The sequence below is a fragment of the Pimephales promelas genome, chromosome 2 (genome assembly GCF_988280905.1).
Source record: "Pimephales promelas chromosome 2, fPimPro1.hap1.1, whole genome shotgun sequence".
Classification (NCBI taxonomy): domain Eukaryota; kingdom Metazoa; phylum Chordata; class Actinopteri; order Cypriniformes; family Leuciscidae; genus Pimephales; species Pimephales promelas.
The window spans coordinates 18,442,323-18,554,895 of NC_142770.1; the positions used below are offsets into that span (position 1 = coordinate 18,442,323).

Here is a 112,573-nt window from a genome sequence, read left to right on the forward strand (position 1 = left end):
GGAGGGATGCAGAGTGAACAACTGTGTAGAGACTCGTGATGTGGCATTTTCTTGAGAGATGATTTTCCCAAAATGTCTTAAAGGGAATTACAAAGAGATTAACGCCTTCTCAGGCCACTCCAACAAATGTTTGTTTGTAATGCAGCTGCCAACATTGTTGCATTTGTTGATTAGCAACATCATTTTGTGGGTAGTGACTCAACCCGATGGCATGAGTTTGGGGGCGGGACGTCCTGTTTGATGTCATTAACCCAGAGAGTTTTTGATCTAACAAAACAGTTAAAAAAACACAACATATTAAATGTCTTGATGAACAGTTTCTTACCTGTGTTAAACTACTTCCTGATAAAACAGGAAGTTCGGGTTGAGTTCACATCGAAGAGCTTAGGTGTGTCCGAAATTGCGTATTGTCAAAGCAATGTTACAAATGTATGTTCAACATAGGATGAATTTGTATTATGAATGAAATTGTGACGTAGTACATTAGTCATGTTGTTATTGTCATGTAACCTACAGCGTCAGTTGGATCACTGACATTCATAACTCAACTCAAATGGCCTCATGGGATAGTAAAGTATCCATTCAATGAACACTTCAGAATCTCTGTGGAAGTACTTTTTGCCTATTGTGTTTATACTAATTTGGACATACGACTGATTTCACCCTAATGGTGCATTCTATTGTAGCCAAGGAACCGACTCGGACCTCGGATATGACGTCACGTCCACACTTCAAGCGCTCTATTATGTTTTGCGCATCCGAGTCGAAGAAAAAAATGGACGCCACCCGGAAAGCTGTTATAATGGTAGCACTGGCCGAGTAAAAAATATTATGACTACACCTCATCAAAACGTAGCCATTTAGTTTGAAAACGTTCACTTTATTTCATGTTTTTCATGTAAATCTTCTGTTAGAAACGCTAGAAACGTTAGTAATTGCACTCACAACAACCAATTCCCATACCTACAGGGGATGCAGTAATACGAGTGATTATAATCGTCATTTAAAATACCAAAGCGGTTCAAAAACAATGAAAACAATTCATACTTACAAGTCACACAGGGTGCAGCCATCTTGAATTCCGAAATGGAATTCTTGCTCAGTGTCCTCACGGTTGTCCAACGTCCGAGAGGAGAAATCCGAGGAAAGGGGACTTGTTGCTAGTCAACGTGTGTCTTCCGATTCAGATCTCTGAGACAGATAAATAATAGAACACACCATAAGCTTGACATAAACTGTAAACTGTCCCTCAAATCTGATTGGTTGATTGGAATGTAGTTCCAGGATTAGCAAAGATGTTGATCCAGCCACATGATGTACTTGGTGAAATGTTGGTGAACGTGATTTCATGAATACTACAAATTCAGACAAACTACGTATTTCACCCTACTGTTTTTCTCCTACTGTTTTATGCCTACAACGAATTCAAAGGGTCATCCTCATCCGGTCCCATTTTCGCATATGCCACCGTGATTTTGCCAAGTACAACATGCTCCTGGATCAACATAAGCCCCTTTCACACAGAGATTCCGTAAAATACATGGATGTGACCCGACATTTGTCCTGGGATTGTTTGATTTTGGTTCATTCACACACACTGCAGTGATTTGCCAGGATCTGTGAGTGCGTTCACACACAACCCGCAAAGATCCCGGAAAGACACATGACGTCAGGATGATACTTGTAACGTACGTGTCGAAAACACGTACACGTGCATACCGTTCCACAAAGCTGGTGAACGATCTCAGCTTCAGCGCGGATAGTGAGGAGCTCCTGGTCTCTGCTTCGTTCCAGTTTGCAGACATTTGTTCGTCCTTTCATTGTTGATTACGAACACCAACTTTTTTCTAAGGGCAACAGAGTCGCGCGATGGCACGAATGTCATCACTATGACACACCCCTTACGGCATTGGTCCTGGCTTTTGTTCACACAGCGCGAGTTTCGGGACTGATTCCTGCAATGTTACTAGGTCCCCAACCCGGCATCAATACCGTTCATACAGAAGGCATTCTGGCAATTTCAAGGCAATTTCCCAGGATTAATGCGCTGTATGAAAGGGGCTATATTTTCTTGATCCTGGAACAAAATTTCTGGCTATTTTTTTTTTTTTTTTTTACTGATGCTATCCCTACCTAATCTGGGGGCTCCAGGATAAACAAAGATGTTGATCCAGCCACATGATGTACTTGGTGAAATCATGTTCAGCTTTCACCGTCCATGAATACTAAGAAATTAAGACATACTACTCATGTCACGTGACATATTGTCTGTGACCTACTCACCTATTACGAATTAGGACATACAACTCGCTTTTCGCCTACTATATAGAAGGTAAGTATGCATATTCTGACGCAAGGTCTGTCTCTTTTTAAAATAGCCAGCAGACCAATCAATTTATATTATTCTACTTGCTATTACTTGCTTGGAAGACACCATTTGAACAGTCAAATATTTGGTTACACCCTCCAAGTGCAAGATGATCTCATCGATATTGTTAGTCTGTTTGCCCAAGAGAGAAAGACTGTAAAGGTGTATATCTGATAAAAGCAAATTTTCCCAATTAGCTGTACATTAGAATATATAGGAAGCTCCAATGCTGACAGACATAGACGTGACAACTCCATTTAGATACATCATCGAGGTGGATTTACTTTTCTGTGTGGCCACCTCACAGCTGTTGGTCCGTCCTCCATCCTAAGGTTAACCCCCCCTCTTTCTCCAAATTCTAATGAGGTATTATTAGCTGATTAGAGAGGACCCTCGTGAAAAAGATGAAAGCTAGAGTGAGCGAGTCGGAGAGAGCAAGCTGGATAGAGGGAGGGAGGTAAAAAAAAGATCAACTCACTGCTAGTTGTGCTGTGGAAGCAGTGGGATAAAGGTTCACACGAGAGGGAGGCAAACTGGGATATATTTCTGTTCATTTCCCCCTCTGCTCCCGTTTTCTTGGCTTGTTGTAAATCAAATGAAAAAAGGCGTAAATTTAGCATCCTAACAGCCAAAGCGTCTCCTCAACGTGCTCGTTCAGAAGACTCTCCGTGTCTAATGTGACACGTTGGGGTGGAATCGTGGGAAATTCGGTCACGCAAAGCTAAGGGAAGGATGGATAGAGTGAACCGGGTTTTAAACATCGTAAGACAGATGTCTCCCAGGAAAAGGGAAAGAGGGTCTCACTGGGAGGCGGAGAGCCCGGAGACCTGCGAGGAGAGTCTGTGCTCTCTCAGCCTTTGCATCAGCGGTAAGACCACCCCTGGCAAACTTTCTCTCTCGCTCTCTATCTCTCTCTCCGTCTCCCCCTCCTTCCACTCTAATCCTTTTTTCATTGCTGCTTTGTGGGTTTGATATTAACTTTGACCTGTGGTGTTCCACCACATACACTGAGAAGAGGAAACGTCTCTCTCTCTCTCTCTCTCTCTCTCTCTCTCTCTCTCTCTCTCTCTCTCTCTCTCTTTTTCGTGAGTCTGGCTTCAGTTATTATCATCGTGTTTCCTCTGAGGGGAAGAGGGATTGAATTAATGGTGAAACTCTTGAACTTAATGTGGAGGACATGGTTTCTCGTTCCTAATGTTGTTCCTGGCGAATTGATTTTCTATTAGGGTTTTAAATATTTGATGAAATGGATGTTTCCGTGAGGTGCAATCATAACTCATTGACGCTTATTCTCTGGCTTTTGATATGGTAGGGTCTTCAGAGATCAGGAAAGCATCAACAATATTAAGATCATAACTCTTCATTGAGTTATGACTAGCATGAGTAATGGCTGTTTTAATAAGAGAACTGAACGCTGCATTATTATCTCCAGGAAGTTTGAAGAAACTTTTGTTTGTGGGATTTGGTTTTTGTCCAAATTGATTGGATGATGTGAATCTGTTTTTCGACATGTTTTTATCTTGAAGGTTTCATAAATCATTTACTAGACATCATTGTACCAGCTCTTTAGTTCTTTAGAAGTTTTTACAATTTGGTTAAAGTAATTTCCACAAAACTTGAATTCTCAATTTTTTTTCAGGAAGTTGAAAGTCATACAGATTTGAAAACATATTACTAAATGAGTGAATGACAGAATTTTCATTTTTGGTTGAACAATCCCTTTAAGTTGGACTGCCGAATGTTTGCAAATAAAATGCAAGAGGAAATTTTGCAAGAGGAAACATCTTTTTTGTTTGTTTTTTATCTTTTGTATATTCAAACCCAATCCCAAGAATTGCAAATGGTCCAGATGATGCAGTCTGTCTTGTGTTTCTCTGGACTAGATGCACAACATGAGATACTGTATGTTACATCTCGAGCTGTTTTTTTTAAATATTTCATATTCTATTCACTCCAGGAAGATTATATTGCTTTACATTTGATATATTATTTAAAACCTGGTGGAATAAACTCTCTGATGTATTCACGAGAGGCCCTCTGTCTTTAATGAGGCATCTCACGTTTACACACAGGGGAGGCTGTCTTGCACCCTGCGACACTCTGTAATTATGAGCAAAACTGTATTATTTGGTATCCCTATTAGATGGTTGTTGAATGCGACAGTGTGTCAGAGACACAATGTCCACAAATAGCAGTGAATTATTCCGATGCAAGTTGCGCATCAAACTGCAACGCATTTCAATGTCTTGTGTACAGATTTCCAGTCCGGCCCACTTTGATTCAATGGCTATTATTGTTGGCGTTCTGCACTACAGCTCTAAAGGTTGCTGTGAGTGTTTTAAAAGCTTCCAATGTGCCAGTCACAGCCGATTGGTTAAAAAAGATTGTATTACAGCAAAGTAAGGTCTAAATATGGCAGCTGAAGTGACTCGATTTCTTGTAACTTGGATGAAGTCAATGTGACAAGAAAGAAAGAGTGATCGGCTCCTCAGTAGCTGGGTGCTAAATATACCCCTTCTCTTTGAACACACACCAAGTGCACCTGGGAACTGTTCCCTATAAGCTTACAAAAGGAAAGCTGTAAGAGGTAGAGACACTGGTAACTCACAAAGAAAGCCTCCATTCTGCTTCCGAACTTTCTGCCTTTACATAATTGATGCTCCTCCCCCTAAAAAAATATGTTTAATCCTTAAGCCCCGCCTTAAAATTTAATTGACCAATCATACCTTAGCGACTGATGCATTCCACCATTTAATTATCATTTTGGATTAGTTTTGAATTGATGTAGCAAACAGGATGCAAAATTGGAATTTGGAACACAGCAGAATTGGAAATCGCTTTATGAGTTTAAAAACTGCTGTTTTTAATTAAGTGTGAATTATATATCTGCACACAACTTATGCAATACTAGAAATATATGGTAAAAGTATACTGTAAAAAAAATGCTTTTGCTGTAAAATTAAGTAGTCAACTTTTGAATGGTCCCAGGCTAAAATCCCGGACGAGCCCCCAATAGCTTCACTCAAAGTTAGTCTAGGGGATGGAGGAGAAATGTAATAAGATGAAAGGAAAGGCCACATGGAGTTTCTCGCTTCCAGTACCAGCACTAAGGAACACTGCCAACCACCAAATTTCAACTTAAATGACATTAAAATTACTTAAAATCAGTGAATCCTGAAAGTTGTATAACTTATAAAAACGGATGAAAATTGCTTAACTTTTCCAAGAATCCCTGACAGCATTCAAAAGACAACTGAAAACTCATCTCTTCCGTGAGCACTTACCATAAAAAAAATTTCTTGAAATCCTTACTTGCCTGGTATATGCTACTTTAAGCAATGTTTGAACTTTGTATTTTGAACACTTCTTGTGTTGTTATTGCCTCTTCACGATGACTTGTTCATTGATTTAGTCCTCAGATGTAAGTCGCTTTGGATAAAAGCATCTGCTAAATGACTAAATGTAACTTATTGATACGTTTCAGCAATTTAAACATATGTTTTTATAACTTATTGATCAAACAATTTTATTTACAGCATAGTAAGAGTAGTATACTAGTATGCAGTTCTGAATCCAACAATACATTACATGAGTTTACGTCACCTCACTTTGAATAAGAATAAAACATCAGGCCACTTCATTTTGAATAAGAATAAAACATCAGGTCACGCATAGACTATCTTGTCTCTTTAAATTTAAATCTGGACTTACTGGCTGATGAAAACCTCTGTGGACAGAAATAGTGTGGAGAAAATTTAAGTTTGTCACAAACTGTCAAGGATCTGAAAGAGGACCCAGGCACAGAAAAGCTGTAAAGGTTTTTTTTTTTATTAACAAGACTATAGACAGGGCACAACAAGGAGTGAGGTGTGAAACAGTGCGAACAGAAGGGCTGAAGACACGATGACAGGCAAGGAGGATGACCACTGAACCCAGTCCTATAGGTGAAATAAGGCAGGAACACAAGGAACCAGAGGCTTGGTGATCTCTTAGCCGTGGCACCAGTCGAGGCTGCCAGGTAGGGAAGACTCACAATGAACAAGACATGATAAGAGCAAGACAACAGAAAAGATAATAAATGAAACAAGAGACAAACTAAAACCTGATGTAAATAATGGCTAGATAAATAAAAGAAAACTAGAAACAACTGGAACCTACAAACAAATAAAATTAAACAAAAGAACAAAGTTGCAGGCAACTAAATATTGGAGAAGAAAGTCTAAAGTAAAAAAAGAAAAAAAAGCAACAAGGATACACTAGAACTATTCAAACACTTTACTGGAACAAGAGCAGCGATAAACTGCAGACCCAGGTAAGCGAACAGGAGTTAAGACACACAACAAAGACATGATGAAAATAGGCACAATATAAAGGGACCAGAACATATGAGGATCAGGTGATTCTGACAATTAGTGAAACTAGGACTAAACATGGACTAAACAAGGGGCAAATGGAAATGAGGAGATGGGACAGGCTCAGGCACAAAACAAACAAGGAAACATTAAACAGTGGCAAGACGGACAAGACTGTCAATGTACCTGACAGTTGTATTAAAGGGGTCATGAACTGGCTTTTTACATTTTTTATATTGTTGTCTGAGGTCACCTTTTGATGTTCGCTTGGTTTTTACATAAAAAAACACTGCTGTGATTGGATAAAAGTTTTACATATTATAATGAGTTTCACCCGTCAGTGCATATTTAGTGCTCGGTAGCTCGATCCGGTTTGTCATCACGAGGTAGGCATCTATGTTATTTAGCTATGCGTGTAATACATGAATCGGTGGGCAGGGCTAAACCGGCCGTGTTGAAGTAGGTTTTGATCTTCTTCTGCGGGGGTGGTGTTTTATCCTCTTTGACGTCATAGTTCCCCACTTTAAAAAACGAGTCGTTTGCTGAGTCTGGTGTCAATAAAAGCTTACATTGATTTTTGCCTTCCTTAAGAAGTTCTTGTGCATATTGTTGTCACATTGATTCAGGCATTTGTAGTGTTGATTGTAACTGAAAATTTCACAGTGCCATAATGAATGTGTTTGAAACGGTTCTGTTATCTTACCGTAAATTTATCATTCATAATGAGGCTTGTTGACTTTGAGGAGCTTTTGCTTTTATTCTAATCTGCAGTGTCCACAGTTTTTAATCATATGACCATTTTCCATTGGTAAAAATAAAAAATATTATTATTAATATTATTAATAATAATATTATATGGTTATTTCTAAATACTTCCAATGTGTTCTAAAGACAAATCATGTGTTTTCTTGCACAGCGCAGGATTTGTGTTCCCTTTTATTCACTGTCTCAGCTGTACATTTGACTAGTTCTTCAGGTCAATGATCCTGTGAATTCAGGCAGCAAAGAAAGCAATATGAGAACAGAATCTCTTGGGATGCCAGAGGCCGATATGACACAAATCCAGTGTTGCCTTTGACCTATGATGTTATCAGTGTGTGTGTGTGTGTGTGTGGTCTCGTTCCTTGGTAATGCATATCTCACATTGTATCCTGAATATTTTATGAGCACTACACATCGAGAAACGACAACATTCCTTCTGTCGCCTGCATTTCAGATATGTCATCGGATCCATCTCACAGAACATCCACATGCTGAAAAGAAAAAACTAAACAAAAAAAACAGGAGGTTTCTGATGCATCATGGGAATGGCGAAGGCGTCTGAAAGATTTGTGGGAAGAAATCAGAACAAATTTGATTTCACAGCAAATATAGAATGATGAATGCTAGCTGCAATTTGGAGCTGCAGGAAATAAGTAATCCTGTTTTATATAGCTGTGCTGTATTATAATATTATATTATATTTGATCTATCTCACAGGTAAGGAGCTTTTGATCAGGTTTAAGATATGGTAAGGTGTTTCTTTATTGCTCAGAGGTTGCTCTTTCATACCTCAGGAGACTTTGACTTCTCGGTTATTGAAATATCAATTTAGACTCAGAACTTGCAGCTAAAATTCCTGTCTATGAGAAGTTAAAACAGGACTAGAAAATACAAAAGGTTTTTAATCTCTGGTGTTTAATTGTAAACTTTGGAGTCTGAGTAGAGTTTGAGACATTATTGAGATCTCTTGTTAATAAGCCACAGGAATTTGTGTCCAAAAGGGAGCCATAAAAAGTAGATAAATATGACAATAATGTTTCATCTCTTACCAACCGTTAATAAAGCTTAATTTGCATTTACTTGACGTAATTCAGTCAAATCCAGCTTGTGTCGAGTGAAATCAGGTCAGAGAACATGTTTTTTCAACTGTTCTTTTCTCTCTACCTTTGATTCACTCATTTTAACAATTATTTTGTATATCCTTGGCCTTGAGTTCTTCTTTTTATGGAGCGAAGGCATCAGCTGGTAGATTAAATCTGCAGGAGTGTGATAATGGAATATTCATCTCATTTAATTGAGTTGCTTTTGAATATTCATAGCTTGCAGAATTATTCTTTTCCCTGCACTTTTCATGTTGTTTGTCCATGGAATTATGAAAATTAAAAACCAGAGGACATTTTGCCGTTTTAGATGGTAGTTTTTAAGTCATCTACTGTGAATGCCTCTATTGGTAAATTATTTATTTAAAGTAATTGATTATTTATAAAACAATATATTTGTCAGAGTCATAACCTTATTGTGGGCAGCGCTCCGACTGACAACCCAAGTTCGAATCCAAACTCGTCTATACGATAAAAAACATAAAAAGGCCAAAAATGTGACAATATAAACATAAATAAACAAAATATTTAGCCACTTATACAATATTTCTAGTTGATAGACATTTGTCAGTGTTTGCGTGTTCTAGACAAATGGCGCCAAACAACTGTCTTAATGAGTGAATCATTGACTCAAACAATTTGGTCAAAAACAGATTCATCCAGGAGTTAAAGAGCTGACTGCATTTATTCATTGAATCATTCACTCAACTGATTACTTCAAAACACTGGTTCATTCAGGAACGTCCGCACCAAGAAAAAAAGTGATGGAAATTTTTTTTGTTTGCATTTCTTATCTTCTTATGTTGCTAGTAACCACACTCAATGTATTTTTTTCAACACATCCCATAATTTTTAAAATATTGGCCTCTACAAAATGGTTGAGATGTCACTAATGGTAATAAATGGCACCGGAATTCATACACATCCTTTGCCATACTTTTTAATTGCCCATCATAATTTATGATCAAAACCTTTTCTAGACTTGACAAAACACATATTGTCAGAAATGTCTGAGTCTCAAGGTTCCATATTTTGTGACAGAAGTGATATTTGGACAGAAATTAATTAATTTGAAAAATCTCATGGGAACTTAATTTTTTGTGATATCAACTTCAAATTTGGAACACAACTTGGTTAGATATATGCCTTTGATTTTATAGTAATTTGATTGGAAAAAAATATTTTATAAAATATATATTTTATATAAAAGAAAAAATATTTAGGACAGTATATTTGATTTAATGTAAATTTAAAACTTCCATAACTTTTTCATACTTTTATTTTTTTAAGTTATTTTACTTCATCAATAATAAGCAGTTTCTTTAAAACAAGACTAAACTTAGGTCTTTATTCCAAAGCATACTTGAATTACAACCAAGTTTTAATAGTGCATTGTAATGTCCATTTATTTTAAATTATTAAATAAATTATTGAAATTATTCAATTATTAAAAAATATACTTAAGTTTTTTCATAGCACCAAGTAACATCATTTTGTAAAGTTAGGACTCTTACATTGTAATACGTAAAAAAAATGCTTAGCTTGCAAAATTTCACCAAAAACAGTTCACATGGCTTGTTGGTTGAGAAGTCAGTTAAAGGGTTAAACAAGTGACTGTGGCTGCGTTGGAAATTGCATACTTCACTACTGTAAAGTAGACAAAAAAAAAAAAACGAAGTCAAAAAAATGTATGTCTGAATTCACAGTACTTATAATAGACAAAAAGTGCCTAGATGACTGACATCTTCAGGTGGAGTATGGAGTAGTAATGGACACTTTACTATCCCATGAGGCCACGGGAGAGGATTTATAGGCAGTGAAGTGACAAAACTGATGGTAGTTGGTGACATCACTTGTTTATGACAACATGGAGAATGTAGTGCATCAAAGGAGCATGTATGTTCATAAGAGTAGTATGCGGTTCTGAATTCAGCAACTGATTTATTCAGGAATTACACAAGTGACTACGTTAATTAATGATTAATCGAACAATCCCCTCAAAAGATTCGATTCAAGTTAGTGACTCAGGAATTAAGCAACTGACTGCATTTTACGAAGGATCTATTGAATCATCCACTCAACTCTACCAATTAATTCGGAATGAAACGCACAGTATGTGATGGCCTTTATGAGTGATTAATTTAATAATTCACTCAACACTGATTTAATTAAGGATGTCTTTATTGTGTGTTGTTTGAAGAAACACTACACATGATTTAAATGGTAACATTGGTGCAGCAAAATTAACTATTTACTCAGTATTAAATATTGTGATGTTTATGAAATCATACAGTATGTGGTCTGAAGTTGCTTTACAATGGTCCTATAGGTCTTCGCTGTGTGGAACCTTAAATAGGAAACCTTAATGTTTCACTAAATAAAATTATGACCATTTAAGATGTAATACTGGAATACATATAATGATTGGATATTTAGACCTATCTACAAGTTGTCAACGTTAAAATGCTTTGTTCACAATATTCATTTGTTGCCTAATTTCTGACAGAATTAAGTGATACAAACTAGCTTTTGACAACATCTGAAAATCAGCACAGTCGCTACTTTTTAAAGTTTGTTGGAGGGTCACGGTGGCTTCATTCCTTCACTCACAGCTTGTTCCCTGAGCGATAAGTGTGAGCCTTGGGAAGTGCGAGAACATACTGTTGACAGGATTACAGGATCATGCTAGTAAAAGAAGCCTCCTGTCATCTCTTCTTTCATTCCTGTATGAAATGGCACAAAGCTGCAAGAACTCGATGAAAAGGCAGCTTGAGAAGCTTGGAAATCGAATGTCCTTTTTCATTTGGCATGTCGTGTTGAAGGTCTTCACTTTTGTTATTTCTTCGGTTTCTTTTGAGACCTTGAAAAGAATGGTTTCAATATGCATTTGGCAACTGTGAGACCTTATTTGTCTCATGCACTGCAGTACAAAAAGATCATTTTTTGACGCATACATTTGACACTATTTTTCAATCTTAAAATTTAGACAAAACTATTTGAATATTTATTGTGTGTTAAGTTGTGTTTCGGGCAAGTTTGTCATGCTTATTGATTTGAATTTTGACTAAGAAGCTTAACCGTATATGTTCTCATAATGGCTTTTTGTATCATTCCATGCAAGAGCAAAGCTGTTGATTAGCTTGACTAATGTAGATTTATTCTGTTCTCATCTGAACCTTGAAACACCTTCCAGTGATCATTAACCTTTGTCAGGTTTCTTTCACAAGTTTCCATATTCCAACAGGTGAAAATTTGATGACTTTTATACATCCGTTACTTGGTTTAATGTAACTTTAGCTAATATTTGTAACAGCAGTGTTAGCGCTAAAAGTGGAGACTCTACTAACTTTACTACATTTCTCGGTTTCTCTTCCCTCAGTTCGTCCTAAATGCCTTTCTCCTATGTAGTGCTGGAAAATTTGATTCATTTTGGTTTGCCAGTTGGTTTGTTCAGTCGGTTTGTTTGGATAGTTAAGACGTTATAAAAATGGAACCTAAAAATAACCTTCATGGAACGTTCCTATAACGTTCCTGTTTGGTTCCCAAAAAAACAACCTTATGGGACCATTCGGGAATGTTAGGGGAACATTCTGTGTTTGCTGGGAAGTTAGGAAGACTGTTCCAGAGTTTTGGTGAACCTGCAGTCCATTTTGATATTTTAGGTATTACAAACTTGCCGGAACTTTGAGATCGCAATAGACGTGAAGGACTATAATGCGTTAAGAGCTCGCTCAAGTACTGGGGAGCTAAACCATATAGTGCTTTGTAAGTAATTAGCAATATTTAAAAATGTAAATGATGTTTAGGGAGCCAATGCAGTGTTAATCGAACCAGGCTAATATGGTCACACTTCCTGTTGCTGAATTTTGAACTAGCTGAAGTTTGTTTATTAAGCGTGCAGGGCAACCACCCAGTAGAGCATCATAATAATCTAGCCTTGAGGTCATGAACGCATTAACTAATTGTTCCGCATTTGTCAATGAGAACATATCGCGGAAGATATATTTTTAAGATGGAAAAATGCGGTTTTACAGATACTAGACGTGACTTTCAAAAGAAAGATTGGTATCAAAGAGCAGGTTCCTACCCGACGACGAAGACTTAACAGAGCAGCCATCAAGTGTTATACAGTATTCTAGGGTATTACGTTGGTACTCTAGGTTATTATATTAGTATTCTATGTTATTATATTAGTATTCTAGGTTATTACATTGGTATTCTAGGTTATTATGTTAGTATTCCAGGTTATTAGGTTGGTTACGTCTAGGTTATTACGTTTTTGTCCAAGAATTAGAATCTGTTTTTTTTTTTTTTTTTTTCAAAAATTTAGTAGTAGGAAATTACCAATCATCCAATTGATTATACCAGCTATTAATTCTGTTAATTTTGTGAATTGGTTGGTAAAAACACAGATGAACATTGATTGACAGATCACAGGTGGATCTTCTGACTCTTCATCTTCTGCCTGCATCACACCCTGACAGAAACATAACTATGACCCTTTTAGCTTGAGTATAGTTTAAGTGACACCTTTATCTACCTACATGAATGACTTTTCTCTCAATTTGATATTAGCAGTTACACAATACACCCGTCAGCCTCTAAAATGCACCTAAGAAGATAAAGTTGCAACTTGAGTTGTCAACTTCATAGTGATTCAAGACTCGAAGTGTTGTTGTTGTTTTAAATAAAATATGTTCTGACACTTTCAAAGCTTTAAAGTTTTCATCACCATAGCTTTTTTGCACATTTTTTATCCAACAGTTTCTCATAATTATTCCTGTCATAAATATTGTTGGCACTTTGTTGGATGGGAAGACATTGACTTCATTCCCCATTCCTTCTTTACCATTATCTCCTCGATCGTTTGTATTCTGTCTTCTGTCTTCCTAGCTTTGGATCACTTTCAAAGCAGTGCCTGTACAAAACACTGGGATCTTCCTCGAGGCTTCAGGTCTCTGTTTGTCTTTCTTTGGTATGAACTACTAAATCTCACAAGTCTCTTTTGTCGTGGTGGCAGAGAGCGAGTAGCCTGAAGTTTGGATCAAAGTCCTTCGATTCACCCACCGTGAGAGCAATCTAGCTCTTGTACATGACTGATCTCCACTCTGATGTTCAACCTTTGTCAAGGGAATTCAATAAACCAGCTGACAGCATGAACAAACAGTCTGAACGGCCAGCGGCGTGATGTTAGGATGGGGACGGTTGTCAAGGTCTTGCTTTTTTCTGATATTACGTAGGATTCCTCGCATCCAAAGTTGTTAATGAGCACATCAATAATTCTCGATTTACAGAATGTGTTGGATTGGAGGCAACAGATTGGTGTCTAACTGCTGTTTCATGCAGTTGCGTCAGAGTATGAGGTCTTTAGCTCAGGGATAAATTAAGAAATGAGGAATATGAAGGAATGAGAGGAGAACCTGAATGTGAAATAAGTGAGGAAGAATGAAGTTTCCTGAATGATACACTTTATTTGCTCAGACATACAGTATAAATACAGGACTGTATAGGGAACATAGAACAAAATACAAATTTGACAACAAATTTCATGGAAAAATTTACACAATTTCTGAATTCAGTTCAAATTTCAATGTATTTTCATTTGCTTGTGGCCAATTTTGAGATTTGGCATTTCATAGAGTGTTAATTCAGACTAGTGAAAAGGAAACAACCAAAATACACCTTTTTAGTGTTAGTTTTATTTTTGTACTCTTTCCATCTTTAAATGTCATTTTGTCAATGTTTTCTATTTTTTCAAATACTAAACTTTACCATTTTATTTCTATTTATCTACTGTATATTCTGAAAGTTTGTACTGAGGAATTTTTTTTTATATATAATTTGTTTCATTTAGGTTTTTTTTCTTAAAAAGATTGTGATTTTTTTTCCCTCTGGCTGTTGACAGTATTTTCTAGGGAAGCTTGTTTCCACCATGGACGGTCAGTTAGGTTTTAGAGCACAACATACTGAATCAGCAAGTTTATAATTATATTTTATTAAGCGTTGATTCTGGAGCTTCGGCAATCTTGGTATTATTAGATCTTAGCTCAGCATTTGATACCATAGATCATAGTATCTTGGTTTCTTGAGCACTATGCTGGCCTTCGAGGAGTTGCCCATCAGTGGATTAAGTCCTAATTATCTAACAGAAGTTTTAGATTATATTTTTATCAACTCCAGTTCCTCTAAGTTTTGGGGTTACACAAGGGTTTATTCTTGGTCCTGTTTTGTTTTCATTATGCTTCCTTTGGTATCTATTTTTAAGAAGTATGGTGTTTCTTTTGGTGCTTGGTGCATTTATCTGTACTGCAACAATATAATAAGAGAACTCCTCTTATCTTGTCTAAATCATATAAAAAGGTGGATGTCCTTACATTTTTTTTAAAACTTAATGACTTCATAAAGCTTCCATGATTTTCTGAATTCTATATATATATCCCAAATCCCCTCTGTAAAAACCTCTAATATGGCGACAAAACAAAATGTAACCTGTATTTATTAATGTTCAGATTTCTCTTCTGGAGATTTATACAAATTTAAGTTTATTTAATTTTTAAGATTATGAATTTACATTTTTAAATATAGACTACATTAAATTACATTCTTACTTACCTGAGGTGTCACCTTAAGATACATTTTTTAATTGTAATTTAAATCCTTAACTATTGTTTCACACAATATTTAATCAATTAATTAAAATACATAGCTATTTTTATATAATATGTATGTATAGTCTATATTATAGACCATTTCACAAGATGTAAACAACACTGGTCCAGAAGCACTTCCTGTTTCAGTTTTTTAACACTACATAAAAGCTGGGATAAAATACAACCAACAGAACATTTAAAACTGATTCAAAAAGTTAAACAAACATCTTTAAGATGTTTTCTTTACATGTGAAATAAAGAAAACAATTACAAACTGAAACAGGAAGTGTTTCTGGACCAGTGTTGTTTACATCTTGTGAAATGGTCTATACATTATTAACTCCATGAAACTGGTCTAAATTTATGACTAGACTTTAAATAAGCCTTTTCCCTCTAAACTTCTACACACAACCTCCCCCAAAATCAGCAACGGCCAATCATAGATCGATATCAGGGAGCCGCCAGGGACATTCACCTTGGCTCCTCCATATCATTACCGAACAGACTTTCTCCATTAAGTCTGATAGCCGATAGTCTCAGGACGTGTAACAGCACGAAGGTCCACCTACCACTGCGTCCTCACTGCAGAGACGTGGGCTGAACCGCCGTCCTCATTAGAGAAATGATGCAGCATCTCTTTCAGGACTTGGAGTAAACTATTGCTTTTGGTGTTCTCACTGCCTACTGTGTAGAGTGTGACTGTTTCATCTTAGTATACAACACAGTGCCTCATGAGAAGAGACGAAGAGATCAAGCTTGTGTAAAGGGAGGAAACTGAAAGATGCACAATATGGCTGGCGACATTGTGAATATTGCTATTGGTTACTTGATCCTTTATTGTCTAACAATGTGCAAGTATAAGTGCATTAGGATGAAGATATGTTAATAGCACCATTTAACCCTAATTTAAAGGGATAGTTCGCCCAAAAATGAAAATTATGTCAATAATTATTCATCCTCATGTTGTTCCAAACCGTAAGACTTCCATTCATCTTCAGAACACAAATTAAGGTATTTTTAAATTAAATCTGAGTATCACTCCTCCATAGGCTTCTATTGTAATTGAAACTTGCCAGCCCAGAAAGTTATTAAACACATTGTTAAAATAGTACAGAGGCTCAACCATAAGTTTATCAAGTGACAAAAATACTTTTTGTGTGCAATAAATAATTAAATATATAATGACTTTATTCAACTATTAATTTTCTTCTCTGTGGGCTTACGTTGTACGTCAGAACGTAGGCTCTGAACAATTATTCATTTGCATCATCACCCCAAATTGTTTACTGGACATGCCACATTTAATGTTTCAATATGTTTAATTAACATGGTTATAAAATTAGATTTTTTAATATAAATTTAAATTTTTGCATGCAAATAATTTTGAATATACTTAGACTGTATCTATCTTTTAGCACTAATTCATAGAGAGAGAGTCAAAGAACAGGAAAGCATACACATGCTTTATTAATGGCTGAATCGTTTTCTATTTGGCAACTTTATTATGTAGCACAGAATAGGCCTGATTTATGCTATTCTGGAAATGGCCTAGTTTTTGGTCTGTTTTTTTTTTTTGGGGCGGGTGGGCGGCAAACATGCATTTTAATCAGAATTTACGAGTAAATTACACAGCAAGCCCAGAGATCAAAATGCAGCTATATTTTCCTTCGCATTTCTTTGAGTAAAAAGAAGTGGAGAAAAAAAACAAAGCTTTCAATTACATAGGCAATACGGTTAACCTGAATATCTGTGAAGTAGTGCTAAAAAAAAAGTGTAATGTGATGAATGTTCATGCATCTTTCTAGTGGAACCAAAACCTTACAAGGTTTATGTAGATGGGAAAAAATTCTGTAGCATGGAAAAGTTGAGATGCTTTTTAGAAGAAAAAACAAAGCCTTTCATCACCTTATTAGCAGCACATGAGCTACAGCGGATGGAAATGTGATTCATTACCTCATAGTGAAAACAAAAACACAGTTATTAATGTATCACAGCTTCTGTAAAGTACATCTTTTTGGACTAATTATGAAAATAATTGACATTGTTTATGTTTCAAGTATTGCACGAATAAACTACGAGGTGAAGATGAAACAGGGCCATAACTTTTATAAAAGAATGAGAGAAGTAGGCGTACTGACAGCAGAATCTATCAAAAGACGTTTTGCTTTCATAACTGACAACACTGTTTTCTTCACTCAATTCGTTTATCCGTTTCAGGATTTGTATGATGTAATCTCCCTTAAATTCACAATTGGGTTTGCCATTGTGCATTGTTGCTCTAAAAGGTTTTATTTGATATATTTGATATATGATTTTGTTTGGTCTTTTCGGTTCTCTTGTCCAGCTCTGAGGGAATGATGAAGCCTGGAATATGCTATGCGTATCCATTTACGTAATCATTTACGTACTTTTGTGAAGTACTGTCTGTATGATTATATGGCCTAAGGGTTGTAATCGACTGAAGATGCATCAAAGACAATGTTTTTAACTCTTTGTAGCATCTAGATGAAGCAAATCTGGTGAGCTTTGATAATAGTGAAGCAAAATAGAAGCCTTAGAGGAGTAGTTCACTTTTAAAACAACTTTTGCTGATAATTCACTCACCCCCATGTCATTCAAGATGTCCACGTCTTTCTTTCTTCATTCGAAAAGAAATTAAGGTTTTTGATGAAAACATTCCAGGATTTTCTCCATATAATGGACTTCAAATAAATTAAAAGTTTAAGTTTTATAAGCACAAATGCGACGCGCGTTCATGACTCTCCTGTTCAAACTCGTTCATCAAAATGATCTTTTTTCAAGTCATGACTCGAAGGGTCCTAGATAAGACCCTTATTAATCGCCTGGTGTCGTTTAAAGCCCTTTGAAGCTGCACTGAAACTCTCATTTGGACCTTGAACCGTTTGGTTTCCAATGAAGTCCATTATATGGAGAAATGTTTTCATCAAAAACCTTAATTTCTTTTCGACTGAAGAAAGAAAGACATGGACATCTTGGATGACATGGGGGTGAGTGAATTATCAGCAGAAGATTTTTTTAAAAGTGAACTACTCCTTTAATGTCTTGAATGGTAATGGCTGTGGTTAGTTAGTTAGTTAGTTAGTTAGTTAGTTAGTTAGTTAGTTAGTTAGTTAGTTAGTTAGTTAGTTTGTATATTCACATTGCAAATAATGGCCGAGGTCAAGTTCAAGGCAAGCAAATAACGTAACTGTGTGTTGTGGTAGTCTGTAAACTTGAGCTATTTTTATTTTTTTAACTAAGGGCCAGATTTAGCTTGTGCCGGCGCAAACCCTCTTAAAAACTACTGTCAGGATTTACTAAACATGAGCAGTGAAAAATTTGCGCTGAAAAGATGTGGACAGTTATTTTTGTGGCATTGTAGGAGTTTCAAAGGGAGAGTCTTTAAATGAATAATGCGCAGTGATTTTGCTAAAGTTTGCGCTAGTCACTTTACTGCTATTTGCGCCATAATTTACTGCCCAAAAAAAGTATGTCTTAAACCAGACGCTAATTTATGCTGCTCTTGGTAGATTATGTTGGACATTGTAGAAATGATCTGACTGCGTCTGTGATCTTTAATTTGTGCGTCGTCACTTTATTGTCTTCCATTGTGCATGTGAATGAATTTGAATTACATGTGATATATTGAGCCCGATCTCATGAAAATTCGTATCTATAGCACGAATGTCATTTCTCGTGGCATTTATACGGCAAAAACGTTTTTTTTTTTAAACGGTGTATATGGTACGCTTTTTTCGCGTGTATATGATATTCACTTTTTGGCGTATAATACGCACAAACTCCCCACCCCCCTCCCCCCTAAACCTACCCCAGGGTTTTTTAGTGCGTAGCATAAGCACGCAAAAACCAATTTTTGGCGTATAAATGCCACGAGAAATGACATTCGTGGTATAGATGCACATCTTCATGAGACTGTGTGGGATATATTGCATGAAAATGTGTATCTGGATGTTCAGGTGAGCGCTGCACATCAAAAGGCGATGTGAATATGGGGCACCATAGGCAGCTCATTAATGTTTTAGTAAAACACACCAATCATTTACATATCTGCATTAATTGTGATGAAGTATGTCGTGCGTTTAATGTGTATGTGTCTTAGAATTAGGAAAAAATGAATGCCTCTGCTTTGTGTTATACACTAAGGCACACAAAGTCATGTTTTGATTAGTTTAGCTTCTTGGTTTATTGCATCAAAATGCCTTTGAAGGTTGTCCTATGTGAAATCTAAAAAAAAAAAAAATCTATGTAAAGCATACAATCCATGCTTCAAAATTTAATTGGGCCAAGTACATAGCCCAGGGGGACTCCTTAAAACATGATTAAAAGTCATGCCTCTCTAGGTAGATTTTTATTTTAGAAACCATCAGTATGCAAAAGTATCACACTACTAATGAAGGGAGATTCCTAAGCTATTTTAGTTTACAACATCTGTATGTTAGCAACTTGTACGCTTCACTTATATTTAGTACAATGCAAGCACGTACACTTTTGTATCCACAAAGTGCAGTTGCATTCTTCCCTACCCCTGCTTCACTTATTAGGAGTGTTATTAAGTTGATGCATTGTGTGGAGTATTGCTATCATCCCTTAACCACCGCTGTATTACATGGAGAGATCAACTCGGCGCTGCTGTGATTAATTATAGCAGAATTCCAATGTGGGAAAAGAGAAGAGTAATTCAATTCAATTCCCAAAGGCTTTTCAGTGTTACCGGTTGTGAGTGTGATCTAGGAAGACAAAATGATACCGACAGGAAAAAAAAAGTGATCAAGAGTGCAAAAAAGACGAAAGGCGAGCGTTTGAGAAGGAAAAAAGAAGAATACTGCAAAAGGAGGGAGCGATGTCGGAAAAGATAAGGAGTTATAAATATTGATTACCGTGCTTGTACCGATCCAAAGACATGACAAAGAAGCATTCAGATGCCGAGGTGTTCTTTGGCAGGAGCTCGAACAACTCGTTTGTTCCCAGGCTGTTTTTTTTTTACTCCCTCACTCGCTCTGTCATTCTTACAGATGCTGCCTTGCCTAAGAGCGCCACAACTTTCCTCAGCTAGGATGGATATGTAACGAATGTAGAGAGGTAGAGAATGAGAAATTGCCTTTTCTTGTTTTGTCTCCCTGCCTTTGTGGAGTGGCGGACTGCTCCTGAGAGTGCCATGTGACTCCTACCACAGTGCTTTGGAGCTATTTTCCCCTCTCCCTCTCTTTTTTTTTCTTCCAACGATGAGTCGCTGAAGAGGAGAGGAGGCGGTAAGAGGAGGATATGTTTTCCGTTTCGCTCAAGTGCCGGATGGGGGTCATCAGACGCAGGATCAAGGGTATTGTGCAATGCACCACTTTAACAAGCTTTTGGGATGGGGGTCCGTTGAGTTTGAAATGTTGAGTTTCAGGATTATTGGGTAATTAGGGAGTGTAATGAACTGTATGTTTTGTATGTATGCAATCTTGGCTTGTCTATTGATTTTTGAAACTTGATAAAAGAAGACAGGGGTTTTATTTTTGAGAGCCAATCAAAAAGCTGTTTGTTAAAGTCTGTTGTGAACATCCTTTTAAAATACAAGGACGATGATACTTATGGTGTGCTTGTGAGTGCTTGAGTTGTGTTTGCCGTATTGATAAACCTCTGCTTTTATTTTAAATGAGTGGCTTATTTATAATTTATTCTTAACATCAAGAGTGCTCCAATGTTTAGCATTTCTTTTCATTAACGTTTCATTATACAGTGAGTGGTATTTTTAGTCTAGAATTAAAAGGCCTTCACACTTTACAGTGACGTTAGAGGGTGTGATTAACTGCATGTTTTTGACTATAAAACTTAAAAGCATCTCAGTGTTGTGGTAAAATCTCTCTCTTATTTTCGTTTTGTTGCAATCATTAGCCACTTTATTTTGCCAGCATGGCAACAAACACATTATTCATTTACTGTTATCTATTTAACTGTGTACAGACCACTTATAGTACTCCTAAATGCATAAACCGCTCATGGCTGTGATCTTAAATTTAACAGGCCTGGAGATAGCAAGCTGATAAGTTTGACACTTCTTCTGATCCATCCGTTTAGAAGAGCTCGTTTTTATGCATCTCGGGATCTCTAGCCTTAAGCTACTATGCAAGAAATCAATAAAGCAATGCCTACAAAAGTTCAAGACTGTAGAAGCAACACCAGCTGTTGATGGCAAGCTTGTGTGTGGGGGTGCAGATAGTTTCAGTGTTTTGGTCTTTGGCGGAAGTTCAAGTTTACATGTTCATGTGTCAATGGTGGGTGATACACTTTTTCTGGGGTTCTTACTCTTTCCTTGTGGCTTTTCCATTTTCTGGTTTGCATAATCGAAAACATGACATTTGATTCTCAAGTTTTCTATTTTTTTACAGACAAAAATATAGCTGTTGGCCACACACAATGAATCCCAGGTGGCCACCATATAGAGGCAAATAGATTTGGGGCAGCTGGGAACAATGCACGTTGAATACACAATCATGAAGAGATTAATGATGTATAATGGCCACAAATTTGGTGGGGAAAGTCTTTAGATTGAACCAATAAAACCAGTCTGTTTCCAATGTACAAGTGAATCAATGATTGATGAAGGGAATTTCATGGATTGGGCCTGTGGTCCTCATGTGATTTTTTTTTTTTTCCCCCAAGTACATTTCCTTCCTACATGCTTTATCCAAGCTCTATGAAATCTTAAACATCTGCAGTTGTATATTTTTATGTCAATGAATATGTGCTAGCTTCATGAAGACTCAATCTAGCGAAGACTCGAAATTTAATCTGAGAGGCTTGATCAGCCATTGCAGTTTTGATTGAATATATATATATATATATATATGTGTGTGTGTGTGTGTGTGTGTGTGTGTGTGTGTGTGGAGAGGTGGGTTCAGGACAAGCTTTATAAAAATGCTGAAATTGAGTACACTTGAGATCTCAAGGTGAAAATCAACTTCTCACTCAATTTAACTATGCAGCCAAGATACTAACTGAAATCAGCAGGCCGTAGAATTGCAATTACATTAGAGAGGCTTTTTTTGTTGCTTTGTGTAACTTGATATCCTTTTCACATTCTTTGAGAAGATACACATCATATTGATTGAATTATGGCAACATTTTTCTCCAGGGATATAGAAACCATTGTTGAATGATTGTAGACAGTTGAGCAAATCCTACAACTTTGACAGCAAAAACCTACCTTTTTTGTGGTCAAATCAGCTGAGACTACTGGGCGAACTGCTTATTTTTTGGCATTTTCCATTTAAAAAAATGTGATCGTCTTGGGGGCCAATCGCACAGAATGCATTTATCCATTCCACTGTACTGTTTTCCATTGTTTTTCAATGTAAACACGCAATAGTTAGTTCACTCACATCTTGTGTCTCCCGCATAATGCAGTGTTTTAAAAATGCGGCACAAAAGTTAAAGGAGTAGTTCACTTTAAAAAAAAAAAACTTTTGCTGATAATTTTCTCACCCCCATGTCATTCTTTCTTCAGTCAAAAAGAAATTATGGTTTTTGATGAAAACATTCCAGGATTTTTCTCCATATAATGGACTTCAATGGGAACCAAACGGTTAAAGGTCCAAAAGACAGTTTCAGTGCAAACTGTTCAAAGGGCTTTAAATTATTCCAGATGATGAATAAGGGTCTTAAGCGAAACGATCGCTCATCGCTCATAACAAAGTTTAAGTTTTATAAGCTCAAATGGTCGCCTTGCTCTGTTCCGTGATGAGCGTTCGTGACTCTCCTGTTCGAACTCAAAATGAATGAATCTTTTTTTCGTGTCATTTGGTTCATTCAACGAACGAAATGAATGAATTGACTCGGGAAAAGATTTGTTCATTTTAATAAACGAGTTCGAACAGGAGAGTCACGAACGCGCATCACAGAACAGAGCAAGGCGACCATTTGAGCATATAAAACTTTTTTTTTTAAAGTGACTGATCGTTTCGCTTGATAAGACCCTTATTCATCGTCTGGAATCGTTTAAAGCCCTTTGAACAGTTTGCAGTTTGCACTGAAACTTTCTTTTGAACCTTGAACCGTTTGGTTCCCATTGAAGTCCATTATATAGAGAAAAATGTATTATAAATAGCCCCTTAAAAATAAAAAAAATAAATTACTTCTTGTTCTACGCATGAAGCATGATTAAACGTAAATTAATGTTTAAAATAAGAGAAAATATTTTTTGGGCAAAAATAAGCATTCACGGAAGTAAAAGTACTGTAAATATAAGTATTTGCACTTAAATACTTGTTTTAAGGATATTTAGTGTTTTTTTTTTAAACAAAAATACTAATTAAGAAAGTAATTATTTCCAGTTCACCACTGTTTCTCAAGCCTTCATTGGCAAAAGTTCTGTCCAGCAAAGAACAGATCAAAGAAAAAGTATGATTGTGAGAAAGATGAAGATAGTCTCCATCCCGACTGACTGACCTCTTATCCCAATAATATGAGTACAGATGATGAAAGTACGTTTATGGATTGAAATTGCAAAGATTTACATGACTCCGTTGTTAACGTCAGACTATTCTGAACAGCAGCTGATTGAAGAAGATGGAATAAGAGGCAGATTAAAGCGAGGAGATGAAAGATGGAAGTGACTTTGTCTAGATCTTCATTTCTAAGTGGCTCATAAGAGACCTTGCACTGTCAGTGGGCTACATCTATTCCCTGTTTTTCAACAAAAGGACATACTTGTTGAGGGTGTTTGCATGGTGCGGCGCTTTTTCGAGAAAATGAAAGCTACAAGGCCTGGCTAATGAGTACAAACAAAAGCTCTTCCTTTTGATCGATGTCACAAGTTGCTAGCAGAGAGGATGTTGCCAGATGGGGGTGATTTATTGCTTTCTCGCACATGTATTATTTGACTACCTGCGAATGCTTTAGGGGCCTCGCTCTGCACACTTTCATTTACTCGCCATTGTGCAAGTTTTTCTGCTAAGGGAATGTATGCAAGGCAAAAAGATTGCATAGCATTGTTTGAAGATATTGTTTACATTCACCTCGAGGTGCATTTGCCTTTGAAATTGGTTTATTGTGTCTAGCTAAAGTTCGTGGATAGGAAAGTTTGAAAACAACGTCTTGCACTGGGATAGAGAGTTCAAAAGATTTGCGCTATTTGTTCTGTCTCTGGTGTAAGTCGTAAGCATAGCAAATCCTTTGACTCAAAGGTTAATTGTTTGAAGTCACAAAGAGTCAATATTCAAAGGACCTTTTGTATTTTTCAAGTCTAAGTTAATCTGAAAACATTTCAGAAAATTAAACCATGACACAGACCTTTCTCGCATGCACTACAAGTCAAGAGAGATGTGTGTTTTCATTAAATTGCTAAATTTGTTTTCCTTATGGCTAGAAGCCAACAACTGTGCTCTTTTATGTGTTTATCAAAGGAAATGATTTAAGCCCAGAAAAAGGTATTTAGCACAGAGAAAGACTGTTTGCTGTAACAATATTTTTTAATGATATTGTTGTCAGTGTGGGAATGGTGTTGGCCCAAGGCAAGGCTTAACAAGTGAAAGGAAACCACTATTTTTGGTTGCATTTGTTTCACAAGTAATCGTGCATGTAAGATATTTTTAGCCTCAATTCAGCTGAAAAAGCAACAGTTAACCCCTTACGTGTCACCCATAGCCATTACACACATGCAAAACGAAGCATTGAGAACTTTGTAAGTGTACAGACCGTTTAATAAGAAGATACTTGTTCAGTTCACTTCTTGTATACAGACAGGAGCCATCTTTGGAAATCAGTCTCGACAAGTCAAACCATGAACGTCGTGCTGAGTGAGCTGAACTGTATGAACAGCGTTCAGGGATTGACTTATCGAGACTGTTTTCCAAGATGGCTCCTGCCTGTATACATGAAGTGAACTGTCTTTATAAAGTATCTTCTTATTAAACGGTCTGTACACTTAAGTTCTCAATGCTTCGTTTTGCATGTATGGAGTCTCATTATGTTACTGTGTTAGTGTGGGGCTATTTTGAGCCTTGTTAGTGGTATAAACTAGCAATTTCTTTTCTACTTAGTAAATGCCCCCAGTACTAGAATTATACGCTAAATACTTTTTAGAGATAAAACTCTTTACATTCGATTATCATGAAAACAAATCTCAGAGAACGGTTGACTAGGTACCAATGTGTTATTAGACCAAAGGTTCATTTTGCACCGGAGTTCTGTTACGATGGACACTTATTTTACGATCACACCTGCTCGACATTTAGTTTCTTATCTTATGTATTAATGGTCTCTGTTTTCAGTTCCTCATTGTCCGGTATTGTTTAATGGAGTTTGTTTGTTCTTTGAATTACCTGTGTTGTATTATTTAATAAGCCTTGTTTTATTTCCATCCTTTTGGCATTCCTCTTCATCATCATCTGGACCTTAACTTCACGATTAAAGTATGTTATTTCCATAATAACAAATTGTAAAAATAGTCTCATCAAAAGTATGTTTAATTGCACTGTACTTTTTCACACAGGTTAAAGGGATAGTTCACCCCAAAAAATCTAATAATTTACTTGTTCTTCCAAACCTGTATGACATTCGAGGGGAAATTCTGATGACAGATCTTTTCAGTGAATCGGTTGAGCCGATTCTCAAGATCCAATCCCTGACCCGGTAGCGAACACTGTCATCCGAATATCTTCTTTTGTCTTGTCCATACACAACGCATTCTCACCCCAAGGCGTCACCTTTGACCATGCTTCAATATTTGACGTTTTAGGCGCCCTTTAGCGTCACTTACATGACGCGATCCTATGGCATCATCTAACTGACGCTAAAGAGAAGCGTCAGTTAGAGGACGCGGTTAGGTTTAGGTCTGGGGTGGGGGTAGGGTACACGCGATCCTAGGGCGTCATCTAACTGACGCTAAAGGGCGCCTAAAGTGTCAGATATTGAAGCATGGTCAAATGGGGGGTGAGATGGGCCTTGGGGGTGAGAATGAGCTGCCATACAGGTCTGCAACAACACGAGGGCGAGCAAATGACTCCAGAATTTACATTCCTGCCTTAGTCCTAATCTTAAGCCTTTGATTTTTGTTCTGAGAGGACAAGGTTTGCAGTCATTAAAGAATCAAGACTTCATAACTAAGAATATTAATTGGTTTTTAATGAAGATAATGAAATCGTCTTCATCATAATTCATTCCACCGTGGCCCACATTACTAACAACCTGAGCTAACGTTGCCCCTCTCACCTTTTAAATTATGCCGCTTCTTGGCAGTCTCTCAACCCATTTCACTTCCCCTATTTTAAAAAGACCCCTTCACGCAATCAATTTCTTCGTTCTCATTTTCTACATCCATCCCCTGTTCTGGTGCGGCCCACTTGTCCGTTCTCAAGAGGCCGTGATGGTGCATTGAGTTAATCAGGCACTGTGTCTGGGCTGCTCGCTGGCGCTGAATACTGAGAGGATGGTGGCATGTGTCCCGTGTGCTGAAATGAGCTCCAGTGTTCGAGAGCCATATCTCAGTGTGCTGTGATGGCTATCAGACCTCCTCTTCACTGCAGGGGTTAGTTTGAAGCTCTGCGGAGAACACGGTTGGCATCCTGAGGCGTATCTGTATTGATCTAGCTTTGTTTGGCTCCATTTGAGAGGCAGGAAAGCGAATGAGGTTTGGCAGAGGAGCCGAGTCTGCCGATCTGATTGACTGTGAGGAAACTGGTGAGGTTTGCAAGTTGCAGGAACTAGGGTCAGGGTTTTAAACCCTTACTATTTTTTAGGATGTTTCGCAGACGTTCTTTCCCATTTGGAAATCTTTCAGTCAGCTTAGACCCAGGTGTTACTAAAAGCAGCGTGCCTTGGGGTCTCGATTCTACCTTTGACAGATTGAGAAACTTGATTACAAAATGGATTGTTGTGGACTGTAGGCTAGTCATCAGCTTATGTTCAATGACATGGAAATAAACAATATCTTGACTTCTTAAGTCATTTTTAAATTCTTTACTTGCCTTAGAATTTGATATGGACAAATACTTAAAGTTAATTATAATTTTAATCAGCAAATAATCTAAAGCTTTTGGTAAGAACTTGGTCGTTCTTTGTTGGATTTTTGTTTAGTGATGCACCGAAATTTCAGCAACAGAAAATATGGCCGAAATAGTTACATTGCCACTTTTCCAATGACACATTTTGACTGTTTCAGACTCTATTTCATGCACATATTTGTCGACAATGGCTAAAAATGTCAGCAGTGTGTTATGCTGTAAAATTTGTTTGGCTTAAATATCGAGAGCTGGCTCTTTTCTGAAGAACTTTACTACAGATAGTTAAATTTATCACCTGAGAATTAAACACCCTGAAAGTCAGATCATGTTGCCCAGATTTAAAAAAAACTATCAAACAAAAACTTTAATATCTTTTTTTGTAAAAAAAATACAAATATTGGTACATCACTATTTTAATTGGGATCTTTCTTTGTTCGGTGCTCATGGTTTTACAGCATCACTGGATTTGGTAGTCTTTACGAGACAGGGATCTAATAAACTTGGGTATGACGTATACTATGATGAAGACACTTATTGAATCGTAGGCTACGACACAAGTTAGTATGAAAGAATAAAACGTCATCGGCATGTGCTACTGGTAAATAAATAAAGCAAGATAATTCAAACTTTGGCATTTACGTTTTTTATGTGCGCTGAAAAACAGGAGCAGGTGAAAGAGCAGAATATGGACTAGATAAAAGAGGCCAACTTGGCATGCCAAGTGCAAATGGAGCTTAAATACTTTTAGTAGTTTTATGTTTTAGCGGCATTTCGCGTTGAACAATACGCCATTTCATGTTGCATTTGTATTGGCTAGTCAGTAGATGTAGGTCGTAGCAGCAAACACACTGTGAAATGATCATGCTAAATTTCTGACACTGTCGCAAGACCGATCGCAAGACTGTGACGACGGCTGAACCTCTTTCACTGAACAACACAGGACCACAGAAATCTCCATTGATCAGAAATTGGTCATGTTTCGTCTGGGACAGCCCAAAATTGTACAATGTGTACCTGGCATTTCAGAAACAATGCTACTAAGTTAACTATATCTTTTAGCTGTTTTTCCAACAATTGATAACACCATTTGTGTGCCTTGTTGTATTGCAAAGGCATCTTTACGGACACGCAAGCTCTATTTTGTTTATGTTTTTGAGCAATTTAGCTTTACTTAGACTCAATTTGGAGTTAAAATAGGGCCCAATTACTCAAGGCGATCATTTCGTAGGCCACACCGGAAGTCTAACTGATTGCTAATGGATTTTTACAATAACAGTTTGCTATTTATGAGTAAAAAAAAAGTTCCACAGCTTCCACAGAGCTTTCAGTTTACATGCTTGACGAATTGGACAACAGTTAGCAACTCCTTATGTAACAACTTGGTTCCAGCTTAAAGGCATACAAGTTTAAAAAATCAGTATAGTTTATGTTGTAGAACAAAATGAGGAAGTTTCTTCAAGTAATGTTAGCTATAGATCTGCATTTACTCTAAAATCCTAAACCACTTTTCTAGAAAAACGCAAGCAAGCTAAACCCATAGCTAAAATGCTAATTAGCTCGAAATCCTCATTGTTTTAGTGCTTTATAAACACTAGTGTTATTTATATATTTGCAAAATCATTGCACATGTATACATAGATTCAATGTAGTTGGCTACTTTATGTTTGCAGCTTGTAATGCTAATATTGACTACTTCATGTCACTCTGAACTCTCAGTTTAATGTGTTTATGAATGTTTAATGTGGTGGAAATGTATGCTCTGTATAAAAGTTATCTGGCCTTACTTCCCCCTGTGACTTTTCCCTCTCTGTGCACATGCAGTCCTTCATCTGAATGGATTGGCATTCAAATGAGCCTAGTTTATCATTTAAAAGACAGGTTTATGCCTTTTCATTATGGCTATGATTGTCATATTAAATATATGGCTGGAGTAAAATCAGCCCCTCATTTTAGGGATGGCACCCTACTTACCCTTAAATGTCTCATTTTCATTATTCATAATCCAGGAATGCAGTTGGGTTTCTTTTGTGTGTGCACCCTTACTGCCCTCTACTGATTAATACCTGTCATACAATATTTATGTCCCATCCTCAAAGACTCAATTCACTTATTTCTTAGGGAGACTGCATCTAATTTAGATCAAATTAGTCTCAAAATGAATATATTAACAAAATATGACTCACAAGTGCAAATCAGTATTCATAAATAGACATTTGTGGATCATCTTGATGATGATGAAACTTTTCCGACAGGTTTTTCTGACATAATTTGAATTAGTGGCTACTGTAGCATAACTAGGAAAATTTGGACAGCTAAAATCTTCATCGTTGTCTAAAATTGAGATATTTAATATCTCAAGTGTAATGTTTTATGGGTTAAGATGGTGCAACTGCTTAGTTATTCAGCGAGCATAAATAGTGATGGTCCTCCTGAACTATTTAGAGGGTAAATGAAAGTTCTCTTTAGTGTTTTTTGATCCGCGAAGATGTCAATGACAGATGCAAGAGGTTAAGTGTGCCTTGGTTCAGCGAGCAAACAATTTTAAAGCGGTGAAGTTCAAGGCAACCTAAGAGTGAATTAAAATGGCTCATAAAAACACTGTGCTGTCAAAGATCCAAAATATATCATTGTTTATGACCGTCCTCTCCTCTAACCAAAGTACTAATGGCATCACACACAGCTGGTACTAAAAAACATCAGAATATTACTGTGGCTTCCAGGTCAGATGTGCAAAGAGGCTGTTGATGGGCCTGTTAGACCTCAATCTGCTTGCTCTTGCAGTGCCATTATAAGTCATTACCACAGGTTTTACCCTTCCTTTGGTGCTTGTACAATAGAGCTGATCACCAACAGTATATTTCCTCTAAAGAAGCATCATAAGTATATTTCACAGAGAAGGCAATCCCTGAATGCTTAGGTGAAACAAGTGAAACAAATTCATCCCGGATATTGACTGTAAATACACTGTAAACAAAAAAATATTTTCATGATTTGCAATCACAACATTTTTTTCTTTTGTCAAATCAATTTAGATAATTTATGTAGTTCAGATAACATATTATTTTGAATTTTTGGTGGTTAAATTAATATCCTTCATTGTATTAACTCAATTTTTCCATTTCAATGAACTTAAAATTTTAAGGCAACCAGGTTACTTATTTTTTTTAAGTTAAACCAACCATATTTTTTTACAGTGTATATACTAGATTTAATTCAATACCGAAATGCATTGAACTCAAACGTGTTGCGTAAAACAAGAATGAACCTCATTGGCTCTTGCTGAAGCTCAAATGTGCTGTGTAACACAAGAATGAATCTCATTGGCTCTTGCTGAAGCTTAAACGTGCTGCGTAACATGAGAACCTTGGTCAGTGAAACAAATTCATCGTGGATATTGACTGAAAACATATACTAGATTTAATTCAATACCGAAATGCATTGATACTAATAGTTTTATTAAATGTTATTGAAGTTTTTTTAGATCCATTTTAGATCCATGTCTTGTTTTTTAAAAACAAACAAATTTGTTCTAGTCTTCTGTGCACTTTGCAATCTTAGGCTAGCAACATGCTAACATTAAAATAGTAAAATCACTTTTAAATCAAGTTTTCTGAAATTTACGAATTTTGCGTACGTCAAACTTTACTGAAATCACTTTTTCAGTTTTCAGTGTTTTTTTTCTTGTTAACTTCTGACTTTTTTAATCACTTTTGAATTGTGTCTTCGTCTCTTGCATAAATAGTGCGAACATTAGCATTCAGCTTTATTGAAAATAAATATAACAACAAAATATGATTCGCAAATGCGAAACGCCGTTTATAGATGCACTTTTCTGCATTGAATTTGTGTATGCGTATAACTTTTTTTTTATATAAAAAATATCTCATATCTTAGCAATCAACTTAGGACCCTTTGTCATGTGTTCATTGAGCCATATAAATCTGGGGAACATAGGATAACATAGAACCCTGGGAACATAGAAATGACCTATTAATGGGGATTAGCATGTAGACAGTAGATAGCAAGTTAGCTCAGTTGAATTTAAAACACAGCCTGTCCACATCACAGCTTATTCAGACCAACCTTGTTAAATAGACCAGCTTGTCTCCAGTACAGGTTTGTACTTTGGCATCCAAACCAGGTTACTTTCTAGCGAACCTCCTCTGGTGCCTTTGAAGTAAGTTGAATCACAAACCTTGCAAAATTTGGAAAATCCAGCAATAAATTCTTATTGTAGCAGACTACAGATTATGTTGTGCACAGTGACATCAGACCAATCCTCTTTAAGAAAGCCCTTGCCACTTTCGTGTGCTCTATGCATCAGGTGGTCCGCCAGCGGTCATTGGGCGGCGTGCCAATAGATCTAACAAGACTTGAAACTTTTCGTTCCATTCCTTCTTATTGCAGGGAAGGTGACACAAAACGAGAGATAATTCCACCTTGAGCATGCGGCCATGTGATGTGTGAAGCTCAACGCAGCCCAGGTTTTTCTCTCTGTGAAAGCGATATGCTTGAGTCCCGGTGGATGGGAGCAATCAGGATGTTGCAGGAACAAGGGAGCGCTCCAGAGAGGAGCTGATCAAAGCCGCTTCTCTTTCCCTGCCGCTGTCTTGTTGACTTGCGATGACACAAGCACAGAGTGATGAATATTTGATCCCATCCGGGGTTGCACTTGACACAACTAGCGCAAACCCAAAGAGCGGCAGCTCAACAATTTGGAACATCATGTGAAAATATCTGCTCACGTCTGGCGCCCACCATATTATTTATTTTCTTTGTTAAAAGAAGGACATGCCGAGGGAATGCAAGGGGAATAAGTAAATGTCCTATTTGTTTATTGATGCCATCTGCACCAATTTCGTACTTTTCAAAAGGAGATAGCTCTATTTTAGAGACACAGTGTTGTGTGCTAACAATGATGCATTAGTAAAACATGAAAGTCAGATTGTGGCCTTATTGCTGAAAAAAGGGCATAATAAAATGTTTTTGTTTTTGTTTTTTTTGCAGTGTAGAGCATTTGGTGTTGTATCTGGGCAATGCAATTTTGAATTCAGATCACATTTTATCACACAGAGCTTTCCACATTGCGTGCAGGAGAATAAATATCCGTCTCAAATTAAGAATAGTTTCCACTGCTTATTTATTATATCTCTCGTGTTGGTTCTTGCAGAAGCTCAAATGTGCTGCATAACACCAGAATGAACCTCATTGGTTCTTGCTGAAGCTCAAACGTGCTACGCAATATGAGAATGAACCTCATTGGCTCTTGCTGAAGCTCAAACGTGTTGCGTAACACGAGAATGACCCTCATTGGCTCTTCCTGAAGCTCAAACGTGCTGCGTAATACGAGAATGAACCTCATTGGTTCTTTCTGAAGCTCAAACGTGCTGCGTAACACAAGAATGAACCTCGTTGGTTCTTGCGGAAGCTCAAACGTGTTGCGTAACACAAGAATGAACCTCGTTGGTTCTTGTAGAAGCTCAAACGTGCTGCGTAACACGAGAATGAACCTCATTGGTTCTTGCTGAATCTCAAACGTGCTGCGTAACACAAGAATGAACCTCATTGGTTCTTGCTGAAGCTCAAACGTGCTGCGTAACACGAGAATGAACCTCATTGGTTCTTGCTGAATCTCAAACGTGCTGCGTAACACAAGAATGAACCTCATTGGTTCTTGCGGAAGCTCAAACGTGCTGCGTAACACAAGAATGAACCTCATTGGTTCTTGCGGAAGCTCAAACGTGCTGCGTAACACGAGAATGAACCTCATTGGTTCTTGCTGAATCTCAAACGTGCTGCGTAACACAAGAATGAACCTCATTGGTTCTTGCTGAATCTCAAACGTGCTGCGTAACACAAGAATTAACCTCATTGGTTCTTGCGGAAGCTCAAACGTGCTGCGTAACACGAGAATGAACCTCATTGGTTCTTGCGGAAGCTCAAACGTGCTGCGTAACATGAGAATGAACCTCATTGGTTCTTGCTGAAGCTCAAACGTGCTGCGTAACACGAGAATGAACCTCATTGGTTCTTGCGGAAGCTCAAACGTGTTGCGTAACACGAGAATGAACCTCATTGGTTCTTGCGGAAGCTCAAACGTGTTGCGTAACACGAGAATGAACCTCATTGATTCTTGCGGAAGCTCAAACGTGTTGCGTAACACAAGAATGAACCTCATTGGTTCTTGCGGAAGCTCAAACGTGTTGCGTAACACGAGAATGAACCTCATTGGTTCTTTCTGAAGCTCAAACGTGTTGCGTAACACAAGAATGAACCTCATTGGTACTTGCTGAAGCTCAAACATGCTGCTCATGTTGTTTATGTGATCCAGTGCACCTCATTTTTGTTTAGATTATGTTGGAAACACGTCACATCAACTAAAACAAAGAATTAGTGAGCATAAGATTTCTATCAGAAGAAAAGATATAAACTATCCAGTTGCGGCTCATTATCTGTCTTCGAATCACGATGTTTCCTCCTTACGTTAACCTAACCCTAACCCCAAACCTAACGTAAAGGGGTGTGAATGATGAAGCAGTATTTAATGTGATGTTATAAAATTAATATTATATTATTACTTTTCTCTCTATCTTTGATATTATGAACAATTATGTTTGTAACTGTTTATGATGATGTGGCGTTAATTATGTATTCAGTCTCATTGAGCTTAATTGGTTATAAATGGATTTTTACGGTGATTGGTCATGTGATCATTTTGAATGGGTTTGAGTTTGAATAGTTGAGTTGTATATGTCTGATGAAGGTTGTGACACCGAAATGTTGCTAATACATTTTTGATACTCGTTTGCAAATATTGATAGTGTGGAGGAGTTCCTTGTCGTTTTATATAATATCCCAAAATACATACATAGATGGAAACCACTGTGAATAGTACAACCATTTTCCATTGATATGCACAGTGCAGCAATTTTACAGTGCATCAATTTATAATAGAAATACAATAGACCTCCATCACTCTCAAATATTAGGCACTCATTTCAGTCCCCCAGCAATCTCCTCTTCTCACCAGTTATTGCCTCTAGTGATCAGTATCCTCAGGGTGGATCGGACTCATTTTCTTCCATCTCACTGCTCCTATGAGGAACGCTTTCGGCTCAGGCCAGAGGAAGACCAATAAACCACAGGAGGTAATGTCAGGTAGAGTGGACAGAGCTGTTAAAAAGCAAGTGTAAAATGCATGAACAGAAGTTACAGTGATATTCACTTTAGCTCTAATAACAGTGATCTGATCTTCTTGGGGTCTTCACTACAATATCATTTCCTGTTTTATTGATATAATTTATGCTTGTTAATTGCACAATGTGACTTTATTGCACTTTTTTGAGTATTAATAATGAAGCCGTTTTTGTAATTTCCCCCCTCAAATTAATAATTCATGAAATACCATACTACATAAGGGTTTTTTTTTTTTTGTTTTTTTTTTTTTTTTACAAGAAATGATGTTTATGTACGGAGCAGGACAGTTGAATCACCCTGACATTTTTGACATTATGCCCCAGTCAAAATGTATTTTAACTCAAAAAAGTTATATATATGAATTGCATTTTTAATCACATTCACCCAATTCTCATTGCCATATACACTGTCCTGCATGAAAAGATAGTTTTTGGCTCATTGCAGATCTTTTTTGAAGACTTGACCTGCCCGCTTCAGTTCTTTTCACATCAACACAGCAGGGTTAAGATCTGGACTTAACTCGGCTTTTCCACAACCCTCTATTTCTTGGGTCATTATCATATTTCAAGGTTGACTTAAGGCTCAACCATCATAGCAGATTGAATTCAAGTTGGCCAGGCTGAGGCTGAAAAACAACCCCCAAATCCAAAATTGGTGTGATTTACAATGAAGGAGGACAGTTTTGTTGCAACCCCTTATTTTTCCCTCAGAAAATGTTTTTTGACACCAATACTTTAATGTCCAGAGTTGGGGGAAACACATCACAAGTACCGTGAGTTATGTAATGAGATTACTTTTTCAAGTAAAGTAACACATTACTGTTAAATTTATAACAAAATATCCGAATTAATTTTCAAATAAGTATCGCAAGTACTTTTGTTTTCCCGTATTGACTGACAGCTCTCCTGTCCCAATGTTGAGACAAGTCGTGCAGAGGCATTGTGTGTGAACATTGAACATCAACATATGAATCTCAACAATGGTGACAATTAAATAGTACTCATAACTATTGTTTTTATAAACTTAATTGAAGTGAGGCAGTCGTTTCCTCAAATGAAAGGAGTTAGCAAGGAGTAAAACAAGTAACTTTCCCTAACACTGCTAATGTTATTACGATTCAAACTGATTTTGGAAGCAGGATGAGCCAGATCTAGTGAGAGACAGTATGTTGGGTGATGAACAGATGCAGTAATGCAATAATTCTCAAACACCTCCACCCCGTGGCTTCTCTCATTCAGCTGAGAGCTGAATTAATAGTTGTCGTCACATAATAGTTCGCTGAAGATCACACACACACGCTGAGTCCCGAGGCTTTGAAATGACGCTGTGCTGCATCACGGTCATTATAGTCAGTGTATGAAGTCTCTGTATCACACTGACACTTTGATGTCTTTTAAACATCTCTCACTACATCTTTCCCACTGGAAATCCTTCTGGGTGTGATGCATGTGGACTTTCTACGGTTAATACAAACGTTTATTTCTTGCCTTAGAATTATTTACCACCATCTGTTTGAGTATTGTGGAATAACATAGAACAAATGTTCTTTTATAACAATACACATACGATGTTGTCTGCGAAATATTGGAATGCTTAATGTAAGACATGAACAAATGTTTAATTAATGTTAAAATGCATATTCTGTCAATTATATAAATGATTATTATCGTTATATTAGCGATTGTTTACATCTATTTTCGCATTACATTCAGAGCCAGATTACATCACATTAAAGGGATACTTCAAGATTTAGCATTAAGCTTTGTATTTGTAGAAAACCTGTAGTATTGTCGAATTACCATGGTTTCCACCCTTATATCCCTCTGAGACGAGAGATTTATGTATTTTTTGTCTAGAAAAAGTTCGTCATTTTTCATGTCCAGAGGCTAAAGACTACAGTAGAGGGTGGGATCACCCGCCCATAGAGGATGGGATCTCACTCACAGAATGAACACATAGTGTCGGCCATCTTTTTTTGGAAGCTAAGCTAGCAGGCTCTTGTTCTGTGGAGAAAGCTGAGTAGTAGCGGTCAGTAATGCGCGAGTAGTAGGGGTCAGTGATGCGCGGGATGCAGTTACGGGTCATCCAAAAATGTTTTTAATGATATTCGGGTTGCGGTCGGTCGGGTCGTTTTAAAAAAGATGCCAATTAAACATTTGTATTAATATATTACTAGACACAATTTTTGATGAAATATACAGCCCTACACATTATTGGCTGAATAACTGGCACGAAGATAACACACGAGCTCAGTCTAAACAGTTCTCGGTTTCTTTACTAGTGATTCGAGAACCGCTGTCCCTGTGCGTTCGCTATACGCAGTTCTATTAACAGCGGCACATGTCTCGGTTCAGTGAACTGTTGGAGTAACTGGAGTAAAATATAATTCAGGATATTGATTTATTTCGATTCGGAGGCGACTGTCAGGCATGTCTGAAAGTGAGTAACTTTAGTAACTTGTGGATCAGCACTGACGCAAAACTGTTTCGAACGATTCAGTTCGAGTGTACTGGTTCGACCGGTTCACTAAAAAGAGCCGGTTCAAAAGAACGATTCGTTCACGAACCGGCCATGTCTATGATCACTACAGTCTGCAGAGAGATGGAGGCGGCAAGAGAAAAGGTGAAGACTGGGGAGTGGAAGCTCCGCAAATACACAAATAGAAAGAGTAAAAGTGTGGGAGACATTTGCTGAAATAATGAAAGATGATGACCAAAGTGCTGGCTTTGCCTTTGTTATGTGTAGGCCTACGTCTTCTTACGATGCTGTGTTGTTACACGTATGTGTTGGCCCAATAACGCTCCGATGATTTACTACTTTTAAAAAATGCGGTCAGGAAGCGGGTCGGGTATAATTTTTTTTTTTACTTTGTTTTGCGGGCCGAGTTGCGGGCGGGTAGTTGAAAACGTCGGTCGGTTGCGGGTTGTTTATACATTGACCCGCGAATCACTGGTAGGGGTTACCATACTCTTTTCCCCGGATATGTCCGGACGTCAATGTCCGGACGTCAATGTCCGGGATTCAGCTTCTGCTTTCTGCAGTCGCCATTCATTATTTATATGTAGTACAACTGAATTCATTCCGATTGGTGAATCTGAATGTAGTGTTTACATGAACGCTAAACAAGTGATCGGTTGATGTGCGTTTTAACATTGCTGAGAAAATTCCCGCTCCTCCATGAGAGATACGAGACCGGTGCATCTCACAGGTGTCGCTCATCGGTAATCACGCCACCGGCCTCGCGCCGTTCTCCCGCGGCCCTCACTCGTCCCGCTCGCCACAGTAAACATGATGAATGGCGACTGTAGAACGCAAAAGCCGAATCCCGGACATTTTGGGCGATCTCGAAACACAGTCATCACGGAGCCTCACTAGTAGCCTGGACTTGTTGTTTAACTACTGCGCTGTTACCGGTAGGCGTAGCCTTCTAATTGCATATGATCAAACTAAGTCAACCATTGATCTGCAAAAGATGGCAAGCGGCCAGAAGAGTCAGTTGGTGGGTTTCATTAAATGACACACACACACACACACACACACACACTGGTTTCTATGTTGTATGATTTTTATACTGTAGGCCTACAAACTGTATTTCATATGATACCTGAACCAAACACACACTCACACTCATCCACACAAAACTCTTAAACTTGTAATTTAGTTTAGCATCTTTCTTTTTGATCAGCCAGTATCAGTATCACAACCTTACAGGAATGAGCGTGATTGTGCTAATTACGTGTGTTTACAGACGTGTTGATGAACACACAGATCAGCACTGATGCAACAGAGATCGAAATACCCATCAGACGGTTGCAGACTGTTTTAGTGTGGGTGCTGAAACACGGAAACTTACACTTGTGTATAAAACCCCTTATCTTCAAGTTTATTCAGGAAGGCAGCCGTTTGAGGCCAGAGAGGAAAAAAAGGCAGAAAAAACTAGGGCATCAAAAGTCCCGAAGGCTTTGAGCATACATTTCGCATTTATTAATCACAGCGCGGCACGTGGAGGAGAGAGAGAGAGATGGAGAGATGGTGACTTCGCATAAAATCACGGTTAATAACGACTAATGAGTCATTTAAAGAGACAAAGGGCGAAACTTCTCTCGGTATCATTGCGCCCTGGTGACGTGGATAGTGTTGTTTTTTTAACCCCGCATCTTTGATTTTGACATTGACTGACAGAAAAAAAGTAGCTCGCTGGATCAGACGTGGCTGGGAATCATAGGGAAGATCGTGCTAGATACGGAGCGAAGCAGGAATCAGGGAATATTTGCCCAGCCGAAGGAAAGGAGAAGGACTATGCTCTTCCTACAGGCTATCCTAAGGAAAAGGATACTCAAAGGTAGGCACTCAAAAATGATCAAAGACTTTCTTTCATCACCATCTAATGTTCAATTTAGGCATTGCACTGTGACTAAACCGTAGTAGCCTTCTCTAAATGAAGCAATTTACGCCGTGAAGTTGATGTGTTCGGTCAGTTTAATACTTTTACGTGCAGGTCACCAAGTGCGTGTCTGTTTGTGTTTGTTGAATTTATGATAATACAATCTTGGCAGGGGCGAATAAGGCATACCCCTGCTGTGGAGGTCTGGGGTTTCTGATGGACACTGGCTGCACCTTGGATTAGGATCATTTGAGATGAGTTTACATAACAAGCTCAGTTAAAACCCTGAAATATTATTTGCTGTAGTCGTGTATGCAAATGCAAATATTTGTATTGTATTACACAAGGAGAATGTGCGTGGATTGTTTGCTTATCTGGGTAGGTTTGTCTTTCTTCTTAGTCACTTCTTTGCGCCTGTGTTCGTCTCACGGGTGAAATATATGCTCAGATGTTTATGGTTTATCGGACGCTGATTGAGTTTTGAAATATCCATGAGCGGGAGGAGCCTAACACCTGTTGATGACGCAATTATGAGCCTCAAGAAGTTAGTTTTTTTGTGTTGTTTTGGGTTATATTTTATGTCTTTTTGTGTGTGTGTGTGTGTGTGTGTTTATTTTTTGTGTTGTTTTGGGGTTTAATCTAGTTTTTTGTTGTTTTTTGATTTATTTTATTTTATTATTCTTTTTTTTTTTGGGGGGGGGGTTGTTTTGTATTTTATTTTGTGTTTTACTTTGTTTTGTGTTTTATTTTCAGTTTTATTTTTTGTGTTTTACTTTGTGTTGTTTTTTTGTTTTATTTTATGTTGATTTGTTTTGTGTTTTGGTTGTTGGTGTTTTGGTTGTTGTGTTTCATGTTCTGTTCACCATAGACGTTCACGCTCATTTCCTAAGAGCAATAATTAACTCCCATTTGTGAGTCAGGTGTTTCGGAAGTGCAAAAACTGTCACACACATGGATATGATTAATTAGATTATGCATAGGGATGCACCACTGTAGAAACACTGCTGCCTCAGAGTATAAATCTCCTGTCATGGAGAATTTCATATGGGAATACAGTGCTACACTTTGTATGCACAAATCTTTCTTTTTCATCCAAGATGCTGAGGTGGCATCTCTCTTTTGCTCTCTTTCTCGCTTTGACGCCTTTCGAAATGAAAATAGTGTGGATAATACTTGGAAAACTGATTTGTTTCCTTTGTTTTGTCATTAAAACCAGCCCCTCAGGATATGCTCCATTTTAATTAGTTGATTTTTCATTGTTTGAGTTTGCCGGGAACAAATGCAGTTTAAACACTTTAACAATGTTCTATCTGTGCATAAAAGCTAGAAAAAAATGTGTGTTGTGTTTGATGGATATGACTTTAAGTGTTTTGGTGTTTTTGTTTTATTTATTTATTTATTTGACTTTGACTAAGCACATTGCCCCACCATATTATTTTGTTTGGTGTTTTTTTTTTCTGTTGTTTTCTTTAGTTTTTTAGCTTTGCTGTTTTATTTTTTTAGTTTTGTATTTGACTAAACACTGCCCTATCCTACTATTTTGTTTGGTCTTTTGTTTGTTTTGCCTTTTCTGTTGATTTCTTTAGTTTTAAGTTTTATTTTGTTTTGTTTGATGTTGGTTTTTTTTTTGGTCTGACCTAGCACATTGCCCAAACCTATTATTTTGTTTGGTCTTTTGTTTGTTTTGCACATTGCCCTTCCCTATTTTTTTGTTTGGTCTTTTGTTTGTTTTGCATTTTCTGTTGATTTCTTTTGTTTTAATTTTTTTTGTTTGTTTGTTGTTGTTTTTTCTTCTTCGACTAAGCACATTGCCCCACCCTGTTATTTTATGATTTCTTTTCTTTTCTTTGTGAATGTTTAATCATACCCATGTTTGTAGTGTATAAAGTGTGTGTGTGTGTATGGTCCTCATCCCTCATGTGGAGTCACAGCAGGCTTCTTCTTCCAAACTTCAGTTGCTCTGATTTGAAGCTTTAAAAGGCAGATTTCATGAGCGTGCATCTGAAGTCTTTCCCTCACCCCATGTGATCGTGGTCAAACACTCCAAAAGGAATAGCAAATGTCTGGAAGCTGTGCACTCCCTTTTAACTGAAGGTGAAAACAGGACCATTACTTCCATATTATTAGGATTAGGATATGCCACTTCTGAGCAAACTGTACAAATAAGGACATTAAATACATCATTGTGTATGGTTCACATCATGTGAACCAGTTTAACAAAGCAAATACAGTTCAGATTCGAGTACTGATTCGTTTTCCTGAGCCTTTTTTGCTAAACAGAATCCTTTAGATTGGAGTGACTGATGAAAAGAACTTCCTTCCAATGGTACTCAGAGTTCGCACTTGGTCCTTGAAATACTTCAGGTGCGATGCCACCCACTTTTTGACCTATTGAATACAGCTGGGAATGGACCGATGGACAAGTGTTGATTGATTCTGCTCTGTCATGTCACACCTGAAAACACAGACTGATCTCATAAATGGCGTATGTATGACAAGCAAAATCGTATTTCCATTTTTGGTGTGCTATCAAGACGTATAATCACTTTTCAGCATGTTTTTTCAACGCCGTGCTTTTCAACGCTGTTGACTTAACGTTACATTACTGTATACATATATATATATATATATATATGACCTACCCCAACCCCGTCCCTAAACCTACCCGTCACTGGGGTTAATACCATTTATGAGTCTTCCCCTACCATCCTAGGAAAAAAAAATATCGCTCCCCAGTTGTAGTTTTACATTTTGCTTCGTTTCGCTCGGACATTTAACGGCGTGTACATACACGCGGAATCACTCGGATGTGTAGCGGCGTAGACATACACGCGGATAGCTCAAAATGCGTATAGATAACACGCCACTTGACTTGAAAGTGGCGTGTATGTTTACGCATAAGTCATGTTGCCTTGTTGGAAATCACACAGTGAAGAGTCAAGCCAAATTAGCGGATTTTACGCTACTGCCATTTAATTTTCATGGTTTCATTTTTTTTTTCAATCTTGAAGTGCGGCACTAACGCAAGAGTTAGAAAAAATTGAGTTAGTTGTTCAAATAATTTATGCTCATGCACCATTAAATGATAATGATTTAAATTATTCCCTTTGGCCACATTCCTTTTGTTAAATTCCTGTAATTAGCATCTGTTATAGCAGTTGTAGCTCTTCTCTGCACTGCTTACAGTGCTAATTAATTTTTGCCCGATTACACAGGAGATTAATTAAAGTTTTATTGGTGATCATTCTTGCATGCTGGAAGAGCTACATCGATGTGAGAAACTTTCATGAACTCCAAGAGTTTCCAGAAGCAAATGTGAGTTTTAGAATAATGCAGTGATGAACAACTGCTGGAAAGAAAATTGGACTTTCTTAAAGGGATAGTTCACCCCAAACTCCCCAAGCTCCTAACTTTCTTACGAATGCACGTACAACCGTTGCTGGAATCCAGTGATTATAAGTTATAAAGTAATTAATATGGATATGTTTCTTACAAAAACACATTTCATTGCTTCAGAAGGTCTTTATTAACCACTGGAGTAATAAGGATTACTTTTATGATTGATGGATGCACTTTTTTTTGGCTTCAAAGGCACTATTCAATGCCATTACAAAGCTGGGAAAAAACAGGATATTATTTAATATAAAGACATGGCTTGAGGGTGAGTAGATTATGAGATCATTTTCATTTTTGGGTGAACTAACACTACTGAAACCTTATTGTAAGTACCGAAATATCTTAGATAAGTTAAACATACCTTCAGGTAAGTTTCTTGAGCTATTAAAGCAACTTCTCAAAAAAATCCTCTGGGGTTGGAGCTAAATGTTGTTTAATGCACTTAATATCTAAAAAAAAGTTTGTTATTGGCAGGGTGAATTCTTACTGTGGTACATTTCTGCTGTTACAGCCTTTGAGCAACCTAAAATCTGGAAGAGATTTCAAGCTAATGCCTTAATACATTTTAGTGGGCGGCTATGTTCAGAATTGGCAGAAATTTAGCATTGGCACAAAGTTTTCTGAAAAACATGTTGTTACCTCCTGTTAGCCTTCTGAACAGCTACGCCCTACATGTAGTTTGGCAATGTAAAGCTAATTTCCCCAAAAGAGCAAAAACGCTAAGGCCCTTTAGCTGCATTCTAGCTAAAACTGCTAAGAAACTAGGTTTAGTCATTGCCTAATTCTTCTTTGAGCTTCTCTTTGCTCGCTAGCAATCCAGATTACCAGAACTTTTTTCCAGGGCAAGCGTTTGCCGCATCATACAAAACAAAAATGTTTAAAGCTGTGGAGACGTGTGTGCCTGCCCTCATTGTGTCAGGCTGTTGTATGTTATCTGTGGTGAGGCGAGAGATTCAACAACAGCTTTAATTTGAGGGAGTAAGAGGGAAACGTGCTAAAAGGAGAGAAGCGACTTTTGGGGATCCATTTGCATTTCAAGTGCAGCTTGAAAAGGTAACATGCTGCTTGTCTAATGGCCGATTCTTTGTTCTCAAATGTGTTAGGTTATTAAACTGCGGGAGTACAGAGGAAACTGAATTAGCTGCTGAATTACTGAAAACATATGATACTTTGCTGGCCTTCTTTCTGGGTTAAAGACGGCGTATACACCCGTATGTCCAGGGGATTGTCTTGGCATGCAAATTTTGCTCTCCAATCTTCATTGGCCCATTTTCTTACAACCCAAAGGTGAATAGGGCTCCCAAGAGAGACCTCATAATATCAGTATCAATGTAATGAACATGACTGACTGAAAGGGAACTTAAAATTTCATAATATGTAGATAATTTTTGGGGACAAATGAAAATATTGGCAGGGCAAGTAATTACGACATTGTGACAGCGTTTATTTTTATACATATTGTCAGTATGATCATTCTAGCATTACTGAAACTAACATTTACTCTGATATTTTAAGATATTGAAGATCGTCTAGGTTACGACTGTAACCTTTGTTCCCTGAGGACAGGGAACGAGACACTGCGTCCTAATCCTATTGACCGGCGACAGCCCATGAATCATTAACATGCAACCTCGAAATATGATAATCACCTTTTCGTCTAAAGGGACTGTTTGGTTGGCAGACCCCGAGGCATGGCGAGGGGAACAATATAACAATGCCACTATGCTAAGGGGAGTGCATACCCATTGGCAGTGACAACTGTCAAAATCAGCAAATACAAATGAAATGCCAGAACCACTCACCCTCAGGTCACACTGGACTGTCAGTGACAGCATTCCCTACGGTAATAGCCCAAACTATAAGTTCCACAGGAAAACCTCCATAAACATTGTTTAAAAAAAATACCTACTTGGGCCTGTCCAAGGGCCTAGGACCACAGCTTCAAATTTAAAAGGGGTGCCTTCTAGAGAATGTGGCTAGGGAACCCGAAGGAGCCCCAATCAAATACTATTCAGGGGAACATGCTCACTCGAAATGCCACCAGGAAGGCCTGACCTAGCGTCACTTACATTGGACACTTCAGTCTGGCCAACTTCCTGTCTGTCCAAAGACAGAGCCTCTGGACACTTGCCCTTAGGTAAGGCATCCACTCCGAGGGACTGCGAAGCTGACAGTGAACCACTGTGCCCAGATCTCAGAGACGGGGTATCCCGTAGAGCATGACTCAGCATATTGCTTACAACCCTTGCTAGCGAGGAAAGTTACAACCCATCGTTTGTGTGTCAAAAGACTGAGAAGGCCTGAAAAGGCCTAAAGGCTGATCTAACTGGGGGGCCTCACGAGAGGCCTATGGCCGTCTGACCAGACTCAGGAGGTCGAGTACTCATAGTGACCCTCAATGAGGTAGGCAAACCAGGCTGTAGGCTAGATAAAAGAGGTTCCGGAAGGGAACCAATAGCAGAAAATGACCATTAGTTATGCTAGGGCGTGAGCTCGCCTTCAGAAGCTGCCTGCTAAGGCTAGCTGAACAAATAGCAAGCGGCACCAGCTGCCAGAACTCAGCGTCGCTGGGAGGCATGGTGAGGCCTACTACCTGATAACCAGAGGGCTGGTTACCTAGTGCCCGTATTTGGGAACTCACCTTTAGGGAGGCCTAGTGAGAGGCCTACTACCTGGAAGCCAGTAAAGCTTGATGTGCAGTTGCCCATCCTTGGGACCTCGCCCACAGGAGGCCTAATAAGTCAAGCTACTTGGTCGCAGCTATAATGTATGTCCCACAACGTTAGGACTCCCTTCAGAGGAGGCCTGTTTAAGGTCTACCAGAGAATGTCTAATTGAAGAGAATTGGCACTGGCTGGTTACTTCCGGGTTCTGGACTGGCTGCAGTAACACGTCTCTGTCCATACGGGGGCGCTCGCGGTCGAGTGCAGAATGAATGGGAGTCAATGGGGTTTCACCCCCATAAATCCACTTTTCTCAGGATGTAATTTTTTGTCAAGTAATTTGAAAGTTGCATTCAAAAGGGAGGGCTAAGATAATACACCCAGCTGAAAATTGCATTTTTAAGTTCACTTATCTGTTCTAAAAATCCGATCAAAGATGTGATGACGTCACACAATAGCAGAATGCTAGCGTGTTCCAGCCAACAGCCTAACCTGTAAGAAATCAAAAGGACATAAGTACTCGTTCATTCAACTTTTGGCCTATAATATATATTGAACTTGCGTAATCAACAATAAAATCTATGTTAATTTAACGACAAGCAGGTGAAAGAGACACTTTTAGCCGTTTAGCCCCATAGACTCCCATTCATTCTGCTCTCGCCCGCGATCACCTCCAGTGGAATTCTAATGGAACTGCAACCAGGATGATACACAACGGGGCTAATAGGAAGTGCCAAGGCTCTCCGTTAGACGGGCTCTACTAAGGCCACTAAGGTCTACTAAGGCCAACGACCTGAGGTAAGCTGGCCTACAGCGCCCTCTAGGGGTGGGAATCTCTAGGCACCTCACGATTTGATTTGATCAATATAGCTTTTTTTTGTCTGTGTGACTATTTGGTACTTTTAAGGCAAAGTATTATGACCCATAAAGAATTTACTTCCAATATTTTTTATTAATAAAACAAATGGAAGGTTTGGCAGTTCAACTGTAAGGTTACATTTCCCGGCATATGTCCCAACATTGCAAAGAACCAACAGGAAAAGAAATGTGTGCCTGTGTTAGCAGCATACTTGTGGTAAATGAACATAAACTTCAGCATTTTCTGAATCTCAAACATAAAATAACGGACTTTAAACCAACTCCTGTTATGTGCAATTGAGCAATATTATCCTTCAGACAAAAAAACAAAAATGAATCACAATAATAAAATCACAGCTTTAAAACAACGAGGGTGCCATTCCGATTCGGCGCTCAGCCATCATGCATCTCTGATGTGCACGCCACAGACTGTCCGGGCTCTGCACTTCCTCGTTCAGAGTCCTGCCTTGTACTGCCTCAATATTACGTTTTTAGAAAAACATTTTTTTTAGAAAATTTATTTTTGACATTTGTGAATCGATTCAGAATCCGAAAAGATTGAAAAGATTGCTGAGGCCAACTAAAAGCGCAGCCTTTGTTGGCAGATAAGTTGTTTACACAGCGCCTACCCTACAGCATCCTGATTCCTGATCACATTGCCCATGGCAGTGTACTCTGTACAACATACAGAGTCAGGGACTCACCATCTGTACGCATGGGTGCTCTGCCTTCACGGGAGCACACTTCAAAGGGGAAATACTACCACCTAACCCTGATATTTAACAGGTTTTTTTTTAAGAGAGATAGAGAGAGAGACCAACTACTCTACCCTGCGGTGGCTAATAGCCCAAGGGCTAACACAGTTGTGCGTAGAAAAAACAATCAGTAGCATAAACATTTCTAGAATGACGTCCTGCCACTCCGCTGATAACATATTTCATATGAATGAGCGGAGGCCTCAAATATACTCACCATGAGAGGAAGTCTAAGCTATAAACATGGTTCAACTAGAACAAGCTGAAGCACACCTTTCTTTATCTTACACATGATAACAGGGGAAGCCATCACATACTCACAAAAGAAGCGCATAGGGCACTCTAAATTTGCCGTGTATGCTCTTGCAAATGGGATGTTGATGATGTCAGGGTTGGAGCTCTCAGTGTCGACGCAAGATAGTTCACTAACGTCTCGTCAATGGGCGGCATCGACACATACCCATGATCCCCTATCCCCTCAACATCAGCAAAACTAGCCCACTAATACGGGCTGAATATGGGTGCTTATTGGAGATCAAGAAGGAATGGAAGGCTCACCTGGGGAGAAACCGATTGTCAAACCTTCCACGAGTAACCTCTCCCTTAACGCGCTGCGGGCAGGCTGTGGGTGAATAGCATTGAATAGATCCATCACATCCACCAGCTCTGCATTCATGGGGCAGGATTTCAGATTTCACGCTTTCAGAAACCTGTCACGCGTTCCCCTAACTACATTCACACTGCTGGCGACTTTCATTCATTCGCCGGAAGTCATTAATTTTCAATGGAAGCTGGCTTTTCTCAGCTGCAAGGAGTGTCAAATCCATCAGCATCACGTTTTGGGTGTTTGAGCGTCAATTAGAAAGTTGAAGGAAGCTCAACTTTATGGTAATGAGCTGTGATGCGGTTCAGCGGCAAGCAGCGGCAAAACACCAGCAACCAATCGGAATATAGACGTCCTTCACGCTGACTGATTCCGGAGAAACATGAATGTAAACTTTCGTTCTTACCAAAACATTAGTTCCGAGACAAAACACCAGCAACCAATCGGAATATAGACGTCCTTCACGCTGGCTGATTCCGGAGAAACATGAATGTAAACTTTCTTTCTTACCAAAACATCAGTTCTGAGAAAATGGAAGAGAAGCTAATAATCGCCGTTGCTGTGTTTCCTACTGGTTTCGTATCATTCATGACATGACTTTGTTTGTTTATAGGGACCGCATGAGCGCAACTTTTATTTGAAATATTTACAAATGCTCATTTTAAAGCAGAATTGCAAAGAATAATAATAATAATAGCTAGCTATTCATTTTTTTAAATAAAAATGTTATAAAAATCCTGTCAGTGTAAAAGGTTTCTTCAATGTATTGCTTGTTTTTTTCTGTTTATTACATTTCATGTTGTGACACTTCTATTCTCCCTGCAAAGTCAGAGCGTTCAAAGCGTCAACAAGCTTCCCAGTACTCTTTGACAAGCGTCCTTGACAGGGCGGCCAGAGCTTCTTTGACGCTCAGGTCGGCGGCGGTGTGAACGTACAGTTAGCGTCAATCGACGCAGTGTGAGTTTTTAATGTTTAATTATTTCTAGTTAGACTAAACACTGTCGACAGGAGTCCCTTGAACTGTTAATATGTCAACAATTTTTATAATTGCATCATTGACACAGCCACATGATAATTTATTCTAAGCTAAACCAGAAAGGTTGACATTGTTTGCTAGTTTCTTTGTGGGCCCTAGAATTGATCTGCCACTTGAGAGTGAATGTGTTAATCAATTTCGTCTGTTTCGTCGGTTTTGCCATTTAATTATCTTTTGCATCGTCAAAGAACCTCAAATAGGAGTCATTATCAAATATGTAATGTTCATTAATTGTCTCTAAGTAACGGCATGCATTTTATTTGAGGAAAAAACTAAAACAAAACAAAGAAATGTATCTGTAATCGCCCACCTCTGGTTTATCTTGCATTCTGCCCCACTTCTCTATATCCAGTATGTTTTTTCTTCTATTCTTTGATGGATGGCAGGCCATCTGATGAATAAACTTCAGACACATCAAACGTTTCCACTGAGGTAAGGGAATTGTGCTGGGAGAGATATTCATCGCATTAGGTCTAAAAACTGAATCCAACTCACCAATAAATCAAAATAAAATCTCAACTTCCCAGATAACTTCCCAGAATTTAGTCTTAATAATTGATAAACGGGATGTCAGAGGAATTTAAAAAATACTCTGAAGAATTATTAGGCTATTTCTTTCTCGTTCCAGTTTGTGCAAATTGTAAAGAAATGTTTTATGTTACAAATGCACCCTTTTATAAGTTTGGTACTATTTTGTCTAAATATATTTGAAATGAAACCCTAAAAATATTCTTTTATTAATAAAATATTATGTCATTTTATTAAGAAAATAACTTATTTAACTATTAAACTAAAATAAACCAATGTTCATTTAATTTTAATTTCAACCAATTATAACCATTAATTGTGCCTTTTTAAAAATGTTAAATATGTTTGGTACTATTCTTTATATATTTTGGAATCAATTAAAAATTAAAAAATAAAACTAAGAAATGAAACTAACCATGACACAAGTGATTTTAGGCATCACAATAACCCAAGCAAAACCAACCAAACAACAACAACAAAAAGATTTTGTACTTGTGACTTATTAATGTGTTCCCTCATTCAAATACAAAACATCTGAACAACGTTGCCACAGTTTAACTAAAACCTGAAATGGTGTGTATTGTGAAAAGCTATATATACGTTATATACTTGTAAATAAAGCCATTATATTGGCTAATAGCTAAATGTTGACAAATGCTAATACAAATTTTGGTAAGCTAAATAGAATTACCTGTATGATGTCATCTGAACTGTTATTGTGGCCATTCATGTATTTTAAATTGTTTCATATACTAGCACATAAGCTATAGATTGTGAAATTAAGCATTTTTTAATATAGGTGAATCATTCAGCTTACTAGCTCAGCATACTGAATAGAATTCTATATATATATATATATATATAGAATTCTAGCTTAGCCTGTATCAAACTGTGAATGACCCTTTAGTAGGCTATTTGTTCAGACTATCAAAACATTCATCATATTAGCATAGCATTCTGTTTGCATAGCATTTTAGCTTCATCAAACTGAACAAGTAAACCCTTCAATATTTGATCAGACTATATCATATCCAGTGTCAATTGGATTCAATGAAGCAAACCGTTCGGCATACTAGCTTAGCATACTGCTAGCTTAGCATAATGCTAGCTTAGCACACTGCTAGCATAGCATTCTATCTTATCCTGTATTAAACATTTTTATTTCACGGGGTCTTTAAAAGATTCATGCATCCTGTTTTCCAGTCACAGAAGTAACCTGAAATATTTAGATGTTCACCAACCCGAGGCCGGAACATAAACCGAGACCACCTGGAATGAATTCACATTCTGATCCGGTCTTGATGTTCTCCATGGAGTGAGTTTGAAAACAATCCAATTTTGATTTTTGGTTTAAACCTAGCATTTCAGAAGATTTATTCGCGCTTTGATAAGACATGAGCCTCATCCTAAGTTAATTTACCATACATGTACAGTATGGTTGTTGGATATGAAGTTTTTATTTAGATGGACGCCGATACCTTCAAGACGATTCCAATTACATTTCCATTTCAACAATCCTTTTTGGTCCGAGGATTTGTACGTGTGTAAATTTTGTTGTATTTTTGTCAAATTTTGTCAGTTTGGTAATTTTGTACAAATTCCTGGGCAGAGAGACTGTTATACAGAGGCAGATGGAGAGAAAGGGGGTTTATTAGTCATTTGTGTCAGAGGGGCATGTTGGGTCGTTGGGGATAAAGTGTAAGGAGAGGCAGAACGCTGATTCAAGGGGCAGGACCGCAGGTCAGAGTCACTCTGCACTAGGAACGGTTTGTAGCTGGAGCTGCTTGGTGTCATTGTTGGTATCTGTCTCAAAGGGGTCCTGGGGGTGACCTGCTGTAAGGACAGAGAGGGAAATAATTCCCACTTCTTCTTTTTTTAAAAGTTGTTTCCAATCACAGAACTGTTCAGTGTTCCCATCTGAAACCATGTAGGTAAATTTGACATGTCTTTTTGTTTGGAAATACACAAAGTTTCTTCTAAAGAATTAAATCTTTTAAGTTTAGCTGGATTTGGCCATTTAATCAGGCAGGTATGGTACCAGCAGGGGGTGACTATGGGAGTTATCTCACACCAAAAGGTCATCTCGACAGACGCCTCCAACTCAGGTTGGGGCGGCCTTTTCTAGGGCAGACCGGTCTTTGGCCTGTGGTCAGACCAAGAGAAACACCTTCATATAAACTGTCTGGAGATACTGGCGGTCATGAATGCACTGGAGCGCTTCCCGTTCATACAGGACCAACACGTTCTAGTCTGCTCATACATCATGTCTCATACATCATGTCTGTCAGATCTAGGAGCCGCTGCGATCTGATGGAACGCCTCCTTGTTTGGGCATAGCACTTTCTGCGCTTGCTGAGAGCGGCGCATGTGCCAGGGTTTCTGAACGACGGCCCGGACAGACTGTCCAGGGACAATATTCCCCCAGGGGAGTGCTCTCTACACCCCCAAACAGTCCAGTTGATATGGTGGCTTTTTGGCAGAGCGGAAGTTGACCTATTTGCGTCAAAGGACAACGCTCATTGCCCAGTGTTCTTCTCAAAGAACGAGGATGCGCTGGCCCAAACCTGGCCCAGCCGCCCACTGTCTGCTTTCCCTCCGGCCTCGGTGTTACGACAGGTAATCAAGAGAATCAGGGAAATGCACCGCCCAGTGCTCCTCATAGCCCCGCAATGGGAGAACCAAACATGGTTCCCTGACCCAAACATGGTTCCCTGGCTGTGTCACACACAGCCCCGTGGCCAATCCCAACGAGGAGAGATGCCCGACCAGTCATTAGGAAGGAACGAGCTGGTCATATGCTTCCTTAGAGGAGCCAGAAGGATGAACCCACCGCGCCCCCCTTCAATTACTATTTGGCATCTCTCTGTGGTCCTAGAGGCCCTGAAGACGCATCCCTTTGAACTATTAGATTCTGCGAATCTAAAGTGCCTCTCGCTCAAAACCATTTTTCTTTTGGCTCTGTCATCAGTCAAACATGTGGGGGACTATCTGTTAGCACCGCGTGTCTAGAGTTTGGCCCGATTGACAGGTTATTTTTCTGTTGGCACTGCCAGTATCTGACAACGAGAGCAGCGCCAGCCCTCTTCTGCCCCGTTAGGGCGATGAGAGCTTACATTACGCGCTCCACCTCTTTCAGATGCTCAGAGCAGTTTTTCGTTTAGTTTGGAGGGCGCACCAAGGGTCTCGCCGTCTCGAAACAGTCCCTATCCAGATGGATCGTGGACGTTATTGCTGCCGCTGCCGTTGAAAGGTCTGCAATGCCTTCTGAGCATCAGGGCTCATTGCACTAGAGGCATGACCTCGTCGTGGGCATGGTCCAGCGGATTTTCCATTCACGACATCCGTATGGCGGCAGGTTGGGCCTCCCCGTCTACATTTGTGAGGTTTTTATAACATGGAAGTTCCCGCCTTTCAGGCTAGACTTCTGTTAGTCTAAGATGTGTATGTGTATGTTCATGCTTATGCGCAGGGTACGTTCAACTTATTAGCTCTTCTGGTTGAGCTGCACTGATATGTCATTGCGTGTTTATTCTGTACAATTCTGACATTTTTTTCCTCACACAATTCTGACTTTTTCTCAGAATTCCGTATATTCTCGCTATATTATCTCGCAATTCTGAAATGTTTTTCATTCTATTGCGAGTTTTATCTCGCTTTTCTCGCTATTCAGAATTTTTACTTTGCAATCGCGAGTTATAAAATCCAAATTTTGAAAATTTTAAAATAAAATTTGGAGGAAAAGACGATTGACTTTTTTTCTCAGAAATGTGAGTTTTTATCTTGCAATTCTGACTTTATAACACACAATTGTGTGAAAAAAGTCAGAATTGCAAAGTAAAAAAGTCGCAATTACCTTTTTAATTTTTATTTAGTGGCGTAAACAAGCTTCCATAGCATCGGCTATCGGCCAAAAACGGTTGAAAATATCAGCATATACAGTAGGGTATCGGCAAAAATCCTATAATGTGCATCTCTAGTTAAATATTTTTACACTAATCATCAACCCTGTAATATTTATTTATTTGTATTTCTTTCAATTACACAGTGATAGTACCATGGATTTAAACCATTGTATATTAGCTACTTTAAAGGATGGATATTTTATCTTTAAAGGATGGATATTCAAAATTTTATGGTTACAAGATTTAAAAAAAAAAATGTAGTCGGGTTTGGTTCACTTCACTTCATTAAATTACAAATTAGGTACAAATTTACAGTTTACAGTGTTTTTTTTTTTCCGATTATTAGATCAGGTAGAACTACTTATTCCAAGTAACATATCCAAACTTTATAGTTTACTTCATAAGTCTGTCATTACATTTGACATACATAAGACTGAGAAACCATTGAGAAACAGTCCCTGATACTCCGAGCCCGAGGCGGGAAAATAGTTTTTTGAAAGTTCAGCAGTAACCTTTGCAACTGAAAGGAAAAGAACTGACATTTGAATCTGCACTTTTTCTAAAAAAGATAGCCTGAAGATAACAGAATAGACATCCGCTCGTTTCTTATTCTGATCGTTTTTAGCTGTCTTTTACACCCAATAGAATGAATTCCTCTTATTCAGCACAAAGATTTACATCCGCGCAAAGCAAATCAAAGGAGAAACCAACAATATGTTGGGGAGGAGGAACCGTATAGCCTCACACGACAAAAAGACAGCTTGCGTAGAGTTAGAGGAGAGAGAGAGAGTGTGTATGTCCCTAATACGAGTGTGTGAACACACACACACACACAGAGCTGAACCGTGTGACCAGACAGGGGGGCGCTTCTGTTCCTTGCAGAGCTACATTTCTGTCTCTCAGTTGATGTGTGTGTGTGTGTGTATATATGTGTGTGTGAGTTTGAATCAAGCACGGCAACATGCTCTGTGGTCTACGGAGAGAAGTGAAGACCAGTTTTGGTGAGAATTGCTCTTTACTGAATTCATGGTTGATTCTAAACTAAAAGTGGATCCTTTATTTTTATACTAGAGATATGTGTGTATTCTCAGCATTGGGCAATCTGACAAAGGTGAGATGAAGTTTGCCAAAGTCTGTTTGATCTTGTTATTTGGACTGGGTTGGTTCTTCGTGAAGTTTTGAATGGGAATCTTATCTGTAGAAGTCAGTCTCAAGAGTTTATTGTCGGTGTTGTAATGCCTAATGAACGACATTTGGGAATAGTAAGGCTAACACTGACTGAATATATGTTTTCTTGTATAGTGTGTTCTTGCAGACACAATTTTTCTTCTTTTTCTTTTGCTGTAATGGTATAAATGGCATTTTGCATTTTAAAAATGTGTACTACAACAAAGTACAATTGTATTACCACAACTTTGTGGATATAGTGCAATGGTAAACAGTCTAAGTCAGTCTAAAACAATTCATATTTCACCCCAAATTTGAAAGGAACTAGAAAAACAAGAATAACAATAACTAGAATTATATATGCAAAATATAATTTCTTCATTTTTTTCCTTGACTTGGACACGATCTTAGATAATTACTTGACGTAGATAATTACCTTTTATCTACGACGTAGAAAGTACCTTGGAGTATTATGTAAATTCAATGGCATTTGAATATGGTAATTATACAGTGCCATACAAGTACCATGATGCCATCATTATACCACATTACCACAGTACTTTCTAAGGGTTGTGTAATAATGTACGAATTCTTTCCCAAAAGCTGCCGTTACGATGGCAATAAAGGGTCTTAAAAATTAAGTGCAGGACTGTCTGACTCTGTCTATCCATTGTAATTGCTGTTTCATGCGTTCAAATCGACATACAGTATCATGTATGTTTTTGCTGCTTATGAATGACAGTGTGTTTGGAGATGAAACCATATTTAAGGGCTCCGTTGAGCGAGTCAGGAGACGCTGATCTAATGAAGAGGAGCAGAGGAAGCCGTCACGCAACAGAGCTCAGTCTAATGTTCTCCCCGCGGGGGCCGGGCGCAAAGAGAGAGTGTGTGTGTGTGTGTGTGTGTGTGTTAGTAATGATGCTTAGAAACTAGCTGAGATTGAGAGATCTTATCATCCATAAGCATGCATTGCTTTTGTTACCTGAACTGGAACAAGTGTTTTCAATCCCATAATCATGTGAACAACTGTGATCCTGTAAAACATATGCATGAGAATTTGCTGATTTACACTCTTAATAATGGTTCTTTATTGGAATCAAATTGAAAACGCAAGCTTTTGAAAACAGTGCACGTTTTTTAAAACGATACCGTTATCGGCTCTGGGTAAACTACAAAAATGCGAATTTGTGAAAACGGTGACATCATGTCCATGTGTATTACATTGAGCGCATTGTAAAAAAAAAAAAGTCTTGAGCGCATTGTGTTTCTTTACAAAGTGACATCGCCAACTACTGGCATGGAGTGAAAAACAGCATTTTTTTCGTAGATCTGTGTGAACACAGGGAAAAACGTTTCAGAAACTTCCCAAGACGACTTAAATACACCTGTTATTCTGTGGAACACAAAACACTTTTTTTCTTGACAAATAATTTATTTCGCTCAATTATGTCTCTCAACAGAAGTAAAATTGTCATCTCAGATGTATGCTGACACCTGGTGGTGTGGATGCCACTACGTGCAAAATGAATAGTTTTTTTGTACTTGATTCACAGTCATCCATGTTTCATTTATTCCAAGATAACAGCATGGCTTATCAAGCCTTCTTAGCAAATTAATCTTTTTTTGGCTTGTCATGTGATCTCAACATGGCCGCCACCATGAGGTGACCCACTTTGTGTAAAACAAAGTTGTTTTTTCTAGGTTTTTTGGTATAACTAGAAACTTTATCTCATGTGAGTCTGTATTCTCATTAATATTAAGGTATTTATTTCTGTATTTTCAGACAAACTGATTTTCCCGCCCCAAACTCACACCATTGGTTGAAAAGAATCAACATCGTGAATCTTAGTAAAAAAGTGGGCTGTCGCATGTTTCAAATTTGACAAAATTTCAAGCACTATTTTTATAATGAAATTTTTTTCTAATCTTGACAAAACCCATGTTGTTGGAAAGGTCTGAAACTCAAGATTCCATATTTGAATATTTGTTTTGTGAAGGTTATATGGACAGAAATATATTCATTTTTGACAGGCGAACGCATCAACACGTTTTAGAACTGGGTGGGTATCATTGGTATAGCACCTAAACAAAATCTCACAAAAACCTCAATTTCTTTTATATCAACTTCAAAATTGGAGCAAAACTTGGCTAGACATACACCTTTAATTTTATAGCAATTTTATAGCCCAAATTATTACTTCAAACTTCTATAACTTTTTTTAGTGTGCTATTACTATTACTAATACTAATAATCTGATCTGCTACACAGTTTCTAAGTACTTGTATTTTACTGTTAAATGCTTCAAATTCAAACATTTCCATTTCCAACACAAACTAGATTTTTCAAACTTTAAAAGCTCAACATTTGATTGAACCCAATAAAAGTGAATATCCATGATAATTGCAATCAAATAATCCATCTTTAAGCACTTGAACAAACAGCGATTACGCCAACGGCCACCTTTCTCCACCGCCCACACAATGGTTTGACACAACTTATAATGTGGAAGAGCACAGTGTCCTCCTTTTCTGTCTTTCCTGTGACTAATCTCCCATTTACATTTTGAAACTGCTCATTATACTAATTGTGCCTTGTTTGTCCAGCTGCTGCTTTGCTTGTTGCATTGAGTTATTCAGAGGAAAATGAGTTATAGCGATGGAAGGTGGAATAGGTGTAATTATATGTTTTTAAAGTACAACTCTTTAAATTATAATGGGTGTAATCATTGCGTTTTGTAGCACTGTGAATTACTTCGCAACGGTGGCAAGTAATGACAAGTTTGATGAGAAAAGACGAAGCAAGTGTTGAACGTGCCCTGAATTAGAACGCTTTGTCTTTCTCAGCACCTCAGGGAGAATTGTCCACAACTCTTTGCTCAATTAATAGTCTTTCTTCGGAATAAGAAACTCCTGGTGAATATGAAACGAGCTTTGTGCCAAGGATACAGTGCACTTGTATCATTACAGCTCTGTAATTTTCAGGAATTAATACATCTGTCACGCACAGTTTTTCTGTATAATTATTAGTCTTCTTGGGTTTCAATAAACTATACACCTTTTTAAATGACTCATTCTGCATTATAGACACTGGTTGGAAATCATTAGATTTTATTTTTTTTTCATTACAAGTAATTGTATTCTATTATTTTAATAAGGGTCAATTTGTATAGCATTTAGTATTCTGAACTTCTAAACCTGGTAATTGTTTTTAACTAATCTAGGCCAAATATTAATATATGCAGCTTTGTTTTCAATCCCATGAAATACAGTACAACATTGAATTGGACAGCCAATATAAACACGACAGGGGTTTGCTTGTACCTATCTGGCCATCTACTCTCTCCTGATGTCAGGTTGTTAGTTTGTCTGTTTAAATTTATGGGCATGTCCCGAGGGTGGTAATGCATTACATCTCCCGTGGTTAGCGGGAGACAGCCAGAAGGAGGGGTCAGGGGTTAACATCCTGAAATTTGTTCCCTGTTAAACTTCCTACACCCCTGTTGTCAGACGAATAGCTGTCTTACATCACCTTATAACAGTCTTAGAAAGGGCATCTAATAGCATCTTACCTTTTTTGTCAGGGCAATTTAGACTGTTCCTGCAGAGATTAAGCATTGTAACAACATCCAGTCATACAAAATGGGTTTTTCACTGTTTCTTAAAATATAGCCTATGTCCCGCGAATTTATCAGCTGTCAGTTAAGTTAGCATAATTTCCACTTTGTTAGAGTATCAGCAAAATGTTAACTACAACTATAGATTAATATATCTGTGCAGTTTTTTCACATCAGTCTAAAATACTGCCTTGGACATCTGTTTTTATAGTTCTGTAACCTTTTTACAATCAGTCCAAAATGCTAAATACAAAGCCAAAACACGTTTCTAAATGAATTGATCAAATAATGTTTGATGTTAGCATACGCTAACAAGAAGCTAACAAAGTGGTACTCTAAGCATAAAAAGACAAAAAATGCACAAATATTGAGTAAATTGATACCAATACTGTCTGACGTTAACATGTTGCTAAGCTAACAACGTGGTTGTAGCTACTTAATATGTATGTGGTGGGTGCGGGAGGCGTAGTTTTGTGAGATCGGTTACAGAAAAGAGAGCCGGAAGATGTTAAGTGTGAATATGACAAATATCTGTGTCTTGTTTCAGTAATTGGTATGGAGAGACCAGATAAAATCTACCGGGAAACAAGAGATGAGAGAGACCAAGAGAGAAAACTGTTCTTCTGAAGCTCACATAGCACACGCAAATGTCGGCTACTCGTTAGCATGTTGCTAAACTAACAATCATGTGCTACAGTAAGTTTAATATCTAGCCCACACAAATCCCAGATAGCAAACTGACATTGAATCAACGTGGAAATATGACATCGAAACAACGTTGATCTGACATTGTTTTGCTCATCGATTTAACATTGAACCAACGTCAGATGCGTCATTCTTTCAAAACTAACGGAAAATCAACTTGAAATCAACGCGTTGTTTCAACGTTATGAAAGCAAACCAATTTTCGATTTCATTTAGCTTTGAAGAATGCCGCGTCTGACGTTGGTTCAACGTTAATTCGATGAGCAAATCAACGTTGTTTCAATGTCATGAGAGACGTCGTTTCCACGTTGATTCAATGTCAGTTTGCTGTCTGGGATATGTTTACTTTAGACTTTACTCTCAAATTATTACACTATGTTTTGATGTTAACATTTTACTAAGCTAACAACGTAGTATTCTAGAGAGCATAAATATAGCTTATTATGTATTTTGCTACTTTTCATTATTGTATTTTCCACCATATTGGATGAACGTTTTGGAGCTTTGCAATCCATTCTGATATTGACTATTATAAGAACAATCAATGCTGGCTGCTTAATTTAGCTATACAACCATAAGGTTGTCACCTATACATTTTGGAATAGGTAGCTGTCAAATGTTGTCTTGGTAGGAACACACTAGGTTTTGTAATGGACCCAAAATCTTTGCTTTTCCTCGCCTGCAATGCTAATTAGCATGTTTGATTTGAAAACCATCTTATTTGTTTAGTCCAAGGCACGTCCAATGCATATTTAAAAGGAACAGCTGTGCACACATGAAAGGATCTGATTGGCAGCTGTGGGGCTTAATGGTGTACTGTAAAATACTGGTTTGGGTTAATGTACCTGTAAATATTGCTAAGTGCTATTGCGTTGCATTAAACAAATGGATATTTAAAACAAAACAGTGGGAGGTAGAGTGCTGTCAAACGCAATGAACCCTTTTATCAAATACCCCTCCATCAAGATTTTGGCCACAGAAAGCTTCAAGAATGTACTAGATAATGATGATGTCTGGATCATTAACTACAGAATGATGGGATGGAATAAGTATATTATAAGTAAACTTATTCAAGGAATATCTCCCTCCATTGCTGAACTTAAAATGACCCAACTCCCTAAACCCAAATCGCCTGAAAAAACTTCCAGTCCTAGTTTGTTCATGCCCAGAAACCCTCTTCCACATCGCTCTGTTCCCATACTCCCCAGGAAATATGAAAAATGTCAATGTGCATAATGACAATGTGGCACCGCTCAGAGGGCAAACTGCAGGGTTCCCAGTGCGGTCTTTGTGCAGACGTGCTTTGATCTAAAACCCTGGTTCCTACTCACCTCCACATGGTTACAAAGAGCATTTATTTCAGAGGCCTAGACATAAGGGTGGTGAAACCTTGCTGCCGTTGTGTTCCAGAACACGCTCGCCCCCGCCAATGATTTCAGCTCAGCTCCCTGAGAGTGTTTCTGAACAAGACCCGGGATGATTACGGTGGTTAGCCGTGACAGTGTTTTAAAAGCCTTTTCTAGTAGGTTTAAAAAACCCCGTGCTGCTCATTCATAGTCATGACGTACGGGTGTTAGTTCTCACTTTTATCTTTTAAATATTGGCGGAAGTGCCTGCTTTTTGGCATGTGCGCACCCCAGGAACAGGGAATGATTATAGTTATAGGAATGCTTGGGGAGGACTAGTAGGGTCTATCCCTGCACAATAGGTTAGTATTGATGTCATGCAGGTGGTGGAGTAATAATTTATTTTAATGAAACTAGATGTTTTGCCATACGCTACTGATATGGTATCTGAGGACTATTTCTCATTTCGCTTTAAATGTTTTAAATGTTTTATTATTCCGTAGGATCACCTTCAGTTAATTAACACGATCGAGTGGAGTGAATTCAGCAATCAATGATAAGAGCTACAGATTCAGCAATCTCACCTCACTCCATTGATAGTTTAGCAGCATCCCTCCAGCCCTCCTTCTCCACACTTCCAGTCCTAAACACTTACATAGGGGGGAGTACTCTGGGTTCGGGCCAAACTCTGAGCTCGGAGCCCTCCGGACAGCACGCCGAATACGCATTAATCTAATTATATGTAAATGTGAACTCGTGAATTCCAGATTCTATCATAGGCTCGTTCTTACGTAATAGAGCATGTTCGCACAAGAACACTCTTCAAAAACGATGCTTAAAAACTCTTGACAAACTAAAAGACGTAAATGACACTTTTTTATGTATGCTAAATAAAATATACGAATTGTACTGAATGTCAGCTTGCTTATTTTGCTCAAAACAAGGATTTATAGAATCCACATGTCCTGCAAACAAGAAACTATGCTTCTAACCACAGGTCGAGAGCTGTCCTTCCAACCGTGCTACTTTGTGACGCTGTTTGTGAACAATGGTTTCGGGAAACACCGTCTCATTGCACTATGCTGTGAACAACGGAATTTGCGATAATTGTTGGCTAATAATGCTTTTGGGAAAAACACCTCAGAGGGGGAGGATGTAAGTGACGGCTTATGTCACTTCAGAGTTCCTACTGGCGGTGTCAATTCAACCAGGAAAATGGCCATACTAGGGAACATTTAGGACTGTTCTGGTGGCTAGTTCCTATCACTACCCAGGGGTGCATTTTTCTGAACAACAACGTAACTCGCTGCTTAACTACCGTAGTACGATGCATCTTTGAAGATGTCAGCTAGCCAATCACGACTGTTTCCCGAAACCATACTGTCGCAAATTGGTTGTTCAACCACGTTGGTTAATGATGTCACACAGGTGGTGGAACTTCTTTTAATGAATCTGTTTGAGATTGAATTAATGCTAGATGTTTTGTGATAAATTACAGACATGGCATCTGATGACTATTTCTCATTTTTCTCAGTTATTTTGCTTTATTTCCAGATTCTATCATAGACTCGTTGCGTACTAGAGCACGTTCGCACATGTTCGCACTATTCAAAAACGACCCTTTAAATCTCTTGACAAACTAAAAGACGTAAATTACATTTGTATGTATTCTAAATAAAAGATATAGATTATACTAAATGTCAGCTTGCTTATTTGACTTATATTGATTTATTGACTCCACATGTCATGCAAACTAGAAGCTTTGCTTCTAACCACAGGTCGAGAGCTGTCGTTCAAACCACACAACTTTGCGAAGCTGTTTGCGATTGTTCGTTGGAACGATGGTTTCGGGAAACACCGACCTGTTGAACTATGCTGATAATGACGGAAATTGCGACCCTTGTTGGCTAACGATGCTTTAGGGAAACGCACCCCAGTGCAAAAGGCTGTAATGATACCATTTTTACCCATCCGTCCAATCACGGTGGAGGAAGGGCAGGACAAATACCACACCGACCAACCAGCCTCCCTTCACCAATGGACTTGCCCTAGTTTTGCGCCGTATAGTTGCCTCGTTGATCAGCCAAAGGTGAAGTAATGTGATCAATTGTACCATTTACAAGAAAAGCCTACGTATGTACATTTGGTTTTGGGTGCGCATTGAGTTTGCTAGATTAGATACTACAGTATGTGTCTACGCGTTTTGTTGGTGTTTCTTGCAAAGTTTGAATGTGTGAGCATCTTTGTGTATGTGTGTTTTTGCAATCGGTATCACCCAAGTCGCAGGTTTCCTTCCTGGGCAAAGCTTCTGGCTGTTTGGTGCTGATAAAGGGGAGTAATTACTGGAGGACATGTGGAGTTTAAACAAAGAGAGACTTGAGCTCGCTCAGATTATGGCTACCGTATCTTCAGCTTAATTAGAGCCATTCATTTCAGCAGTTTATTTTAAAAAAAAAGGACTAACTAAACGGTGTTCTTGCTGAATAGCCTCCATTCACAATAGTCTTTTAATACAAAAATTTCTGGTGTATCATGATCTGCATATTGTTATAGTAATGTTAATTTTTGTTCTGTAATGTGCAATAATTAGTGGTGCTTTCTAAAGCAAACTTCACTGATACTATCGCTCACGAATTATAACTCAAATTATCCAGCAAATTTGTTGTCCCCTCAGATTGACATGAATAACATTACATTACATATATATTGTTTTTGTTGTTTTTTTAGTCTTTATGCATGTAGCTTTAATTTCGTTCCAGGCCCTTGAGGTGAAACTATTGGATTATTTTTATTTTATTTACCCATTTTTGTAGAATGGCACTTCAGTGCATGACAAAAAACAGATGACTGTGTGCTTTGCGAGTTAGGTACCCGTCACAGCTAAATCGCTTCCTTTGATTGGTGACTCGTGAAGGTTTCCAAAACCCTCGAGCAAGCGGATTAGACGAATGCGGCTCATGTGAATGCCGATATGCTGGAGTTTTCTTTGGGCTTGGAGGGTGTTTCGTTGGTTTGGTCTTGTGCTAGCGCTGCAAGCTAATCCCACCGTTGAGCCCTGTCAGTAATAGCTTTCACAAATACAACAATATTGCTCCCTGCAGACTGTCCTCACAATCTCACTAAGGCATGTATGTTTTTTTAGCACTTGTCTGGTCTCATTCTTTCCTGTACGAGGTATTCTATTCTGTTTTTTTATTTGGATTGGTCACACAACATGTCACATAAGGGAATTCATGAGTGCAGGAGCTTGAATGTATTGATGCATTGTGTCCTGTCTTAATGAGTTTGTGTTTTGATGCGTGCAGTTCAACGGAAAACTGCAAAAGTCAATTATGGTTATTTAGTGGTTACTTCCTAAGGCTTATGAATTTGAACAACCCCCTAATACTAAGCACTAAACTTTAGCACAATCTATTTGTGGAAAATGCTGACATTAATGAAGGTAATAAAACAATCTAGAGACCAGAATATAATTGAGATTTGAGGGTGGGCTGCTTTGAATTAGGCCATTAAGTAACCACCTAGCAAGAAGCCAATCATGCTAAATCCCCTCAAACTCAAGAACAGTATGTAAATGTGCTAATCATGCTAAAAACCCAGAACACACTAACAACAGTGTAGCAATGTGTTAATCATGCTAAAAACCCGTCACAGCCCGCCTGAATGGGAGTGGCCAGCATATATAAAGAGGGGAACAGGCTGAGCTTTTCAGCGAAACTCTTCGCATCGCTGGATTTTGAGATGCTGCCGCCGTCGAAGCAAGCGACCAAGCAAACTTAGGAAACGTCTAGAGAAGCCGGCTGTACACAATGTCCCAGTGGCTTTGGACAGGGAACGTATTGTGCGAAGAACGGGGCGTGAGAGCGTCGCCAGGGGTGAAATGATTTTTAGTAAGTGTGAGTCGCAGTGACAACGGCGGTTGTACCACCGGCTCGTTGGCTGCGAAAAACAAATCTGCATTAGCCATAACTACGGGGACTGGCAGAGTGGAAAGCTTTGACGGTGGTCCGGCCACGGTGGGGCTTAAGCATCTCTTCCTCCTTTGAGCTTCTTGGAGGACTTTGTGGGTTTAGGTTTCAACGCAATTTTAGGCCAGGGTCCCTGCGAGGGAGGCGGCCTGTGCACTATCTAGGGCGGCCGACCTGTTGGAGGCTAAACTGGGCACTGGGTGGAGCTTCGTGCAGGCTGGTCCCGAGGACGGCGTGGAGCTGAGCTCGATTGACGAGGCAGTAAAAGATTCATAGCCTGCGTGGCCTTTTGTACCTCCGAGAAGGGGTTCACGATCTGGCTAACCACTAGGCCGAAGAGGCCGGTAGGGGAGAGCGGGGCATTGAGGAAAACAGCCCGCTCGGACTCACTCATGTCGGCGAGAGTCAGTCAGAGGTGCCTCTCTGTGACAGTCAGAGAGGACATGCACCTTCCAAGGGCCTGGGCAGCGGATTTAGTTGCGCGAAGGGAGAGATCTGTCCTGCTGCGTAAATCCGTGAATCAAGCTCTTCTCATCCAAATCACAGAGGAGATTGGCTTGGAGGATCTGTAGGACTGCCATGGAGTGCAAGGCTGAGGCAGCTTGTCCGGCAGCAGCGAAAGCACGGCCGACAAGGGCTGATGTAGTCCTGCAGACTTTGGACGGGAGGGCAGCCTTTGAATGCCATCCAGAGGGCGGGCAAAGGTCCGCTGCAACCGTTTCTTCCACAGGAGGATGGAATTATACCCCTTATCGGCAAAGCCGTCAACCTGTGAGAGCGTTGAGGAGACATGAGAGTAGATTCTCATGGAGAATGGAGCATTACGCGATTTAGACAGTTCAGCGTGGAGCTCCGGCAGGAAGGGTGCAATCCTGGATGCGGGTGTTCGGCGTGAGTATGGCCGGCCTCCTGGACTGACGAGTGGTGTGAACCGGGGGGACATTGAAAGATGTTCGCATTCAGGACGGCCGCCCGAAGAGAGTGCAATGGCTGCATGCTCACGGCCCAGACAGGGGCCCAGCACAGATGAGATGGGTGTCTCTGGTGCTGAGTGGTAAATATTTTGACAAACGCCTTGTGCTCTTTTAGATATATTGGTATGTGTCGCAGTAGTGAACACACAAGGCAGAGAGAAGAAAAAAATGATACAGCTTCTCAAAATCCAGCAATGTGAAGAGTTTCACTGAAAAGATGAAAATCAGAGTTCAGCCTGTTCAGCCCCACTTTATATACGCTAGCTTCTCCCATTCTGGTGGGCTGTGATGTGTAGAGGGCTCGACATCATGCAGGGCTCACGGTAGGCTGCTGCAGTTGCCGTAGGACAGCCAATGAGCACGCTTATATAACCTGCTATGGTATGCTGTCCGTCGCACTGCGTTGACAATAAATATAAAATTAAGGATAATTTTTTGGCTTCAGATCTCGAGAAAAGATGACTTAACCCGTAGCGTAAGCAACTTACGAACCTTTCGTAACAGAACTCAGAACACCCCAGATAGCAAACTGACATTGAATCAACGGGGAAATATGACATCGGAACAATGTTGATCTGACATTGTTTTGCTCATCGAATTAACGTTGAACCAACGTCAGACGCGTCATTCTTTCAAAACTAACGGAAAATCAACTTGAAATCAACGCGTTGTTTCAGCGTTATGAAAGCAAACCAATTTTCGATTTTCATTTAGCTTTGAAGAATGCCGCGTCTGACGTTGGTTCAACGTTAATTCGATGAGCAAAATCAACGTTGTTTCAATGTCATGAGAGACGTCGTTTCCACGTTGATTCAATGTCAGTTTGCTGTCTGGGACACTAACAGTATACAAAAGCTAAACAGGATAAAAATTATTTTGAACAACTTAACAGCTTTTAATAATGCTATTTTTGTAAACCCTTGAGGAGCAACTGAGCCAATAAGCTAAACATGCTAAATTCCCCAGAGCACCCTTACAGCCATGTAACAACATGTTAAACTTGCTAAATCCCCTTTAAAATACATAACATGCTAAACATGCTAAAGCCCCACCGAACACCCTTACAACCATATAAAAACATGTTAAACTTGCTAAAGCCCCTATAAAATACATAGCATGCTAAACATGCTAAAGCCCCACCGAACACCCAAACCATATAACAACATGTTAAACTTGCTAAATCCCCTATAAAATACATAACATGCTAAACATGCTAAAGCCCCACCGAACACCCTAACCATATAACAACATGGTAAACTTGCTAAATCGCCTATAAAATACATAACATGCTAAACATGCTAAAGCCGCACCGAACACCCTTACAACATGTTAAACTTGCTAAATCCCCTATAAAACACATAGCATGCTAAACATGCTAAAGCCCCAACGAACACCCTTACAACCATATAACAACATGTTAAACTTGCTAAAGCCCCTATAAAACACATAGCATGCTAAACATGCTAAAGCCCCACCGAACACCCTAACCATATAACAACATGGTAAACTTGCTAAATCCCCTATAAAATACATAACATGCTAAACATGCTAAAGCCGCACCGAACACCCTTACAACATGTTAAACTTGCTAAAGCCCCTATAAAACACATAGCATGCTAAACATGCTAAAGCCCCAACGAACATTACAACTACATAAAAACATGCTAAACAAGCTTTTGGGATGCAGAATATTTAAACACCGTATGAATACTCAGGACATTTCCGTCACCAGTTTTGATGTTAGCGTTGTGTTTTGCGTTAAGAATGACCGGAATGAAACGCATCTGTAAAAATCTGATTGGAATTGCATTTCTAACCACCTTCATATGTGGTTTGAATCAGATTTGATTATTTTTTTTTTTTTTCAATTTTGCTGTCCAGACTTTCAAAAAAACATTTTAAACGTTCTTGAAAAAATGTGTCTTTAATTGAAGGAAAGTCACAAGCAAAAGTGTTTTGAGCTAATAATGATGGCAACAGGTGTTACCTTATTTTGGCTGAATACATTAATAGTGTTTGTCCTGCTGGCGTTAAAAGATGAACTGAATTGTGCCGAGCCGTAAGGAAGCTCCAGAGACGCTTAGTGCTAATGAGCCCAGTGCATGAGAGAAAAAAAAAACCTAATTCATGTAGAAACCTTGAAGAAATTAAAACTATGCTGCTCATGAATATTTGATCTACTCATTCAGTGCATTCAGGCGTTCGCCTTGACAGAAAACGATCCAAAATAAGTTTGTCACACAAAGGCTTTCTATTAAAAATCGCAAATGAATTTTCTGTGATTATTACCGTCAAGAGATGGCAAATCCTAATTAGCATGTCCCTGGATGCTGAGTCAAAAAGACACAAAGACGACACTACGTTTATTGTGAACTGTTTCGTCTAAGGTCTTTAGTTTTTATTGACTGTGTCTCTCACCCTACAGATGATGGGCCGTACTCTAAGGGTAACAAGGACTCGATGGGGCCAGACAACTCGCTCACATCCAGAAGACAAAGCATCCCAGGTACGCCTGACTCCCTGTCTATTCCTTCTTTTTTTGCCCACACAAATACTCCCACCATAGGCTCCGCTCCTTCAGCATCTTTTGATCTTGTGGATTCTGTCTGTCTTTTTCCATTTTGGATGTTTGAGTTCTTCTTGCCACATTGGTTTAGATGGCGGTTTGAGATGCAGAAGACTGGGGGTTCGAGGGCTTTATTACAGCTTTATCCAGATGTTTCCTGCGGTTCTCGAGAAGTGTCTGTCTGAGTCATTCTGCTACTGTAGCTGGAAGCGTTTGTTCATCCAAGACCTTTTTCTTCTTTAAGGCTAATTGGATTAGCTGACTCAACTCAAAGTGTTACTTTGGAAAAGTTTCAAAGGCCAGATATTTATTTTACATGTTGTAATAGACTTGCACATTTTGTGTGTATAATCATTTTTTAATGAAACCTACTGTACATTTAAGGGGTCCAAAGCAGTTGTAACTGTTATTTCATGCAAAACTAATAGAGAAAAATCCTGCAGTTGGATTTTTTTATTGTTATTCTTCTACTCACCAATGCTGCATTTGTTTGATAATAAATACAGTAATTGCAGTAACATTGTGGAATTTAAACAACTGTATTTTATTGTAAATGTTATTCAGTGTCACATGATCCTTCAGAAATCATTCTAATATGATGATTTGATGATCAAGAAATATTCTGATTATTAGCAATGTTGAAAACAGTTGTGCTGTTTGATATATATGTGGAAACGGTGAAAAATATTTTGTTTTATAACAACAGCCTGTACTTGAAATTATAAATTTCTCACTTTTGATCAATTTATTGTGTAAGTGTTAATTTTGTTTAAAAAATTGTAATCAAAAAAATGTATAACATAATAAAATGTATACAGAGGTTTCATTAAAAAAAAAAATGTTTACCAAAATGTCAGATTAAGGCTATATCAAGACTGATATGATAGGAATCATTATCATAGTTTCAAAACATGGAGCTGTGTGCAATCATCCATTACATTTTTACTTGTGGAAAACTTTCTCGTTTCAATCTGTTCACATTTAAACCCACACAGACACTGATTAGATTAGGCTCTGTGAGAGATTTCATAACACGGTTGGATTCAAAAGTGTAGCATTACAATTTCTGCTGCAATACTGGTGTTTGATAGATGATTTCTTTCATGTGTCTCTTGGTTTGGATTGTCTGTTTAAGAATTCATAAAGTCACAGCATGAGCTAAAGATTAGTGCAAGTTAGTTGTGGTGTAACGTTTTAAAACAATCTAGAGCATTTTGTAATATTGAGAATTCATAAAATTTCTCATCGTTAGTTAGATGGGAGAAACACAGCTCATTTGCATATCCAAGAGATTTAGTGTCATAAAACCATGTTGCCTGTTGCCATCAGTGCTGACTCTGTCTCTCTCTCTTTTTTGTGTGTGTGTTCGTGTGTGTATTTGTGCGTGTTTCTGGGCAGAAGAACTGCGTGGGGTTACACTGGTTGAGCTGATTAAGAGAGAAGGAAGCACTTTGGGTCTCACCATCTCGGGCGGCACAGATAAAGACGGTAAACCACGGGTCTCCAACCTGCGGCCAGGTGGACTTGCGGCGAGGTGAGGACTAGATCTGAAGTTAATGCAACCTTTCAGAAAATAACACAGACATGGGTAATAACATTATCAGCCAATGACAGAATCACAAAGTGATCAACTGACTCAGAAAAACACCATGCCTAGCAAAATAGGTTAGGTTGCAGTTTGCTCTTGCAATTTAAGTGTGCTAATGCTCACTAATGTGACATGCTCTTGTGTTTGTTACAACTTGCGTTTTGACACATTTCAGAATGCAGACAACCCAAATCTCCCGGAAGTTCCGGGAGTCTCCCGCACATTGATAGCGTCTCCTCGATGCCCTTAAAATCTCCTGAGATATACCTCCCTGAAATGAATTCTTGCAGGTTGGGATGTCCGAGAATGCTGCAGTGTAATTTAAGTGTGAAATTCGATGTGCCACAACCTAAAATAGAATTTTGTTGCAATCTTCTTCTCTTTTTTTCTAATTGAATTTATCTAATATAGCTAAGAGAAAATTGACAATGAAAGAAGCCAATTTATGCTTAAGCTCACTAATGTGGCAACATGTTGCGTCACAACATGCGTCTTGACGCTTTTCGGAATGTAACGATGCAACTTAAGTGTGTAGTAAGATGTGTCGGAACTTAAAATGACATCTTATCGTTACAAACATCATTTTATTTTCACATTGTTTGATTTTATGGACACAACTTTCAAAAGTCAAACATTCTCATAGCATACATATCCAATCTTATATTTTCTAGCGCAAACTGTAAGGCTAATGGTTAAGTCAGGATTAATTTATGTAGCTAACTACAAATTAAACATATCAACAATTTAACCAAATTGGCATGATTCAATCTGATGTTCTGCCATAGTTAACCTGAAAAAGAAAACTGGCTTTAGAAGCAGATAATCAATGCTAATGCTTGCTAATGTAGCAACCTGTAATTGTGTTGTTATACTTAACATTAGTGTTTAGCGTTAGCATTTTTGTCTTATTGTGGCAGTAAGCATCAATGCTCAAATGATAGAATTACTTTCAAATTAGGCTATGAAAGAGGATCTAGCTAAGTTAAACATAGCAGTAATTTAGCTAGCTTTATGTAACTAGCTCAGCCAGATTCAAACTATTGTTCTGCTATAGTTGACCTGAAAAACAAAAAACTGACCTTAGAAGCAGCTAATCAATGCTAATGCTTGCTAATGAAGCAACATGTGGTGTTGTTATACTTAACATTAGTGTTTAGCGTTAGCATTTTTGTCTTATTGTGGCAGTAAGCATCAATGCTCAAATGTTCGATAGAATTACTTTCAAATTAGGCTATGAAACAGGATCTAGTAAAGTTAAACATAGCAGTAATTTAGCTAGCTTTATGTAACTTGCTCAGCCAGATTCAAACTATTGTTCTGCTAGTTGATCTGAAAAACAAAAAACTGACCTTAGAAGCAGCTAATCAATGCTAATGCTTGCTAATGAAGCAACATGTGGTGTTGTTATACTTAACATAGTGTTTAGCGTTAGCATTTTTGTCTTATTGTGGCAGTAAGCATCAATACTCAAATGTTCGATAGAATTACTTTCAAATTAGGCTATGAAACAGGATCTAGCAAAGTTAAACATAGCAGTAATTTAGCTAGCTTTATGTAACTTGCTCAGCCAGATTCAAACTATTGTTCTGCTATAGTTGACCTGAAAAACAAAAAACTGACCTTAGAAGCAGCTAATCAATGCTAATGCTCGCTAATGAAGCAACATGTGGTGTTATTATACTTAACATTAGTGTTTAGCGTTAGCATTTTTGTCTTATTTTGGCAATATAAGCATCAATACTCAAATGTTCGATAGAATGGCTATGAAACAGGAAGCTAGCTATAAGTTAAACATAGCAGTAATTTAGCTAGCATTATGAAACTTGCTCAGCAAGATTCAAACTGTTGTTCTGCCATAGTTGACCTGAAAAAGAAAACTGACCTTAGAAGCAGCTAATCAATGCTAATGTTTGCTAATGAAGCAACATGTGGTGTTATACTTAACATTAGTGTTTAGCGTTAGCATTTTTGTCTTATTTTGGCAATAAGCATCAATACTCAAATGTTCGATAGAATGGCTATGAAACAGGAAGCTAGCTATAAGTTAAAAATAGCAGTAATTTAGCTAGCTTTATGTAACTTGCTCAGCAAGATTCAAACTGTTGTTCTGCCATTACATTAGTTGACTAAAAAGAGAAAACTTACCAGAGAAGCAGCCAATTTCTACAATGTACTTGTGTTGCATTATGACTAACATTCGGACACATTTCGAAACACAGCAGTGCATAAATCGAGCGTGTAGCTAGAAGCCTTATTCACATACATGGGTAGATGTGATGCGATAAATTGGCAACACATTTCTTTTCCCTCATACTCACAATTGATTTAACTCATTTCAGGGATGCTCGTGCTACATGAGGATGTTATGGAGCACGTCTGGGCTGATGACACATTTTTGTCAGGCATCATTGTGCACACTCATGTACGCCCAGAGGACAAAGGGAATGAATAGCATTCATTTGTCTAATTAGCATCTAAATGAGAATATTTATACTCCCTGTGGAGTGTTCAACAACAGATAAGGAGTTCTTACTTTGCATTTACTTTCCATTCAAAATTAATTTTCTATGTTTTTGTGACCATTGACGGAAAGTTTCTCTAGACCGTCAGACGTAATCTTGTTAATTTCTCTGCATTGACTGTTCAATGCTAACAAAGCTAATTAAGGCAAATGTTTGAAAAGCCAACTTTTACGGTGTTAAACTAAATATGGTGTGTCAAAATGTTTGCAGGTATTAGTTAAACTGTTAATTAATTAAAAAATATTCAGTAATTACAATACAAAACTGTGATGTTTGCTAAGGCAAGTCTTACTATTGCTAATGTTACAATTAGGGATTTCAACAAACCCATAATCCTCCTAAGTACTATTCTGTGATTATTCTGATGTGTCTCAGGAGTGATCAACTCAATGTGGGAGACTACATCAAGTCAGTCAATGGCATCAACTTGACCAAGCTGCGTCACGACGAGATCATCAGTCTGCTAAAGAACGTAGGCGAGCGCGTTGTGCTGGAAGTGGAGTATGAACTGCCTTCAGCTGGTAGGAAGTTGAGTATTCTGACTTTTGCCTGTGTTGTGGCATGTCCCCAATTTAACCCTGGTCTGAACCAATCCCAGACCTCATAAATATCATCTAGAAAATGTTTGTTTTGCATGAGTATGTAGCCAAATTGGAAGTGAACTTCAGGTTGTGTGATATAATTATACATAGTAATGCAGACTGCATGGCCGCATGTTGAAAGCATTTTTTGATGTTGATGAAAATATTCTCTCATATGACCTTATCATGCAGAGACATCTTTAAGTATAAGATTGGGTGGCCAATTCTTTCGAAAAGTTAAACGCTTTGATGAACGCTTTCAAAATCATGGCGGGCATAGCATCATTAGCTTGACCAATGGGGTGAATTTGGGGCTGAAGGGCAGAGCTCTTGAAATGGGCACTTTGGAGAGATCTGGGCACTTTGGAGAGATCAGGGCACTTGTGGGTCATAATGTAGGAACGCACTTGGTAAAGGGAGTAATTAAAGACATATAATTTTGCGACATGAAGGGATTCAGTTGTTCACTTTTGTTTGAAACATCCCCACAAATGGCATCCCCTTCCCAAGGTGCCGTTCAGGGGGCAGAAATAGGCATTTGGAATTTACCCTTTGTCATTAATTTTGCCGTTTTGTTGCTGGGGGCCCAGAAATAACACACTTCAACCCTGTCTGCCATTGGTAATGCAAATATAGTCATATCCCAAACTCACGCCATTGATTAAACCATTGTTGCTGGCTCAGACTGGTCGCGATGCTCAAACAAACAGAGCAATGTCTTGAAAGCTCCACATAGGGCACTTTTTGGCAATATTAGCCTACAAATGGCTTACTTATTACAAAATTACTGTAATGAAGTCAGATGTTATGGGAAGAAAGGGGGTGGGAACTGCCTAACATTTAAACGAATCAACAACAAAATGAAAGTAAAAGATAGCAGCCCCTCACAAACGACTGCTGTCACATAATAAAACAAACAAAACTCAAGTCCAGGCCTGTACTGATCATAGAAATTTCGAGCATACCGTAAAATTTCAAATAATAGCCCGGGCTTTTATTTTCCCAAATCGTCAAACTGATTAACTAATTTGATTAATATGCGCGAGGGAGAAAGAGCAATACAGCGCTCGTGTTGTTTAAAGACATGACAGTGCGCGTTGCTTTGGCGGCCGCCAAAAAGTGGACGATCTGACGGAAGATTTTTAGAAGATTAACAACCCGAAACTAAAAAAAACAGACCCAACCTCGATTTGAGATTGGCTTTTATTTACCCAAACCTGCAGCCACACCAGGCGTATAAAAGAGACAGGCATCTATTTGGGACTCAGCTATTATTTGAAGTTTTACGGTAGTTGGCTAACAATGTTTTTGGGAAATGCATTTTGGTCAATTGGATCTGTAATTCAGGGTACGTGCATACGACAACTACTGTATATACATAAAACTGAGTTTTTCCTTCGAGTTTTCTGCGTACAGACGACTCATGTCAAAATGATCCTTAAACGAATAAAAACCCTGTATTCAGCTGCCTGGCCATTAGTTGGCGATGAAACACTGTAGACTGAACACGTAATACGCATGTGCATGACGTCATCTTCAGAGATTCACGTTATTGTTGTTTACACGGAAACTGTTTTAAAAAACCGTGCACTTCGTAAGCCGTTTTTAAAAATGTTGGCATTTTCAGGCACCCAAAACGCCATTGTTGTGTAAACGAACAGCCAAAACGCATAAAAAGTTTTACGTTTTTAGTTGAAACCGGTTTTGTGTTTACAGCCCCTAAACACAAGTGTTCATCAACCTTGTAAACAAACTTTTTATAGTGAATTTCGAATACATGTTGCAAAATATGCCAACATTAAGGTCTATTGTGTAGGCCTATGTGTCTGCATTTTATGCCGACTATTTGCCAACCCTTGCTATATTGTCTCAGTTTGGCATGTGTGATGATATATTGTGATAGATAGCCAGTCTATCTATCTTGCGCATGACAGATAAATTGTCTGGTTTATAAGCTCAGTGTTTCTGGCTGACCTTCTGCTGAATGTCAGTTTGCATCTGGCCTTATTTATCCGATTGTACCCCTGATCTGGCCATTCGCCCAGTAAAAGGTGCTGATTTAGAGATGCTATTGCCTCTCTCCTGTCTCTGTTGTCCCTCTTAGCACCAGACAGTACCTCAGGTGTTATTTCCAAGACAATCGAGATCTGTTTGCAGAAAGAGGGCAACAGCTTCGGCTTTGTTATGCGAGGTGGGTTCATATTCTTGAGAATAAAATGTTGCAGATTCAATGGCAGGTTACAGATTTGTACATGTTATAATACAGGTGGATCCCATGAGGACTGGCACAAATCTCGCCCATTGGTGGTCACACATGTCCGACCAGGTGGTCCTGCCGACAGGTAACCAAAAAAAAAGCTTTTAAGGCACTTTTTACATGGAGTAGTCCTTTATATAAAGTAAATATATTTCAGTAGCTTGTGTGGATAGGGTTATTGAATATAATACCTGTCTATAATGATGTATCTTTATGTTGTGGAAAACTAGGCATTTCAAGATGCATCTTATACAACACATAATCAAAGTTTTTATATGATTATGTGAAGTAACTTGCCTTGGATAAGTTAGCTTAGTAGGCTAATTGACTAGCATGTTAGTGCAGGACACAATGTTAGCTTAGCATGCTAATCAATTAGCATGTTTACTGAAAACAACAAAAGAGAAATGTTTAAATTGACCATGAGTTGCTTCATGGGATGACAGATAGAATTAAAAACCATTAATTAACGCATTACGTATTTATGACAAACTACAAAAATCTCTTTCATACTAACAGATTGGTGAGCGTTCATCGCCCGCTAATCCCTCGCGATTTGCACGCGATAACACGCTGACCTGTCGGCGAGCTCAACGATTTGCAAATCGGGCTTAAATCGGACTTAAAATCCTGTAGTGTGAACTTGGCTTTAGTAGAATTTGCCAGGTCATGTGATCTCAAAATGGCCGCCATCATGAGGGGCTGCCCACCATGTTTAGAATAAAGAAACTATTAAAGCATATTTACCAGGTACTATTCATTTTTTGGTGTAAAACTTTTATATGTGAAGAGTTCAGATGCAAAAGCCTCTAAATGCCATTTGAAATTTTCTTCTAAAATGACCATTTTTATCAAGCTTGTATATTTAAGTTCAGTAATTTCACTTAAATGACAATTAATAGGTAATCTTCATTGCCATTTATGTGAAATTACTCAACTTAAATATACAAGCTTGATAAAAATGATCATTTTAGAAGAAAATTTCAAATGGCACTTAGAGGATTTTGCATCTGAACTCTTCATGTGTTAACTATATTTAACAAACAACTGTAGTCCTCTTCCATGTCTGGACACACTATTTTGCAATTTAACAAAATCCAGAAAGTAGGCCAGAGATTTCTTTCTCATCTTAGATGGCTAGTTTAATATTCATAGTTTTAGGATGTTCCTGATTTTCTTCTCAAGCTCTTTTCCCTACTTATATCAGAAAAATGCAACCCGCCAAAAGGGATAAATAACTATGTGTCTTGAGAGAAAATATCATCCATAAGACACCTTTGATGTTAGAGACAAAGACTGCCTTGGCTAACGTGTGGAAATTGTATGCATTATCTCACCTGAAGCCCCCCAGACATTTCATGTGGAAAATATTGTGCTCTCAAACAGGTCCTCTCACATGTAGCATTAATCATTATTGTGGAATATCGAGAGACCTTTTCGAAAGATATTTTTAATTTAGACACAGTGTTTCTTAAAAAATATAGCAACATTTTGGTCCAACCTCTTACAAACATTGTTAATATTTCCATTAAATCCGGACAATTCCCAGATGGGTGGAAAAGTTCCCTGGTAACACCGATTTTCAAATCAGGAGATGACAAAATGTCTTGTAATTATAGACCTATTAGTCTTCTTCCAGCTTTGTCTAAAGTTTTAGAAAAGATTGTTTCAGAACAACTCATTCACTATCTTGAGATAAATCAATATCTTAGTCCTCTACAATTTGGATTCAGGAATAATCATTCCACAGAGTCTGCAATCTGTCTACTAACTGAAAATATCAAACAATTTCTTGACAAGGGAAATGTAGCTGGTGCTGTGTTTCTGGATTTAAAAAAAGCTTTCGACACAGTAAATCACAATATATTAATCTCCAAATTAAGCAAGTTTAACTTATCCAAAAAATCATTATCCTGGTTTGAATCATATCTAAAGGGCCGTGAACAATGTGTTGTGATTAACGGTGTGAGATCCACTTTTCTTGAAATCAAGACAGGTATTCCTCAGGGCACGGTCCTGGGACCCATACTCTACAGTTTATATATTAACGACTTGCCGGATGTAGTATGTCCAGATATAGGTCTTCTGATGTATGCAGATGACGCAGTTGTGTATGCTTCTGCTGATACCTGTACTACTGTGGCTGACAAACTTAATGCCAACTTGGAAAGAATATCATCTTGGCTGGCCTCATCTCATTTAACTTTAAATATTTAAAAAACAAACTCTATCTGTTTCTCTATTCAAAAACTACCCTCAGTACAACTTCTGAACATAAAAATTAATGGTGAACTTATCGAACAAGTACCTGAAGTAAAGTACCTTGGAATAAATATAGATTATCAGCTGAATTTCAAAAGTCACATTAAGAAAATCTATAAAACCGTTAGGGCCAATTTGAGCTGCTTTATGCTGATTAGAAATTGTCTTACTCTTGATTGCGCTTTTATTTTTTTAACTCTATGATTCTTTCGCATATATCTTACGGCATAACCACATGGTCTCAAGCTCATCAGTCATCTGTCGAAACTATAGAGTGCCTTTACAACAGAGCCTTGAAAGTTTTGGATAAGAAAAGAATAAGGTACCATCATTGTCATATTCAAAGCAAATACAAGATTTTAAGTTTTGTTAATTTTATTTCTCTGCATCTGATTAAGCTGATTTTTAAATGTTTGAATGATGCTGCTCCACTACCGCTTTGCAAAATAATAACAAGACAACAAAGAACTAGACTAACCAGATCTGCTTTTAAAGTCAACTGTAACATCCCTTTCTGTAGAACATCATTTGCTCAGACTGCTGTTTCAGTGAAAGGGGCAAAATTGTGGAATTCTCTGCCAGATCATCTGAAATGCATCCCGACACTAGATATCTTCAAAAAAACAAAAACAAATTGTGGTTAATTCAGAAACAGTGTTGTTTGCATATTTAGTTCTTGTCGACTCTGCCTTTTTTGTAATTTTTTTTTTCCTTTTTTTTTGGCATTTATATTATATTCCATTATTTTTCTCTCTATTAGTATTTTTATTCTTGTACTGCATTTTATCAAAAAGCCCTTATTGTTTTGTATTGCTCGTGTATTTTATTGCATGTATTGCATTTTACTAAAAAAGCCCTTCTAGGGACTAATGTTGTAAATTAGCTTTGGCTAAAAACATTGATACATGCATCAGATCACTGTCAAAGTGTATCTATGTTATCTGTATCTGTCCCTATCTAAATAAACTATAATAATAATAATAATAATAGACTTGTAAAGAAACTCAAAAAGTCAGCTGTGTTGGCATAATTTTAAGGCATCAACCTTATGCTAACATTGGAATCACTCGCAACTTTTTTTTCTTTTTTAAAAATTTAACAATGCACTAAATGCCGAAAAATAATACGTATAAAAAAAATGTGTTTAAAAGCTTAAGCATTAGTTGAACTAACAATTGACAATACGTTTAAAAATACTTTTAAATGTTACTGTATATGTCATACTTTTAATTTGGTAATCATTTGTGAATGTTCCTCATGTGTTCTCCTGCAGAGAAGGGACTCTAAAAGCAGGTGACCGCATCTTAAGTGTGGATGGAGTGGTTTTACACAGTGCCACTCACAGCGAAGCCCTAACTGTACTGACCCAGTGTGGACAGGAAGGCCTTTTCCAGATCGAGTACGATGTCTCCATCATGGGTGAGTTAATTCAATTGCGCTTGTTTTATATGTGGCCATGATGAATATTCAACATGTCCCGGTGGATTCAATTGTTATTAGTAGAGATGTCCCGATCCAATCACGTGATCGGAAATCGGCCCGATCACGTGGTTTCAGACTCGATCGGAATCGGATGCTACCTCCCGATCAGGACTCGGATATACATGTATCTATATTCTCAGTATTTTTAACACATCTATAGTTATACGGTGGCACAGAGTGGCCTGTGACACACTGGCTGCGTGGCGTGTCCGTTTATATTTACGCTCCCATGTTAACAGATTAGAGCTTGCAGACTGCCTTAGAGTCTTCATTGGCTGCCTGCGAACAACATTTACTTTGACCCTCAAACACTGTAGTTGTAGCAGAGACTGGGAGTTTGGTTTGTGTTGTCGAAATGTCGAGAAGATACTGTTTTCTGCACTACGAAAACAACTCCACTTTACATGCACCTCCATGAGGTGCTATGAGGACTATGAGGGACTATGAGGACTCGGACTCAAATTGATACAGTAAAACCGACACCATCGTTACTGTATCACTATTTGTATCACAAGTGCTGAGGAAGAGCTGAAATTCAGATATGTTAATGGGTGCTTTGTTTGAGTCACATTCTGTAAACTGTACCAATCAAAGCAGACTGAGCCATCTGACCAATCAGAGCAGAGTAGACCAATCACAACAGACTGGGCCATCTGACCAATCAGAGCAGAGTAGACCAGTCACAACAGACTGGGCCATCTGACCAATCAGGGCAGAGTAGACCAATCACAACAGGCTGAGCCATCTGACCAATCAGAACAGAGTAGACCAATCACAGCAGACTTACACTATCAGACACTGTGAGAAGTGAGGTAAGCTGTTATGACCTTGGATGCATGTAAATCGATTGTAGGAGACCTTTGAAACTAAATTAGGAACCTTTAAAACAGGATAATAGGAGCACTTGTCCTTTCACAGACGTTTTCCAGAAGAACTCAGTTTCTCTCCAGAGAGCTCTTCTACTTCTCTATCTCGATGAACAGCAGTTGACCTGCAAGAGGCAGAGACTGAACCCCTTAACTGTACTAATGCGGTGAAGGCTAACAATTAGCATAACGCCCACTGTTGTTCTCCTCGAAGAGTTAAAGGGATCATATCTTTGAAATAAACTTTCAGAGCGCAGAACTTCCTGCCCAGTCCAAAACGACTCTTTATTTACTTTAAGCTGCAAAAGCGATCTGTTAAGAAACCAGAGCTAAACCACTCCGCAACCATGCTATCATTGTTTGTCCTTATCTCCGGGCTTCCAGACTCAGTGACCAACGCTTCCGGCCCTCTGCTGGTGGAGATTGCCAAGGCGCCCGGAGCGAGTCTGGGAATCACTCTGACCACCGCCATACACAGGAACAAACAGGCCATCGTCATCGACAAGATCAGGTCCGCGAGCGTGGTGGACAGGTACACACTCAATGGGCCTCATTCATCACACACGAGCACTACAACTTTATGTGTCAATTGTAACACCACTTTTTCTTTTTCTTACATAAATTGTTTGAGGAAAAAAATTCCAGCATAAATTGTATGTTGAACTACTATCTTTACATAGAAAAACCTTGTTTATAAACATTATCTGTATATTATTTTATCTTTTCTTACATAAAAATAATATCATTTGGATAAAAATGGTTTCAGAAAAAAATGATGTATATTTTTTTCATATAAATTCTTCAAATGTATGCTTTTTAGCAGCTGAATTGTTCACAAAGCCATTTTTATGTGAATCTTTCTACATGCAACGTTTCGTAAAGCATTTTATTTCTGTCAAACCATTTTAGTGCACAACTGATTTTATTATTTTTTGCAAACTGATCGTAAAACTTTTTTGTAAATATATTTTTACCTAAATTGTTTGTACAAACATACTTTTTTATCAAAATTTTGAACAAAGCCAATTTTATGTATTTTTTTTTTAAATCTTCCTACATAAATTGTTTGTAATACCATTCTTGCGTAAAGGATTTCATTTGTCTAAAAAAATTTCAAAACTGACATTTATTTTTATGTAAATTGATCATAAAACTCTTTTTACATAACTGTATTACTTTTCATGTAAATTATTTGTTAAAACCTTCTTCCGCAAATGATTTACTTTTTCCCTAAATTGTTAACAAATCCAATTTTATGTAAATGTTTTTAATCTCCCTACATAAATTGTTTGTAAAACCGTTCTTACGTGAAGGATTTTATTTCTACTTAATTTTTATGGTACAACTCATTCTTATGATAATTAATCGTAAAACTCGTTTTTACTGTTTTCCCACAAACACTATTCCCACAGTATTGATTCCAGAAACATAATTCGCTATATATTTAACGTCCATCCATATTGTGACACATTATGAATAAGGTCATTCAGATTTGTTTTACTGTTGTCTCTGACACTTCCCACATCTATGACAGTTCTAGCAGTTCTCTGTTTGCCTCTCAGGTCAGGAGCGTTACATGTGGGTGATCATATTCTGTCTATAGACGGCACCAGCACAGAGCACTGCTCGCTCCTGGAGGCAACGCAGCTGCTGGCCAGCACTTCTGATCAGACCAAACTAGAGATCCTACCCGCGCACCAAACACGCCTGCCCGGAAAACCCCAGGACACTGGTGAGAGAAGGGGGAACAAAATGAGGAATGTGGTGCGGTTTTCCAGACATGGATTAGGCTTAATCAGAGGTGTCTTCAACAGATGGCTAAATCTGATCTTGGAACAGGCCTTAACTGTGTCTGGAAAACTGTCTGAGAGTGTAACACATGGGCCAATGACACAGCACTTGAAAACAAATTATAATCGTACATGTCTTCTGTAATAAACTTCTGTCTTCTGTAAGAAAAACATATTTAATATGATTAAAATGTAAAAAAAAATATTATATAAAATATAAAAATATTATAAACATTCAGAAACTTTCGTACACCAAAGCAAAATCATGGCTGATTGTGAAATATCATGTGGTACAGGCATGTAATTAAAAGGCAGTGATATTTAACAAATGATAATAAAAAAAACATTAGGATTACTTTTTGTTGTATAAAAAAATGGTTCGTTACTTTTTACACCACATGATATTTTAAGAGTCATTTAAGTTGTAAAAACATTTTTTTTACTAAAACATAAGAAACCATAAATATATACGGTTTGATTTGGTACATACATATTTAAATCTTTTTACGCTTTATCTGAGTCAGACATTTAGCAAATTAATTATTAATATATATTTGATATGATGAAATATATGAAGGACTAAAAATGACAAAAGGAAAAATAAAGAAATAAATAAATAAAAGTAGAAATAAATAAAAAATGCAGAAATATATTTTGGTAATATAAATGGCTATATCTGTATTTTACATGTATTTATTTCTAGATTTATGTATTTAAATACAGTTTATATATATATATATATATTCCTTTTGTCATTTTTAGTCCTTCATAGAAATAGAAATAAAAAGAAATAGTTATAAAATATTATAAACACTGCAAAAAATTTCGTCCACCAAATCAAAGTCAAGCCATTAGTAAAATACATTTTTTTTTGTGGAAAATAATGATTAAGATCACAAGGTGTACATTTGTTTTTTTTATTTTTGTTTGGTTGCACAACATGAGAAAATGTAAAATAAATAAATGACAATTATTTATTTGACATTGTCAAAACCATTAGAAACCATAAATTAAAAAAAAATACCTTTCTTTATCCTCGGGCAGTCTTATTTATCATTTTGCAAATATTTATTATATTTAACCCTTAAACGCTTGAATGTTTTACCAATCATTAATCAGGTCTTAGTGACCCAGAACAATATGAAATACTCCTGATATTAGAATAACAAGGATAATAAAATAAAGTATATTTTGTTCTCTTCTGGAGCTTGGAAGGGTTCAGTTTGAGCAGATGTTTCACACCATCATCACTGTCCTCATCAGAGCTCATTTCCCAGTACATTCAGCATCTGGCTCATATTCGCCATCTCAAACATATTATCGAAACCATTTTCAACCACCTTGAGGCATAAAGGTGAACTGCACTTATTCAGTCATCAAAAATTCAATCATTGTTGTGCAGAAAAAATATACCTACTCTAAGAAGAATAAGGTCCAACTTTAAAAAATGAATAAGGAGAAGGGTAGCGAATGACGTCCCGGGTCACTAAAGACCCGAGGTATGTGTTTAAGGGTTGATTTTAATCATCATGAAAATGTAATGGTATTTGATCACGGTAATCATTCAAAACCTTCACATTGAACCACAGTGCTTTTTTAACAAGGCTTACGGCAACTCTTTCTCTGTTTATTTCAAAGGAGGTCACAAACATTTTCTTGCTAATTATAGCGATATAAACTTCACATGTATCCTCTTCGGATGCCCAAATGAGGACGAGAAAGCGTGGATGCCGAGACTGCTCTGTCATCTCATCTGCCGTCATCTGGTTTAATTAGCTTCTGGCTCTGCTTGATGTCGCCCCACGAGTTTTAGACTGCAGGACAGATTTAATCACGGGGACCTGCTCACCCTCGAAAACCAACAGGCTGCGGCCCGATAATAAACCGAGATGCAGTGGACGAAGTTCGTTTCAGCCCCGTTTATTTGCAAATTCAGGAGGTGAACAGATGTCTAATGATGCAGACCACGTTGAGTTAAAAGCCTGAATTAGTATACGCTTTTACAGCATGCATGAGATCCTCTGAGAATCGAATCAATAGCGTATTATCATAGAGCGTATAAACATATTATGTAATAGCAGGACTTTATTGGATGCAAACCAATGATTGGTCCAATTATAGAAGACGTTGAAACTTCAAATGGTTATTTTGACTTTGAAGTTCTTGCTACTTCTGGTTCTCCAATCATCCAGAACCTTAGATGCCCATCGATTTCAATCTAGTCCAATCCTTGCCCCACGTCTGCCGCCATGTTTCTGCTGCTTAGCATTTAAATGGGTAGTTCACTCTGAAATTAATTGTTGGTATGTTTTAGCTTACCTCAAGGGCATCCAATATTTTTAGGTCAAACCGTTCTTGTCTGTCTGTCATATAATGGAGGTCTATGGTCACCACCTCAAAGAGCATGCACAGAGAAGTCCAAATTAAACATGATTTAATGACTCGTAAATGTAAGTACACACCGATGGCCTAAGACACGAAATGAGCGGTTTGTGTAAGAAAACAGACAGTATTTACATACACAGCCACAAAGCGCCTGCGCCCTCAGATCACTTGAACGTGGCTGTGGTTACAAGAGGTAAAACGATATAAATACTGTTCGTTTCGTTTCTTAGGCCATCAATGTGTACTTACTGTACATTTACGAGTCATTAAATCATGTTTAATTTGGACTTCTCTGTCCATGTTCTTTGAGGTGGTGACCATAGACCTCCATTATATGAATGAAAGACAAGAACGGTTTGACCTAAAAATATCAAAATTGAAACTACTGTGAAAACAAAGACACCTACATCTTGGATGCCCTTGAGGTAAGCTAAAACATACCAAAACTTAATTTTAAAGTGAAATATCCCTTTAATTATGGCTGCTAAAGCTCCAAGATGGCCTCTTCAATTGATACATTGCTTGCATACATCACAAAACAGAGTTTATGATGCCAGAACAGCCTTGGCGTCCAGATTTTTGGGCACAGGTACAAACGTCCCTAACGGATATGGACAAGTAAAGTGGTTTAGTTTTTTTTGGCATCTGATCTGACCCTATATAGGTCATTCCCTGCCGCGCTGAGAACCCGAGAGAGGAGGTGGAAGGCTATAATGATGGGAAAATATATTTGCGTTTGTGAACCATCAGCCCCGGCATGACTTCAATCAAGAATTGTACACCCACTCGCTGGGCCCATGTCGAAATGTCATAGAAACTTCGCCCAGGAAATTAATGGAGTTTGATATTTTGCCAAATGACTCCTACATTTTGAATTCTCATTTTCCATATGCAAATATTATAGTTGACCTTGTTAGGGGAAGAAAATATAGTATGTCTGGTTACCAGCTCGTTTGGGATTGTGGTCTTTGAGATCTTAATAGATATGCATATTTGGTATTTCCAAAGCAACAGTGATATTATGTTTTATATGGTGGAAGTTAGCCAATCAGATTTCTGCTTGTCATTTAGTGTGCATTATGATCTGAAAAATCTAGTTTAAAACACATGACAAGATCTTACAAATGTAATATTAGTATTAAGATTTGTTTTTTATTTTGAAAAGACAAAACAAAAAAGCTTACATTTGAATTTAATGTGGTGTAGTAGAAATAAACAACATTTTAATATATATAATTTTTCAGTTTATTTAACTAAACTGACTTTTCCTTGACATACAATGTTCAAATTATGAAAAAAAAAAACGATTGACCTCTCTATGACATAATTTCCTATTTTATGTTTTTCCCTCTCCTTTATGTTTCCATGTCGGTTGCGTTACATGATTTGGTGGACAAACTTTTTCCCAATATTTACATTATTTGAACAAACTCAATTAGTCTTTTTTCCCCCCTTCATTTTCATTCATGTATTTTTGATTTTATTCCCAAATTTATCTAAAATTAATTTTACTTTAAAGTCTTAGGGATTTCTTTTTCTATGTATTTTTTAATACATTAATACACTGTTAAAATATATATATATATATATATATGTATATATATATATATATATATATATATATACTGTAAGTTAAGCAGTTTTATTGTTTTTAGTTCAACGAGTCAGTTTAATGTAATTTAAGTTGAAATTACTTAAACATCCAAGTTGATTGTACTCAAAACATTTCAGGTGACTTTTTTATAGTGTAGATCTGAAAAAAGAAAAGCATTATGTTATTGACCCATGATGGTACTGCACATCCAACTTTGGATAGAAGACAGCAACATTTAGATTATTTTTAGATTATTCACTTGCATAATGTGTCTCTATTTTGCAATACAGAAATGAACTACACTGAATCTAATAACAAATTAGCCCAAGCCACTGCTAATAACCTCAAGACCAGTCACCTGCTGGTTCAATTCGTGTTTTAGAAAAATGACGTGCTCTTAAAAAAGCAGTATTGTAATCTCCTTACTCGAATTAAGCTCCCGTCACATCAGCCTGTGTGGGAGACTTTACCGTCACCATTCCTGGTGTTCTCAATTCCCACATCAAAAGACAGAGTTGTGTTTCTTCAAGACATAGCAGACGAGCTTAGCATAAGCCACAAGCGAGAGGGATTTAGCTCTCAAACGTTAGAAGATGCTTCATTGGTGCTCAGACGAACAGATAGTAGTATTTAACCTGGCTTGTGAAAATCTGTCTGAAAGTGCCATTGCTTAGTGTCTCGTCATCACATCCTGTGTGGCAACAAATACAAACATAATGCTAATAAGTAGTGTTGCGTGTTCAGTAGATGATGGTTGTTTAGTAACGTACTAAAGATTAAAAGTAGTGAGTAGACTTTGTTAAAACCTTAATGTGTTACCACACACACAAATACACACATTTCCCCCCAAGCGTTTTAAAGCTTCTTATGGTTTTCCAGAAGTGGAGGACATGGAGCTAAGTTAAAGTTAAGTTGATGAATGTCATATAATTTAGTTTGGGCGTTTCACATCATTAATACCCTGCTGGAAAATCCATCTCAAATTGGTACTGTGTTTTGAAACATGGTAGCTGGTTTCTGTGGTTCAGAATGGTAGACCACCTTGGACGAACAAACCAGTTGCCTGCTAGACGTACAGGCTTAAGGTGGTAAGATTGATTTTTGGAATATGGTGGCTGGTCAACCAAGGAATGACCAACTTTGGCCAGCTAGAAACCAGCTACCATATTCAAAAGCACAATTCCAGCAGGGAAAATAAACTAAGCATGTTAGGTTCGGATATAAGTTCAAATATCTAAATTATTATCTGTAGAGGGTTTGTATTTTATGCATGTTTATGTATAGTTATGTATTCTATAGAATACATTTAGAATATGTAGAATACATTTGATGTACTTTTTTCCACTTCAGAGAAAATGGTTTTAAAAAAGATGGTTTAAAATAACAGTAGTCGTTGGTTATGAGAAATAAAAGTGCAATTGTGAGAAATCACAATTTCTTATGAGATATAGTAGAATTAATACAAGACATAATGTACAAATGAGCAAAAAAAGAGAAATTAAGTCACAGTTACAAGTCGTAATCATAAGATCATTCACAATTACGACAGTCACATTTATGAGATATAGGCACAATTACAATAGTCACATTTATGAGATATAGTCACAATTACAATAGTCACATTTATGAGATATAGTCATAATTACGACAGTCACATTTATGAGATATGGTCGCAATTACAAGTCACATTTATGAGATATAGTCACAATTACGACAGTCACATTTATGAGATAGAGTCACAATCACAATAGTCACATTTATGAGATATAGTCACATTCACAATTGCCACATTTATGAGATATAGTCACAATTACAATAGTCAAATATATGAGATAAAGTCACAATTACTACAGTCACATTTATGAGATATAGTCGCAATTACAATAGTTACATTTATGAGATATTGTCACAATAACAATAGTCACATTTATGAGATATAGTCACAATTACGACAGTCACATTTATGTGATATAGTCGCAATTACAATAGTTACATTTATGAGATATAGTCACAATTACAATAGTCACATTAATGAGATATAGTCGCAATTACAATAGTCACATTTATGAGATATAGTGAAATTACGATAGTCACATTTATGAGATATAGTCACAATTACGACAGTCACATTTAAGAGATATAGTTACAATTACCATGGCGAATTCGCTATTTACATGGCAGAATTTGCAAGCGGAAAGACTGAACGCTTCTCTAGCGAAGAAACGGATCTGCTCATGTGCAAGGTTAAAGCAAGCAGACCATCTACGGGACAAGATGGATTCCACCATATCTTTATCTACACAATAATAGTCTTTTATATTGTAATCCTTTTATTTTTAATATTTGGCATGTTTGTGTTCTGCTGCGTGTCCCTACGTGTTTAATAAGCAGAGTGTTGGACTCGTCTATAGGCGCACATATTACTAAAGCCCTCTTTAAATAACAAAAAAATACTGCACCATTGACTTTAGACCAGGTTTCAGTTGGTCAATGGCGCAGTCTACTTCAGTTGCCTTAAAATAGCACCGACAATGCGCCTGAACACACCTCGTTTTCAGACCAGCAGCCCATTGGCGCACAAATGGGCGCAACTGCATTTGCAATTTAAACAACATGCCGCTGGACGTGAAAATGATAACTGCGTCAGGCTGAAACTAGCAAGAAACACTAGCCTGGCCCTGCATTTTGCCGGGTGTATGACAGCGCCCATAATCACATTATGATTAAGTCACATTTATGAGATATAGTTGCAATTATGAGAAATAAAAATCTCACTTATGAGAAAATAAGTCACAATTATGATATATATAGTCGCAATTGTGAGAAATAAAGTCCCTGTTACAAGAATAGGAATCAATTATGGGAAATAGTTACAATTATGAGATATAAAATCACACTTACTAGTTATAGCAAGATTGCACACCATCTAATGACAACAACCTCATAATTAAGTTTCGGTTATAGTCACAATTATGAAAAAATAAAGTCAAATTTTGTCAAATTAAGTTGCAATTATGAGAAAAAAAGGCACAAGTACAAGATAGTCACAATTACAAGAAATGCTGTCACAATTTTGATATAGTCGCAATTTTTAGAAATAAATTCCCATTGTGAGAAATAAAGTCCCAATTACAAGATACAGACTTTTTTTTTACAGCAGCGCCATCTTTGTACTTGTGAGGCTGTCATATTTACAATTATAATATTAAGGCTATGTTTTATTAATACTGTTGCCAATTGGTAGGCTTTCGCAGTGTATGGTAATATTAATACTTTTAAAATGTATTTTTTTATAAATTTTGTGTGATAAACAATTTGAATTCTGCATTTGGTCATCACTTGATGTCCAGAATCTGGGTCCAAAACCACTGCTCTGTAATAAATTATTTATTCAAGTGTGCTGGATTAATTTATCAAATGAATTATACTATCTTTTAAATTCAGTCTTCTGCTACCGTCAGACTTACTGCATTATAAGAGCTTGGAGATACTGCAGTCCTGCAGAACAAATGAGAACAAGCCCAAACAGAGGCACTCAATTATACGGCCTGCCTCTAGCAGCAGGACTTCATTAGCCTGTTTGCTAATGAGCTTTCTCATTGTTTTGCGTGCACATTCATTTTCCACAGACCAGTATTAGAGAGGGATAATGCGACTTAAACGGACCCTCAAGACTCCAAATGATGGATTTCAGTGTTCAAACGAGTATTAATGAGAACAATATTTAAAGCACGCCACATAGTTGGAGTACATAAAGTTGCATATCTATATAAAAACGTTTTTTAACCATTTTGTCATTATTTATTCTGAGAAGCGTGTAATTGATTTCTCAACTCAATTTAGTCATTCATTTTGTGTTTTAGTGAAAGTTCAGAAAAGTGACCACCCGCACTGCTGGGACCCCTGTGTGAACTACTGCCATTCTCAACATCCTGGTCACTGCAAGACATCGACATGGACCTCTGCTTCCAGTAACCCCTCCAGCTCTCAGGATTACTGCAAATGTAAACACAATAAATCATTTGGAAAGTTACAGTTATCCCCTTTTAAAATTAGTATTTTCAAACGCGGTAACAATACTCCAAATTTTATTTTAAGTGTAATTAGATTTTTTAATTTGGCTTCTATCCCATTCGATTAAGTTGGTCACACACCTCGAATTTGCCACATTGACCGAAGGAAAGATGCTTGGCAATTCGCTACACTATTGACTATAGACAATGAAAATCTCGCTAATGTGATGGCACAATTTTGTAGTGTTTTTTTTTTTTTTTTTTTTGCTGTAAGTTTCCTGCACCAAATCAGTCATGATTTAGTTTTCACATTTTCTTCATGAAATCTATTTCTCTATCATCCATCTTCTTTTACATGTAAAATGGCATTACGTTAATATGGAAAATTGGTCTTAACCCAGACGTCCAACTCCCAGTGGTTGCCTCCAAATCGAATATAACATCTCCTTAAAAAACAAATGCATAGAGGAGTGGATAGATCTGCAAAGACTAGCAAGGGACCAATAGAATGTGGATCATTAACCTGCCGTAAGCCACTCAGTCAATTGGACCATTGCCATCTCTTTGATTTAATTTTTTTTAAAAATACAGTTACACTGCTTGAGTTTCTCTCTGTTTTCTACTCTCTTCTCCCTAGCTATAGTCTGCACTAACTTCTCTCCCGGGTCCACCACCACATCGGGCATGACCAGCCAGGGTTCCAGCACGCTGCCCCGAGCCGCTCCTCCCATGAGCCCGCGCAACTCCATGCTAAAGAGGAGACAGAGGAAAAAAGAGCACAAGAGCTCCTGTAGGTGACTGGATCGGTTTTAAAGTTGTGATGTTTTCTGCTTGAAATGGTCTAAGACAGCATATTAACTAACTAAATTATATCTTAATGACTGATTTGTAATGCTCTATGTAGGTTTTTAAATGGATTTTCATTCAGACTATACATCTGACTGATTAAAATAGAGTTAGCATGTTGCTAAGCTAACTACACAATAGTATAATAGTGTATTCGAGTCATGTCGGAAAAATCGTATTTACAGGTTAAACACACATGATGAATGCCACAAAAAAAATGTGGGGAAACTCAGGATTTTCTTTGAGCGAGCCTATGAGTTAGCGTCGTGTCTGTAAAGAAACAGTTAAGTTGCATGCACAAGATATAATAGAACAAAAGATGGTCAGCACCTTCATAAATTGAATAAAAACATAAAAAACAAAAATACCTGATGAGCATTCTTAATTCATCATATTGTATTTAAAAAATCTTGCTGCTTTTTTTGTAGAAAAAGTCTGACATCGTAATTACAACCTCCCAACTACAAATACAAACTTCCCTGAAGGATTTGAATGCACCATATGCAATGTTAGGCAACGTAGCATAATATTGGCTAATTTGTGTTTTTAATTAGTTTAACTATGTTTTATGTGTCAATTCAACTTTTTACTTAACTTAGGGTGACCATATTTTGATTACCAAAAACCAGGACACTCGGCCCGGCAAACAGATGGGCCTACTCAAATGATACTCGAAGTTTACTCAAAGATACCTTATTTATTTCAATACATTTAAAGTAGGTTATGGCTCCTCTGTATGGATAGAAAATTGTTATATTGTTATTTGAAAACAGGACTTGTCCTGGGAAAACAGGACAGTTGGTCACCCTACACTTACACTATAAGCACTGTTAGAAACTCAGTCTAACTAGTCTACTTTTCATCCGTTTTTATCTATCAATAAAACAGTTTTACTGGTAGAAATGTTAGCATGTTGCTAAGGTAGCAACAAAAAGCACAAACATCACATCTTGCCTCATTCCTCCATCTTGGATAGATTTTTCACTAGGTTTTGGAAATAGTTTCACTTTTAGGGACTGTTCACATGGAACTAATTTTTTTGCACTGCTATTCCATTGTTTTTTTGTTTTTTTGTTTTTTTTTTGGGGGGGGGGGGGGTGCGTAAACAACAGCTTGTGACCATTGCGTTTGTGTCTCATGCATGACAGTAGTTCAAATTTTTTAAAAATGCATCTCTACACCTTGCAATTTTTTTTCTTGTTCCATTTCCCTGTGCCTCGTATTTTTAAAAACACAAAAACATGTTCTGTGAATGCTCCCTTAATGGGTTAAGTCCAGTACATTAATGATACTTCTGTGGTGATATTTCTGTCTCTTTAGCCGTGTCTTTAGCCTCAAGTTCTGTGGGCCCTGGTGGTCAGATAGTCCACACAGAGTCCAGTGAGGTCACTCTGAGAGGAGACCCTCTCAATGGGTTTGGGGTTCAGCTACAAGGTGGAATATTTGCAACAGAGACCCTCTCTGCACCCCCTCTTATACGCTTCATCGAGCCGGACAGCTCAGCCGAAAGGTACGTCTCAAACTTTAACTCAACCGTTATGTCCATGCTCAATCATGCACATCTAAAAACACTATTCGGTGCCACAGCAGACTGAAGATCTGTTAAAAACGCAACCAGATTTTGTAAAGACTTCTATATTTTTTTAAAGATTATGCCGTACGACAGATCCGGGGTACACTCTCTCGGAGAGAGGCGCTTGAAATGATCAAGCTGGATGTGCGTTGATATTACCGCAGAATCTGGGTCAACACTCAGCAGGAGACTCACACAGCAAAAATCACGCCTTTTATCAGCAACGTTTAAGAAAGAGGCATTCATTTTTAATATATTAAGAGACTGGAATGTGTCACTGTCGCAATTTGTGTTAAAGGTAGCGAAAAGTTTAGGATGGGTCTCCAAAACTAAACTCTATCCACTGGAAAGAAAAATCACAAAAGAACGTCTTTAACATCTCACCTGAACATGAGTTTTCTTAGACAGCTTTGATACTAAATGAAGAGCAAATGGATCCTAGCTTATAGTATGTTTCTCAGATGTTTGTCCTGAGAAAATGACCCCAGTAATCTCACGTCACACCTAGAGTTTCTTAAGAGATCTCAATGATGTCTTGAATCACTCTTGGATTTGCCAAGATACCAAAGTCTTCAATCAGTACTCATCAGATTGTTCTGAGAGCAGATTATCTGCTCTATGCTAGCCACTTTCGTTTTATAGCTCCAAAACTCTGACTGCATGTCAACAATTGTCTCATTTGGGTCTCTTTGTGTCTGTCGAAATAAATAAAGAGACTGAGTTGCTACATCCCCAGCTTTGTTAACTTTTACTAACATTTTGCCTGTCTCATTTCGGTCTCTTACTATTTGTCCAAAAATATTTTATAAGAAATTTCTGAAAATAAGTTTTCTTTGCTAACTTTTAACATTTGGCCAAGTCTAACTCTTATTGCATGCCAACTCTTATTGCATGCCATGTCTCACGGCCTCTTTTATTTTTATCCATTTATCCGAAACTAAATTGCCACAGACGTCTCAGCTGTTTTGCTATGCTACAATTTGATTAGCTCTAAATGCTTCTTGCATATCAAAGATTGGGTCACTTTTTATTTGTCTACCATAATGAAGAAAAATCTGAGGCGATGTTAAACGAAGTTGACGTTTGCTAGCATTTTGCTAACTATAGTGCTAAGTTCTTACTGCCTGTCAAAATTTGGGTCTCTTTTTATTTGTCCAAAGGGGATAGCATCTGAGACAAAGCTGCTACAGGACATCTGCTGCTTTGCTAACTTTTGCTAACCCTAGTTCTAAGTTCTTGTTGTATAACAATGATGGTCTTGTTTCTTTTTATTCATTAAACTATTGATCTCTCTAAAACTCTTACTCTATGTCAATAATTTAGGTCTCTTTCTGGGAATGTTAGGAGAAACATCTGAGACTAAGTTCATACAAAGGTGTTTTTTTTTTAGCTTTTTTGCTAACTTCATCCACATATTCTCTCTAATGTCAGCAAACCCGACACAAGAAACTTTTATTTGATGTCACTGGATGAGACCCTAAACAAACTCACCATATATATTCATTTCTGTTTGTTTTTGTAGCTCAGCGTGTGAGTCAGTCCCAGTGTGAGATTGTTGTACCATGAAGCGAGTGATCTGATGTGTGTTGAGCTGTATTGTATTGTGGCAGTGTGTGACATTTGTGGTGTTTGGCCTGGAAGTCACTGAATGTCAGGTCAGTTGTTGTCATCCATACACACACGGCTTCCCACCGTGACATCGGGCTTGCATTTATAACCATGTGATAAAATGCTCATGTTTGATAAAATCAACTTTTTATATTGACATTAGATTTGTACAGTCAGACTTGTGACTATTTGCATGAAGTCTGGTCCACTTCACAACTTATTTTGGCCAAGAACCGCCCAATTGACCTATCGGTAAGCCCATGCCCCCCTTAGTTACTGTTGCAAACTAGGACAAACAAATGGAGTTGCTAACTGTCATTCAATGACAGCTGTCAGTGTGAAAATCTTGTCCCAAGATAAATATATGTTTTTGATCAATTTTGTACATAAATTGTACATCAGTCTGTACATTTAGGTTTATATGTTAGCATGGACTCACTAACTTTAATTGTTAGTTAATGAGAGTTTGACAACCAGAATATGAATGTTTTGGTATTGATTGGGTTTTGGCTTGAATCCTTAAGGAACCAGGTTACTGCACCCACATCATTGGATTAACACACAGCTTAATCCCAAGCAGTGGATGCTCTGTCTTGTTTGGGTTAAAGAAATGTAATAAAATAAATTCCATTGCCACATTGCTATTGTGGTGGAACATTTTAAACTGAATATTAAGCTACGTCGACTGGAGATGCGCTAGGGTATAGGGTAGTTTTATTGACTCAGCGGAAGTCGATGTGTAGATGCGCTGGTAAAGTATAAGACTTGGCCAACTAGTGAGTATTATTGTAGAGTAGTCAGGTTAAGGAAAAAAATCCATTACAATTTTGGCGAGCCAGCCAGGAGAGTTCTCGAGCAATACTCAGAGAACTTCCCAAGTAAAAACAAGGCCGGTGGATCTCAGACAAATTCCATTGAGAATCCCCCCGAAAACACTGATACAACAGTTTTTATACAATATGGAGGTATGCCATAATGACAATTTCATTGGTTCTTCATAGGTAGACTGTTTTGTTACTGGGTAGAGGAGACTTTGTTTTAATGTTTCTAAGTTAGTCATCTGTCTAGTTCAATTTCCCATATTTGTTATTTATACACAGTCATTCATCTGAAGTACAGAATGTCTTAGTACATTGTCTCAGATACTCAGATGGTTAAATGAGGTCAAATGTTAAAACATGGTTAGCTTAATATTCAGTTTCAAATTTTCCACCACACCATCCTCTCATGATACCTGAAATCAGTGTTACAAGTTCCCGAGGCACATCATTTTACCCTTTTTTTAGCACAAAAACCATCAAACCCATGAGTGCCTCAGGTCTTTCAATGTTTCTCTATGGCGCAAAACCTAAAGAAGTCTGAGTTCCAGTCCTCGTGCAACTGATACTTAACTGCCATTGGCTCATCTGCGTTTAAGGGGAGGGGCTTACTGAATCAATCGCGGGATGAAGGGAACAAGAAACCACCAATAATTCTAGAGCTTTTAAGTACTTCTCTCATTTTGATTGGCAGGTGTGGGCTTCTCCAGGTTGGAGACAGAGTCTTATCCATCAATGGAATACCTACGGAAGATGGAACGCTGGAAGAGGCCAATCAGCTTCTCCGAGATGCTGCTCTGGCCAATAAGGTCACACTAGAGATCGAGTTTGATGTGGCAGGTTAGTGAGCCTTCCCGTGTTTTCCACTGATACCCCTTTTCCACCAAGGCAGAGCTGGTTCGGAGCCAGAGCCTAGTTTCAAATCGGTTCTTTGTTTTTCGATCACCAAAGCACCAGCTACGAACCAGTAAAAGTGGTTCTTAAGTAGCAAGTCTAGATTGTAATAAATGCTTACGTCAGCGGCTGGGGGCTGGGTTACCGTGACCAACAAGATGAACAGAAACTTGTGACCACCATTTTTTAAATAGCAGCTAATCATGCCAATAGCAGCTCGATTGTAATCTCCGTTAATGCAAGTTACGGCGAGCTGCATGAACGTGCTGGATTCGCTGTGTTTGGATACCGATGTAGGTTTGCAAAGCCATGAGCATAAATAGTAACGCAACGACCGGCATTGTTGATGGAAGTCTTGTTCGAGATGCAGAGGAGCGGCGTGGACTGATCGGAGCTGCGGGAGTGTTTGGAGCTTTTGGATCGCTCTCGCAGTTTGAGATTTGCAGTGCCGAACCATCTCGAACAAGCCTGGTGTGTTTTGTGTGTGCCGCGTTAGCATTGCTGGGCAACATGAGATGTATACAGTGACGTAAGATCTGGCTCTGTGATGGCTCTCTAGCCTGTGGAAAGACAAACCGGTTCTTTGAAAGCTCCTCAGTCGAACCAACTCCGAACCGGCACTAGCTCTAGCTCTGAACCAGCACCTGGTTCTTGTTGGTGGAAAACATGAACCTTCTCAGTTTCTATTGGTATTTGATTGAAAATCGGTATTTGTGTTTCAACACAATCTATTAATTTTTTATATACTCTTTGCTGTATGGCCAGAATCTGTTGTGCCCAGCAGTGGGACTTTCCATGTAAAGCTGCAGAAGAAAAGAGGAGTGGAGCTGGGCATCACTATCAGTGGTAAGACCTGAATACTCACTCTTGACATCTGGAGATATTCTTCATTTAGTTTGGTCCACATTGCCGCATAACTTCTTTTTGCTTTCCTCATGTTTTCATTTTCATTCAATTCCCTTTTAATCTTTTTTTTGGGAGATTTTAAGATCCCTCTCTCCCTGGCCTATTTTACCATTCTCCGTTTCACTCTTCAAACTCACAGGGAGTAGTGAAATTTGATATCCCTGAAGACATGGAAAATAAACCCCATAAAAATGTTTTGACATCCACTCCAGTTGCATGTTCTTTGCCGCCAAACACGGATCGGTTTTCCTCATGGAGCGTGTTCATATCCAGACCACCCGATACGGCATATGCCATCTCGTCCATGCGTCATGAAGTTATATTAGCCCTGATAAACTGAGACACTTCTCCGAGGAAGTGTTTACGCTGCTCTCCCAGGCTTTCCGTGGGCTTGTTTACTCAAGAAGAGCTCTTGCGTCTGTCTGGCTTCTTTCCATCTGACACTCCTCTGAAGCTTCTTTACAGTAAGGGATTACGGGCCGTTAAACTTGTATTTTACTTGCACGAGGGTTGATTTGAATCACACACTTTGCCACATGCACAAGAAGTTTGTCCATCAGTCAGACTAAAGCAGAACCACTTCTGACAGATTCAGAGCCTGAAAGTTTAAGAACAATTCTTATCTTGTCCGATATGAAAAGAGTTTAAAATAGAGTTGCATGATTCTAGAGAACTTTAGATTCATGATTTTTTTGTTTATTTTTTTGTATTCTATTATCACGATTCTCCCGTGATTCTGAACTGACAAAATGTTAATTTCTGTGGTCTGTATATAAAAAAAATGCTTGAATGAATGATTCAATGACTTGCTCATAAAGGCTTCACTTGTTTCATTACTGGATGAATCAGCGTTTTTGAACGAATTTCTTGAATGAAAGATTCAATGACTCTATCATAAAGGCTCCACTTGTTTCATTTCTGGATGAATCAGCCTTTTTGAACGAATCTCTTAAATGAATGATTCAATGACTCGCTCATAAAGGCTTCACTTGTTCATTACTGGATGAATCAGCGTTTTTAAACGAATCTCTTGAATAAATGATTCAATCACTCGCTCTTAAAGGCCCCACTTGTTTCATTACTAGATGAATCAGCGTTTTTGAACGACTCTCTTGAAAGAATGATTCAATGACTCGCTCATAAAAGCTCCACTTGTTTCATTACTGGATGAATCAGCGTTTTGAATGGATCTCTTGAAAGGATGATTTAATGACTCGCTCATAAAGGCTCCAGTTGCTTCGTTACTGTATGAATCAGCATTTTTGAACGAATCTCTTGAATGAATGATTCAATGGCTTGCTCATAAAGGCTCCACTTGTTTCATTACTGGATGAATCAACATTTTTGAACGAATCTCTTGAATGAATGATTCAATGACTCGCTCATAAAGGCTCCACTTGTGTCATTACTAGATGAATCAGCATTTATGAACAAATTTCTTGTATGTATGATTCAATGACTCACTCATAAAGGCTCCACTTGTTTCATTGCTGGATGAATCAGTGTTTTTGAACGAATCTCTTGAATGAATGCTTCAATGACTCTCTCATAAAGGCTCCACTTGTTTCATTATTGAATGAATCATCGTTTTTGAACAAATATCTTGAATAAATGATTCAAGGACTCGCTCATAAAGGCTCAACCAAAAACGAGACCAATCTTAAGTCTATATTCTAAAGCATTCTTGAATTACAACCATTTAAGCTTGAAATGAGCATTTCCATGTCTATTCAAAAAGGGGGGGGGTGACAGTTAAGAGGTTAAATAAAAGTGTTCTTTTATTGTTATTTATTTATTTATTGTTAGTATTTTATTGTTTATCATTACAGTTCCCGAAACATTTTATATATTATTTGTTTTATTGTTTTGTTTTTCAATTCATTAAATTCATGCAATTAATTTAAAAATATAATATTTATACATATAAACAAAATAAATGTTTTCAAATAGTTGCATCCTAAATTTCGGCCCAGAATTTTTATTTTGGTGTAACTCTAATTATTATTTTACATTTTCATGTAATTTATTATATTCTATATGACTGATTTGGTATATAATTTTGGTTCTTCTGACATGATGAATTGTTCATGGCTGTGAACTGTGCAGTCAAGCCTTGTTGTGACTGTAAGATCATCCTCTTTATTCTGGCTCTCTCTCCATCTCTCGCCCAGTTAAAGCTTTCTCCCAGAAATACTTTCTGCTGAGTATCCCAACATAAGGGATGATGTGTGGTGTGTTTTCAGCAGCCTCAGGCGGAGAGCATTGTGTGTGTTCCAGCTCTTCAGACCAAATCTTGAGATGTGAAACATGGTTAGACCCCTATATTACCATGCTGTTCTTCCAATCAGCTTTGAGCACAATTTGAATTCCACGATACGTATCAAAGCATCATGTGCCAGCCACATACTTTCTCATGAAGGATATCTCGCCGCCCATGATAAACTGGGGAAAAACCTTCTTATTCCACTTGAAAACACTAGTGAGTTCATTTGCATCTGTTAGAAAGCCAAACAGCCAATGGATGTTGGGTATTATTACACTTGTGATGGAATTTTGGTCTTAAAATATTTTATTCTGTCTGCTCAAAATATTCCCTCTGAATGTCTTGCTCATGCCCGTGAGTGTGTGTGTGTGTGTGTGTGTGTGTGTGTGTGTGTGTGTGTGTGTGTGTGTGTGTGTGTGTGTGTCATAATGAAACACTGCTGTTTTCCCATCTTTCTGCAGCCAGTAAGAAACCAGGAGAGCCTCTCATCATCTCTGACATTAAAAAAGGCAGCATGGCCCACAGGTATGAACAAACACTGCCAAAAACACCTTGGAAATGTTTATGATCCTAAATATAATATTTTATCATTTCAATTTATATAATTGCTTTTGCCTCTTGGAAATATAAATCTTTGTGTGTATATATATAGAGCATATACACACACACACACACTTGGTCTTAAAAATATATATCCATTTCATTTTGTATATAATTAGTTTTGCTTGTTAGAAATATACATTTTAAGACTTAGAATTATAATATTCAGATTATACATGTAAAATAAAAAAATACATTTTGAAACATGAAATCTGATTCTGAAATATTTTTGCTCATATAAAATATAAATCTGTGTGTGTGTGTGTGTGTGTGTACGTGTATGAGTTTTGCATGTGCGTGTGAGTGTATGTGTGTGTGTGATTTTCTCCTAGAAATGTATATTTATTAAAAAAATATTTTCATATAAATTTAAAATAATTGTATTAATATAAATAATTGAATTAATGTATAGATACATTTATTTACACATATATTTATAAAATAAGTAATGATTTATATATTTAAGAGCTAAAACAATTGTTATTGATATTTTATGACAAAAATTGATATATAATTGTTTTTGCTTCTAAATATAAATTTATAAAAATATAAAATGTTATTATTTTTGAGGTTTTTGCTCTTAGAAATGTATGTCCATTTTATTTTATTTTATTTTATATAATTGTTTTTGATTCTTACAAATATAAATCCCTTGAATCTTATATGCTTTATTTAAGACTCACAATTTTTCTAATCATATTATATTAGGAATCTATAAAATACAATTGTATACATGATATCGAATGATGAACTTCCACAGACATATTGGAATTATTATAAATACAGCAGCAGAAATTATATGAGATGTGTTTATAATGTCCAGTAGGGGGTGACAAACTCCAAAATAAGATTTATTACAGTTAAACAGAGTGCGTTCATTACATGCTTTATTATATGAAGTTGATATTTTATAACCAAAATTGTGTCGTTTGGAGAAAGAACTCTCCAAGAGAGAGGCTCGCCTCATGTCTGTCTGCGGGCCTGAAGCGCATCTCATGTTTTCCTGCAGAACAGGAACTCTGGAGCCCGGAGACAAGCTGCTCGCTATAGATAACATCCGCCTGGAGAACTGCTCCATGGAGGACGCCGTCCAGATCCTGCAGCTCAGCGAAGACCTGGTCAAACTCAAGATCCGCAAGGACGAGGACAACTCAGGTGTGTGTGTGTGTGTGTGTGTTGATGTGAGCTTCAGAACAACCTGTAAAGAACATGGGAAGCTCATCCGGTCCTATTGTAATTAAATGGAATTATAATTTTTCAGGATGACTGTGTAATAGATAGATAGATAGATAGATAGATAGATAGATAGATAGATAGATAGATAGATAGATAGATAGATAGATAGATAGATAGATAGATAGATAGATAGATAGATAGATAGATAGATAGATAGATAGATAGATAGATAGATAGATAAATATAGATATAGACATATATGATAAAACACAATTAATATGTTTATCATATACAAATATTGATATTTATTTTTGCCTCAGAAATATACTGTAAATTCCTTTTTATATTATTATTTTATATATGATTGTTTTTGTCTCTTATAAAGATAAATATATATATTGTTTATTTTTATTTTATCATTTATCACATTATATATATATATATATATATATATATATAGAGAGAGAGAGAGAGAGAGAGAGAGAGAGAGAGAGAGAGAGAGAGATATCATACATGTGTACTTTAGTTATCACTTATTTATAATTTCTTTATAATTTATGATGATAAATGATAAAAAGCATATAAAAATAAAATTACTTTATTTTATTATTTTATAAAATTATAAAATTACATATTTGCTTCTTGGAAAAAAAAAATATATATATTCTTTTCAGCAAAAACAAAGGTAAACCAACCCTAATTTGATTTTAAAGCATTTCATCCATATGTCATTCACCCTTCAACCAACAGGTGTCAGTAGAACTACATAAAATGTGAAAGATCCTCTTATCCGAGGGTGCAACTAATGACAAAAACCCTGCCGTTCAACACTGTCAATCAAACATGTGGCCACACCCACTCTTTCTTTTGTGCTATTTTCTGCATTCATAACATTGAAGTCATGAAAACGATACAAATGACACAATGTACGTATCCTTTATGTATCACTTGTGTTATTTTGTTGACATGATAGACAGAGTTCTGTTTTGTTATGAGGCGAAAGACAGTGTGTGGTCAGAAGAATAGCAGATGGGTGAAACTGTACAACTTGAGTCACCATTGAATACTCATGATATGTTGATTTTGAATGCATGTCTGATATCTAAAAGTAGTTGGTCAGTGTCGTGTCATTGTGTGTCCAGACGAGCAGGAGTCGTCCGGCTCCATCATCTACACGGTGGAGCTGAAGCGTTACGGTGGCCCGCTGGGCATCACCATCTCCGGCACCGAGGAGCCTTTTGACCCCATCATCATCTCAGGCCTGACCAAGAGGGGCCTCGCTGAGAGGTCAGTCGGGTCGACTCCCAAAACACCCCTCACTGTAAAAATGAGTATGCTATCTAATCAATACAATTGTGACAACAGATTACAAGCAATATTATTAATTAAATTTAACAAATTAGAACGGAGTACTAGTTCAACTAATTAATTCCTTAAATGTTAACCATTTAAAAATAGTAAAATTTACACACAAAAATAAACAAAACAAGACGTCAAAGATGAAAGAACTCTTTATTTTATATTGCCAATATTGAAGACAAGTGATGTTAACAAGCATCAATTTTTAAGTAGAAAATAATTTTAAGTCACCATTATGGTGATCAATGTTTGTTTTAGTTGGGCTCTTGACCCTTAAGTCAGTCATCATTTTGTTTGGCTGATATATTTTTGTTTTAGTTATAACAGTCAGATGACTTTTAAGTAGGGCTGTGCAACAATTAATTGCGATTAATTGCATCCAAAATAAAAGTCTGTGTTTACATAATATATTTGTGTGTATGTGCTGTATATAATTATTTTGTATATATAAATACCTATGCATGCATGTATATATTTATGCCCACGTGCCGTTGTTTATCATCGTGACGGTGTGGTCTGTTCTCTCAGGACCGGAGCCATTCATGTTGGAGATCGCATTCTGGCCATCAACAGCGTGAGTCTGAAGGGCAAACCGCTCAGTGAAGCCATACACCTGCTGCAGATGGCCGGAGAAACCGTCACACTCAAGATCAAGAAGCAGACCGACGGTGAGTCGCAAACAGCAGGATCCTATGCAGCTAATATGTTCTATATGCAAATATATATGATAATCATAACTCCCCCTTCAGACCCAGATGACAAAAATAAAGAGAACGATCTCGATACCGAGCTCAGCGACAATGAGGACGAGATGACAGACTCGCAGAAGACCAACAAACTGTCGGACATTTACTCCACCACCATCCCCAGCGTGGACTCGGCGATGGAGTCATGGGACGGCTCGGGAATCGACGCCGGATACAGCAGCCAAGGTGAGCTCAAGCTCGTAGATCTCCACACTGGTAAACTATTGACAGCCGCTGTAAAACCCTTGACCTCACCCGCCTCCTCCAAAGGTGCCTACATCCATCAGGCTGCTGGGATAGCGTTACATCCTCACGAGTGGCGCAACAGCAAGCAGAGGAACAGCACTCCACCCCCCACCCGCCGCAAGAACTACCCCTTCAGTGATGGGGGATTCAGCGAAGACGACTGGGAGAAAACTGCCGGGTGAGACTGGAGGTCGTGCTCTCCAAGCTTGAATCATTTCTAATCATTGTTGTTAGCAATTCATCGAAATAAATCTGAAATAAAATAACGTGAGGGATATCGGCCACAATATCGGTATCGGCCGATATATGTTCATTTTTAATGTTAGCGTTATCGGGCCTGATAAGAAAATTTGGCCGATATATTTAATCCGATAAATAATGGATTATTTCCTCTATCTGAGACACTTCACATGCACACTGTTTAACGTGATGGTCCACAATATCGGTATCGGCCGATATATGTTCATTTTTAATGTTAGCGTTATCGGGCCAGATAAGAAAATTTGGCCGATATATTTAAGCCGATATATAATGGATTATTTGCTTTTGCTGAGACACTTCACATTCACACTGTTTAACGTGTTGGTTTTGAATTGCTTGAAATATGATTGGAATTACAAGTTGAAAATACAGTTAAGCGCAAAATATCCAACACAGTCTCATGAAAGTGCATATCTATATCACAAATGTCATTTCTCGTGCCATTTATACGGCAAAAATGTTTTTTGCGTGCATATGTTACGCACTTATTACACACCTTGGGTAGGTTTAGGGGGGAGGGGGGTAGTGAGTTTGTGCGCATTTCACGCCATAAAGTGCGTATCATATGCACTTGAAAACCATTTTTGGCGTATTAATGGCACGAGAAATAAAATTCGTTCTAGGGATACAAACTTTCATGAGATCGGGCTCAAATATCATATAGGCTACATGAAATTATAATGAGAATGATGGCTTTTAATTGTGAGACTTTTGTTTTTGTAATTAGGCTCTTAAAAATGATGTAAACATTTGGATTTAGATTTATTCGCCAATATATCGGTAATCGGCTTTCAAATATAAAGAATTATCGGTTATCAGTATCGGCAAAAAAATATATATCGGTGCATCCCTAAATAATATATAATCAGATTAAAAAACGTAAACTTGAAAAACTTGAATAAATAAATCTGAAATAAAATAATGTGTGAGGGATGCACGATGTATAGGCCACAATATCGGTATCGGCCGATATATGTTAATTTTTAATGTTAGCGTTATCGGGCCCGATAAGAAAATTTGGCCGATATATTTAAGCCGATATATAATGGATTATTTCCTTTAGCTGAGACACTTCACATGCACACTGTTTAACATGATGGTTTTGAATTGCTTGAAATATGATTGGAATTACAAGTTGAAAATACAGTTAAGTGCAAAATTTTCTGTCATATAGGCTACATGAAATTATAATGAGAATGATGGCTTTTAATTGTGAGACTTTTGTTTTTGTAATTAGGCACTTAAAATGATATAAAAATTTGGATTTAGATTCACCCGCCAATATATCGGCTATCGGCATTCAAATATAAAGAATTATCGGTTATCGGTATCGGGAAAAAATCATATCGGTGCATCCCTAAATAATATATAATCAGATTAAAAAAACGTAAACTCGAAAAACTTGCCTAGCCTTGGCAACTAACTGAATTAAAAATGTGAAAATAGCACAGATTCATAGCAATAGATTCTATTTACACTGTTAAAATCGTGTAAATAGTAGTTAGATGTTATATATACTTCTAAATATTGGCAGATACTATTTGCACATTAGTGTTGTTGCACATAAATCTGCATGCAATAATAACAGTGTAAATTAGTATTAGTATTAGGAGTATTAGTAGAATGTTGTAGATTTAGATTAAGTGTTAGTAGAATAGAAGTTATAAGTTGACATGTACTTGCAAAGTCAGTAGAATGTCTATTGAGGGACCATCAAAATAAAGAGTTAGCAGATATTAAGCAGACAGTCTACTAATACTCTAATGAGAATTAGTTTGACATGTAGTTGCAAAGTTATTTGTAGTTAGTAGAAAGTCTAAGCAGGGCTTCAGGCCTAGTTTGTTTCGCAAGAGGCCCTCTCTCCACCCATCCTTGCGGTCTTTCTTAACGTGCCAAGGCTGGTGCCAGAGAGCCGGATATCAGTGCCAGCCTAAGTGCCTCATGCCTTATTGGCTCTAACCTGTGCGTCTGCCGCAGATACAGCAGCCAGACACATGCCGATGGTCTCATAATGGAGCAGGAGGACAGCTTCTGGTGCCAAGCCCTGGAAGACCTGGAGACGTGTGGCCAGTCCGAGCTACTGCGCGAGATTGAGGTAAACCGCTTAAATAATGAGCTTGCTGCTTGGAAACCTTTAATCATCTAGTGGATTAGATATACTTTAACACATAAGAGGAAAGATGGCATTTCTCCATAGAAAAAGTTAATAGTTTGCACTCGGTGTGATGATGATGTCAACATCAGTTATGTAAGAGTCACGAGAACCATTCGTGTACTCGGCCCTTTCACAAAGTATTGAGCTCTTCTAGAATAGGTTTTCATGCTCGAATGTTCAAAAAACACAGTATTTTTTCACATATTTTATATATGAGTAACACTCTGTTTAGTTCCTGTCTCTATGAAGTCCAAAGTGCTGTGATTGGTCAGCTTGATCAATGTGTTGTGATTGGTCAAGCTATTCGAGCGTGTTTGGGAAATGTCACGCCCCTTACTATAACTATTTCAACACAGTACTAACCAACTAACCAACTCAACCAGGCCAAGCCCCTTTATTTTACGTTTGAGTTGGGCGGGAATTATTTAAAAGAGTAATTTTGTGACGTGTTTGTTCCCAGAAGAAAACTCAAGACTACAATGGAGGCGTTTCAGGGAGTTCAGAAACAGTGACACTGCTTCTGTTGTTTATTTCTGCTGTTCAGATGAACTGTGATAGCACACTGTAGGACTAGATTACAGCAAACACTGAACCATACTATATAAACGTTGAGCAAGCAATCTCATTGACTGCACGGTTAGCATAGGCCGATCAACGTGTGCCATGTGTTTATGATGAGATCACACACATCAGCGTTAACTAGTTTTAAAAAATCAAATGCCAAGTTAATTTAACACAAATTATGGTCTTAAAAAATGATTTCTTTTATATGAAATCCCAAAAAAGAGAGAATATAAAAAAATTAAAGCTGCATGCAACATTTAGCGGGGTTCAAGCAGTTAAGGCCTTTAAGCACAAAAACATCAAAAGACATTACGTTTTATGTAGCAAGCATTTAACCATTTAACCAGATCATAGATCACGTCGGAATAGACCATGTTTTAGCATGATTTACCATGATACACCACATTTCAGTGTGATTTTCATTATTTACCATGTTCCATGAATCTAGCATGATTTACCATAGTTTCGTGCTTGAACTTAAAAGAATGAGACCTTTTTTGACGGTTATAGCGCCACCTATGGTCCACTCTTTACGAAACTTACCATGTTAGGACACATTATGCTCATCAATTTTTGTGAAGACTTTTCCTTTAGGATTTAATGGCTGTTGACTGTATTTTGGACCACGGTCCACTTTCTAAATGACCCCGTTATAGCCAACCAAATGCAAAATTTCAACTTTTTTTCCGATAATTATTGATCTAGAGAGTCCAGAGGATTGTCCTAGACTGGTCTGGTTCCGATCGGGCGAAAAACCAGGGACTAGTTCGCAAAAGTAGGTTTCGGACAAAATTCGACACAGCCAAATTCTTTTCTTGCCTAAATCGAAAGAGATATACATCTCTTCGATCGCAGTGGTGTAAAAACCTGAGGCTGAGTCAAACAGTCTAGGAGTTATGAGCAATTTAGTACTTTTTATTGCTGTAGCGCCACCTATGGGCCAATCGGGCTAATACTCTGATAGGTTCTCCCCAAACTGAGGCCTACCATCTGGCTAAGTTTCATGTCTCTAGGCCTTATGGTCTGGGCTGCATGATGCACGGGAAACACGGGAAAAACGGGAGTGTTGACAGGTATGGAATATATATAACTACAATGACTCCTAAATCTCTGCAGTTCAGTGGTTGTTCAACACTGTACAGTCCCAGTGAAATATGTCAGATTGTGGTCGTCTGCTGACTCCTCCACACGCACTCAAAACACCCTGCAAGATGAGAAAATGTCCCATGAAAATTGTGTTCAGCACATTTTTTTGGCCCGTGTTCGCACCAGTATCATATTTACAAAATTACTGTAGTGAGTCAAGTGCTAAAACAACGCTGACGCTGATCTTTCTTTTGTTTTTTCTTCATTAATGCTGAAAATCCCAGAGCAATCACTACTCTACCGTTACCAAAAAAAGAAGTATGCATGGCAACCGATGTCTCATTTCATGCCTGCTTGCTCTAAACAATGAGCTCTGTTCTTACACAACCAGCTGAGGAGAGTTACAAAAGTATGAGGAAGTGTTTTTATCAGATTCTTGGTGACACTGGTTAGCGAGGTCAGCCATGGATGACATGTTCCTCCATTGGTACTTGACATTCTTTCATCACAAAACGTGGGACACAAAAGGGGATGTTTTGTCCTGTCCTGGCACTCTTTTCAGTGTAGTGCCAGTAAATGGGTTGCTGTCATTAAATGGGAACTGCCAAATGATAGCTTTGTGTGGGGAAATGCTTAAATTTAAATGTAATTCCGATTCACATTCATTCAAATATGCCACCCAGGTTTCACGTCAGTGACATCAACGTATTTGGTTCAACAGTAAATTCATTTATATGGTGAAGAGCAGCCAGGATTAAGTATTTCACATTCACTAAAGAAAATAAGTCCAACAGGTTTGGAACAACATGAAGATGAATAAATAATGACTGAATTTGCATTAGTGGTATTTCAGTATCAATCATATACTATTATAAAATTTATTCAGTTTTCAACTTATGTTAAAGTTTTTGTTAAAACTTTGTTAAAAAGTTATTTTAGTACTTCAACTTGGACAAAAAGAGAACTTTTTTTGCTTTGCTTAATTTTGCATTCTCTTTTGATTTGCTTTTGTTTTGCTTTAATTTGATCTTGTTTTGTTTTTGTTTTGCTTTAATTTGATTTTGTTTTGTTTTTGTTTTGCTTTAATTTAATCTCGTTGTGTTTTTGTTTTGCTTTGATTTGATCTTGTTTTGTTTTGTTTTGCTTTACTTGGATCTTGTTTTGTTTTGCTTTACTTTGATCTTTTTTGCTTTACTTTGATCTCATTTTGTTTAGTTTTGCTTTACTTTGATCTCGTTTTGTTTTGCTTTACTTTGATCTCGTTTTGTTTTGTTTTGCTTTACTTTGATCATTTTTTGCTTTACTTTGATCTCATTTTGTTTAGTTTTGCTTTACTTTGATCTCGTTTTGTTTTGTTTTGCTCTACTTTGATCTTTTTTTGCTTTACTTTGATCTCATTTTGTTTAATTTGGCTTTACTTTGATCTCGTTTTTTTTTTTTCTTTACTTTGATCTTGTTTTTTTTGCTTTACTTTGATCTTTTTTTTGCTTTAATTTGATACTGTTTTGTTTTTGTTTTGCTTTAATTTGATCTCGTTTTGTTTTTGTTTTGCTTTAATTTGATCTTGTTTTGTTTTTGTTTTGCTTTAATTTGATCTCTTTTTTGCTTTAATTTGATCTTGTTTTTTTGGCTTTGAATGCTTTTTAAATTTTTATTTTCAGTTGTAGTTATTTTAATACTTCAACTTAAACTAAGAAGAATAAAAAATGAAGAAAATGAAAATAAGAAATGTTGCCTTAGATTTTTTTATTTTATATTATTTAATATTTTATTTTATTTCAGTTAACATGTTATATTATCCAGCCCTTAAAGGGATATGGTGATTTTTTTTTAAATAGTATATTTCAATGCTTGTTCTCTCTCTAATACTTTTTGTCCCGCTTAGAAACTTTACATTCGCTTGCAAAACCTTTTGAGTTTTCTTTGCAAGCAAATGCACAATTTCTCAGAGGTGCGTAAAAGTTTTTCGAGAGAACTATAAAGCATTGAAAAAAATCATTGCATATTTTTTCCATCACCTTTTCCCTTTAGGTGCTCCGTATTTTATGTCAAGTTACGATTCAACGAAAGTGTTTTTTATTTTAGGTTTTAGTTTTAGCTTTGGTTAATGATAACCACGATTTGCCTATTGAGTGAACTGTCTTTAAAGGAGGTGCTTTATGGTTGTTGAGGGACTTTACAGAAAATTGCATATTAACGTGCAAGCCCTGAAGGGCACAAATCTCAAATTACATCATAAAGGCGAAATAAAATTCAGCTTTCCAACTAATCTGCCATATTTAACTGCGTTTTAATAGGATTTAACTCAACCCTCGACACATCTACGCTCATTAAACTATTATTGCATTAAAGCTTCAAAGAGTCAGAAATGCCTGAACTCTCATTTAACAGACATTTCAGTCACAGCTCTTGGGAAATAAACCAAACTGGAGCTCATTAAAGGTAAATGAGGATGGGCTTCATGTCCTCTGGTTAATAGAGTTTCATTAGATGAGACAATTGCTTAATGAGCACCCAATCAGAGGCTCAAACAGCGCTCCCTATTGAAACATTTTGCCGTGAAGGCCCTTTCACATGACTCGCGTCAGGAGTTTAGCACACTTGGCATGAGACATGTGAAAAGGCCTCAGTTGAGCAGGAATCAATGTTTGTGGTTCTTGTCCATCCCTAGGCGTCGATAATGACCGGCAGTGCCCTGAGTTTGGGAGTGGATGGGGGAAAGAGCCACTGCGAGACGGTCAGCCAACCTCACCTCAGCCCTCTGCGTAAGCCCCCGCTTCTTCTCAACGAGACCAAGAACAAGAGCACGCTCCGCATGTCCGAGAAAACCTGGGAATCACGGAGGATCAAAGAAGAGATCCAGGACATCCTGTCGCCCACACCGTTAGAGCTGCACAAGGTGGACAAACTCCACAACACACTACATTGAACACACTGTTAACAGTACTGTCCTTTAGAAAACGTGACGAGTTCCCCTTCCCCAATCTGAGCTGCTGGTCAACACGGTTGCCATTAGTAACCGCTGGGGAGAGTGCGAACAGCATTCTCAGATCTTCTCAGAAAACGTCCCTGGGAAAGGCCACGGAGATACATCTGCAAACCCTCGTTGTTAATATATCATGTGTGCTTTTTTCTGCGGTTTAACAGGAATGTTGATATTTTTTCCCAAACTCAAATGAAGATGATTCAGTCAAGACCAATAGTTTATGATGCAATCACATCTGTCCTATCAGCATATTTGTGGTTTATTTCCAAGGAAATCTGAAATTTCCTGGGAGTTGCTTTACTTTTGTTTTGCTTTGCTTGTTTTGTGTATTGCTTTACTTTGCCTTTGTTTTGCTTTGGTGATTGTTTTTTGTTTTTTTTTGGCTTTGCTTTTGTTTTGCTGTGCTTTTGTTTAGTTTCATTTCGTTTTGTTTTTGTTTTGTTTCGTTATATAACTGGAAATATACCTGGAAAAAAACATTTTTTTTTTAAATTTTTTTATTACTACATTAGGAAAATGTTTTTTTATTTTTTTATTTTGGCTTCGCTTTTGTTTTCCTGTGCTTTTGTTTTTCTGCGCTTTTGTGCTTTTTACTTTTGTTTTGCTGTGGTTTTGTTTCGTTTCATTACAGTATACCTGTTTATTATTATTATTATTATTATTATTATTTTATTACTACATTAGGAAAATATTTTTTTTCTTTGTTTGTTTTTTATTTTGGCTTTGCTTTTGTTTTGCTGTGCTTTTTGCCTTACTTTTGTTTTGCTGTGGTTTTGTTTCGTTTCATTATAGTATACCTGTTTTTTATTTTTTTATTTTTTTATTACTACATTAGGAAATTTTTTTTTCTTTGTTTGTTTTTTATTTTGGCTTTGCTTTTGTTATGCTGTGCTTTTGCCTTACTTTTGTTTTACTGTGGTTTTGTTTCATTTAATTTAATTTTGTTTTGTTTTGTTTCGTAAAATATACCTGGAAAAAAACAATTGGGTTTAGTTTTTTTTTTTATTACTACATTGGGAAATGTTTTTTTTTTCTTGTTTGAAGTGTACTATAAACCCAACAAACATAATGAGGTTTATGCTTAAAAATCTACAAGGAGAAAAAAACAAACATTTCTAAACTAAATTAGTTCATCTAATATTATTGTTAGATAATATTTTTTTTGTTTGATTGATTTTTTTTTTTTTTTTTTTGATTGATTGAACTTAAAGATTTATTTTTGTTGAAATTCTCCTTCTGCTTAAGGCATCTTCTGATGAAAATATTCGGAAGAACCTAGCTCATGGTTAAATTACAGCAATAATTTTGTGTTTAACAGGTGACGGTGATGAAAGACCCAGAGAGCGATGACTTTGGATTCAGCGTGTCAGACGGTTTCTTGGAAAAGGGTGTTTACGTGAACATGATCAGACCTGAGGGTCCAGCGGACCGTGCTGGACTCAAACCGTACGACAGGATCCTTCAGGTGCCTCTTCTCAAATCACCACACGCCCCTCTCCCTTTGCCCAGCTATATGATCTGCCCAGCTCAGTTAAATATAAACTCACTCTGAGGGCGTCAATAGGCACTGGGAGGACAGGTCGAGTTAAAAAGTTATTTTTCTGGATCTTCTGCGTGGCTACACAGCACTTGTGGTCACATCTCGTGGTCCTCTTTCTAATCTCCCACGCTTCACCAACTGTGGAAATGATTAAATCTGTGTTAAGATACTTACCAGCTGTGGCGTTAACCACAGCAAAACAGCATGGGTTTGTCTATGGGGGTTGAAAAATGCTGTAGTTGAGTTGGAGGTGCTTGCTTTATGGTGTCAGGTTTGATTTGTCATCCCATTGTCAAGTATGATAACATACATTTTTAGAATAAACCCCTGTTCAGATAAACAAAAAGTATTTTAAAGAATCTGCTAACATGGGCCGCGGTTGCATTATTGATTTAGATTAAATTATCTTAAGTCCCGTTCATACCACGATAACAACGATAAAAATAAAGACATAGATCTAAAAATCGTTCTAATGCAAAACACCTAAACAATATTGTTGGAACCACTTAAAAAATATGATGAAGGATAAAAACTTTGACAGCCAATCAGAATCCATCCTGCTTTGAAGGGGTCATGAACTGGCTTTTTAAATTTTATTATATTGTTGCCTGAGGTCAACTTATGACGTTCGCTTGGTTTTTGAATTCAAAAACATCAAACTGAATAAGTAATAGGCTATTTTCTCTCCTAATTTTGAGCCTAGCTGAAAAACGCTCGGTTTTTATGGGCGTCTCGCACTGAAGACTTGGAAGTAAACGCCCACTGCTGTGAGTGGATAACAGTTTTGCATATTATAATGAGTTTCAACTCACCCGTCGATGCACTTGGGGGAAATTGTTTTGAAAACGTCCAATGTTGTAAAATGGCAACCGGAATGATTCGCCCATACATGTTCGACCCAGGGTCCGTGTGTTGCACCATTCCTGGCAGATCCAATATAGACGGCACAGCAGCGATCTTTAATCTTAATCGGTCTACAAATCCAGTCTTGTTTACAAAACAATCCTCAATGAAATGAAGCGAACAGACGAACAATGTTTTACCTCATCAGCTGGAACGTCATTAAAAATAAAGTTTATCTGATCCGGTTTGTCATCACGAGGTAGGCATCTATGTTATTTAGCTATGCGTGTAATGCGCGAATCGGGCGGGGCTAAACCGGCCGTGTTGAAGTAGGCGTTGATCTTCTTCTGCGGGGGTGGTGTTTTATCCTCTTTGACGTCATAGTTCCCCACTTTGAAATACGAGTCGTTTGCTGAGCCTGGTGTCAATAAAAGCTTTTATTGGACTAACAAGGACGTTTTCAGTTTTGAAACTTAAAGGATATTCTTATAAAATTATGACCTCTTAGATGTCAAAAGCTCAAGGAAACTTTGATTTCTCAGTTCATCACCCCTTTAAAGAGCTTGAGCATTTAAAGCGGCAGACGACACATAACAAACAGAACAATATTGTCGTTCCTGGTGTGAACGGGCCTTTACGTGGAATATTAGAACGTTTACCGAAGTCTATGTTTCTCTGCCAGGTGAACCACGTGCGGACACGAGATTTCGACTGCTGCTTAGCTGTTCCCCTCATCACAGAGGCCGGAGACAAACTGGAGCTGGTGATCAGCCGAAACCCGTTAGCACAGCCGGGGGTCGCCCAGCCCCATGACTGCCATCCCCACTTACACCCTGTAGGCCATTCCCGCGAGCACCAGACCAGCACGCTGGACCTGTGACCAGTGGGTAACTAAGACCACACCGGACATTTCGATGCAACAGACTATCACAAGGAGCCACGATCCACTGGTTTCATTACAAAACTCTTGAACTGAGCAATCCAAATCAACAAAAGATTTGAGCCAGTTTTCCAAACAATACTCGAAAGGATCTGAGCCAGTTTTTGAAAACAGAAAAGAAAACAATTTTTGTTTTTTTGGGACTACGACAATGCATACAACACATGGACTTCACCCATCAAATCAAACATTTATTTTCTTTGATATTTTTTTTTGTTTTTTATTTCATTTGGCTTTATTTTATTTTGATATATATATAAAACATACTGTGTCCAAATGTTTACAAAACAGGAAGATGATTCTGCTTTTGAAGTAGACGGAAGTATTTTTTGAAGGTGTCTTACATTTACATTTTCAGTAGCAAATGTGTTTTTACTTACACAACTTTAGTTGTGTTTTAGTCCTGGCTGAGTCACTGCAGGAATACCTTCAGGCACATATTGTCCCTTCTCACAAACACACATTGCTACTATAAACAGTCCCTTACACGCATAAACAGTATGGACTCCCAACAAACAAACAAACCTTCATTTGTCTTTGTGTCAGACACAAACACTTCAGGCCACAACAACAATGCACAAGGTGACTGCCTGCTGCTCTTAAAAGAAAGTTGCTGTTTGATATTGCCAACAAAGACTTCACAGCCTATCGTGTCAACATCACGTTTCTTATTTGTAACACTTTATTTTACATATTATATGTATTTACTGTAGGAATAACTATGAATTATGCATAATTACATGCAACTAATCTTATCCACGGCCTATAGTAAATACATTAGTTAATTAAAGGAGTAGTTCACTTTTCAAAAAAACATTTGCTGATGATTTCCTCACCCCCATGTCGTCCAAGATGTCCACGTCATTCTTTCTTCAGTCGAAAAGAAATTAAGGTTTTTGATGAAAACATTCCAGGAATGGACT

The 112,573-nt window shown here is 37.7% G+C and overlaps 1 protein-coding gene across 6 annotated transcripts; it reads left to right on the plus strand.

Annotated features, from left to right (window-relative positions):
* The first annotated feature begins 2,847 nt into the window (after window positions 1-2,847).
* grip2b (glutamate receptor interacting protein 2b) lies at window positions 2,848-112,129 on the plus strand. 6 transcript variants are annotated; one of them, XM_089117515.1, is made up of 24 exons: window positions 2,848-3,236; window positions 66,760-66,840; window positions 68,299-68,434; window positions 71,386-71,531; window positions 73,696-73,782; window positions 73,858-73,933; window positions 77,384-77,529; window positions 78,843-78,990; window positions 80,021-80,190; window positions 88,091-88,231; window positions 88,878-89,030; window positions 90,407-90,596; window positions 93,780-93,925; window positions 94,745-94,825; window positions 97,610-97,673; window positions 98,758-98,903; window positions 100,067-100,211; window positions 100,812-100,951; window positions 101,033-101,215; window positions 101,300-101,453; window positions 103,520-103,631; window positions 108,013-108,240; window positions 109,646-109,792; window positions 111,393-112,129. In XM_089117515.1, exons 1-24 carry the CDS (start codon window positions 3,101-3,103, stop codon window positions 111,588-111,590), a joined length of 3,354 nt encoding a protein of 1,117 aa, XP_088973641.1. In that variant the 5' UTR covers window positions 2,848-3,100; the 3' UTR covers window positions 111,591-112,129. The 6 variants fall into 6 exon arrangements, with proteins under 6 accessions (XP_088973641.1, XP_088973629.1, XP_088973635.1 ...); XM_089117503.1 differs by having other exon boundaries at window positions 2,849-3,236; window positions 103,514-103,631; XM_089117509.1 differs by having other exon boundaries at window positions 2,849-3,236; window positions 68,302-68,434; window positions 103,514-103,631.
* Window positions 112,130-112,573: the final 444 nt, after the last annotated feature.

Excerpts from the sequence above, each read along its gene's own strand:
- grip2b (XM_089117503.1), top strand. The coding sequence starts at position 3,101 with ATGGATAGAGTGAACCGGGTTTTAAACATCGTAAGACAGATGTCTCCC. Across the intron at positions 3,237-66,759 it reads TCTCAGCCTTTGCATCAGCG|ATGATGGGCCGTACTCTAAG; the intron begins GTAAGACCACCC and ends CTCACCCTACAG. Across the intron at positions 88,232-88,877 it reads CTCTCAGGATTACTGCAAAT|CTATAGTCTGCACTAACTTC; the intron begins GTAAACACAATA and ends TCTTCTCCCTAG.